Here is a 143620-nt window from a genome sequence, read left to right as displayed (position 1 = left end):
CCAATTTTCTCAAGGGAGGGAGGGGAGGAAAGAGCAGTTTTTCTGGCCTGGCCACATACCCCTCCTTCAAGATAGCAACAGAATGAACTCCAGAGCTGGGGAGAGGCTTTAGCTCCCCATTTTTAGGGTTGCAAATCTTCAAGTGGATCCTGGAGATCTCAGGAATTACAACTGATCTCCAGATGACAGAGGGTGCATCGCATGCATATTGCACGGCCAGATTCCCAAAGAAAATCCAAAAATCAATTGCCCATTTCACACCATAAACCACTGCTGGAACTGGGAATGCCTGCTAACACAGGCACGAGGGTAGTGTTGCCAGCCAGTTTGCCTCATGTTCTGTTCACCAGTTTTGAACAGGGAGCCAGTTTTTCAGAATTTGTTCATAAGTAATTTGAGCCAGTTAGTTACGATATTTTTTTGCATGGTCATACAGTGCAGTACAGTGCAATTGGCTGTCTCACGCATGCATGTTTTCACACAGCCTAATGAGAGCTCTAGTTTCCCCCCATCCTCCCGGTGGTGACTGGAGATCTCCCAGAATTACAACTGATCTCCAGGCAACAGAGATCCATTCCCCTCAAGAAAATGGCTATTTTGGAGGGTAAACTCTATGGCATTATACCCCACTGAGGCCCCTCCCCTCCCCAAACCCCATCCACTCTAGGTTGCACCCACAATATCTCCAGGAATTCCCTGGCAACTCTACAATGGGGGAGTGCTTTATTTTAAATCAACCGAGCCAGTAAATTTGTGCATGAAGCTGCCATACTCAGTCAGACTGGGCTTTCTAGGTCTGACGTTGTCTTCTCTGACTGACAGCTATTATCACATGTTAAACCCCACCCTTTCCAGTTCTTTCCTCCTCCATTTTACCCACACAACAACCCTGCAGAGCAAGCTGAGAAAATGGGACAGGCTGAAGGTCATCGAGCAGTTTCGTGGCAGAGCAAGTTTTCAGACCTGGCTGTTCCTTGTCTTAGCCCACCACTCTTACCCAGGGGTCCCCAACCTTTTTGACCCTGCGAGCCCCTTTGGAATTCTGACCCAGCATGGGGGGTGCAACCACAAAGAGGCCACCACCAGAAGCAGCAATGGAAAGCTCTACCATCAAACTTCAGCCGTCACATAAAGATCAAGCCTATAAGATACTATCAGAAGGTCAACTAAAGGATTTTGAGGATAAAAACCCGGAATTCCAGTGCACCAAGAACGAAGAAAAGGAGAAGCCTGAGGGGGGGGAGGAGAAGAGCACCGCAGCTGCGGTTGCACAGAGAGAATTGCGTCCGGGACCCAGAAGGGGGAGGAAAGTTTAATTAGAATTTGAAATGTGTATTCTGTATGATTAACCACCCCATCATTATCTTATTGAGCTATTTTTTTATTATGGCAGTATGAAGGGAAAACATTGAAGTGTAGTGTTGATTGTAGGTTATCCTTCCCTTGTTGTCCCTTTTTCCCCGCCCCTTCCCTTTTTCTTCATCTTTTCCCTTCCCTTGTGGTAGTCTTGTGTAGTGTTATTGTAGTGTTGTGTAGTACACTGAAAAATAAAATTTTTTAAAAAAAAAACTTCAGCCATCACGACATTTGTATGCCATTCAACTAAAAATACTAAGTAATTAAAATTATATACACACACATACACAGCTACAAAACTACTACACATTTCTATACAGAGCTAGAAAGTCTGGACTAGATACGTCACCCGTTTTGATCTAAAATTAAACTTCAAGGAACTATTCTCAAGTACATAATGTGAAATGTATTGGGGGGAAATCCAAAAAGAAAGAAAAACTCCTTTTCTTAGGACCAGCTAAAATGCCACCAAGCAGCGAGTGCATTTTCGAGTTCACCAGCTTCTACTACCTTCACAAACATTCGTTTTTATGTTCATAGCCCAGATTTTGTTGTTTCGAATGTGCATTTTCAGTTAAAGATGCCTTCAGATTTCGGGATTTGGGATTAGGAACTCGGGGAGAGAAGATGAGAACACCAGAGAAACAGAAGATGAATTTTTTCATTGGGGACCTATGCAAGTCAGGGTCTTCTTGAGAACTTTGGTGTGTCCCTGAAGCAATTGCTAGGAGGACTGCGCCACCTAATGGCCTTCATAAACAAAATCCATCGGCATTTTCCCATTTACAAGGTCTGAAGAAATTAAGAAAATTTATTTATTTACTTACTTTAGATTTTTAGTCCGTCCTCCCCGCAAAGCAGGCTCAGGGCGGATTTACATTAAGTAAACACATTCTATATAATTTACATCCTAAAAGTAATTTAAAATAACAGTATCGAAACAGTGCAGTATAAGTGTAAAACAAGTGTAATACAAGATAGCAGCAATCACATTCACTAGTTGGAGGCAATCAGTCCGCCAATCGAGAAAGCTAGATGGTGGGTGACTAGGGGGGACTCACATCTTCACTTCTCCTCTACCAGGCCGGCAGAGGCCCAGCCGACCTCAACCATATACCTGGTGGAACATCTCCGTCTTACAGGCCTGGAGGAAAGATAGTAAATCTTGCCAGGACCTGGTCTCACTAGATAGATAGTTTCACCAGGTCGGAGCCAGGACCGAGAAGGCCCTGGCTCTGCCCGAGGCCAGGCGGGCCTCCCTGGGATTGGGGATCACCAATAATTTTTATCTCCTGATCGGAGCGTCCTCCTGAGCACATATGGGGAGAGGCGGTCCCGTTGATACGGGAGGTCATTACAAGAGGTAGTGGCTGTAAAGGTTAGAGTTAGGCTTCCCAGGCCTTCCATTAGGGCAAGAAGACTCCCACTGGAAAGCCGTGGCGGGAGAAATTTAAAACACATTCCTATGTCACTTCTGGGGATAACCTGGAAGTGACAAAGGGTAACTGTAGAAATTGCCATAAACCTGTCAAGGAGACCAGGGAAATGGGTGTGAATGTACCCATATTCCTGGCTTAGTAGCCTGTCAGTTTGCCCCATTGCTGATCACTTGCAATTGGTGGGAGGTGGCAAACCCTCACCCCTTGGTGATCCACCACTACTAGCAGGCAACCCGCACAAGCATGCAGCAGGCATGCTCCCAGTGGTGCACAATAATGTCACTTCCTCAAGTGACATCATTGCGCCACCAGCGGGCATACTCTTTTGCTTCACAGGCGGCAATTTTGGCCCCCAACGGGCTGACTGGCCCCATGTAAAGCACTTCTGGGAAGTGACATGATGATGTCACTTCCCAGAAGCGATGTCATCACATCACTATCAGGAGCACGCCCACCCTGCCCAGGCTTCACCCTCAACATCTCCAGGAATTGCCCAACCAGGAGCTGGCAACCCTATTATGTTGGGCAACTCCTGATAATTTTTTCTGTTGCCCATCACTGCTCCGAACAGCGGTGGGAGAAAAACAAATAAAAATACAGCTCTGGCCTAGTTGCTAAAAGGCCACTTCCAGGGTACAATTCAGAAGTTACAATGGTAGCTCTAGGAATTCGCAGAAAATCTGTGGTAAATCGATAGAGTTCTACTATGGAGTTCTTCAATTGCTAGAGCTACGAATTGTCACATCTGAGCTGTACCTCACAAGGGATATGCCAATGATTAGGTCACAGGCTTATTTTTATTTATTTTTATCCCCCACCCCCCACAGCAGGGTTGCCAGCTCCAAGCTGGAAAATCCCTGGAGGTTTGGGGGGGGGTGAAGCCTGGAAAAGGCAGGGTTTGGGGAGGGAAAGAACCATAGCGAGGTATAATGCTGTAGAGTCCACCCTCCAAAGCAGCCATTTTCTCCAGGCGAACTGATCTCTGTGGCCTGCAGATCAGTTGTAGTTCCGGGAGATCTCCAGTCACCACCTGGAGGCTGGCAACCCCACCCCCATACACAAATACTGGTTGCCAGGCTTGACCCTAAGCTCAGGCCCTTCCCCTCCCTAAGCCCTGTCCTTCGGGCTGCCAAGTCTCACAGTGAGGGGGATCCCCTGTTCCCATCCTCTGCCCTAGTGTTCCCAGGTGCCCACTGGTGGCAAGCAAACTCCCGGGGGTTTGCCTCCTTGCCCTCCGACCAGCCAGCGATCAGTGGGAGGTGGCAATCTCCCAGAGGTTGCACGCCACCAGCAAGCACCCCAGAAACTCGCACTGCATGCACACTCTCAACAGGCGCATCACTCCCAGTAGAGCCAGTTTGGTGTAGTGGTTAAGAGCGGCAGGACTCTAATCTGGAGAACCAGGTTTGATTCCCTACTCCTCCACGTGAAGCCAGTTTGGGTGACCTTGGGTCAGTCACAGCTCTCTCAGAGCTCTCTCAGCCCCACCCACCTCGCAGGGTGATTGTTGTGGGGATAATAACAACATGCTTAGTAAACTGTTCTGAGTGGGCGTTAAGTTGTCCTGAAGGGCGGTATATAAATTGAACATTATTATTATTATTAAGTAACCTCATTGCACCAGCCACAGGAGCACTCCCACGCTTCATTTGGGGCCGATTTCGGCCAGAAACAGGCAGAATTGGCCCGGCACAAAGTGCGGGACCACTCATGCAGCTGGCACAACAACATCACTTCTGGGAGAAGCGTGAAGGAGAACCACGCTGCTGACACAAGGTAAGGGGCAGGTCCCTCCACCTCCCAGAGGGAGGATATAGGGACCTAGCACCCCTACTCTGCCTCCTCCACCACCATTCACCTGCTGGAGGGGAAACAGGCCTCCCAGGCATGCCCCCGGCATGGCGCAATGCAACGACATCACTTCCAGGAGTGGCATCATCGCACAAGCCCCAGGAGCGCTCACATGCTTCACACCTGGCTGATTTGGGCCCCAAATGGCCTGATTATTTAAGAATCCGCCCAGTGTGAAGCCCAGGTGTGTTCCCAGGGCCTGTGCAATGGCGTCACTCCTGGAAATATCATCATGCCACGCTGGGAGCACGCGTGCATGTAGGGAGAATAAGAAGGTGAGTGCCAGGTCTCCCCGCTTGCTGGAAGGGGTACAGGGATCTGGCAACCCTACCTGCCCCCCACAAACTCCAGCCCTTAAAGCAGAAAATAAACATTGCCTTTGATCTTGCACAAATCTGACTCCCAACAGATCTGTCCAGTTTGCAAGATCAGAACATCCGCACTTTTTCTGAAGCCGAAAAGGCAGCCGGCGTCAATCTTCTGCCGGGTCAAAGAAACCTTCGAAACGCAAGAAACCCTTGGCTCACAATTTCAGTTGCAAATGGTGTCGAAGCATTCCGGTGCTGTTCTGGCTGTATAAAGTTGACACTTCAGGGCCGGAAACGGCTGATGGGAAATTGATACCAGTCCTGACATTCGAAGCAAAGAAATCTCATCCCGGAGAACTGTAAAAAACAAATTGCTGTATATTTTGCAGGTGGCCTAGCTGGGAGAATTTGGACGGGGCTGCAGCAGTGGATTGGATCGAGCTGCATTTAGTGTAGTGGTTAAGAGCGGCAGGATTCTAATCTGGAGAGCCGGGTTTGGTTCCCCACTCCTCCGCTTGAAGCCAGCTGGGTGGCCTTGGGTCAGTCACAGCTCTCTCAGAGCTCTCTCAGTCCCACCCACCTCACAGGGTGATTGTTGTGGGGGTAATCATGACATACTTTGTGAACCGCTCTGAGTGGGTGTTAAGTTGTCCTGAAGGGCAGTATATAAATCGAATGTTGTTATTAATATTATTATTATTGGGTGACTTTGGGTCAGTCCCAGCTCTTTTAGAGCTCTCTCAGCCCCACCCTCCTCACGGGGTGATTGTTGTGGGGATAATAATAACATATTTTGTAAACCACTCTGAGTGGGCGTTAATTTGTCCTGAAGGGTGGTACATAAATCAAATGTTGTTGTTATTAATAATAATTTGGGATACCGTTCCAAACCCCTCCCCTTTTACAACCAAAAATTCTACTCAGCCTCAAAAGTAACCATCTTGCATTGATGGCCAACTTTCTTGGTCATGGGTGCAAATGGCTATAAAAGGAGGTAAGATAGATTTATAGAGAGAAACCAAAAACCTGGGAGACAGCATCGAGGGAAGGTCTTGGCCTCGGTGCCCCATTGCTGGCCCTCCAGAATAATCGATTGGCCACTGTGTGAGACAGGATGGTGGCTATAATAAGGAATAGCAGTATAGGGTTTGTTGTTATTAATATTACACAAGACTTTTATAGAAGCAGGAAAAAATAATGAACGTGAAAATAAGCAGAACGGGGCTTCATAAATCAAAAGATTCAGTAGCTCCAGCAATGGCAATTAATCTCTCTCCACTCCAGTCCAAACGGAGAAATCAGCGCCGAGGTCCATAATTTCACCAAAAAGGAAATAAACGGAAACCGCTGTGTTGCTGATAAACTCGCCACAGCCAATTCTTCCCTCGTTGGAAAAATACATTTTCCCCGCTATTTGTTTTTTTATCCTGCTGGCCAGTCAAAAGCTGGCAAATCGAAGTCACTTACAGCAACCAAAATTGAGTACAAAACACCATTTAAAGTGAAATATCAATTCCTGTTTGGGGCAGGATGGAAAGATGCGCCCAGGAATGCAGAAGTACGAACAGAGACGTGGCCATTTTATCTACAAGTCATACGAATCTGCTTTACATGGTCTGACTCCATGTAAAGTAGATTCATATGGCTTGTAGATAAAATGGCCTCATCTAGGCCGTTTCCAGACGGCTTACCTGCAGCCGCTCCATGCCGCAATGTCGCGGATAGTGCCGGGGAAAACGCGAAATATCACGTTTTCTCGCGCGAGTTTTGCGCGATGTCGCGCAAAACTCGCGCGAGAAAACGCGATATTTCGCGTTTTCCCCGGCACGATCCGCGACGTTGCGGCATGGAGCGGCTGCAGGTAAGCCGTCTGGAAACGGCCCTAGTCTATTTGCCTCATCTAGTTTAGCACTGCCCCGTGGCGCAGAGTGGTAAGCTGCAGTACTGCGGCCCAAGGTCTGCTCACGACCTGAGTTCGATCCTGGCGGAAGCCGGGTCCAGATAGCCGGCTCAAGGTTGACTCAGCCTTCCATCCTTCCGAGGTCGGTAAAGTGAGTACCCAGTTTCCTGGGCGTAAAGTGTAGATGACTGGGGAAGGGAATGGCAAACCACCCTGTAAATAGTCTGCCAAGAAAACGTTGTGATGCGACATCCCTCCATGGGTCAATAATGACTTGGTGCTTGCACAGGGGACTATGTTTACCTTTAATCTGACTATGGTTGCCAGTCTCCAGGTTGTGGATGGAAATCTCCCAGAATTACAACTGATCTCCAGGCAGCAGAGATCAGTTCTCCTAGAGAAAATGGCTGCTTTGGAGGATGGACTCTACGGCTTTATACAATTCTGAGGCCCCTCCCCTCCCCAAACTCCACCCTCTCCAGGCTCCACCCCCAAAATCTCCAGGAATTTCCCAATCTGGACCTGGCAACCCTAAATTGTCTGTCAGCAGCCAGGGTCTTTAGTTAGAGGTCTTTCCCATCACTTGTTCTCCAAGATCTTTTAAATGGAGGTGCTGGAAACTGAACCCAAACATTTCTGCATGCAAAGTACTGGCACTGCCATTAAGCCACAGCCCCTGTGACAAGGTTGACAGCTCCCTAGAATTATCAATTTTTGCTGTACAGGTTTGTTGTCCCCCATAACCTCCCCCCATTACGTCCTTTGCACCCCCAAAATCCTCTGGCTTACCAAACCCATCTGCCTACTCAAGACACTTCCTATGTATGTAGGGGGGGAGGGGGGGAATCCTATTATATAAAAGGCAAGCCGTATTGACAACTTGCCTCTTATCCTGGTGCACCTCCAGAGGGTGCCACCATGGTGAGAAGCCCAGGCCTGGATCAGGAGGCAATGCCCACCTCCCTTCACTTGGCTGGGATCAGGTGTGGAGCGGGAGGCGATGCCTGCCCCCCTTCACCCAGCTGACATCAGGCATGGAGCAGGTGGCAATGCCCACCCTTTCACTCACCCAGGACCCAGTCGGCGAATTGAGGGCATGTCAGAGCAGCAGCAGCAGACCCCTCGGCTGGAGCGTTACCGACACAGCGGCTGTCTCCAGAGCAGCTCCTCGGGGATGGACAGGCAGCCCGCCAGACACAGGGCGCCCTGGGAGAGAGCAGCAGCTGCCCACCCCAAACAGTCTTGGGGGGCCCTCACATCCAGCGGGTTTGTGCCTGGAAGAAGTATGCTGCTGCTGGCTTCCTCTGGCTCTTCAGCAAGCGAGGGGAGCCTGAAGCTGGCAGGCAGCTCTCATAGAGAGCAGAAGGTCTCCTACACTTCCCAGGTAAACTTGTGCCAACCCGATGCGTGAAACTCGTCTCTTGTGGTTCGGCTCTGAGAGCCAGTTAAAGGAATGTGTTTGTGTGTGTGTGTGCACGTGTTAAATCAACCCGCTCAAATTGCTCAGAGTATCACAAATTCCATGGGTTCCCAGTTTACGTACATACGTACAACATACCATGTCAATCTGCTGACGCAGAAAATATAAAGCATATGTATGTCCCGAACAGGAAACGTTCAGAACAAGAGAACAGATAACACCGTAAGAATAAAGAATACCAGGCTCCAGAAACACAAGGGAGATGTGAAATTGAAGCAGGGATTTGGGGTCCAGGAATCGGGGATGAGAAAGTCCAAATCATTCCTAATCCCACATTGGCCGACAGGGTCTCGGTCTGGCTTTATACCCGGCAAGATTTCATCTGGCCTCAAGAGGGTTCAGTTTTCTTCTTTCCCCAATCAAATAGCTGTCCAGAGGCGAGACGTTCCCTGGGTTTATTATTTCATCGCTTAGATCAAGTTTAACAACTGGGCTGGACAAAAATTGGAACGGGGGCAATGCAAGCCAGTTCTCATCCAGCAGTTATGTCAGCGTCATTAATAAACTGTCCGTTCTTCACGAAATCTTTCAGCCTACCCGGTGATAGCTTCCCCCCACCCCATTTAAAGAAGTCGCCCCTTAAATCCTTCATGGCCATAACTCTTGCACAAGGAGATACCTCCGGGCTCCGCTAAGAAGGAAACCACAGTCTTATTCCCACGGCCTTCAGCGCTATTTCTCCCTCCGGACCATCCAAGATAATTTAAAGGAAGTTCTGAAATGCAAACAGTTTGACAAACTCCTTGAATTAGGAACTGCAGCTGACACGCCGGGCAGCGGGACATTTACAACAGGTCGCCCCTCCCCTCCCCTCGCCCTGACAGGTTTGTGTAAAACGTATTTACTATTCAGCCGACTGAATTTCATTCTTTATTAAAGCATCCTTCTGTTGGTAGCTTCAAAAGGTCTGGACATCACATTCGTTCATTTTTCTTGGTGTTATACTTGGCCAAGCTACACCCCAAGAATCTGCCTTGGTCCATAAAGGTCAGTATTGTTTACTCAAGAGTCGTCTCCAGGGTCTCAGGTGGAGGTCTTTCGCATCTCCCACCTGCTTCTTTTAGTGGAAGATGCCGGCGACTGAACCTGGTACCTTCTACAGGCAAAGCAGATTGTCTTCCTCTAAGCTACAGCCCTCTTCCCTTCATTGTATGGAAATACAACCACACAGCCCTTGCTAGACTTCCCTTTACCAGAACTTCCACGTCAAGAAAGAAAAATTGGCTGAGCCAGCACATATGGTAGAATAGGTAGCAAACTTCAGAGGAGATATCATAAAGCACAGACTGTGTGTAGAGCACCACATTTGGGAAGGTTTCCTTACATTGAGAACTCCCTGCAAGTAGAAATCTAGCCCAGCAGGGAGAGGAGTGTGCTACAAACTCTCCGTGATGGAGTAGATCTTATTTATTTATGGTTGTTGTGGGTTTTCCGGGCTGTATTGCCGTGGTCTTGACCACGGCTGTATTGCCGTGGTCAAGACCACGGCAATACAGCCCGGAAAACCCACAACAACCATCGTTCTCCGGCCGTGAAAGCCTTCGACAATACATCTTATTTATTTATTTATATTCTGCCTTTCTCCCTGTTGGGGACCTCGAAGTAGCTTACAATACTATGGTTTTTTTGAAAAAGGATTATTTTGTGCATTCCAAAATGCGATCCATCCATTTGAACTTTACTACCCTCAGAATGCTACTCCTCATTCTATTATATGTATAGAACTGGCCTGAGTGAGAGAGAGAGAGAGAGAGAGAAGGGAAAAAATATCACAGGTGAACGCTGAGTCCAGTAGCACCTTTAAGACTAACCAACTTTAGTGTAGCATACGCTTTCGAGAACCACAGCTCTCTTCATCAGATGCATTGTCAGCTTTTGAGAATCTGATAAAGAGAGCTGTGGTTCTCGAAAGCTGACAATGCATCTGACGAAGAGAGCTGTGGTTCTCGAAAGCTTATGCTACAGTAAAGTTGGTTAGTCTTAAAGGTGCTACTGGACTCTTAACTATTTTGCAACTACAGACTAACACGGCTAACTCCTCTGGACCTCTCACAGAAGTCCAGACAGCTCAAAAGTAGAATAGTTTTTCTGTACACAGTGAACTGGGTTTCTTTTTCGGTCCAGGTCAGAAGAGTTAAGGAGACCAAACAGGTTGCATTTAAGCAAAACATTTGGAAACCGCATTCCAGAGCACAGATGAATCATAGACTGTTTGAGTAGCCAAGTCACTCGTCTTCAAGCTTTAGCCAAGACAAAATACAAGTTGAATAACAGGCAGCAACAACCAAAGATGGAGAGAATTTATGAATGGCGATAAATTATTTAAACAAACCTTGCGCTAGCCGGGCTGAGAGTGACTGTAGAACCATGAAATGGATACTCCGGGGGTGCTTTTACAACCCCCCGTTTCTCAAGCACGCTTTTGGCCCAACAAAGAATCCTGTAACGCTCAAGTGCTCCTGGATTACAACCGTTAATTATCTGCAAGTTGTGCCTAAGCAGGAGTTCATGGACTAGTCAGTTCCATTTCTGTTGGCTCGGATCCTGTCTTGTCTTGGAGACGGGGCTAGAAAAGCCAACCTGCTGGAGAATCTTGGAGAATCTTGGCCAAGGGCCATCTGGGAAGAGACAAAGCAATTCTATCTAACACTCTAGGGCACGCCAGGTGGTGTCTTGATCGAGTAGCTCATTGCAGAGGTAAAACAAGTTTAAGTGGGGTGATGAAGAGGTATCTAGAATGCCAAGAAATGCCTCCAGGATCCCCCTCTCATTTGAGAAGAAAGGGTCACGCCAGAAGTAGGATGACTCCAGCATTATCCGATCAGATTGCAGTGCTCCAAGCCAAAGTTCTCTTTCAGTAGACAGACACATTTACTTGTGACGTTTACAAGTTAAAACCATATTTACAGCTCTAGGATTTTAACATTTCTGAAATTACATTCATCTCTGGAAATTTACATCCAGACTCAAAGGTTACATTTCATTTCATCTGGATGATTCTGTAAGGACCACATTTGCTCTAATTTTCCTAACGGCTAAAGCAAAAAGTGCCATCTTGTTGGAAGCAAGGGGATCCACGTCTGACAGCATAAATTCTAGTTTGCCAGAATCGGAAAAGGAATTTAGGCTCTCTAATGTCTTAGCCTTTCTGATCAGTTCCAGAGAGCTACTGAAGTCACGGGGCAAGAGCTAGAATTAAGCAGAGGTGGTGGAAAGGGCCATCAAGTCACAGGTTACTTATGGCAACCCAGTAGGGTTTTCAAGGAAATAGACCGCAGGGCTGGTTTTCCTTGGCCTGCCTCTGTGTAGCAACCGTGGACTTCCTCGGTGGTCTCCCATCCGGGTATTAAACAGGGCTGACGCTGGTTTGCTTCTGAGATCTGGTAAGGTCAGGCTATCCTGATCTTGTACAAAGTACAAAAGTACAAAAATTTATCACCAGATTTTATGGTCTATCACTGGGAGGTTGGAGGGTAAGGATCCCATTTCCTCCTCTTTCCCCCCAACTCTTTGGGCTGAATCCCAAGGTCATATTTGTCTCAGTGGAAGGTGGACTTTTGCCAGTTTCCCACACACACACAAACACTGCAAACCCCTAATTGTCTCCTTGGGATGTTCCCAAGGGGCTCCTGTCCCCAGAAGCAACATTTCATGCAGCTCAGAGCCAAACTACAAGTGACGCCTTACACAGGTTGGACACTAGTCGGCTTCCCTCAAGTTTTGATGGGAAATGTAGGCATCCTGGTCTTGCAGCTGTAATGGAGAGCCAAGCTGTAAAACCAGGATGCCTACATTTCCCATCAAAACTTGAGGGAAGCTGACAAGCGTCCAACCGGTGTAAGGCGTCACTTGTAGCTTGGCTCTCAGTTGTCTGCAGTGGGTGGAGGCAGGCAGGAAAATTCCATTGTACTGGGGGAAGTGCTTATGGCTGGCGGAAAACAGTTGTGGATTCAGATCAGTTCTTTGGGGCAATGTATGGGACTTCTGCTCATACTGGGGAAGGAGGGAAGCCAGTCAAGAGTTAAATAACGTAAAATGCTGAGAGAATAAACACATTTTCATCTGGTACCTAAAAGATAAGTTGGGTGGCTGGTAACCTTCTGAGGGGAAAATAGTAAAGAGTCCAGTAGCACCTTTAAGACTAACCAACTTTATTGTCGCATAAGCTTTCGAGAACCACCACTCTCTCCATCAGCATCAGCATCAGCTTTTGAGAACCTGATGAAGAGAGCTGTGGTTCTCGAAAGCTGAGGATGCATCTGATGAAGAGAGCTGCAGTTCTTGAAAGCTGATGATGCAGCTTATGAAGAGAGCTGCGGTTCTCAAAAGCTTGCGATGCATCTGTCAAAGACAGCTGTGGTTCTTGAAAGATTATGCTACAATAAAGTTGTTTAGTCTTAAAGGTGCTACCGGACTCTTTACTATTTTGCAACTACAGGCTAACACAGCTAACTCCTCTGGATCTTCTGGGAACGAACCTGGTCTTCAGAGATAGATACACAAAAATAGAGACAGCGTATGGTAGCAGTTGGAGTGGCGGATGAGACTATGCCCTGAAAGTTCACGTGGCACCCTCAGGCCACTCACTCACTCTCTTTATCACCTGCCACACAGAGCAGTTGCAAGAATAAAATAGAAAAGGTAAGAACTGCCTAAGCGACCCTGAGCTCAATGGAAGAAGGGTGGGTGAAAATGCAATAGATGGGAAGCCCCTTGCTGGATCAGACTGGGGGTCCATTAAGACCAGTGCCCTATCTCACACAGTGGCCAACCAGATGCCCTGGTGGGCCAAACGAACAGGGCATAGAGGCTGTCCCCTGCTCCGGCCTCCAAGCACTGGAATTCAGAGGTATGTTGCCTCATACTGTGGAGATTCTCTTTAGTCACCGTGGCCAGTAGGGTCCATTGATGGAGCTCTTCTCCCTGAATCTGCCCAGCCCTCTTTTAAAGCCACCCATACTTGTAGCCATCTCTACAGCCAGTTGCCAACCCTGGGTTGGGCAATTCCTGGAAATTTTGGCATAGAGCCGGGGAGGGGAGGGTACAATGCCACCGAGTCCACCCTCCAAAACAGCCATTTTCCCCAGGGGAACTGATCTCTGTCATTTGGAGATCAGGTATAGTTGCAGGAGATCTCCAGGCTCCACCTGGAAGTTGGCAAGCTTATGCTCAGTGGAGCAGTAGGATGCCAGCCACAACTCTGTTTGACCTGATGTCCGGTTCCCTTTTGCTACCAGACCACAGCTTGGTGGCAATGCAAATTCTTACAAGTACACCTTCTTCTCTGGATGGACTACATGGCCCTTGAGGTTCAGTAGAGGTTCGGGGAATAAGCTTTCCTTCTGGAAGCCTTTCGATGCCTGTTCGTGCTCCATTTTTGGCCGTGGACCAAGGCAGAATTCCTCAATGCCAGGAACTGAGATCCCATTGTTCTTCCCATTGTTCATTGATCGATATCCCATTGTTCTTCCACTCCAAAGGGAATTCCTCTCCGCCCACCACCAATATGGTTTTTGTTAGAAGCTTCTCCACTTTGACTTGGAGGGTTCCAGTTGCTGGCTGCCAGACTCCCGTTGCCTGTTGTGTTGGATGGCTAACGGCAGCTGTGACTCTTGTTTTGAGCCAGTGCTTGGATGCAAACCAATTGGCTTGAAGGGGTCGTTGGAGAAGCAGGGCTCTATTTAATTTTTTTTAAAAGCATAAGAAGCTTAGAAACAAGAAGAATTAACGTCTTAACCAGCCGGTTAGGCTGACCTGGATTTGTTTCCGGCGTGACGCCTTTCAAGCCAAAGGGAGCTCCTCTGATTCAAATCGGCTCGGCAAGTCACGGCAAGGTTCGGTTAGTATTATTTATACTGCCCGAGACTGATGGGTCACTGGATTGTTTGAAATAAGGCAAAAAAAAGTATTATTTATAGTAGGAATGTGCAATTCTGTTTTTTTCATTTAAACTTTACGACGTTCATTATTTCCATTTGTTCTATTTCATGCACTCCCAGCAGGTGAAATGGGAAAACTTAAGACGTTGGTTTCATATCAGCAGCTTTCTGAACTCCACTGGACCCTCTTCTCTTATAAGCAACAACGTGGTGTAGCAGTTAGAGTGCCAGAATAGGATCTGGGAGATCCAGGTTCGAATCCCCGCTCTGCTATGTAATCTTTTTTTAAAATTTTTTTTTATTGGATTAGAAATCAATATAATGCTCATTACAATCAATTCCCTTTAAATATTCCAGTTCTAAACCCCTCCCTTTCCCCCCCCTTTTGTTGACTTCCAACAGTTTTCCAACCCCTTGTCCATTTTTTCCCTTACTCATTTCAGACTTACTTTATTCTATTAAGCATATACTTTCATTCTCTTCTAAGCTTATCTATTATAACACAGTGCTATCTCTATTCCCTTTCCCACTTAACTTATCAAACTAAGTATTACATTCCTGACATATATTCTTTAATAATGTAACATTTTATCTGATTTTTGTACTCTATACTCTGTCTTACTCATTCTAGTCTCGTCAATATGGGACAATCAATTTGTCCCCTGTTCTGCATAACTCTAAGTACTTCTATAAACATTGTATACATTCAATATAAATCAATCAATTTAACTTGTACTCTATGTATTATTTACTTCCTTCCACCTTTCTTATATTCATTCTATTTTGATTATATAGTTTACCTATTATAGTTATCCGCCAGAAACATACTTAGTTAACTTATCCCCTTATAATTCTTAAAATAACACCTCTATAGTTTAATACCGTATATAATAATCTAATAAAACAATTGCTTAGAACTTCTTCTTTAACTTCCCTCCCCCCGTTAAAGTCACCTCTCTCTTCTTTTATTGTATTTCAGTAATTTTCAAACTGCCACAGTTCTCCTCCCACCTCCCATTTTTCACCAAATATTGCTTCAGCTTCTCCCAATCCATATTAAACTGTCCTGGATCGAGATCTCTCAGTTTCCTTGTCATTTTGTCCATTTCCGCCATGTACAGCAGTTTGTAAGTCTAGTCCTCCATAGTTGGCACTTCTTGTACTTTCCACTTTTGCGCATACAAAAGTCTAGCCGCTGCTGTCATATAAAATAACAACGTCCTGTATTGTGCTGGAATATCCTCCATTCCCAAGTTCAGTAGTAGGAGTTCTGGGTTCTTATTAATTTGAAATTGTAAAATCTCGCTTATTGCTTCTGTTATTTCCCCCCAGTACTGCCTAGCTACCTCACAAGTCTACCACATGTGATACAACGATTCTTCATGCTTTTTACATTTCCAGCATTTATTAGACATATTAGAATTCCCTAGCGCAATTTTCTTTGGTGTCAAATACCAACGGTAAATCATTTTATAAAGATTTTCCTTAATATTGGTGCATGTCGTGATCTTCGCTCTGCTATGTAATCTTGTTGGGTTCCTCTCACTCTCTCAGCCCAACCTACCTCGCAGGCTTGTTGGGAGGATAAAATGGAGGAGAGGAAAATGACAAATGGCTTTGGGAGAAAGCCAGGGACTAAACAGAATAAAATCATATCTTTTTGACTGATGATTTCAAACACAGATGTCAGTTGCATATCGGAACTCATCTCTTGTTTATTCCTTTCAGGATCTCTTGGCCTGACTACGTATTACATTTCAGGTTTTTAGCTATCATGAAAGTAAAATAACACGATGACACTCTATAGCTCTGTTCAGAAATAAAGCACAGCCACGGTTTATTGGAACTATGGTTTGTCTGCCAGCCCAATCCTAGCTTGCCTCAAGCTGGTGTCACTGCCTATACGCCGACTAGCAATCTTTGTGGCTGGAGGATACCACAATAAGGGTATTTCCTTCATATACAGAGAGCTAAAATTTGGTACACACATGGTCCATTTGCCCAATTTGCTCTACCACATTCTTCTGGTACTGCTACCATTGGTCTTTATTCCTTTGGTGTGGTGGTAGAGTGTGCCCTCAAGTCACAGCTGACTTATGGCGACCCCTGGTGGGGTTTTCATGGTGTCAGGTCCAGTGTGTATATGAGCTGTACTGACTCCATTTTCTAATGCTTCTAGTGTTTAAGTGCTTTCCCCACAGGTGCACCGGTTCCCAAGCAGACTTCTCACCGAAAGAGATTGTTTTGTCTAACACCGTTCCACCATGGATTGGCCTTGAGAGAGTCCAGCTTCCCAAGACTGAAAGATGTTGTTTTGAGAACTGTGGGGGGAGGCTGGTTCAGCTGGGAACTGTTACTTTGTACCTCATGCTTTGCCCTTCATTGGTAACAATGCTCTTGTACCATCCTGAGTCTCCTATTCAGGACAGTGGACTATAATGAATCATTTCTGCAGTAAAGTTTCCTTATTCAAACAATGGACTCTTGTTTGCTTGTAGAGGAGAACCTGTAGGAAGGACATTATCTAGCCACAGTCTGACACATGGCAGGAGACTTTCAGAGGTGGTTTGCCATTGCCTGCCTCTGCAACCCTGGTCTTCCTTGGAGGTCTCCCATCCAATTACTAATCAAGGCTGACCCTGCTTAGCTTCTGAGACAGAAATCAGGGCTTTCCAGGTCAGGGTTATTCCTTTGGTATTTTCATGTATTTCACAGCTAGCCTCCACTGAAGACCAGTCTTGGTAACAACACAGCTGTGGTCCAAGGCATCAAAATAACGGGCACAGTGTATGAAAGTTGCCAGTTAAGGCCAGGATTCTAGTAAGAATGGCTGAACTTTGGTTCAGTGTTGTGTTGTCAGGCTCTGGACTAGCTTAAAATGTGCTGGTTAACACCTGCAAGTAATCTCTCGAGTTCCCCAGTGACTCAACCTTGGGAAAACTGTCTCACAGCGCCTCTTTGTGTCCTCTTTGGATGTTCTCAGAGCTGTAACACTAATTAACAGTTTGGCCCTGATTGGCTCTCGAGTGCCGGGTGATGCACTGAGTTTGAGAAAAGACAGCTTCTTAGCTCACCCCAAAAACTCCTTCTGTATTCTTTCCATCTCGGCATGTACCCAGGTGAGACCATCTAGGCATGGAGAGGGCACGCATTCCACCAGATGGGCAAGATGAACAATAACTGCATGCCAACCGCAGATGCTTAAAGTAGCAAGCTCTTAAGTTTTAGATTTTTAGATACCGAGAGTAAGATTTGTTTTATGTCTGTTGCCTGTGTGTGAGTGCTTTATGCTTTACGACACTTCTTAAAGCTAATAAATATAATTTTAGTTGTTGTGGGTTTTCCGGGCTGTATTGCCGTGGTCTTGGCATTGTAGTTCCTGACGTTTCGCCAGCAGCTGTGGCTGGCATCTTCAGAGGTGTAGCACCAAAAGACAGAGATCTCTCAGTGTCACAGTGTGGAAAAGATGTTGGCAAGTCATTTATATCCACTCAGGAGGGGTGGGGTTGGGCTGAGTGTTGTGTTAGCCTTAAGAATGAACAGAGCATGGTTTCCAGTCCTGAAAAACACCAGGCTAACAAAACACTCTATACTCGACAATAGCCCTGCAGAGAAGATTAGCACATCAAGCACCAATCCATATGCAAAAGAACCTCCTCAGGATACAGTGAAGCCTCCCGCCATTAGCATTGCACGCCGTGGGAAACTCTTACAGGATGACTCCGCTCAACCCCACCCCTCCTGAGTAGATACAAATGACCTGCCAACATCTTTTCCACACTGTGACACTGAGAGATCTCTGTCTTTTGGTGCTACACCTCTGAAGATGCCAGCCACAGCTGCTGGCGAAATGTCAGGAACTACAATGCCAAGACCACGGCAATACAGCCCGGAAAACCCGCAACAACCATCGTTCTCCGGCCGTGAAAGCCTTCGACAATACAATATAATTTTACTTAAGCTGAGCCTGGAATTTATGACTTGGGCAGGGGTACGCTCCAGAACGAACCTGGAGATTGGAAAGCCGAGGCCTTGGGGAGGTAAAGCGCTCAATCTCACAAAGGAAAAGGGGAAATGCGCCCTGCCTGCCTGACTGCTGGAGTGACTGTTATCAGCACCCAGAGTAGCAGGTACAGGGCAGCTATCCCTATACATAGTCCGATGATACAAAGAGCATTCCCACCATTGTAGGAGTTCAGCTGCTTGCTGGAGTTAAGAATGAACACAGCCATCGGGATAGGTTGATGAGAACACCGCTTGCGTGCAAAGAACAGCATCTGGCAAATCCGTTAAAGAGAACTCTCCTCGGCTTGGGAACGGCAGGAAACTGGCACACGGAGAACATTAGAAAGCAATCCTCAAATTTATTTTCTGCTCTTGCAAGAAAAAACTAGACCTGCCCTGCAATATCGGCTCTTTGGGGCGCTTTTAGCTCGGCGACACAAGCTTGGGCGTTTGGCTCGTTTCTCGAGAGATGAAGGATCCGGGAAGCTGCACCAGTCCTGTCCCTGCAAATTCATGACGATCGTGTTGTGCCTCCCGCACCCACCCCCAGCAACAACAGCTACCTGGACCAAATACTTTCAGAAAGATTGTGGCTCAGCTCTGGACACAGGGAAGAATCACAAATTGAGCCGCAGAAGAAATGCTTTGTGTGTAGGCCATCCCAGGTTGCGCAGTTCGAAGGGGTCTCGGGTAAGCCGAGATGAACAAACCTTCACCTATTGCCAGTAAACAGTATTGGACTAAGAATACAAGAGAAGCATACAAGATTAGACCAATAACTCATCTTGTCCAGCATCCTGTTTCACGCAATGGTCAACCAGATGCTCATCACCAAAGACCTAAACATAGAACATGGAGGCCAACTCCTCCCTCCTATAGTCACCCTTGGCTCTCAACACATTGCTGCCTCTGAATATGGAGGCTCCATTTAATCTTCAGGGCTAATAGCCATTAGACCAATTCCTGTGAATCGGATCTCCTTTTAAAGCCAGCTGAAATAGCAGCCATCACAGCGCCCTGTGGAAGTGAGTGGCACAAGCGGATCGCTCTTTGAAGTTAGCCCTTCCTTATGACTGCTCATCAACTTCATCCGAGAGCTGAGCGCTGGCTCGTCCCTTCTGCCCTCCCTCTCACGATCTGCCTAAGTTTACAATCAGCATTGCTGACAGGTGGCTATCACCGGACACAAGGAGAAGGCGTCGTATCATGTAGTTAGGCCCTCAAAGAACTCCGAAAGAGTAGCAAGGAAGGACTTCCCTCATTACAGAAGCCATGCTTATCCTTCCTCAGTACAGCTTGTTCTTCTGTGAAGCTTAAGAATCCTCCGTAATACATTTCCACCAACTTACTTGGAACAGAAGTTAGGCTAACTGGATCGTTCCTGGATTTCCTCTTCCAATTTCTTGGAAGGCGGATTTAAGCCACGTTGCATTTTTTTTTTTTTGCTAAGAGTTCAAAATAGTTGGATTAATGACCAGTCCATGTAAGGTACTTTCATATTAGCAAAGCTGCCAAGACTAGTTACAAGCCATAGTGGAAAAGGTACATCCCTGAACATCTTTCCGAGGAACTTGGTTGCCTTTACTTTTCCCCTCTCAATAACCTTGTGGTTTCTTATAATAGACAGACTATATGCACACCCCAAAGATCTCTCTCTCTTCCCCCACCGAAAAGAACCTTGCTCTTTGCACATGCCCAAAACAAACTGCAAGGCACCAATGAAGGAAACGCAGAATTCTCAACTAATTCTCAATCGCAGGCCAAACCTACCGCAGTTGTTACATAAACACAGAGAAAGATAGCCAGCTACCCACAAATATGCATTTAAAAACGCATTTAAAAATTCCATTCCTTTTTATGACAATGTTTTGATGAAGGAGGCGGCGATGCAACTCACGAGGCTGCCTTGCGCCAGACCAGGTTGTGCTCAGATTTTCAGCTGAACGTTTTGCCATACTGTTTTAAAGTGCTTCCAAAGGACTCATTGTCAGATTGTTGACACTTGAAACCTTTTAGCCATCTCCGACACCTCTCTGGACGGCGCGCCTGCCCTAGGAAAGCACCAACAGCAATATCAATCTACTGGGCACGCTTCGCCAGAATCATTTCCCTTGAGGCAGGGGTGAGCAAGAGAGAATGGAAGATGCATTAAAGGTCTGGAAGTTATCTTTTATTAATGCCTGCTTTTAGGACGACACTTATGGCTGATTTTTAAATTAGCCATAAGCCGCTCGGAATGGAGCCAGCAGGGAGTTTAGATTTTCAATACACTTGATTTGTGTAACCGACATTAACATGGATAAAATTCTCAGCAGCTCCATGTGGAAATTAAAAGCTGAACCGGACACGACAGCCACATTTGTGCCACCGACATAAAGAGGGGAGGGAAGTCTTAATTTTTACATCAAAAGGGGCTGCGGCTCCGTGGTAGAATGCCTGCTTTGCAAAACGTCTCTGGTTCTCCAGTCAGAAACCCAGGAGCCATTATCTAGCCCATTTTTGTCCTGCCCTTCCCCAACAAGAAATCCAGAGCAGTGTGTGAGACACCTTTTCTCCTGGCAAGGTGAGGCTGAGTAACCGGGATCAAGGTCAACTGATGGGCTCTGTGGCTGCGCAAGGATTCAAACCCACATCTCCTGGGTCTGGCACTCCAACTAGAATGCCCCACTAATTTAAACCATCTGATTTACCGTTTTTTAAAGGGTTGTGTCAGAATACTGTCTTAATTAAGCAGGACTGTCATGGACCAACCTGGCCCAGCAGAGCAGAGAGACTCAGTGTGGAACTACAAGTGACAAAAGGCACAGGTTGGACCCTTGTCAGCTTCCCTCAAGTTTTGATGGGAAATGTAGGCGTCCTGGTCTTGCAGCTTGGCTCTCCGACTGCTGTCCAACGGACTTTTCAACTGTCACTTGTCCAACATTCCGCCAAGCTGCCTACATTTCCCGCCAAAACTCGAGGGAAGCTGACAAGTGTCCAACCTGTGCCTTTTGTCACTTGTAGTTCCACTCTCAGAGAGGACTCTTCTAGGGAAGAGGCAGCTGGCGAACCTGACCCAGATCCTCAGCCAGTGGCAGAGGCACTGCAGGAGGCAGCCTCTGGAGGCTCAGACATAGACCCACAGCCAGGTCCCAGCACATTGGTCCCTCAGCTTCCCAGCCCTGGGCTGGCAACAGAGAGCCAGGCACGGGCCAGCTCTCCTCTTTCACCACCAGAGCCTCGGGAGCGCCGTCAAGAGGGCTAGGAGAGCCTTCCAAGCCAGAAGGCACAGTGCCAGGCTAGCAGCACAGCACTGGCCCAGCATCAATACTGATGATGAGTGCTTGCAGGAGCAGGACTGAGACAGCTGGCAGGTGCAGGATGCAGCACAAGTGGCTGAGCAGCGTGAGGCTTAAAAGCAGCAGAGAAGGGAGTGGCTGCGTGGAAGCAATGTGCCTGCTTACTACTGCGTTTGGAATGGATCCTCTTGTCTCTGACCTCGGCCTGTTCATGTGGACTTGTTTCTGGAACACCCCTTTGGACTTGAAGCTGTGAGTGTTGCCCGGTTGGTGCCTGAGCTCTGGAACTGTGCTCAGACAACTTGGGAGTTGGCCCTTGCCTGCTGCCGGTGTGAGTCTGCAGTCGGGACAAGGACCCTGTTTTAAATCTCCCGGTGGCTTTTTAAAAAGGGGGAGATGTGTAGTGGTTAAGAGCGGCAGGGCTCTAATCTGGAGAGCCAGGTTTGATTCCCCACTCCTCTGCTTGAAGCCAGCTGGGTGACCTTGGGCTAGTCACAGCTCTTCTTGAGCTCTCTCAGCCCCACCAACCTCACAGGGTTGTTGTGGGGATAATAACAACACTCAGTGGATGTTGTCCCGAAGGGCAGTGTATAAACCGAATGTTATTTTGAAGGGAACAAAGTTGGTGGTCCAGTAAAATTAGCTTTACGTTTTGATTTTTTAAAAAATTGCAGTACTTTAAACTTTTCTGTTTCATTCCCACTTAATCTAAAACATGAGAAAAGGGCTCTTCTACCATCTGCATGAACCGTAAAAGGCTCTAACAGAACCTTCTGGTGTATTTCAAAGACTCTTTGCCCAAACCAAGATGCAAGCAAATGCGAGTTAGCACCTAATATGGAGAAAGAGAAATGTGTCCAGAACCCCATTTAGGAGGAAGCGTTTGAGACACCTTCACCTGCCCCTCATATTGCACAGGGATTTAAAGAGAACACAAAGGAGAAGGGGAGAAGAGATCCTTGAAACTAGGATTACATGGGGGGGATGAGAAGCCGCAGGGAAAGACTGAGATCCAAGACACCAGTAATCTGTATTTTAGAACAAAGTGGCTTTAAAATTCATTGGCCTCCTTCACACAGTGCCCAACAAAATGCCCCCAACAAGAAAAACAACCATGGAGGCTTCCCCTCCATTGTTGCCCCCCTCCCAGCAACTGGCATTCAGAGCTACACTGCCTCTGAACATGGAAGTTCCATTTAGCCATCAGTTCTGAACTATTAATAGATCTAACCTCCATACAAGTGTCTTTGCTAAGTCATCTACGCTAGTGATTTTTTCTGTTGTGGCAAAGAATTCCCCTAAGTTTATAAGGCAGGAGAGAGGAGAGGCATAGAAAACTGGTTCCTTTTGGAACAAAACATTACTCTAAAGGAGCCGAGAAAGTTTTCATAGACACTCATAGGTGTGATGAATGCGGGTCACATTCACGAGGCCTGGCCGCAATCCTCTTCCGTTCACTGCAGCAGCATGGGAAGAAATGGTTTTGGTTAACCTGGGAGTCATTTGTCTCCGAGGAGCAGAAAGACGCTGCTTTACCATTTCCTTTTGAATCGGGGCACTGCCGGTTCAGCCCACCCGCTAAAAAGAGAGCAAGAAGCAGAGAGGTTAACCTCTACAGCGTCAACTGCAAGATGTTCACCCCGGCAAAGAGCTCATGCAAGTACGTTCGCAACCAATCAAACTCTTCAGGCACAAGGACTGGGGATTTTTTAGACCAGCAGTCTTGCAACTGCCTTCCCAGGAACCCAGAGGAGGTAGCCGTGTTAGTCTGTAGTCGCAAAATAGTGAAGAGTCCAGTAGCACCTTTAAGACTAACCAACTTTATTGTAGCACAAGCTTTCGAGAGCCACAGCTCTCTTCGTCAGATGCGACTGATGAAGAGAGCTGTGGTTCTCAAAAGCTCATCTCAGGAACGCTGCATTTCTCAGAGGCTTACCAGGTGATAATTCCCTAAAAGGCAGTTGATCTGCCGCTCCTGACTTCCCTCCTGCTAGTTGCAGGCATATGCTCAGGACGTGTGCGCCATTACCTAGCTTGTGCCTCGAACCAGTAGCCCTTCTCTCTTTCCAAACCTGGGAGCTGTAAGGATGTGATAGGATGCCATGGGACAAGAAGAGAGATGCAGCTTTATGCCCTCCCAATGCTACAACTGTAGGCTGCAAACTGAGTCAAGGACAGGGAAACACAAGCTGAACACCAGGCGGTGTATGGGAGAGAAGCAGCCGAAGGGTGAGAGTGATGCAGGAATACCTCTTCACTAGGGGTGGACACGGACTGGAAAAAAGACCTAAATTTTACACCGTCCGGCCCAGTTCGGCAGTTCAGCTTACAAGCGGTGCCGGGAGCGCTTTAACCTCCCCTTGCTCCAGGCCCCGGAGGTAGCACCACGGACCAACGGACCATGAACCCACGAACCTGTCTGCGGGTCGTGAAAAGTTTGTGGTCCTTGGTCCATGAAATTCCATGGTCGTGTTTTCCTGGTCTATGCCCACCTCTACTCTTCACTGCCATAGTCTCGCCTGCTACCGTTCACTGCATGGAAAGAGAGGGAGGCAGGGGGCGCTGCACCCTCGCGCTCTGCCCCTGTGCGCAAGCAGCATGTTCTTCCAAAAGGCAGGGGGAAAGCCACAGGGGCTCACAGCTCAGAGTTTTAACCTACAGGTCAAAGACCACAGACCATTCCCCCAGATCCTTTGTCATGCTGAAGGGCCTTGTATCAAGGGGGAGGTCTCAGCAGAAGAATAGAGATGAAGAGTTGGAAAACCACCGACTGAGATGCAGGATAGAATGTCTGCGCCTCTTACTGTAGGCGATACAAATGACGGAGAAACAAAGACATCGTTCTGCTTTCACAGCCAATTAATAATGCTAAAATAGAAAATTCACAGTTTATTCTGGATGGAAATAAAACTATACAAAAATCGGTGTTTTTTTCCCCCTTGCCAAAAAATATCAGGAGAAACATTTCATAGGATTTCTAACATAAAATGAAACCAACACCACGGCCCCCTCTTCTTTGCTGTTCTGTCAGTTCTAGGTTTATAATTCACACCTGGGAAGGGCAAGGGGTGATGTTTGTATCTCCATTTAAGTCTCGCTGAATTCAGAACAAGATTTGGATGCTCATAGCATCTTGATTACTATTATTATTTTTTTGCAAGACAGCTTAATTTCTGGAAAAAGTTTTCCTCCCGTTCATAAAAACATTAAAAGAGGCCAAGAGGCAGGTAATGCAGTGGAATGTGTACAAGAGTAAACGGGTCAAATCAAGTTGCTATTTACCTAAATATGCTTCGTGACTCCTGAAACATTCCTTTGGGAGAGCCAAGCAGGCATCACCAGTGGAGGGGTGGGGGTGGGGGGACGCTTGCAAAATTGCATGGGGGGAGTCCCAGAGATTTCAGTCGAATTCCAGACATGTGATGGATGCCAGCACTCTCCTGTACATGGATCTAGACCATTCCAATCGTTCATTTAAATTCAAGCCGTCTACAGTATTTCTCTAGGGGTGAAAGGAGGCAGAGGCAATGAAGAGATCCCAAAAAGTAACTAACATATTTTGCTTAGTTTAAAAAAAATGGAATCCCCTTTGGATATTTGTACACAATTTGTACAGCTGAGGAATATGTAATAATTCTGGTTTCCTAACGTGGCAACTTAAAGCTGTGATATATGGCCAGGGTAAAAGTTGACTTCTAACTTTTTTTTTTTAACTTTACAAAACAGATCAACAAGCAACAGAATCCAAGCAGGGCCAGCCATTCACAATCCATTCAAACACATACCTAAAATTGGAAACATATTTACAATGGTTAAGTAAATAAATCCTTTCTCCATTTTAGGCCCTGTGTTTTTTTTTCAGAAGGGTGAAAAGAAACAAGAAAAGGATTCCCCCTCCCCTTCTGTTAAGTCTCTTCTTTTATTTCTGAACTGTTGGAGGAGAGAAATTCCTCCTGGAACTCTGCTTTGTCAGGATAGAGTTTGATGTATGTATCTACCATCAAATCCAAGTCATGCTTGATGTCAAAGTTTATGTTAAGCAAAGCCAAGTTACCAGACCTCTGTTCGGTCAAAGTGTTTTTCAGGTAGGCCTTCAAGCGCCTCCGGCCGACTTCAAATTTCTCGTTTTCCACCTTCATCAATGGAAGGATGCACAGTACCTTGAGCAAGGCGTACACGTTGGGGAAAAACTTGATGTCGGGCAGATGAAGCGCTTCGTAGATCGAGGTAGGAAGTTCGATATCCTTCCCTCTGTGTTTCCATTTGATTCTCCAGCAATGAAGTTCCGCCGACAACGTGTCTGGGTTTGGGAGGTCGTTCTTGTACATGTCTGCGTGATGTTCCTCGGAAGTGTTGAATTTGAGCTGCCCCATGACCGAGGGCACTAAAGACAGGCATTTCAGGGCTCTCAGGTGCTGCTCTGAAAAGATGTCTTTCAGTTCCTGAATGATGTGCTCCACGGTTGGGATACTGAGGGCCTCTTTGTAATAGTTTTCCGGCGTGACCTCAGAGTCCAAGTTCCCTTGCTGCGCTCGGCAAAATTTCCCAGGGACCTTAACGGGCAGGTCCAGCTTTGTGGCCAAGCTTGTCGCTTCCTCGAACCAGAATTCGTGGTAAACCTCAATGTTCTCCATCACCTCGTTCAGCGAATGCAGCACGGCGGTTAAGCTGCTGGCTGCAAAAAAAACGTCCGACGTCTGGCCCTGGAGATTCTTGCCAAAGGCCCTTGTGAACGAAAGGATGTTCTTGACGATCACGACAGTAACCACAAAGTCAAAGTCTGCTAGCGCGCTAGAGAGGATGTATGCTCGGCCAGCGATCATGGTGTTCCAGCGGGCGGAAGACTCATTTATGCCGTCCAGGCACAGCACCAGGGCTTGCATTAGGTCTACTATAATCTCAAAGGTATCGTGCCGACACGTCCAATGTGAACGGATAACTTCTTTCAGCTCCTTCCCCCTATCCTCACTGTTCTGAAAAAGAAGGGAGATAACATTGTCCAAATCCGATAGGACTTGCGACTGGTGAAAGAACGTGCAAACTGCTTCTATCGTCCCAAGGGCAATAGAAATGCCCAAGACTGGAACAGACTTGGCTAGCCATATATTCAAGGCACAAGAAGAGGACAGTGTGTACACAGCTTGGGGGTATTTTTCCAAGATTCTCGTGGCGACAGTCTTCATCTTTGAAGCAAGCCCACTGGAGACAATGTAGGCTTGGCCTCGGCAATACTCCATGTTTAAACCCCATTTTTCAATGATAGTGGTATGGAACTTGACGGCTAGAATGTCCGGATCTGCCTCGTAAGGCAAAAACCCTACGAATTCTTCCCGCAGGTTGTGGGAATCGTCAACAAATCTCACCAGCACCGGCAAATGGTTCTCCCCAGCTAGATCCACGACCTCTTCTGTGACAATGGAGAAGAAATGAGAGTCTCGGACCTCCCGGAGCGTCTCCTCTCGTATACAACTTTCGCAGATCTCCAACATTTGCTTCTGCTGGGCTTGCGAGCAATACGACAGATTCACCGCCGTGGTCTCAAACCGCTTTCGCAGGACCTCGTCGCCGGAGTTTATTCTGAATTCCAGGAGAGCTTGGAAGTTGTCAGGGGTAAAAATGCCTTCGGGCAGCTCATCAGCGCCGTGGCCATCTAGTGGAATGTTCTGCCTCCCCATTAAGATCAGAATTTCAAATAAAGATTTTAGATAATCTTTGTTTTCCCGCTCTTCTTGAGTCAAAGGAACGTCGTCTTTCATGTGCTCGTCTCCTCCCTCCTCAGAAGCTGGATTCTGAAGCTCGTCAGTGGACTCTGGATTAGTCTTTTCTTGTTCATAGGCTTCATCAACTAGAGGAGAAGAGAGGAGAGATACTGGTAAGAATTCCAGGCAACACTTTCCCCTTCATCTTTAAGCCTCCAAAAAAAATCTTACTGATGACATATTTCATGAGTGAAATGATACGAAGAACTGCACGCAGACTTCCACAACCTAGGGTACGCAGGACCCCCGAGACCTGTTCCAAAAATGGTGACATTTTCCTCTGGTGCAAGACGCCTTCACTGATGTAGGAGCCTCCTCTTGTACCAATGAAAGGTTCCTTGTGTAGGAGGAATGTGCTACCATTTGTGGAATGGACTCATGGAATGCAACCCTTTGTATCTTACGAGCGGGGATGTGCGTTTCATTTCCCCCTCCCCTTTCCCTGAAAGGCCCTCCTGGCCTCTCCTTTTCCTTCTCTCCTTCCCGCGCTCACCAGACAACCTACCTTTGTCTGCATTCCTGACTTCAGCTTTCCTTTTTCCCCTCCCCCGCTTCTTGGGTGTTGCACCAAAATTCTGTAATTCCCTCCCACCGGCAGCCTCTCCCTAGGAAAATGTTGCATGGCTCTGGCTGCTGGGCCACACCCAGATGCACACTGGGGAACCCTCAAGGACTTGTGGGGCGCCTCTTTTCCTCCTCCTGATAACTCCCATATCTTCACTTCTCCTTGCTTTCTTCTCTCCTTCCTACCTACTAACCTTTCAGCTGTCCACCATTTTCAAGTATATTTATTAACTTCAATGTATTAACTCCGTATGTATCTACCTTTCTCCACAATGGGGACGCACAGCAGCTTGCATGATTCTCCACGCCTCCATTTTGACCTCCCAGCAAACCTGTGACCAAGGTTCAGCTGAGAGTGTGTGACTAGACCAAGGTCTCCCAGTGAGCTTCTATGGCAGAGTGGGGATTCAAATCTGGGTCTCCCAGATCCTAATCTGAAACTCTAACCAATACATCATGCAGGCTTCGAGGGGCGGTCACTGTTGAACAGTAGCATTCAGCCAGGCCTGGGTGAATAATGCAAGTTGGGTGGTATCCAGTCACCCAGTGGTCCCAGTGAGTCCTCCATCAAAGTCCAAAACAGTTCTGGAAATGCCCCTCCTCCTTGCCTTTTACTGACAGAAATCAAGGCTTGAAGGCTGGCAATACTGTCGTGGTTGCCTAGCAACAAGGACAACAGTCACTGAAATGGCATTCCTTTCTTAAAGGTACAGGCACTACTTGTATTATTTGGGGGGGATTTTTTAAGATTTCAGCTTGGTTTTTTTTTAAGATTTCAGATTTTTTGGAAAACATGGGGCTTTTTTCAGGTTTGTAGAAGATCTTCTCTATTCAAGGCCCCTGTCTACGGATTTAAGTATCCACAAATGGGATCATGTGAAAAATTAGCTATATTGGTGTTGTGCAGGTGTCAGTTGGGTACAGAAAGGTTTCTCCAACATGGACCACTTGCTGCTTCACTCAGTCAATCTTTATCATGGCCCGCAAGCCATGTATACAATAAAACTGCTTGCCACTGAACTGAAGCAACATTGTTCCGTGTGTTTCAATTCTGCATTCCAGAAGCTTACAATAAAGCATATTAAATCCATTTTAAAGAGCCAGTCTCATATATTAAAACTGGGCAAGGGGACACCCCGAAAAGTCATCCATCAGAGAATGATGATGGAAGATGTTGTTAAAGCTAGCTGTGCAAATGGTGTCTGAATACAGCAGTGTTTTGCTTTGCCTTAGGAGTGGACTGCTTGAAAGATTCCTTGGCTTTCAATAAAGCATATTAAATGCTTATGCCAAAACAAACGTGAGCATCAGCACAGAGCCACAAAACATAAATGTGATGTCACGTTAGAAGAAATGTTCTTATTCGTACATTTGACTGAATGAAAAGATATATGACATTATAATTATAGATAGGTAAGATACATCAAAAATATTAAGAATGAGTGTCTTCTCTAGCTATTTACCCTGCAAAAATCTATCAATTGCCCTGGGCAAATATTACAAAGAGATCCAACCAATCAGGGTTCCCAGATGAGCACGCTTTTATAACCCACATTTTCTTTCTTTTTTTTAAATTTTGATTGGATTAGATATCATTTAGTTTCAAATTACAATCAATTTCCCTATTTCCCAAATCTAACCCCCTCCCTTTCCCCCTCTTTTGTTGACTTCCAACAGTTTTCCAACCCTTTGTCCCTTTTCCCTTACTCATTTTAAATTCCTTCCATCTAACAAACATATACTTTCACTTTCTTCTAAGCTTATCTATATAACTATATAACTATATAGCACAATATTCTTTCTATCTTCTTACTTACTTTAACAACTAAATCACAATATTACAATAATAATAATACATAACTAAGTGCTATCTTCCTTTTAGTAATAATCCTTTAACTATTTTTAGTACTCTGTACTCTATCTTGTAATCCCTTCTTCAATATGGGACAAACAATTTATCCCTTTTTGCATATTTTCAAATACTTCCATAAACAATACATTCATATAAGTCAACCAGTTTAACTTATACTCTACATATTACTTTTTCTTCGAATCTTATCTTCATTCTGCTTTAATTGTATTATTATATTACTTCAATTATGCAACTATATAATTATCATCAAAAATCGTCAACCAATTTGACCAACTGGATAACCCACATTTTCAAGGATGCTATCAAAAGCACATTTGTGACCCGCGCCTGAAAACGAAACGACCAAAGTGACCAGTACAACACTGCAGACATGATACAGCCGAAGACAAATATGTTAAAGTCCCGCTGGTTCCAAGAAACAGTGTATGATAAACTCTCCCACTGAAATCAAGCACATTTAAGTCCCATCTACTTGGCCGGATCCTGCTTAGTACATGTAACTAAAAATCCGGAAGTAATATGACCCTCGCCAGAATTCCAAGGCCATCTGATTTTAGACATCCCTGGATAAGGGCATGGCTTTTGGAGAGAAGCCCAAGACACAACAAATTACCAGGCAGCCGCCTCTAAGTCACAGCTTATCATCCACAGATCATTCACCTACCCTTCTGCTGCTTTAATGTTCTTATTTCTTCTTCGCTCTGGAGGGAGAAAAATAAATTCCTGGTCACCCATTTGGTAAGACTCTCTTCAAAACTACAATCAATCATCCCCTTTGAATCCAAGCACTAAACATTATTAGACATCCAAAGTACTTGGACTGCCCTTGGCTTCATGTCTTACGGGAGATGACACGAATGCTACAGAACGATATACATCATGGTGAAATGCCACCTTCCGCAAATTGGACAATGCTTAAAGTTCCATAGACTGTAGCCGACAAGCTACTTTCTTGCAGAGGTAACGCAACCATTCTGGGAAGCAACGCACATTCATGTTACGAGTTATTTTGAAGACTGTTTGGAATAGCTTGGTACAGTGACTGGAGTGGGTTGTAGGGACCGTATCGCTCCAGTCTTGCTCCATCTGCACTGGCACCCAGTTTGCTTCCAGGATCAATTTAGTGTGCTGGTATTGACGTTTAAAACTATTTATGGCTCGGGAACAGGATACGTTAAGGACCATCTTCTACCCATCTACTCCGGTCATCTTTGGAGGCCCTGCTTTGGGTGATACCACCGGCTCAGGGTAGCAAGCAACCCAAGACATTTTGGAACATTATCCCCATGGAGATTTATCTGTCTCCCCTATCATTGCCTTCCACCAGCAGGTGAAGACTTTTTAAATTTTGTCTTGCATACCCCCAATAGCATTTATTGGCCATTCTATGTGGTTTCGGTGTTATGTGGATATATGTTTGTATTGCATTATTTTATATATAAGTTATTTTAAATGTTATTTTCATGTTGAAATCTTTTGTTGTTCCCCAGCTTGGGGACCTTTATTGGGTGGATGGACGGCACAGAAATATTTCAAATAAATGAACTTGCTCCAGAAGAAAAGGGGTCCGTTGGCCTGGCCGGCAGTCACAGCTCCTCTTGCTCAAATCGGGAGGCTCCTCTGGGAGAAAATGCTACAATGCAAAAAAAAACCCCACCCCAGTCTCCCACCATTAATAATTTAAATACAATAGTAATAAACAACATCTTTATAAACAGTAGCAATAAATAACATCCTTACAATACAGCAGTAATGACTTCAGTACAATCCGTAATATAATTTTTACCAAAGCTTCATCTCATCTATTTCTAAACATAATATTGGTTCAATTTCATACAAATGATAACAGTCTCTAGTTTTCTTATCTTCCTCAGTGGCGTTCCATGGATTGAGTCTAGAAAACATAAGAAAACTAGAAACTGTCATCATTTGTATGAACATTGAACTAATATTATGTTTATGATGTTTATTCTGTGGAAGCCACTGGAAATAGATGAGATGCTTTGGTAAAAACTGTATTACGGATTGTACTGAAGTCATTACTGCTGTGCAGTAATTGCTACTGTTTATAAAGATGTTATTTATTACTATTGAATTTAAATTATTCCTAGTGGTTATTTATTCTATTTATTGTATGTGTTTCCTGTAAGCATTTTGCACTCTTGCACAATAATAGATTTGGGAATAATAGATTAATGATCGGTGGGAGACGTGGGGGGGGGGGGTTTGCACTGCAGCTCCTCTTGCACCTTATCGCTCGAGCGATAAACATCTATGAAAGATCCCTGGCCCTAGGGAGGCCCGCCTGGCATCGACCAGGGCCAGGGCTTTTTCGGTCGTGGCCCCAGCCTGGTGGAACGCTCTGCCTTATGAGACTAGGGCCCAGCAAGATTTGTTAGCATTTCACTGGGCCTGTAAGACGGAGCTGTTCTGCCAGGCATACGGTTGATGCTAGGCGGTGCCCGCCCCCTAGTCAGGGGGAATAAAGTATATGCCCTCCTGTCCAATTACATCTTCCATCTCCCACATATTTTTCTGGCAAAAACGCTTTGGAGATGGTGAAAAGGTGATCGTCCAGATTATGTGCTGCTATGTTTCTTGTTTCTATATTTATATAGATGCGATATTTTAAACTGTGGCATGTAGTATTTTATGCTTTTCATGGTATTAATGGTTTGAACTGTGTAATGTGTTTTAAGCCTTGTTGTGATCCGCCCTGAGCCTGCTGCTGTGGGGAGGGCGGAGTATAAACTGAATAAAATTAAATAAATTAAATTATCTGACAACTATTCCTTCTTCTTGTGCCAGGTTGAGATTATTTATTTACTTATACCCCACTTTTCTCCCCAACAGGGACTGAAATTGGCTTACAACATTCTCTACTCCTCCATTTTATCCTCACAACAGCCCTGTGAGGTAGATTAGACGGAGAGCACGTGACAGATCCAAGGTCTCCCAGCAAAATTCTATAGTGGAAGACGGATTCTAACCTGGGTTTCCCAGTTCACAGCTCGATATTCTAACAACTACACTGTGCTGGCACTTTAATTTTGGAAATTTTGAAGCTGTAACAAAAAAAAAAAAGAAATCTCACCCTGGGGCCTTTTTTTGTTTTTCCCCTAGAAAAGTTGAAAGTTGTGCAGTATTTTCTTTTTTTGAAAAACCTAAACTTATTTCACTGATTAAAATGGGATAAAAAGCATTAATTATCACTCAGCGATCCTACGCAGGTGTACCCGTAATCCAGAAATCAGGAAACTGTTCGTCTATAAAACTGTACGATCTGGTATATTTACAGAATTTAGGAGTATAAATGCTTTTACAGAGAACATAACCAACATTAGTAAATTGCAATGCTGCTACCTTGGGAAATGGTAAGCGGGGGCGGGGGGGGGGGGAACTAAAATAAAGCAGCAATTTTTTTCCCAGCAAACAAAAAGAAATATATTTTGATATAAACAGCCTCATACAGTTCCCACTGCTTGCATCTAGATATCAACGTCAGTTTCGTAACACTGACAATACTAAACTCTTGAATAATGTTATCATCATGTCTTGTACAAAATTAATCACATTGAACAATGAACGCAGCTTTGAAAATACGTTGTATATATCCACAGTACACAAAAAAGTTATTCTGTATTGCTGTAGGTTGTCTTATATAAAAATCTTACACATTTTGAGCAAGTAGCACCTTATCTTAAAAAGCATTTCATTTATTCCAAAAGATAAAGTACTTCAGAGGGCTTTTTCTAGGGCTCCTTGAAATTTCAACCTTTCCACTGAAAATGCTGCAAATAAAGTCCTCAAATCCACCCCTTCCCATTTTCTTGTTTTTTTCCTCTTGGGCCTTCACTGTTCTGGATTCCCAGCACACAGATCCTGTTCTTCTGAATTCTCACGAAGAATTGCCAAGAAAACACAGTCAAGGGAAGGAATTTCACACTGTGCCAGACCTCAGAACAAACCCCCCCCCCTCTTTAAAGTTCTCCAGCAAGCATGCAGAGAACCAGGGAGTAACAGATGAAACTGGGCTCTGGAGCCCAGAAGGGAAACTTCAGCCCATTAGAACCTCTCCAGGTCCAAGCCCAGCTCCAGCCCATGTGCTGGGCTCTGGAGATGGCATGAGTGGCAAGAAAATTCACTCTTCCCCAAGGAGTGTTAAAAAATAAAAAGCTGCTCCCTCGTTCCCTCCCTCCCCAAGTTCTCTGCATGCATGCCTGATGCTTCAGAAAAGAAATAGGATCAGTAACAACCACAATCAATGGCCATCTAGGCCAAGATTTGCGGACCCGTGCTGAGCATTCCTTATGACCAACAGGTGCACATCTGAAAGTGGGTTTGAAAGCTTTCTTTTTTTATGTCCTCACTGTAATTCCAGGAAGTATTTTTAGAGAAGCATCAACAATCTGTTTCACGTCAAAAATAGACAGATTAAAAGGGACATACAAATTCATCCTCAGTAAACTGGCAGATGTAATGCATGCACATTGTAGCTTTGGTAGGGGAAAGTTGAAGAAAGAGAATCTAGGGGATGGTTTGCACTGCTTCTCCACTGAATTACACTCCTTTTGGGAGAGTGATTTTACTTTTCTGTACAACATCTCTCATTTTAATTCTAATTCTCGTGACATCTCTAGCTTTGTACTTCAGTTTTACTGCACTGTTGGCGGTAGGCATCCCATTGCTCTTAATGTATTGTACTGAATTGCACCTCAGTGCGCGTTCGTCAAGTGCAGGGAGATGCAATGTTAGCCAGGAAGTGTAGTTTAAAAAGAGCCGGCGGAGATCGCTCCTCAGAGGGTTTGTTAATTTCATCTTTGCCTCCCGCTTTGTCAATTTCACCTCTCCAATCTAAGAACCATGTGGGATCGCAATCAGAAGGCAGCGAGGAATGGAAATGGGCCGGACCTGGGCTTGGACCTGGAGAGGTTCTAATGGGCTGAAGTTTCCCTTCTGGGATTTCACAACCCCTTCAACCAGCTCCAGTGTATAGCAAAGCCTTTGCCCTGTCACTGGCTGTCTTTTAAAACCGCCCTTCCCGGCTAACACTGCATCTCCCGACACATGTTCTTCACGTGTCTGATGTCTCAGAGACTCTTAGTTTATAAATGAAGTCAATAAACGTATTTTGTGTTACATTTACTGAAATATTTCTACTCTGCCCCTCCTGCCCTCTGTGCCAGTGGCTCATGGCAGTTATCCTTCTTCAGTTCTTTTTGACTGTGGCTGGTGTTGTTAACCAAATGCAACACCACTATATCATTGGCACCCATAGAGACTTACCAGCTCTTTGATTCTTTTTCTGTGCCTGCTGTGTGGGTTGTTCAGATGGCTCGTCAGATCAAATATGGTCGGCACAGCATTGTCCCGTAAAACTGTCCTATAGGGACTCTGAAAAAGAAAAGACAGCCTTTCATTTACAGGTCCTTCCTTAAAAGGAAACAATAACCTCTCAAGTAGGAGATTCTCTCGTGTCTGCTTATTTGCCCTGTAGCTAACAGCAGGGTGAAAAGATCAGCAAATAGCAAAAGACACCCCCCTCCAAGAACGCTTCTGTTTAAATCTGCTTCTGTTTCTTAAGTTTTGTAAAAACTGGATGGGCTTACCCTTCACATAAAGAACTTCCATGCATAGAGTCAGAGCACTGGGCCATTTAGCCCAGGACTGACGCTTCTGACGGACCGTGGGTCCTCCAGACCTCAGCGAGAGAATTTCCCAACACGAGTGACCTAGCAGATCGTTTAGCTGGAAGACGCCAAGTGGGGAATGTACGCAATCCGTCTGTTCTGCCGTACAGCCAAACAGCCCCTTCCCCAATACTTTAAAGCATATCCCAGGTAGAAAAATTATGATTGCGCTACACCGCGGAGAAGCTTCAGAATCAAAGAATCATAGAGTTGGAAGGGGCCATACAGACCATCTAGTCCAATCCCCTGCCCAGTGCAGGATCAGCCTAAAGCACCTCAGCGTCAGTTTGTGTCAACGGCAAAACTTTCACCACTGATTAGGAAAAAGACATTACTGAATGGAAACCGTTTACAGACTATTGACAATGTAATGGATAATAAGGACTTGAGGACAGCTGGATTTATGGATTAAGAATCACAAACAACAGAAAAAAGAGGGCTCTTATGTTTAACTCAGAATAAGTGAGACGCCGAAATTGATCTCTATCCATCAATTGGAACTCAATCTGTAGTTTAGTTTTAGGGTTTTTTTTTCTTTTTTCACTTTTTTATGCATTGTTAGCGTGTTTTCTTTTAGAATGTTGCTTTTTTAACCTTCTGCATTTGTTGTCTATAGCTTTTATGCTATTGTTTAGCGTCTAAATAAAGAAAAATTCCATGCAAAAAAAAAAAAAAGAAGTGTTCGCCCATGGAGGAATACAGCCAAATGTCCGGAGAACGGGAGAGAGTTCAAGGAGGAAATGGCTGGACACTGCAAAGCAAGCAAGAAAACTTGTGAAGAACGTGCCGGTGGAGGCAGATGGGATTTTACGAAACTGAGACTTTTCAACAAAGTAAACGCTGAGTCGTTGGGTGTTCTTATAATGCACCCAAGAGTTCTCTTCTGGCTACTTCATACATTACATTTTTTAGGCGGACCTCTCAAAAACCCAGTATCAATGCAACAAGCGCATGCCTGGAGCACATGAGTAGCACAGAGGTATCACTGTTTAGACGTTTGGCTGCAGCTTCCTGTCCGGTGTATGCAACCAACAAATTGCGGCTTGCTGACACGCGTGGAAAAGTCTGCTTATTGCTCTTACCTGGAGACCGCGAGAACTGCCACTACCAATGCTGAGAGTCTGCACTTCAGCACTGACTGGGCCTGTAAGAGCAGCCCAAGTCGATCGCTCGAAAGATCCATCTATTCTAGAATGGCAGCCTTACAAGCCAGGCACGGAGGGAGCAAACCTCTCGTGCCCTCTGTGCCCAATTATTGATATTCAGATGCATCTTCTTTGCTTCAACAAAACGATTACAACCCGCTTTCACATTACAAAATTCCTGTAGGGAAGGCAACTTTGTGTAGGAATTAACAGAAATTAAAAAAGAAATCTGGATGTAAATGGTGTCGGACAATGCGTAATTTATGTTAATTTATGTCAGGTTCTGATTGTGTTTAAGCCAAAGAGACTCCATTTTAACTTTGTCAGTGTGTTAAGTGTGCTTCTTGCAGGTGTGGAGACTGCTGCTGGGAGCCTGGAGGAGGGAGAGAGACGGTTATCGTCTACGTGCTTTCGTTTTCCTGCCGCCCTTGAGAAACTTTTCTTTTCTCACCCTCTGGTCGTTTGTTTTGAGAACTAAGGGGGAGGCTGAGGCCTGAGGGAAACTGTATATTCCGTACCTATTCTCTTGCTTAGCATTCGTAACAATTCCACAGATCAGCTAAGGTCAATGCATCTTGGAATGTGTACTCCATTTGTTGACAATCTTCAGTAAAGCCTTTTGAAATCAATGGACTTTTGTCTTATTGCAAGAGGTGGGCTAAGTTGCAACTTTTGGCAAGCCACAGTCTGACAATTTACAGTCTGCATTTCTCACGGAGACTCAAGCTGAATTACACAGTGGAAGAACGCAATCAACGGGAAGAAGGGCTGCTAACCTCCCGGGGGTGTCGAAGAAAAAGAGGCGTTCTCAGGGAATGAAATCAGTAGCACCACCAACCCAGTTCCCGGGAGTAGTATCCACTAACTCATGAAACAAAATTCTGTAATGTGGAAATAACGAGGCTCTCAAAATCGTATTGTAGAAACTGTAATTTTGAGAGCCTCATTATTTCCACATTACAGAATTTTGTTTCATGAGTTAGTGGATACTACTCCCGGGAACTGGGTTGGTGGAATCTCCAGGTGGTGGCTGGAGATCTTCCAGAACAACAGCTGATCTCCAGGCAACAAAGATCAGAAAATGGCTACCTTGGAATGTGGACGGGATGGCATTATACCCAGCTGAGATCCCAATCCTGACCAATCCTGCCCTTCCCAGGATCCACACCGCCAAATATCCAGGAATTTTCCAGCCCGGATCTGGCAGCTCTAACAGGAAGGAACATTTAATAAGCAATGCACTAAGGTTGGTGGTGGTGGAGAGTGCCCTCAAAGGTTAGGAAAATCGAAAAGAGTCCAGTAGCACCTTTAAGACTAACCACCTTTACTGAAGCATAAGCTTTTGAGAATCACCGTTCTCTTCGTCAGATGACACATCCGACGAAGAGACCTGTGGTCCTCGGAAGCTTATGCTACAGTAAATTTGGTTAGTCTTAAAGGTGCTACTGGACTCTTTTCGATTTTGCTACTACAGACTAACACGGCTAACTCCTCTGGCTCAAGGTTAGGATTGCAGAAATCTGAAACCAAGCGCAAGTATTAACATGACACATTAAACGATGCAGAAATTTAAAGGATTTGTGCATTCCACCTTCTCTTCTTCCTCGCCTACCACTCCAACACGTTTTGTTGGCTTAGTTACATCTTTTCTCCAAATAACTGTCAAGGAAGGATATTGCAATTGTACACGAAAGCATTTTGCTCTGCCTGTGCAATTGTGCCTTGGGAAGTCAACATGCCATTTGCGTTACAGAAGTTTTTTAAAAAGTCTGGGTCTAGCTGCAAACTCTGGCTGGCAGCAGCAACACTAACCGTGGTTAAAGCGGGCATCAGCCATAGTTAAAACTAGCTAGGAAAGGGTAGGGAGAATTCATCCAAAAGAGAGCAGCTGGAGGAAGGAGGAGGGCTGGGAAAAAGAAATGCACAATCCGTTCCTCACAGTGGATACAAACTGCACAACTGCAAGGCATGGAAGGGAAACATGGGTGGAGACGATTCGATTACCCGCCCCTCCAGGCATAAAGTCCACATCATGGGGCACAAGTATGGGGCCTGTGTCATGGTTCTGGCAATTTCCCAAAACTATACCAGCAAAGCTGGAAACATCCATGGCTTGTGGTCATCTGAGCTCTTAGAAGAGTGGCGTTATTGCCCTGAAAACTGCTGCAATATTTTTTTTATATGGTCAAATTCCCCTCCCACCCCCAAGTGATGAACAGAGAAATTAGGATCTTACCTGCTGGGAGGGAAAAAAAACCCTGCTTATAGAAAGTTCTATTAATACATCTATAATTCTTCTCCAAGCAATTTCTCAAAGGGCCGCGCAGCACAGCCCCACGTTTTAAAATATTCCTGGGTTCTTGACAGATAAAGAGAACGCAAAGCCAGCTGCCTCTACAGTCATTAATTTACTCGGCCTTTTCACAGACGCTGTTATTTTAAAAACATTTTGGGGTCAGAGATGCTATTCTCTTGCAGAGAGAGAATTTTCCCCTAGAAGAGTTTTAGATGAGATTTTTTATTGAAACGCAGTATTCTCAATGGGAAGCCTTCGCAATTCCACCGCTTCACCACGTGCTGTGGGAATCCTCAGAGCGCCAATCTGCCCCGCATGGTTTCACATTTAAGTAACCCGGTGAGACTTCCAAGCGTTGCAATGCACAGGTTCGGCATGCACAGGCGAAGGTGGAACACGAGCCACGCATTTTAGCCTGCTGGGGAATCCAAGATCTTAAATTTCATGCTATCGGGGAGAGTCAATTAGCTACAGGCAATAAATCAAATCATGGAAACGCAGCATACCGTTTGATGAGATGCTAATGTTAAAGACATTCCCCTCTACTGTTAGTGCCAGTAAAGCACACAAAGGAAAAGCGAGTTAACGTTTTAGATGTAAAAAAGCACAAAACACTCTTCTTTCCACTTACACTTCTGCATATCATTGAAGCTTCAAAGTGTTTCGCGCACAGCCTGTAATGCTTGTTCAGTTGGTCTGGCGTCTTATCTTCCAGATCAGCCCTTCGGCAGTTCTCGACCCACCGCTGACATCTGCAAGAGATACAGATTTTTAACTATCGTAAAGGGTTGAGGGTAGCTATTCCCAACCGTGTGCCACGAATGACTGAAAAATGGAAGGCTTCCCTGAGTCGCAACTATCTGTCTACAGAGGAGGTTCCCTGCTTGGTCTCTGAATGATTCACTGTTCTGTTTGCCCCCCCCCTTCCAATCAGCTTTCTCAAGATGAATCTCTGCACCCAGCAGGATTGGATCACTGCTCCCCAAAACCATCTCTTCTCACGCAAACACAGGAGGTAGACAGCTAGCACTGAAAAGTAAACCTTTTGTAATGTGAGAGGTCACTTTCAATTTTAACTCAGAAAAAAAATCTCACCTGAGCTCTCAGATACCTGAGAAACACTGCTTGAAAATTCAAACATCAGCATTAAAGATTCTGGATATCACTTGCTTCTCTGACCATGTTCAAAGCCTGAAATTTGCTTAAATTACTGGCCCCGGAGAGAAGAATGAAGAACAAACAGGCCTCGCTAGGGAACCCTATGCTAGAGGTTTATAATTGGCTTGGCTTGATTATTTATTGCCTCAAATAACATTTCAAATCTTATGTAGGGAGAAAAAAGGGGACTACAAAGGATATCCGTCTCGCAAGAAATAACTCCCTTCTGTCTTGTAGCCACTGAAAAAGGAGGGCTGTCATTTAACCTGAAAAAGAACAGGGACGCATTCCGGCAAACTATAAAGCCAGCTCAAAAAAGCATAACGCTTAAAGGACTTCCTTGCTGCCAAAGAGCCATCTAAAGAAAACTGCTAATTTTTGAAAAGCAGATCAGTTAAACAATCTCTGAACCATGCCTAAATAGATTCATCGACTTCTCTTGCCTTTAAATGTCTCTCTCCCATCTGTTTGGCTCACAGAATTACTTCCCCTTACATCTCTCGCACATATATACCTTTCTGCACACCACACCTCTTCACCTGTCACCTGAATTTTTGGGAATGTTTGCCTCTGTGCATGCACACATTATACACAGTGCCTCTTTCAATCCTGTCCCAATGATTTTCTCACAGGTGTAAAGGGGGAAAAAAGACACCGAACATGCCAGATGCTTATTTAGGAGAACAAATGCAATTTGTGACAGTGGGTCATAGTGGTTAGAGAACTGGTCTGGGACACCTGAGTTCAAAGCCTCAGTGAGCCACAAAGCTCACTGGGTGATAAGGGGTCAATCACCCTCTCTCAGCATAACCTATCTCACAGGGCTGCTGCATGGATAAAATGAGGGAGAACCACTTCTGCCAAATACCCCTGGAGGACAAAAGGTAAGAGGAAAAATGTACTAGACAGGTGCTTATGCAAGGTATAGGCATGCATGCGCATGAAGGAAGAAGAGATACAAGCAGACAAAACCTCACAAATATAGGTATAAAACATCTGCCTCTCTTCTTGCTGTTAGACACAGAGAGCTCTTCCCAGCTCACAAGCTTGCCTCTCCAAACTTCACCTCCTCCATGTCCACCCTCCACTCTTCCACAGGGTCTTCCCACGCACACACACATATCCACAAGGCCTGTCACTTACATAACATCCCACGCCTCTCTCACACAAACACAGCAACCACCATCCCATCACTTTTTCTCTATGCACGGCTGTCATACTAACCGTCTTCCATTTATTTATATGCTGCCTTTCTCCCTGCTGGGGACCCAAAGCAGCTCACTCGCCTTTCCTTGACTTTATCCTCACAACAACCCTGCGAGGTTGAGAGAGTGTGACTGACCCCGGGTCACTGTGACAGACAACCTCTAGTTCCGTCCTCCAGGCTGTCAGGCTATGGATGACAGGATATGGTAGACAGGTCTCTGTCCCATTGCAACAAGAAGTCCAAACTCTTGGTTAAATAGTTTTATTCAGAAATCCAATCTTTCCCATATATATGTCCATAGAATTACTCAGAGGCAAGAAAGCATCCAAGCAGTACACACTCCCTTGCTAGGAATAGGAACTTGAGAAAAGTACAGCTCTAAATACTCAATCATTTCCCCCCTCCCAAGCCACAAGTTTGCGCGGGAAGGAGTCTGGGAACTTCTGCTGGAGTTTATACATGGGCTAGACGGAACAAAGAGGCATAAGAGAAACGGCAACATTTCAGACAGTGCAAGGTCACTTCGGTGAGCCTCAAAGAAAGAGATAACACAGCTGTGTTCTCATGGTGAGAGAAACGAAAGTAATGATCATAGCATGTACAAAATGAAATCAAGGCACAGTATTAGCAATGGTTCAACACCTAGAACAATGACATGGATGTAGGGGTACAGACATGACACCTCACAGCAAATACTCAGTGGTATCAGCTAATGAGAGGCTGTGGAATCTCTGGGAGAGAGTGAGGAGGAGGGCAACCAGGTTTTGCCTCCGACAGGGCTTGGGGAAGAGAGGGAGAAACAGGGAAAACTACCAGATTAGTTAGGCTTTACCCAGGGAAGGACAAGAACTCAGACATCTATGGTTAGGTACCCAGGGCTCAAGGGCCAGATGAAGAGGCAGGAACAGAGCAGGTATGCTGTGCTACCTTAGGAAATTCTGGGTTAGTGACTTGTGAGCTGATTGAGGGAAATGCCCCAGGAGACAAAGGGAGTCTGTTCAATAGGCTGAGATTCTCGGGTCTGGAGAGAAGTCCCAGGTGGAATCACTGGTTGCTTTCACACACACTGAATAATGCACTTTCAATCGACTTTCAATGTACTCCAGCGATAGTTTGCATGCTCCTCATTTCCCAATAACACTGTATATAAGCTCCTTCACTTCATGCTGACACAAAGTTTTGGGGACAACGGCGACGCTCATCTAAATTTAGCATGAGCATCAAATGAAGGAAAACATAAATATATGGTTGGGCTGGTTCACAGGCAAGGGAGGAAGAGCATTCGGTATAATCAGGGCTCATTTCGAGGAGGAACGCGCAGGAACGCCGTTCCCCAAAGAAGTCACATGACAGGTGGACCTGCCCACCTCACAGACATTTTGGGCCCATTTTGGCCTGGACTGGGGCTGAAATGGCCCGGATCAGGCCTCTGACGGGTGGTGGATCACTCTCCCGCTCAGCAGTAGCCCAATCCTGACCATTTGGGGCCCCTTTTCAGCCATTTTTAGCCACTTATTGGGCCCAATTTCGGCCCTGAATGGCCAGGATTGGGTCCAAAACAGCCAGGATAGGTGATGTCAGGGGGTGTGGCATATGCAAATCAGTTACACGAATGACACACTTCCAGTGATGGCAAGGGGCGTGGCATATGCTAATGAGTTATGCTAATGCATTATGCTAATGAGTTCCTCCAGCTTCTTTTCAACGAAATGACCCCTGGGTATAATGACATCCAATGCATCTGGAAGGAAAAGACAGTGACTTCTAGAAGCTGCGGTATGATGCTACCCGAGAGTGGAAGTAAATCTATACGGCTGTATTGGACAGACATTGCCCCCATTACCCAGGAAACGACTACGACCCAGGCGATTACTGTGGGATCCCATAGCATAATCCCCACCCCAAAGTATGGGAGGAGGTAAGAGGAGGCAGCTGCCTCAAGGAAGAGAGAAGGGGGAAGACTCCAGCACTGCAGGATTTGAACATTGAACAGGTTCGCATATTAACTGGAAGGGGGAGAGATTCCATGTTCAGCATCAGTGGATGGACCAAGACTGGCCCAGTCTCTATGGGAAACACTCGTAACTGCATTCTCAGATGGGGTAATTCTGTGTGTGCTTACTCTGGAGTTCAGTGGCAATTTTGTTCGACAAGTTATGAGAATACACAGAAAAAAATCAGGCTGCCCGCTATTTTCAGCACGTTGAAGAAAAAGCACAAATGCCGCAAACAAGCATTCTCAAACACAGAAACTGCACACACAATGGGTGGTCCACACTTGCATACTCCATCGCTTGATAGCCGCTATGTACCATCACAGGGAAACAGCTCTCAAGGAAGAATTCTCCTAATATCTCACATTGTCTCAACTGGAGTGTATCTGAAGAAGTGAGCTGCGGCTCGCGAAAGCTCCTACCCTACCACACATTTTGTTAGTCTTACAGCTGCTACTGGATTCTTGCTCTTTCCCACTGTCTCAACGGCAACGCTTTAAAACAGTCGGCACATTCAGCGGCTAGTCAGGATCCATGCGGTGTTATGGCTGAACAACTTCAGAGCATGGAAAACAGTGGAAAGCATCACATTTTTTTTAGTGCGCCTTTGTCTAAAGAAAGCTCCTGCAGAGCTGGACGACTAGCACAGCAAGAAATGACCCAGACTAAAGCCTATATCCTGAAGCTTAAAATATATACTTGAAGAGGATTTACTCACATAAAAGGAACGTTACAAACGTGGTTTCTACCTACACTCACTGCCTGAAGGGGTACAGCTTGCTCTGCCGCCACTGTATGTGTAACCCAAGATGTTAAGTGGAGAAGCCACGGCAGTAGGGCGTAGCAGCTGAAGGTATTACACTGAAGCAATCTTGATGAAAGTATGAGTTAGCGTCTAGTTGAACGGTGAAATCAGTTTTGATAAAAAATAAAATTCTCCTGTTGCATATCAAACACATATAACAATTTAATCCTATGCTAAACAATGGGCCATCCTTTAAAACTTACAGTGTTAAACATAAAAGAGAAGCCAAAGAGAAAAACATGGTACTATTTTACTGTTTCGGTGCTGAGTTTACCAACTGTTCATTTTTTTTAAACTGAAAGCTACCTTGAGAATTTTTCAGTTGAGAACATGGGATGAAAAAAATAATAGATTAAATAATATCTATTAACTAGCCATTGAGCACATGCTAATTCAAAGACAGGGAAACATGAGTGATGGATTCATACATGTGTGAATTGCCCTACTAAGAAAGCAGACAAGCCACCCAAGAGACTTCAGATACAATCCTAAAAAGTTTCCGGAGAGTAAGCCCCAGTGAATAAAACAGCTGTTACAGAGATGCAGACATGCTAAGGACGGCTGCAATACACACGTTGGTGCGATTGTACCTTTAAGCGTCTGTTAATTGAAAGAGAAATCTGATCTATGGACGCAGGCGTGTGTGAACCTACCTCAAAAGGTACCGAAGTCAAAAATAGAGGGAGGCTAAGGTATACGTTCACACATGTGCAGAGGAAGATATAGTGACACAGCCTGTGAACCTGCCCTACAGGGGACAAAACAAACTCAAGAGACAGACACGCATATGAGAACCGAGAGACACAGACATGCATGTGTGAGCCTGTCTTTCAGACCTCCTAATCAAGAGGGAAATCTGAGCAATGAGTTCATGCACCTGAGAACATAGCTGGCAAATAGGGTTACCACCCTCCAGGTAGTGGCTGGAGATCTCCCAGAATGACAATTGATCTCCAGACAACAGTGATCAGTTACCCTGGAGAAAAAAGCTGCTTTGGAGGATGGACTCTATGGCATGATACTCCATCGAGGTCCCTCCCCTCCACAAACCTTGTTCTGCCCAGGTTCCACTCCCCCAAATCTCCAGGAATTTCGCAAGCTAGTATTGGCAACCTTACTAGCAAGCTCTACGCAGGGCTGCCCTTGAGCCTGACCCGGAGATTACAGCGGGTACAAAATGCAGTTGCACACGTTAAAAGTTCCAAATGGGGCACATATAACACCGATATTATGCAAGCTGCATTGGTTGCCAGTGGGGTACTGGATCAGATTCAAGGTTTTGGTACTGACCTATAAGGCCCTATGTGGACAGGAACCAGTGTATCTGTGGGACCGTCTCTCCCCATATATTCCCATGAGGACACGCCGATCAGGGGATAAACAGCTGTTGGTAGTCCCTGGCCCCAAGGAGGCCCGCTTAGCCTCGACCAGAGCCAGGGCTTTCTTGGTCCTGGCTCCCACCTGGTGGAACGCTCAGTCTGCTGAGACCAGGGCCTGGCAAGACCTACTATCTTTTCGCCGGGCCTGTAAGACAGAGATGTTCCACCAGGCACATGGCTGAGGTCTGGGCCTCCGCCGGCCTGAAACAACAAGGGGTGTATAAAATCTAACCCTCCCTGCAAAGTCTGTCCACCATTCTGTTATTATTTGTAAGGCAAACTGCTGTAACTGTATAAATAGAAATATGTCATTATTTTAATGATGTTTTTAAATGTTTTACGGAGATGGAATTTTACTGTATTTTAATAGGTTGTGATCTGCCCTGAGGCCGCCCGCGGGGAGGGCAGAAAAGAAATGTGAAAAATAAATAAATAAATAGGGTGCACCAAGAAAAGTCTAAGACACACAGTCATATGCACGGGAACCCACCCTTCAGGGCACATACCCATGAGCCAAGCGATACAGAGACACATCTGTGAACCTGTCTTTCAGCGCCTGCAAATGAAGAGGGAAATCTCAGATTCCCAGTATCTGTGGGGGAGGGGGGTGCAATTCCCAGTTAACAAAATGGGTGTTACAGTAGATGTTACAGAATTATTATTATTATTATTATTCAGACAAAGAGAGAATGGGGACCTCATAACTGGCAAACAGAAGTTAATAAAGGTTTCCCCCAAAAGGAGACATGCCAGGGACTGCTCAAACAAGCTAGTGCAATCCTGCCTTTAAACAGCTCAAATTTAAGCATCTCAGATTTCCTTCTTGATTAGCAGAGGCTGAAAGACAAGGTTTACACGTGTGCATCTTCGTCACTGGGTTCACACGTGCGTGTCTGCTACCTCTGTGTTCACACGTGCACGTCTCCCGTCACTGGTTTCACACGCCTGAAAAGCGCCCCGAAGGACGCCGCAACCAGACTCGCAGAAAGGCCCCAAAGACCGCGCACAGGCTGACACGTGTCAACCCGCCCGGCCCGCAGAGACCCAGCGGCGTCTCCCGCGGGAGGCAGCCCAGAGCAGAACCCCGCCCGCCGCAGCCCGGGTTCCCCTTCGCGCCCAGACGCGTGTCTGCCCCCCGCGTGACGTGTGAACGCGCCTTACCGGGCGGGGTCTCGGGGGAAGCGGAAAAAGGCGAGGTCGCTCTGGGTGCTCTTGCGGGTGCAGTTCGGGGCGGCGCAGAAATTCGGCATGGTCGGGGGAGAGGCGGGGCGGGGGAGGCGGGCGGCGGCGGCGGCGACTCCTTCAAACGCCCCGCGCGGCCGCAGGAAGCTCGGGAGGGGGGGAGGGGACGCGCCGCCTCAGCCGCCTCCTTCCCACAAGGCGCCGCGCCCGCCCGCCCGCCCGCCAATCGGAAGCCGCCGTGCCGTCCGCCAATCACAACCGCCCGACTTGGCTGCGCGCGCACCCTCTCCCCCCCTCCTGCGCTAAGAGTTTCAGTACAAAATCCGCAGAGGGGCTCGACACTTCCGGACTCCATTCGAACTGCGCTTTGTTAAGCGTGAGGTTCGTTAACTGGAGTAACTCTGCGTAGGGCTGCGCTGTTAGTTTTTTTCATCTCCCCCCCCACCACAACGTCATTGCAATAGGACAAAAAATACCTAAGATATTTCTCACTCGACAGCTCTTGCTGCTTCTCACACCCTAAATCTATATCTTATCTCCGCCTCAAAAAAAAAAAAGGGTCCACTGACACTTTCTATAAACTGATTCCCGCATCTGATGATGAAAAGAGCTAAGCTGCAACAAATTTTGTTAGAGTGCCCCTTTTTTCACTGCTGTGGACTTGAACACATCTGGAATTATCATATAGGTGGGGAGATGTGCTGGGGTTGGCCGCTCTGGGCTGGGAAATTCCTGTAGATTTTGGAGAAAGGGGAGGGGGTTGGGGAAGGGACCTCGGCAAAGTATAATGCCGTAAAGTCCACCCTCCAAAACTGCCAGGGAAAGTGACCCGTAGTCTGGAGATATTACAATTCCGGGAGATTTCCAGGCCCCGCCTGGAGGTTGGCAACGTAGTGGTGCACCGCTTCCTCCATACATTCGAGCGGTAACCGGAACCTTCTTGCGCATCGCGCTCTTTCCTTCGCTAACTCTACGGGGTGCGGCCGGTGCCGTGCTGGAGACTCGACGCAACACTAGTGCGCATGTGTCATCAGCAGCGCCTGCTCTAGTATGACAAACTGGACGCGGGGGAGCTTTTTCCCTCCTCTTTCGAAAGGGTCTGAAGCGCATGCGTATTCGGTGCTGCTTGAAAGGGCCTGAGCGGGAGAGCCAAAGAGTTGCAAACTATGATGGAACATTGATTTCAATGCGCTTAGACACGGTTGCACAGAAAAGCTCATACCCTGAAAATCTTCTTGGTCTCTAAGGTTCAAATGGGGAGTCCGGCTGGTCTGATGCAGAACAGTAGGATTTGGGTCCGGTGTAGGGTGGCCAGCTCCAAGTTGGGAAATTCCTGGAGATCTTGAGGGTGAAACCGGGAGAAAGTGGGGTTTGGGGAGGGAAAGGACCTTGGCATGGCATAATTCTATACAGTCCACCCCCAAAGTAGCTATTTTCTCCAGGTGAACTGATCTCTGTGGCCTGGAGACCAGTTGTAATTCCAGGAGATCTCCAGCCACTACCTGGAGGCTGGCAACAGTAGTCTGGTGGCACTTTAGAGACTAACAGGGTTTCCAGGGTGTAAGCTTGCAAGAGTCAGAGATCCCTTCTTTAAATACTAGGGATGGGAGTCAATGGGAGCTCTGACTCTCGAAGTCCTAGATAGGTAGCCTGTTAGTCTGTCTGTATCAGTAGAAAGAGCAAGAGTCCAGTAGCACCTGTAAGACTAACACAATTTGTGGCAGGGTATTTTGTTAGTCTTATAGGTGCCTCTGGACTCTTGCTCTTTTTGTAAATTTTTCTTCATTTAAACTATAAACTATACACCATAACATAATAAACAATAAACATAGAGAATAAGAAAAAACACACAATTCTAAACATGACACACTAACAATACATATATCTATATAATCAAAAGGAAAAACAAAACAAAAAAACCCCCAGATTACACTACAGGTTGAGTTCTGATTTTTTCTGCAACAAGTATATATCATTTCTAGAGTCCCACTTATTCTAAGTTAGTCACAAAACCCCTCTTTTTCCTATTGTTCATGTTTCTTAATCCATAAATCCAGATGTCATCAAATCCTTGTTATCCATTTCATGCAAAAAGTCTATTAGCGGTTTTCATTCGGACAAGAAGTTAACTAATGTCATTTTCTCTAACTAATGAAGTAAGTTTTGCCATTAACGCAAACTCCAAAACTTTTGTTAACCATTCCTCCACAGTAGGCAATGTTGTTGTTTTCCACTTTTGTGCATAAAATACTCCTGACGCTGTAATAAAGTACAAAAACAGTGGTCTAAAGCTTTTTTTCCAACTGGCAGTCCGTTATTCCCAACATGGCTCTTTTCTAGTGCAATCCTAAAAAGAGTTACTCCAGTCTAAGCCCATTGCTTTCAATGCACTTAGAAAGGAGTAACTCTCCTCTAGAGTTGTGCAGAAAAGCTCATACCCTGAAGATCTTCCTGGTCTCTGAGATGCTACCTGCTGTTCTTTATTTTGTGCAGACCAAATAAGATATTTATTTATAGTCTGCCTTTCTCTCTGAGATCCAAGGCGGATTACATGATGCTAGTGAAAACACGATGTAATCAAACAGTTGGGATGTTCACTGGACAAAGTACAGTCATGAACAGCAGTTAGGACGTTCAGTGGAGAGATAATAGGGGAGGGAAGCAGAAAATTAGAAAGACAAACATTGCACGGAGCGTGGAGATGAAATCTTTCTGGAACAAAACAACTAATTTCCATGCCGCGTGTAGCAGCGTGGAAATTCCCTCATAGGCACGTGTCTACATCAGCATACAATAACCAGTAGCATAGCATACAGTCCCTACCCCTAACAACACCTCTCTCTGAGCTAGTTGTTATGATCCAGGTAGAAAACTCTCCTGCATAATGAACAGTGCTGTGGGTGAAGAAGAGCAACAGCAGATGGGAAATGGCCAGACTGAAAGCACAATCCTAAACAGAGTTACTCCAGTATGAACCCATTAGAATCAGTGGTCTTAGACCGGCGTAACTCAGTTTAGGATTGCACTGTGAAGCATGCAGAAAGGGCTGCTGGCGTTCCTCGCTTGCAACTATCTTTACAACTGTACAACACATTGGGGGAAGGGATAGGGACTGTTTACCGTACTACTGAATATTGTCTGTTGCTGTCAGGATAATGCTACTGGGTAGTTTTTGTGTTACTGTGTCTGGTTTAGAATCATTTATGCACTGTTCCAGCTCTGAATCAGATTTCTGCTTCTTTCCACATCTCTGCAAATGTGCACACCCAGTTGCATTGTTTGTTGAACGTCCTAGCTGCTCTTCATGTTGACTCGTGCTGTGTAATCCTCCTGAAGTCTCGGTGAGAAAAGCGGTCTGTAAATAACATCAATACATGTATTTTCATGCTATCCTAAACTCCTTGGAGAAAGAGTGAGAGAAACATACACTGCAATAGTGTCTGGCCAACTGCCGTGCTAAATGCTGCCAAGCGTTCGAAAGCAAACTTGCTTGAAATACCGCTTGATTTTGAACTGGAAAATAAATCATCAATGTGAGCAGTGGGGGAACTTGATTCCAGAGAAAACGGGCATTATGAGCGCAGTAGGTTTAACATGCTATTTGCAAAAACTGAAGCACCTCTTACTGTAAGCCCCCAATCATAAGCTGGTAGGGTTGCCAGCTCCAAGTTGGGAAATTCCTGGAGATCTGGGGGGTGAAACCTGGAGAAAGCGGGGTTTGGGGAGGGAAAGGTCCTTGGCATGGCATAATTCCATAGAGTCCACCAGCAAAAGTAGCCATTTTCTCCAGGTGAACTGATCTCTGTGGCCTGGAGACCAGTTGTAATTCCAGGAGATCTCCAGCCACTACCTGGAGGCTGGCAACTCTGTAAGCTGGGTCATTGCTAACCCCACCCTCCCCAACAGCACCCTACGCTTCTGTTTGAACTTGAGAGTTCTGCAGGTTCCACTAGCCTGCTGCTGTTTATTTTCTAATACCTTTAATACAATTTTCAAACACCATATGTGCTGTGTCACCCGTAGGCTGCATGTGTTGATAGTAGCCTGGTTTGCCATTGGCAAGCAAAGTCTTTCTGTTCGCTGGAAATTTGCTTCCCTTTTGAAAGGGATGATGTACCAGTTAAATATTGTGAAAGCTTTATTGAAAGGAACAGAAATTATCCGGGAGCAAAAAGAGGCGCAAAGTATGGGGATGTGTGCAAACTGCTGGGCCTAGGTTGGCAGGGGTGGACGATGATGTTACCTGAAGTGGTCTCCTTGCATAAATATGATTTATGGGGGGAATTAGCTGGCAAGGAAGACGGCTATACAAGAGGCGGTAACTGGAATCGAATCAGCTGTGTCTACGGGGTCCCAATCCCAATTAGCCAAGTGAGTCTGGTGCTTCAAATCGGTCAATAATTTTTATTTTAAGGTACAGAACTTCATGCACATACAACGCCAATTACTGGGGGAAATAACCACGCACACACAGAGAGAGTCCTAGGAAATGATAGCCAGAAGCGTGGGAATAGAGCAAGAGGGAGTAATCGTATCTACCTATCCTGGGAAGGGGTCCAGTCCATAGGAGAGAAGCTTCGAACGTCCTGCGTCGTCAGCCCAGAGAGGTGTGGAACAGCGCTTGTGGATCCAGGAAAGCAAGCAAGCATGAACGAAGAGAGACTCAGGGAGCTGACCCTCAGGGAGAAGCCAGGAAGCTTGCACGATTTGAGTGGGGCCAGGACCCTGCCTTTATAGGTAAAATGTGCCCTAAGGAAGAGGAGAGTTCTCCTGGCAGTTAGGACAAAGAGTCTGATGGTCGGTTCCTGGGTGTAACAAAGGATTCAAGTACTTTGGTCGATGGCTGTCAGGGTGCGTACAAGCAGATGCAAAACTAGTTCCAGCACTGCACAAAAGGGACAGTTTTTCTGATGAAGTACCGGAGCCAGGTTAAGTGTTTTTGGGGAGGGGATACAATGTGCCAGGAACGACTGTACATGCTTATGAATGCCAACTGATTAATTCCTCTATCACGGATAGGAAATCTCATCCCGGGAGAAGGGATAGGAATGTGTTAAGTGGGGGTGACTCAGCGAGACCTTTATTGTTCTGGACCTTCCAGAGCATGGGTGGACAGCGAGACCAGTTGCATCACAATGCCTCTGCATTCCAATGCAGCATTCCGTACATGCATGGTTCTCCAGGGCAGGATCTGGCAACGGCAGGGGCTCTCTGGTTGGCAGTGCTGCAGCCATTTTAAACCACAGAGGCTTGTATACTTTTAATATCATGAGCAGTCATATGAAAACTGCTATTAAAATGGCGGAGGCCGGGCTGACTGCTCACAATGAAGGCCTTCAAAAATCTCTAGTGCAGACATAGGGTTGCCAGCCTCTAGGTAGTAGCTGGAGATCTGGAATTACAACTGGTCTCCAGGCCACAGAGACCAGTTCACCTGGAGAAAATGACTACTTTTGCTGGTGGACTCTACGGAATTATGCCATGCCAAGGTCCTTTCCCTCCCCAAACCCCACTTTCTCCAGGTTTCTCCAGGTTTCACCCCCCAGATCTCCAGGAATTTCCCAACTTGGAGCTGGCAATCCTATGCAGACAAAAGCATACAGTGGCTGAGAGCTTAGGAAAAGGATTCAGTCTCACCTGATAGTATTTATTTATTTATTTATAGTCCACCTATCTCATTGGGAGTACAGATGGATTACATGTACGATAAAAAAAAAACCTTTCAGTCCATCTGTAAGCAGATTATATTTTGTTATCACAACATCCGCAAACAGAAGATTGCAAAACATGATAACAACAAAGATTCCTAGTAAGCCAAAATAATGTTGCTAGGCTAGGATTGCAGAACAAAGGAAAGACCAAGGCACAAGACCAAGTCGTGCAAACATATCTGTTTAGGGCAAGAAGACAATCAGTGCAAGAGAAACTTTATCCCTAGTAAAAGTCATCACCTGAGCTCATTCATTTACATAGCTACTTTACTCCCTCTACAAGAAAGCTCTCCCGACTCGAGCTATCTTTTTTTGCCAAATGTGCAAAACAGAATTGACTTGAAACACAGAGGGCTTCAAAATAGCCTCAAGCAGATGATTCCACAGTGTAGGGACCACCACAGAGAATGTCTAAGAGCCAAACTAAAAGTGACGTCTTACACAGGTTGGACACTAGTCGGCTTCCCTCAAGTTTTGATGGGAAATGTAGGCATCCTGGTCTTGCAGCTGTAATGGAGAGCCAAGCTGTAAAACCAGGGCGGCTACATTTCCCATCAAAACTTGAGGGAAGCCGACTAGTGTCCAACCTGTGTAAGACGTCACTTGTAGTTTGGCTCTAAGACCCTAGAGAACTTCTGACAGCCTAACAGTGCAATCCCAAGCAGAGTTACCCCAGTGTAAGTCAATTGAAATCAATGGGCTTAGTAGGGGTTATTTCGTAGAAAAAGAGCAGGAGGAACTCATTAGCATAACTCATTAGCATATGCCACACCCCTTGCCATCACCAGAAGTGTGTCATTAGCATAACTGATTTGCATATGCCACACCTATCCTGGAGTTTTGGATCCAATCCTGGCCATTCAGGGACGAAATTGGGCCCAAAATGGCAAAAAGGGGCTGAAAATGGCCGAAAAGGGGCCCAAAATGGTCAGGATCGGGCCACTGCTGACCGAGAGAGTGATCCACCACCCGTCAGAGGCCTGATCCGGGACGTTTTGACCCCAATCCAGGCTGAAACAGGCCCAAAATGGCCGAGTAAGGTGGGCGGAGCCACCTGACATGTGACCTCTTTGGGGAACTGCCGGAACTGTGTTCCGGCGTGTTCCCCCTCAAAATGAGCTCTGGGGCTTAGACTGGAGTAACTCTGCTTAGGATTGTAGTAGATAGGGCTGCCAGACCCCCGGTGGGGGCGGGGGATCCCCTGCCCCCACCCTCCCACCCCCACCCCCACCCTCCCACCCCCACCCCCACCCTCCCACCCCCACTTACCTGGCCAGCGGGGGGGCACTCACCTTCCATGCGCCACCCCCGTGCGGTGCTGCGCACCCCTGTGCATAGCAGCCCCAGGATCAGGCCTGTTTTGTCCTGGATCCGGGCCCCTGTGGAGCGCAGGAGCGTTCCTGCACTCCGCAGGGGCCCACAATGGGCCCAATCTGTGCCAAAATGGGCCCAATCCGCACCCGTTTTGGCATGCATTCGGTCCGTTTTGGCGTGGATTGGGCCCGCTGTGGGCCCCTGCAGAGTGCAGGAACGCTCCCACGCTCCACAGGGGTCCAAAATGGGCCCAATCCGCATCAAAATGGACCTGATCTGTGCCAAAACGGGCCCGGATTGGGGGCCTGGCAACCCTAGTAGTAGACCATATGGATCTCAGTTCTGGTCTGAGACAGCTTTGTGTGTTTGAGTTCTGTGGCTTAGCACTTGCAGGATTCCAGATTCAATTTCTGTCGCTCCATGGAAGTGCAATTGCTGTGCGTGAATAAATGTCCCAGACTGGGAAATTCCTGGCAAACTGGGACTGGGTCTGCCAGAGCTGGCTGGGGCAATTCCTGGAGATTTGGGGGACGGAGGCTAGATAGGGCGGGGTTTGGGAAGGGGAAAGACCTCAGCAAGGTATCACGCCATAGAGTTCACCCCCAAAGTAGCTATTTTTTCCCGGGGAATCTGAGCTCCATGGCTTGGAGATCAGTTGTAATTCTGGGAGATCTCCAGCCACCAACTGGAGGCTGGCAACCCTAGGGGAGCCTGGGAAGGGACCTCAGCGAGGTAACATTCCATAGAGTCCACCTTCCAAAATAACCATTTTCTCTAGGGAACTGTAGCCTTTTTTAAAAGAAATTTTATTTAAAAGAAAATATATCAGAATAGAAAGTACGTAATAAAAGATTATACAAACACAACATTTGAAACTGAATTGAGGCTTATATAAACAGTATATTTGGAATTAGTTTAAGATTTATACAAGCAGTGCTTTAAAATTACATTGAACTAATATAAAAATACACTCAAAATTTGCCATGACTAAACATAAATGTATAATGGTGCCTTCCCCCTTCTTTGGTTATTTATACTTGTACACCCTATAATATCAACTTTTTGATTGATCATTTCCCTATGTTTTATCTTCTTAACGTTATACTAAGTTACCTTAATGAATGTTAATTTCTGCCTAAGTAGTCTTGAGATCAGTTGTAATTCTGGGAGATCTCCAGCCACCACCTGGATATTCCACGAAAAAAGAGGTACCCACTCCAAATACAGAATATGAAGGTGTAAAAGTGCAAGAGTAGTGCAAGTGAAGAAACAATAAATACCAATTATACACTGTCAGATCAAGATATATTAATCATATAAAGTGGAAGAATACTCCTCAGAATCAGAAATTATCAAACAAAATCTAAGTCACATAATCCATCAATGTCTAACAAACAGGCAACCAACAGGTAAGTACATAATCTGATAAGTGTAGCCAAACACCGATCGTGGAGACATCCAACAGGTAAGTTCCCAAGATCATATGAACTGGTAAGTACTGTTTAAGTTCTTATTTCATTAAAGTTAATCAAAGAATCCTTTTTGCTTTATTATAGGTGGAAAACGTAGTAGCGGGAAGATGGCAAACAAGCCCACATTGCCTGACATTCGGCTTGAGACCCGATGTTTCGTTGTAGCAACCTCTTCAGGGGCAAAGATTAACCCACCAAGCTAGAAAGATATATTCAAACAATTTTGTACAATAAATATAATAAATACCTAAAATACAAACTGACGAATACAAATTGATTCCATAAAAATTCCTACAAAATTTTAAAAACAGACTTACCAAAAATATAACATTTAATAGCACATAGCTCCAATGAATCAAGAAGTCAAAAACGGCGTCTTCACGCAAGGACTGCTTGTAAACGGCAGAGATTTAAAGGTTCCACATATAAAGCATAACGATTTAAAGGAGACTCACATGAATAACAAATATATAAAGTATACATACAAGAATCACAGATAAAACCTTACAAAAACATGACAGAATTCGTTGTTCAAGCCTGGATATTGGCAACCGTAGCATGGGGGGCTTCTAAAAAAAACAGTTCCTTGGGGGAGGCATGCCTATTGAGGGTTTAACTGTGTTTAGGATTGCATTTGCGCTGCAGTTGTTTGAGGGCTATGCTTTGAAATAATCTTGATGCGATTACTGAGAATCAATTCAAGTCTCTTCTTGGATTTTTTTTAACTTACTTTCTTCACATTCGGGTTTGGAGGGGGGAGTTTTGAATGTGTTCAGTTTCTGCTTCTTTTAGTGAAAAGCCAAAAACGTCCAGCTTTTAAAAAAGGCCCGTTAATGAGCAAACTTCTGGATGGAAGTATTTCGGAAACTGCTCATATATTATAGAATACCCAGAGCTGATCCATGAAAAAGATTTTTCCTGTTTGGTAATGAGCTTTTAAGTATAGATGTGCTTTCTATTAACTGAGAAAACCCTTTTAGGTTTTACAAAATCCCTCTACATATTACTCTGACTCTATTTTCTATTTTAAACGATCGGCATTCAAATATCCATTTGCTGTATGCTTTTCTAAAGACCTTTCTGGGTACACGCTTTTTTTTTTTCGCATTTGCAGTATGTTGGGAGTTCCGCTAGTGCGTTGTGTCATAGGACAAGGGACATGCTGTTTTTTCTTGGAAAAGGGGTAAAGAAGTGTTCTTTTAGAGTGATGCATTATTGAACTCAAATCAACAGCAGCCCGTACACGGGCTTTCTCTGTGGTGGCCCCTATCCTGTGGAATGGCTTGCCTAAGGAAGTCAGAAGAGCCCCCCAAACTATTCAAAAAGGCTTTTTACTCAAACGGGAGGGCTGTATTGTAGGGAAGATGCTTCGATAATGAGTTAGGGACTGTAGACTTCATCACTATATTGCCTTACATATTATCTGCTGCTTTAAATATGTACTCCTATGTACCACCTGTGCTCCATGTTGTCTAATGTCAGTCCTAGAACTGATTATGTTCTGTTTCAGTATTTTTTCTGCTCTACATTGGATTCTTGCTAATGCCATGTCTTTTAAACTTGTGTCTGTTTACCGTATGGCATTGGTTGTGGAAATGTCCTTGATACTGTATTAAAATGTACTTAATACAGATTGTACTAATCTCACACTGTGTAATCTGCCTTGAGTCTCAACGAGAAAGGTGGACTATAAATGACATAAATAAAAATAAATTTTAAAAATATGGAATTTCCATGCAGCATCCAGCAAGCTTATCAAGCTATATACATGTTATATGGCAATGAAAACACAGTGCATGCATCGGACGAAGTCGACTGTAGTTCAGGAACGCTAATGCAAGAATTAAAACTGGCCAGCTTCCAAGGTGCCACAAAGGGTCTGTTTATTTTGCCTAATAACAGAGCCATTGAGTTACTCCCTGCTCCAGTCATTGACTTAGAAAGGTGTGATGGGCTTGCCAAATCTGGCTTGGGGGATTCCTGGAGTGTTGGGCCACAAACTGTTTCATTAAGATTTTTCACTTCCATGTCTCATTAACAGTGCAATCCTATGGTGAGTTACTCCAGTCTAAGCCCATTGAAGTCAATGGTCTTAGACTGGGGCAACTCTCCGTAGAATTGCACTATAAGGCTTCTAACTGCTCAGACTAAAGATTTTATCTTAAATCCGGAGCAGCTTAAGACCTTCAAGGGAGACTTGAAAACAACTTTCACTCCTTAGAGAAAGTATTGGTCAGTACACGTGACGTCATCACGCAGGCTGGTGCATGTGTGCACGTGGGGCCGGCTAGCCGGCTGGGTGTGGGCGCCAAGAACCCTGGCGCCGCTGCTGATGACATAGATAAACTATGATTTGAAATATGAATGAATAATTAAATCTCAAACCAATCATGCGACATTCTACCTAGCCAAAAAATGACACTATGTGTAGCTACAAGGTAAGAGGTATAAATCAGTAAAGATGACAGGAAAAGTTAAGGGAGAAGATCATTGTTGACCCATTCTAATAATCAGAGAACATTTATCTGATTTATTTATTTATTTTAAACCCGCCCTCCCCGCAAGTGGGCTCAGGGCAAGGTACAACATTGATTAAAATACAACTTAAAATCAATCATGAAACCAGCAACAGATAAAATACTGTAACCCCTTTCGGGGCAGCCAGTATGAGTGGACTCTCCATATAGGGTTGCCAGCTCCACGTTGGGAAATACCTGGAGATCTGGGGGGTGAAATCTAGAGAAACCTGGAGAAAGTGGGGTTTCGGGAGGGAAATGACCTTGGCATGGAATAATTCCATAGAATCCACCCCCCAAAGTAGCCATTTTCTCCTGGTGAACTGATTTCTGTGGCCTGGAGACCAGTTGTAATTCCAGGAGATCTCCAGCCACTACCTGGAGGCTGGCAACCCTATTTCCATACCCCTTGTAGAGGGAGACTGGTGGAAGGCTTGGCAATGATGGGCTAAAATTAGCCTCCACCATATGCCTGGCGGAACATCTCTGTCTTACAGGCCCACCTAAATTATTCAAGATCCTGGCGGGCCCAAGTGTCCTCAGACAGAGTTCCACCAGGTTGGGGCCAGGACCGAAAAGGCCCTGGCCCTGGTAGAGGCCAGCCGAGCCTCCCTAGGGCCAGGGACCACCAGTAGATGTTTTCCGGTTGAACGAAGTGCTCTCTGGGGAACATACAGGGAGAGACGGTCCCTTAGGTATGCTGGTCCCAGTTGTTCACTGTTGTCAAAAATGAAGGAGCACATGCGTAGCTATACAATATGCTAGAAAAAAACTACAGTAAAGTTCATGCAGAGTTCACTAGAATACATGTGTATCACTAAGTAAAATATGTTCTAAACCATATTTCTGTGCCACCCTCCCTTGTAGGGTTGCCAGGTCCAGGTTGGGAAATTCCTTGGGATTTGGGGGGGGGGGTGGAGCCTGGAAAGAGTGGAGTTTCGGGAGGGGAAGGGCCTCAATGGGGTATAATGCCATACAGTTAGGGTTGCCAGCCTCCAGGTGGTAGCAGGAGATCTCCTGGAATTACAACAGATCTCCAGGCCACAGAGATCAGTTCCCCAGGAGAAAATGGCTGCCTTGAAGAGTGGGCTTTATGGTATTATACCCCGCTGAGGCCCATCCCTTCCTCAAACTCCATCCTCCTCTGACTCCACCTCCCAAATCTCCAGGAATTTCCCAACCTGGACCTGGCAACCCTACATACAGTCCACCCTCCAAAGCAGCCATTTTCTCCAGGGGAACTGATCTCTGTGGCCTGCAGATCAGTTGTAATTCCAGATCTCCAGCCACCACCTGGAGGCTGGCAACCCTACCTAAATGCCAACAGAAAAAATCTGGAAAATCTTGTGGATCTCTAAGGTGCTTCTGGACTCAGATCTTGCCCTTGCGGACCAATACCTAATATATACACACCTTTTTTATTCTTGAAGACTGACACTTAAAAACGCCCACCAAAAAAAAAAAACCCTTTAAAGTTCTGGAAACTCTTGCTGGTCTTACTCGAGCCTTTCTCTCCAGGACTTCTGCCCATTTGGAACTCATTAAAAAAATCTGTCCTGACCCACTTTGCTTTCCGTACCCCACTTCCTTTCCTCCTTTGGTTGATCAAAGGGGCTGCAGTCCTAATAGTCCTCTATCAACACTTCTGGTTCCAGATTACAGGCTTGCTGGTTGCAGGGCTGGAGTGGTTGGAAACCTCTAGGAATGAACGTGAACATTCAAACTGAGCAGGCTGGGTTAGAGGGTCCCTTTTATTATTTCCGCAGGCAAAGCCCAACAGTGCAGCTTCAAACGTATTCTAGTAAATTCTTAGCGGCTCCTTTCCAGTGCAATCCTATACAGAGTTACTCCAGTCTAAGCCCACTGAAGTCAATTGCCTTAGACGGGAGTAACTCTCCATAGGACTGCACTGTTCCAGGCTCTTGTGTAATCTCTTTTCTTTATTTCTATCAGGATGTCAATAGCATGTCAGTAGCTGAGTGCTTTTTCAGAGGTGCCTTGAAAAAAAGGTCTATTTCGTGTTGCCAACCTCCAGGTAGATCCTGGAGTTCTTCCATTTCCAAACTAGAGAGATCATTGGCCCTGGTGAAAATGGCAGCTATGTCAACACGTCCCTGTTAAGCTCCCTTCCTTCCCCAAATACTGTCCCCAAATCTCCAGGAATTTCCCAAGGTGAAGCTTGGAAGCACTATATGTGATCTCCCCCCAATTTTATTTTACTTTATTTTCACCCTCCCCAGTGGGGGCCCAAAGCAACTTATATTGTTCTCCGTTTTATCCATTTCTTTTTCTCTCTGTATTTTGGTAAAACGATCAAATAAATAAAGAATAGTAATTTATCATTACGCCCCCTTCCTTTCCTTCTCTCAGCATTGGTATGTTTTAAAGATGATTATTAATACTAACTTTCCAAATTTGCATTTATATATCCTATTTATTATATACCCTATTTATTGAAACATCTTTGAAATTGACTATACTGACTCCCACCGTGTAATCCATCTTGACCCTTAGTGAGGAAAGTGTATTATAAATAAAGTAATTTTAAAATTGTATGTAGATACATATAATATTAAGTAAAATATTTTATATTATTATTATTAATAATAACAACAGTAATAACAAAATGTCGTGTATGAGCTTTCAACCAGAATTTTGCTCTTCTACATAATAAAATGGCTAAACACCTGAAGCAAATGAACAAAATGAAAATGAAATAATAATAATAGTAGTTTTAATAGTGATAGTAATAATCATTAGAATGAAAATGATGAGAAAAATAATAGAAATAGTGATTGTGATCATAATAGTAATAATAAAATAATGCTGATAATGATAATAATAGTAATAATCTTGATAGTAATAATTAGAATGAGAAAAATAATAGAAATAATAGTGATTGTGATCATAATAGGAACAAAATACTGCTGATAATTCTGATCGAATAATAATAGTAATAATAGTGATAGTGGTAATGATAATAGTGATGATGATGATGCCTTCTGAGCATGGAGCAGGGACAGCGGGGGGGGGGAGGGGGATAGTTGTGAATTTCCTGCATTGCGCAGGGGGTTGGACTAGATGACCCTGGAGATCCCTTCCAACCTTACGATTCTATGATTTGCTATGATAATGATGCTAGCAGACATTCTGGCTGAACAGAACCTTCCTATCCAGGAGCAGTCTACCTTCAGATCCCAGCCACTGCCCTAAAACAAGCTACAGAGAAGATTCCCAGACTTGCTTACGCCCGCTGTCCTGACGTCATGACGCAACTCCCCTCCCCCGCAAGCGCTGCGTCGCGGTTCCGCTCGCCTTCCCGCCGGAGACTACATCCCCCAGCGTGCCCCGGGCGGCGTGGCGCATGCGCGCCGCGCAGTCTCGGGGCTGCCATCTTGGCTGCCTTCAGCTGGCGCCACCGCCGCCAAACAAACCCCGAAGGTGCCCGGCCGCGCTGTGGGGGGGTCGATGGTGGCTCCGGGGGCGGACCGGCAGGTGGGTCGGGGCGGGGGGGTGCCGAGGGGGTGCCTGCTGGTGGGGGAGGGGAAGGGCCTCCTTCCCTGTGAGGGGCCCCTCCCCCCGCCTGGCTTGAGGGGGGAGGGGGATGGGCTCCTCTGCCCCCCCTTATGAAATGGCTGCTGCTGCTTCGCATCCCTTTCTTGGGGGGGGGGGAGAATAACTGCCTCCCTCCCCTTAACAATGGCTACCTTCTTCTTGACACCCCCCTTTTGACCTTTAAGGGAATCCTTCTTGCCTTTTATTCCCCCCCCCCATGAATTATTGCTGCTGCAACTTCATAGCCCCCTCTTTCATATTCCTTTGAGGGGGGAGAATAGAAGAATAACGGTCTTTCAGGGTTGTTGTTTTTTAAGGGGGTGGGATTGCCTTGCCTCTCCCCCCCCCCTTTTGATTGACTGCTCTTGCTCCCCCCCCCCTCTTTAATTTCTTTCTGGAGGGGAGAGGGGAAGAAACTGCTCCGCTTCCCTCCACCCCTTGAGGGATGGAGTGATGGATTGAGTGCTGCTGCTTTCTTTAGTTCTGTTTTTATTTCTTTTATCTATTTACCTTATTTCCAGTCTGCTTTTCTCACTGATTTGGGGGGGGGGTTGGAGAGAGGGAGAAATAGCTGTGTCCTTCCTTCTCCCCCACTGGCTGCTGTCTTATGTACCCTTCTGCCTCCTCCTTTTTAATGGGGGGGGGAGAGAGAAAAATCTGCTTTTTTCTTTTAGTAGCTCCCCCCCTCCATGATTCCTTGTTGCTTCTGCTCCTTTCCATTTCTCCCTTCCTCTCCTCCTATCCTTTTATTGGGTGTGTGTGTGTGGGGGGGGGGTAATTTGTATTGTCCCCCGTTCTCTACATCCCATTGATTGGCAGCTGCCGCTTTACATGCCTCCCCCCCCCCCCAAATATATTTACACTTCCAGGTGGAGCCTTTACACCCCCTTTCCTTCCCACCAGAGATTCCCACACTCCCCTTTTCTCTGTTCCTTTTCTTCTCCCCCCCCCTTTTGTTGGCTGTGCAATCACGGAATCTACCGTTCCTCTCCAGGTTTATATTCGCTGTCGCTGCTGCAAATCCGTTTGAAGATGCTCCTCAACTTCCCCTGCCCCCTTCTTCGATATTTATTTTTTCTATCTAATAGGGCAGGCCATTTTGAATCTCCCTCTCTCCAGTGGCGAGGGCTGCAGCTCTTGACTAAGGGAGTCTGTCCCATGGAATTGGGGACAACTGAGTAAATGTGAAATGTGATCTCCTGCTTGCAGATGGGGGCTGCCAACACAGAGGGGGGTCGGTGTGGCTGGACTAAGAGGACGGAGGTAGCTTGGCTCAGTTTGGGTTTGCATCTCCGTTCATCCGGATGGAATTTTGCTCCGGATGTGATTTTGTAGCCTGATGATGCCTAAAGCCCGGTATACTTGGCTTCTGCTGGCTGCTCTTCTTCCTTCTCTTTGTGTGTGTACGTGGGGGTGGGGGTTGAAAGTCCCTTGTGGTTCTCGGATCTGTTCAGAGGAGAATATCGGGGAATTTGGTTTTCCAGGGAACAGGCCAAGAGGCCTTCTGATGGTAGAGCTAACGAACTAAAGCTTTTGTTGATTTTGGGAGTCTGCGTGTGTGTCTTGGGATGCACATTTTAATTAGCGAGGCTCCGAATTAAAGGCGTGCTTGTTTAATTTTGGCCGCTGTTTGGGTTGTGGTTTGTTACTGTTGTCGGAAATGGAAAAAAATGCTACATACGGTGGTTCCTGCCTCTCCGGCACCAGCGGCTTTTATTTATTACTTTTTCTCTCACTTCTTTTTAATATCTCTAAAAGGAAGTGCTTGGTAACATGCAACTGGATTTAGATTTTATTGCTTAATGAGTGGAAATGCAGCGGATCAACGATGGAGATCTTTTGCTGTTTAAGGAGTCTTTAGCTTCCTGGCCTTTGGTGTTCTGCAGTCCGCGCTCTGCAATTACTGTTTCACGGTGCCAAATCTGGGATGTTTATCCGTGCCCTCTGGGCCTCACGCCTGCGTTTCCAGATTGCAATGCTCAGCACTGAGCGATTACGCCCTGACACAAGTCAGTCGCTTTTTGGCCTGTGGTGTGGGGTGTGTTCCTTTCTCCTGGCAACCAGGTGCATAAAATGAAAATATGTTAGGAAGGCTACTGTGATCAAACTTGGCTACTTGGTGCTTTCCAGTACTGTCAAAGGTAATTTCATTATCTTATTGGCAGGTTACAAAAAAAGACGTGTTCCTGTGTGGGTGTGATTTTTTTTGTTTTATATAGTCCCAGGATGGCTACTGCATGCAGGGCTGAATTATCCACTATGCTGGTTACTTAATGGAATAGTCCCCTGCCATATTTGTTGTGAGTTCCCGAGGATTGTGCATGCACATCAAGGTGAACTGCCTGAAGCATGCAGGTTGAGCAAACGTGCACAATTCTTTGCAAGTATTTCTTCTTATGTGCTTAATCTTGAAACATGACCGGAGCACTGAAGCTCTAGCCTCTGGAAATTTGGCTGCATCCCTTTCCCCGCTGGCTGCTGGGTTTTTTTGTAAGTGTTCTTTAACCCTATTACTTCTTGGTAAGTTCATAACAAATCAGTAGTAATCTATGAGCTATGTTGTGTAAATATTAGGTAGAATCAATAAATAATAACGAATTAGCAACAAATTAACCATAATCCTATAGTTGAGTTTTAATCTGGCTTTGGCCCTTCTTTTCAGGTCTCTTTGCAACCAGAGGGGATAGCAACCTTTTTTTAAAGACCCAGAAACAAAGCTAAGATTAAGGTGCTGAATTTTGCATACATGACCACTCTTTGCAGCTAAACAAAGAGCCAGTTTGGTGTAGTGGTTAAGAGCGCGGGACTCTAATCTGGAGAGCCAGGTTTGATTCCCCCCTCTGCTTGAAGCCAGCTGGGTGACCTCGGGTCAGTCACGGCTCTCTGGAGCTGTCTCAGCCCCACCCACCTCACAGGGTGTTTTGTTGTAGGGATAATAATAACACACTTTGTAAATCACTCTGAGTGGGTGTTAAGTTGTCCTGAAGGGCTGTATATACATTGAATGTTGTTGTTGTTGTTGTTGTTGTTGTTGTTGTTGTTATTAAAATTGCAGCATATGCACAGCCCTTGAGTTTGAAGATAATAAGAACATAAGAGAAGCCATGTTGGATCAGGCAAATGGCCCATCCAGTCCAACACTCTGTGTCACACAGTGGCCAAAAAACCAGGTGTCCTCAGGAGGTCTGCCAGTGGGGAAGGGATACTAGAAGCCCCCCCCACTGATTGCCCCCCCCCAAACACCAAGAATACAAAGCATCACTGCCCTAGACAGAGAGTTCCATCTATACCTTGTGGCTAATAGCCACTGATGGACCTCTGCTTCATATGTTTATCTAGTCCCTTCTTGAAGCTGTCTGTGCTTGAAGCTGCCACCACCTCCTGTGTTAATCACCCTTTGGGTGAAGAAGTACTTCCTTTTATCCGTTCTAACCCGACTGTTCAGCAATTTCATTGAGTGCCCACGAGTTCTTGTATTGTGAGAAAGGGAGAAAAATACTTCTTTCTCTGCCTTCTCTATCCCATGCATAATCTTGTAAACCTCTTATCATGTCACCCCTCAGTCGTCGTTTCTCCCCCAAGAGCCCCAAGCGCTTTAACCTTTCTTCATAGGGGAAGTGTTCCATCCCTTTAATCATTCTAGTTGCCCTTTTCTGCACTTTTTCCAGTGCTATAATATCTTTTTTGAGGTGTGGTGACCAGAATTGTACACAGTATTCCAAATGAGGCCATGCCATTGATTTGTACAGGGGCATTATGATACTAGCTGATTTGTTTTCATTTCCCTTCCTAATAATCCCCAGTATAGCGTTGGCCTTTTTTTATTGCCGTTGCACACTGTATCGACATTTTCATATTCCATTAAGCTCTCTACAGTGTGTATGTTTCTGTATGTGTGTGTTTGCTTTCAACTTTTAGGGACCCTACGAATTATCATTCATAGACGCCTTGTTCAGGTACTGCAAACTGAAGGCTGTGGCTTCCTTCATTGAGTCAATCTATCTCATGTTGAGGCTTCCTCTTTTCCTACCGCCTTCACTTTTTTCAAGCATTGTTGTCTTTTCCACTTAGTCTTGTCTTCTTGTGACGGGACCAAAGAAAGATGGTCTTAGCACAACAAGCATATTTCTGCCTGTCTCCCTACTATAAATACATTGGCAACGCTGCCGCTTGCCCCCCCCTTGACGGCAAGGAAATGAACTGATAGTTTGACTGGCAAGAGGAGAGAAAGGGCTCTTGCACCACATAGCGTTTCAGGATCGGGTAAGGAGGGGAACAGGAAACCATGTGTGCATGCGTTAACCTGTGCCCATTTCTGTATGGGAAATCCTGGCTGTCTCTCAGAGCAGAACCACAAGTGACAAAAGGCACAGATTGGACACTTGTCAGCTTCCCTCAAGTTTTGATGGGAAATGTAGGCAGCTTGGCGGAATGTTGGACAAATGACAGTTGAAAAGTCCATTGGACAGCAGTCAGAGAGCCAGGCTGCAAGACCAGGACGCCGACATTTCCCATCAAAACTTGAGGGAAGCAGACAAGTGTCCAATCTGTGCCTTTTGTCACTTGTGGTTCTGCTCTCAGTCTAGCAGCGCAACTACTGGTGGGTCCTCTAGCCGTATTTAACCATGTCACCAAAAAGCGATCCGAGTCAAAAGATGAGGCAAATAGCGCCAGGTTTATTTTTCTCATCTGATTGTTTTGATTGAGTTTGTCCCGCTGTCATTTTGGAGATCAGCTTTACTGTCTGGTGCTGTCAAGTTTCTATAGCATGGGGAGTGTTTGTGTGTGAGAGAGAGATTGCTTGCACCTGGACTCGCCCACCCAGGAAAGAGGTATTCCTCTTTAGGCAGACATGATGTGGGTTCTGTCTCCAGCACAGTGTATAGATGTCAAACATTCCACTTCTAGGAACAATGTCCACATGGATGTTTCTTGCTGGCGGAACCCTTCAGAGTCTATCCTGGAGTTCCAACTTTAGGGTTCTGTTCTTGGGTACAGAATCCATTTGGGCAGGGACAGCATCATCATCATCATCACCAGTGACCTTGGATCAGTCACAGCTCTCTCAGAGCTCTCTCAGCCCCACCCACCTCACAGGGTGATTGTTGTGGGGATAATAATAACATACTTTGTAAACAGCTCTGAGTGGGTGTTAAGTTGTCCTGCAGTGTGGTATATAAATCAGATGTTGTTGTTGTTGTTGTTTATAGCCTGCCCTCCCCAGGAGCGGGCTCAGGGTGGGTTTCAGCAGTAGATAAAAATTACAATAAATAAATACATAAACAGTAAAATCACAGACTCATTTATTGCAAACATAATTTCCAGTATCCTTGATGGGGCCCCCTTCAACTTCCCCTGCACATTATACACATAAGAAAGGGTGGAGGTGTGAGTTAATCAACTCTAACTCCTCACATGTAGGGGAGCAGATCAAGTTTGTCCAGACTGAGTTTATCCAGACCTGTGAAGCCTGACTTTTTCTTTTTGTAGCTTAGATTCCATTGCATCTCGATCCCCATCTTCCAAGGAGCTCGGGGTGGTGTCTGCGGGTTCACTCCTCTTCCTGTAAGGTCAGGTAGGCTGAAAGGAAGTGACTGGCTTAGTGTGCTTCATGGCATAACGGAGATTTGAACACCGGGTGCCTCGATTCGAGCCTGACGTCCCAACATTACACTGCTCTGATGGTGGAAAATTCTGTGTCTGGCAGCTGCACGCCACAGGATAAAACCGGCTCTTTTGCAAAGACTTGCCCGCCAATACAGGTCTCCTGTTTGAAGATAGTTTTGGGGAGTAGCCATGCTCATCTGTAGTAGCGGAACAAAATCCGAGTCTTGTAGCACCTTAGAGACCAACAAAATTTTGGTATGTATGGTACCCTCCATAGAATTCTTACCTCATTACAGATGCTAGTTTTCTGCATTTCCCACCTCCATGAATATATCCTTGCTATAAACGAGCTGATCGCATTTTGCATCTGCATCCTTCCTGATTCCAGCTGATCCCATTTGGCAACACTATTCTATTTTCTGCCCTGGATATCAGACTGGATGAATTGTCATTCTTATCTGTGTCCAGCAATGTGAGCTTTGACTCATTAATGGTTATATCCTGGCAAATTGTGTTCTCTTTATTGACTAATGCCGTGACCTGAATGGCCCGAGCTTGCTTAATCTCATCCGATCTCAGAAGCTAAGTGGTCTCAGCCCTGCTTAATACTTTGATGGGAGACCACCAGGGAAGACCAGGGCTGCTTACACAGAAGTAGACAATGACAAACCACCTCTGTTAGTCTCTTGCCTTGGCTTGTTCCCTGGAGTTGCCATAAGATGGCTATGACTTAACAGCATGTTCCACACACACACTGACATATCCCAATAAGCTTCTAAAGAACCTCAAGCGCTCCCAAAACACAGTTTAAAAAACCATTTATTTAAAGCAATCTCTCGACCAGACCTAGAAAGAAGCTAAGCTAGGAGAACCAACAATCTTTCCTAATGGCATCCCAGCGTGAAATCAGTGCCAGAAGTGGGGGCTTCCTGCCCCCTCTCCCCCAGTCTGATCACATCTCCATATCTTTATTTTGTCCACACGTTGCTTAAATCTACATCCGTGGTGACTTCCAAGTACTTTTTTTCAACTTCCTGTTTTAGGGGATGTAATTTCCACTTTAGCTTGTCTGCTGAGGAACCCGTGTTACTTGTCGGAGGGCAGCATCTGTCTTTCTCAGTGCACACCAAGATTGTCGTCTTGAGGATCTGCCGGGAACTCCTCCTTGTGGCATGCCATTCAGTGCGCTGATTTGGGTGTGATCCTGCCGGACTCTTGTTGACCTCATGGCACACCCCCTGTCCTGGTTTATATACTGGCAGATTGTTTTGTGGCACCATTCGCAGTTTCGAGATCGAAGCGCCCATAGCACTTGCCCCCATCCCCGTATAACTTACGCTCGCTCGCTCTTCTCCACTGTCACCCCGTGTTTCTTCCCACAGGGGTGCCTTTGCAGTGTGTCCCTGGACAGGCGTCTGTTGCAAGGTCATCCCCACCTACAGAGCATCTGTGAGTCAGTTTAGGGTAGCTCTAGAATCCCCTCTATGAGGTGGGCTGGGAGAAGCCTTCACTGGCTCCGAGCCCCAGTGGCCTGTACCTCTTCCCTACCATCCACCCAAGGCTCTGCCATCTCCAGTCATGAGTCCACAAAGCTGCCTTGCATCAGGTCAGTCTTGTCTGCTTCGCCTGTCAAGAGATCTCCAAGGAGATACGATTTTCACATCACCCCGTCCTTGTAATTGGAGATACTGGGAATTGAACCTGGGACTTTCTGCAGGTAAGGCAGGTGCTTTTCCACTCAGCTCCAGCCCCTCTTGTGCTTGGTGGTGAAGGACTTTCTTTATCTTCTCCCAGTCCTGGCATCAGGACAGCATTAGACAGGCGACACCGTGCTGACATTTTTGATCTGTGGTCCTTTGCTGCTTTTCTTCCTGTGGCTCCCCGTTAAAGTTGCTTGTTCCGCAGAGTTCGAGTAATTTTCCTCTTTCGGTGTCAAGTGATCTTGAAGTAGACCTGACGGCTTCTTTCCTCCAGTTTTAGCACAGAGAGCGTCTTTCCTCCTCTGGACGGCTTTCCTGTAACTGGCATTTCCTTCCTGGAGTCTAGTGAGGTTAAATCCCCATGCTTTTCTTGGTTTTGGGGTCCATTCTGTGCCAGTGGTTGACCTCAGAAGGGCTTCTGACTTCCTTGCAGGAATCTGGTCCTACTTTTTCTTTATTTAGGAGCAAGCATCCCCTCTCCTGTACTGTAGCACCATTTAAACCCTGTCTTATCTCTCAAGAGTTTTATATCTTTTATTTCCTCCTTAAGAAAAATTCTGTAGCGGCACTGTCTAGATAAAAGCTGAGAGGACCTCCCTGATGCTGTTTGCATCCATTATTTTCTTAACATTGTTAGCTATAAATGATCAATTGCTTGGAATTGAATTTCTTCATTTTAGAACCGAATTTCTTGGTTTCATAGCAACGTACGCTTCCTGCGGTTTCAGTTCTAATAAATTAAGGCATTCAGTAACTAACCAGTGCTTCGCCTGATGAAGTGACCAGCTCTATTAATGTTCTAGTATTAAATGGACTTGCATGGACAACTCCTCAAGCCACGGATCTTTGATCTTCTAAAAGAAGCAAAAGTTTAAACCGTTTGGCTTGATCGTGCCCTTTTCTCCAGTGGAGCAAGTTAAAATGTGGCGTCTTTGCCATCTTCCCCTTCAAAACGAAACCTTCTGTAAATAAATTTATTTTAAAGCATTTACGGATTGCCTTTACTTTCCCAGTTGGCCCGGGGTGGTTCCAAAGTGTATGGGAAAATAAATATTACATTAAAACCGTGTAAATCATTGTTATCAGTAAATCAACACTGTTAGATCACAGTTTTAAAACAAACAAACCACCTTCATCCAGTTCTACAATCTGCACAAACGGCAGTACAACCAATAGAAAGCTCTTTGGGGTAAGACAAAGATGGATCATACAGATTCATTCCCCTCGCAGTGGGCACTAACTGCAGGTGCAGAAAATGTGTTCCTTAAAGAAGAGATTTGCAGGATTAAAGCCATTGAATGACAGGCTCTCCTAAAAATCGGTAAGTAGGCAGCAGTCCTAACCTTTACTGGCAGCTGAAGAAGCTCTCCCAAAGCTCCGGAGACCCTCAGACATGCCCGAGAACAGGAATCTTTGAAAGTACGGGGGCAAGAAGATGACACTGGCAAAATTCAGTAGCATCTTGGAGACCAACTTGATTTCCAGGATATAAGCTTTTGAGAGTCAAAGCTCCCTTCGTCAGATACAAGGAGTGGGAAAAGGTAGGAGTCTTTATAGTCCAGGCAGAGGGTGGGAGGGGCATTGCAAATGAGTGTCGCAGGAAGCTGGCAAAACTGCATTCCTAGCTTTTGCTCCATTTGTTGAGCTCAGTCTGCTTTATACAAGAGACAAAAATTTCTGCTGATGCCTCCTTCTTGTTGCAACTTTCCGTATAGTTCCTGAAGATCCTCCAACTCTTGGGAGAACGGCGAGGGGGGCGGTGCAGAACTATGCAGTGAAAAGCTGTCAGCCGTTCCAGGAAGGGTTGGACTGACCGATGAGTTATCTGTGTTTAATGAAGCTCAGAGGAAACTGAACCATTCCTTTTTCTCTACTCTCACATAAATAGCTACAACAGAAGAGGATGCGACTCTCACAAACCTACTTCTGTGATGCTCATATAAATACATTTCTTGGGCTAGCTTGCCGTCTGTTTCTTTTTGCTGTGGTTTGTAAGCGGAACGCATGTGAACACCTGGGTTTTTCTGTTTCTCTTACGATTTTCGTTCGATGTGAAAGCTTTCCTGTTACTGTGAAATCCATCCTTGAACCTTCTGTAGCTTTTATGTTGTCAGTAGCTTTTTTCAAGAATCTACCAACAGCAAGATCTGCTCCCAACGCCAAAACCGAAAAAGCATCTTTAAAGTCCAGAAAGGGGGGGGGGTAAATTAATCCCTCGGAGTAGGGAAAAAAACCTAAAACTTTGTTTTTAATCATCTGCAACTTAACATGTTCCTCAACTTTATTGAAGTCAATTGTCCTTTGATGGCAAAATTTTTCGTTTTTGTAAATTGCAGTGTATACGCTGACTGTGTTTGGGTCATTTTTTTTTACCCCCCACTTGCGTGGGAAAGTGAAATGATACACAGTAATTTTGTTAATTTAATTCTCTGTACTGATCTTAATTTCCGTGTCTTTCTTTCCTGGTATCTTTGCTGTTGATTGATTTCTTCTTTGTACTGCCAAAGGGCAAAACTTAATGAAGGGCTTTCTTTTCTTTGCAGCTCATGTCCTGAGGTTCATTGGACACCACACATCCTAGATTAGTAAAGTACCATTTTTGTCAGACTGAGTGTTTTAAAACTTGTTAACCTTGAATAGATATTGCCCTGGAAGGGGGGGAATGGAGACTGGCTCAGTGGTCAACCATGCGGAGAGTCAGAAGATTGTATTCATTTAAAACTTTTCTATCTCGTCTTTCCCTAGGATGAGCTTCATCCCAGGGGTCCACACCTGAATGTTCTGAAGTACTCTGGCAGCAGCCTCCCTATGTGCCTGAGGCCTTGCCTTCTGCTGCCAATCATAGTAGACAATACTGAATTCCATCAGCCAGTCACCTAATTTGGTACTCACGAGTAGAGATGGGCACAAACCGGGAAAACGGCAATTCGTTGCAGTTCATGGTTCGTAGCGTTTCACGAGCCATGAACTGGCATGAAAATGTCCGGTTTGCGAACTGGTTTGTTTGGTTCGTGAATACATCACTTCTGGGTAAGCAGAAGGTCTGCAGAAAGCCCATCCCCTCTGTTGCCTAGGAAACTGATCGTCACCAGTCTGTCTGCGATAGCGAACTGAAAAACGAACCAAACAAACCAGCCTAAAAATCAGGGGTCGTTGCGGTTTGTCAGAAATGCCCTCCGATGAAACACCGGTTCACAAACCAAAAACCGGCTCCGTTCTTGACGAACTTTGGTTCGTATTTCAGTTTGTGGCCACCTCTATTCACGAGCTCTGCCTTCATAGCCAGTCATCAGCCTTAATAATGGATGCCGAATTTTCATTGATGCCAAACGGATAAGAGATGGGCATATAAGGCAGCCAAGAAGTCATCCAGTATAATGACTAACACCGCAATCCTAAAAAGAGTTACCCCCTTCAAACCTCATTGACTTCTGTGGCCTTAGAAGGGTGTGGGTCTGCTTAGGGTCGAACTTTGAGAAGAGCAGGATTCGTTTCTGGTAGCACATTAAAGACCCAACAAGATTTCCCGAGGGAGCTTTGACTCTCAAAAGCTTATATCCTGGAAATCTTATCGGTTATTAAGATGCTCCTGGGCTCAAATCTTGTTCTACTGCAGACCAACATGACCATCCACCTGGAACCACTTTCAGAAACAGCCATAAAACTGTTGGTTGAAATCCTCTGTCTGCCTCATTGTCCTTAAACGACCTTAAGCAAGCCATACTTTCTCAGCCTCAGCTCCCCACCCCCACCCACAGTCTTATCTTACAGGGTTGTTGTGCACTATTTGAGAATGATGGATGGAAAACTCTTGAAATTCTACTGTGAAGTCTTAAGTATTGTGCAGTAAAATACTGACGGTCTCGAAAAGCCACACATAGCTCTTTATTTCCATGCCTTCTCAACAGTAGATTTGCCCCTCCCCACCTCCTGACACCCACAATCTAGTTCTTGGGTCGCCTGACTCTCCAGCCCCATTTTCCAGGTGACTCCCATTTTCTCTAAACCTGCGGCATCAGTTTTATTCCACTCTTTCCCTTTGGTCTTTGTCCCCTGAAACAAGCAAGGATGAGTGGTAAACTGACTCCTCCACCCCATGTGTGCTAAGGGCTTTGTGAACTGCTGTTTAAAATTTTTGTGAGTGCCCTTGGTCCATTGGTTTGGCTGGCCCAGGTTCGAGAGCTGTAGCCGAATGGTACAGCCTCAGTGGTTCAGTATTCACCACAATGAAAGGCTTTCCTCTTGATCTTTTGTGTACTTGTGTGTGTTGGCAGGGAGGCTGAGCTCCGAGGGAGCGAACCGCCGGAGGAACAATGCCTGTCGTGTGGCCGACCCTTTTGGATCTCAGCAGAGATGAATGCAAAAGGGTCCTTCGCAAACTGGGTATGCTAAATGCCTTTGCTAAGCCTGTCTTTTCCCCTTGGACCTGACTGCCCCAGCAACTCGATGTGAGTTCGAGGTCTTCACGATTAGTTCACACATTAAGGAGTCCATCGATAGAATGCCAAAGGGAAACATCTCAGAATGAATACATGGGGGTGTAGTGAATGCTCATTTGAGATTTCTTACGGACCACTAGGGCGGCTTTCCTTCTCCAGTCATGCTGCATTAGAGAAAGTCGTGTACATGCCGTACTCGAGATAGCGTTTTAACGCAGCTCTGAGTTCAGATCTCTGCTCAACTGTGAATGTGTGTTTTGGAGCAACTTACTGTATCTTGGCCTTCTAAAGAGAAATAATAGCGATCTCTTATATGGGGGGACGGGGGACGGGGACAGTTCTTTTCAAATTCTTCTGCTCATTGGGACAATTAGATCGTCCAACAGCATCCGCTGAAGTGATGTGTCAGAATTATCTACTTCCTCCTTGGGCTGATTGGGAGGAGGAAAGGCGGAGAAACCGTAGGCATTTTTCACTCTAGGTAAGCCTGCTGGGCCTTTCTTCAATAAGTATATATTCCACAGTAGCAGTACTCTGTCTGAAAAAAGACTTCTCAAGCATGAGTCCCATTTTACCTAATGAGACACCTCTGAGTATATCATAGATGTAATGTTCTCAAACCGCCAGTCACAGCTGGTCTTGCCTGCCATGTTGTGCCACTTGCGAAGGCAAGTTCACCGTCGAGTGGCGATCTGAACCCCAGAGCCTGGTCAAAACGCTGCCTCGTGTACAGCGCACTTTTTTTGTTGCTGAAATTTCCCAGATCAGACTGCAAAATGTTTGTGCGTCTGGGGGCATTACATAAGCTTTTTAGTCTCAGTGCTCGTTCCCACGCTCGGCACCAAAAACCTCTCTCCGAAGCTCCAAGCCACCACCTTAGTGGGAAAGTCAGTAAGCATGGACGTCAGCACTTCCTTCTAAGGAATTACACATCCCATAGGTTTTGTATTGCTGCGGTGCAGCGGAAATTTTTATCTTGGGCCGCTGACTTAAACAGTCACCGTACGCCCCTTGAGTAAACGTACCTAGGGTTGAGGTGCATAAGCAAGAGAGTATCTAGGTTTGCTGCCCACCTGCTGATCTCTTGCTTCCCTACTCATTCCCTAGCCAGAAGGTGTGCACGGGCAGTAGCCCATCCGCCTCTCCCAGCTCTTGAGAGGTTGGGAGACAGGATCCCTGCAGTGCCGGTGTCTTGGTTTTCTGGTGCTGCATTCAGTTGTCATGGAGGCTCATTTCTAATGATTGCAAGTACACCTAGTCCTCGCGCTCACACGTTGCCCGCACTTGCAAAACATGGCAGAGGATTTCCAGGTTTGGGAAGCCACGGATACTGTTCCAGTTTGCTTTAACCTCTAACTGCCGGCTCCTGGGCAGAAAAAGGGTTTATTTCTTTCCCGGGGATTCTGAAAAGGGTTTTGACCAAGGATTAAAATCCCAGTTTGCAGAAAGACAAAAGAACTCTCCACTTTTGCCGCAGCCTCCATTCATGTTATCGCAAATAGAAGAGGAAAAAATCCACAGGGAATACAATACTAATTTAGAAAGTTACAAAACTGTATTCAGAGTGCAAAGGCTACAAAATTTCATCATTGTATTCAATTAAATAAATAACAATCTCTTGATGCAATTTTCAGGCACACACATCAACAATACAATAATCTTTTACATAATCATACAGGGCAAGTTGCAGTAGACACACACAATTCCCACAGTCTTTTAGGAATAGTTATAACAATTCTGTCCAGGGCTCCCCTTGGCAGGTGAATGGTGAAGCCCAGCCGTGAAGCAAAGCTCCAACCCACGCTCAATCTGGGGCCGGCTATCTGTGGCAGATATCGGAATCCTTCATCAGGAGCGTGTGGAATGCTTTACAGCAGAAAGGGAATTTTCCAATGTGTTTAAATCCTACATGCCCAAAGCATAGACTTGAAAATCTCTTATTCAGAGCCTTCCTCTGAAGGAATAGGCCTCCACCAGCAGAACAGATCGGATACAACTCATGGTTTCCCAAATGCTATGAGTGAAAGAGGTGCTTAGGAACAAATTTGTACCAGTCCGAGACAAACCTCTGCGGGTCATGCTGCCTAATTACAGCCAAGTTCATTTCAGGAAATGCAATCTTTTCCTCCCCTGACTTCTAGAATTGGAGGCGTATGCTGGAGTCATCAGTGCCTTGCGTGCCCAGGGGGATCTCACGAAGGACAAGAAAGACCTCCTCGGGGAACTCTCCAAAGTGCTCAGGTATGCTTGTTTATCCCCTGCAAATTCAGCAAGAGAGCAGCAGCTTGCCAAACAGCGAGGTCATGCAGGAATAAACAAAATCCTAGTAGTCATTAAAACAAAACCGTTTACTGAAGGCTGACACTTCCAGGGCTGGTGAAAAACATTGTCACCAACTTCCTCAACTTTGCAGTAGAACTATTTATTATTTTACCTCATTTAGACCCTGTCTCCCTCCCCGATGGGGAACCAAAGTAGTGTCCGTTGTTCTCGTCTCCTCTATTTTAACCACAAGACAGTCTCAGGAGGTAGGTTAGGCTGAGTGTGTGACTGGTCCAAGGTCACCCAGCAGGCATCCATGGTAGAGTGGGGATCCAAATCTGGGCCTCCCAGATCCTGATCTAACACCCAGTTTGGTGTAGTGGTTAAGATCAGCAGGACTCTAATCTGGAAAACCAGGTTGGATTCCCCACTCCACCGCTTGAAGCCAGCTGGGTGACCTTGGGTCCGTCACAGCTCTCTCAGAGCTCTCTCAGCCCCTCCCACCTCACAGGGTGATTGTTGTAGGGATAATATAACACACTTTGTAAACCGCTCTGAGTGGACGTTAAGTTGTCCTGAACGGGTAGTATATAAATTAAATATTATTATTGTTGTTGTTATTAACTACTACACAACACTGGCTCTCAAGCTTGGTGGGTCTCCTGCAGTAGACAGTGATAAAAGCCCTGTCGGAACATAACAAATGTCCATATAAGCTCAGTATGCTGTAGCACAGTGGATAATTGGGTGGGCTGCGAATCAGCACTCCGCTGGTTCGACTCCCACTCCTGCCGTGAGCTCTGCAGGTGTCTTGGGTAAGCCACTCCTCTCTGTCCCAGATCCCCAGCTGTATTGTGGGGATAATAATAACACTGACTTTGTTCACTGCCATGAATGGGCACGAATATGTTCAGAAGGGTAGTTTATAAGCACAGTGTTGCCGCTGCTGCTGCTGTTTCCAGCCAGATGCCCCCAGGAGTGAGGCACAAAGGTGCCAGTCTGGCCTTGTTTATGTACCGTGTCTCCTCATCAGAGGTCTGCTGTCTCAGAATGGGGAGGCTCCACTTAGCTGAACCGCCCCATCTTCTGACGGATATCAGTTCAGCCTCGGTCGTTGAAGGAATCTGTAACTGAATCTTTGGGTCTGGGTCACGAGTGCGGGGGAGTGAGGTTAGTAAAGTGGATAGTGCCGCTTCAGACTGGCAGTAATGATCACGGAGGATCATGTTTCCGAGAGCTCCCTTAGGTTGAAAAACTTCCTGTGAGTAGAAGATCAGCGCAACAAGCCAAGAGAGGCAGTTGAGTTTTTCTCCCTGCGAGGCTAGCTTTCTCAGAACATTCAAAGCTGGAATCTACCCCTCCAAAGCGGTGCAGTCCGTTCAGGGAAGCCCCTATTCCTTGAGATACCCCAGCCTGTTATGTCTTTAAATACCAAAGCCAGCACCTCTCATTGAGCCCAGAAATGAATGAGCAATAAGCAGAGCTCTTTCAATACAGGTGCTCTGTACTGTCCGAAGCCTTCCAGTCTGTAACTCAGTGGTTACTTTAGCAGTCTCATAATGCCCTGCCGGCCAGAAGTCCAATTCATATAGAGGGCGTAGATCAAGATGGTTAGCTGTGTTAATCTGTTTGTAGCAGTATACTAGCTACCGATACCTGGTATCTGAAGAAGTGAGCTGTGGCTCACGAAAGCTCATCCCCTACCACAAGTTTTGTTAGTCTTATAGCTGCTGCTGGACTCTTGCTCTTTTATACTGCCATAGAAGGCATGGTAGTAATCAAACTTGGCTGTTGCCCGAGATGTGTGCGATGCCGTTGTGACACTGCTCCTTCTTATTCAGAGTTAGTGATCACTTGCCCTTAGCTATCTGCTGTTAAACAAGACAGTACAGATGTGATTTGGTAAAGACAAGGGATACCTTTCATGTTTTAAATCAATGAAAGCACAGAGCACTTCACATTGTGTTTAACGTTTGAGGCTTGTCTTGTCTGTTGCTGTAGCTGTGGAATGAAAAAGCAAATGCTAAGAGTGACCTTTCAACACAGAGCGGTCGCTTTTGTTAAATTATAAGCCACCTCACAGCCCTTTTGGTTTCTCAAGACAACTGTCATAATACGCAGGTCTCTCTACATGGAATCAATTAATTGCTTCGCCGGCAAAGATTTTTTAATTGGTTGTCAGCCCTGAAAAACACTAGACAGCATCTCCTGCAGAGACCCAGGCTTGGATCTTAACTGCTGTGTTCTGCATGCGCTTCCCCCCGCCACAGGGCAGCTCACTTCCTCTGCCGCTACCACGATCAGTGGCTTTCAGTGGACCATTGCACAGTGGTAGTGGTAGAGGAAGCCAGGCAGGCTGCAGCGGGAGCAGAGTATGCAGAATGCAGTCATAGGATCCAAGGCCCTGTATTCTGAGAAGGCCAGGACTAGCTTTGGTTTTGAACAGCTGCTGCACTGTAGGTCAGCTACTCTTCTGTTATGCAGGTTGGAGACCGAGCTCAGCTTCCCACAAGATGCTGTCTTGACCAATAGGAGAGTTTGACAGCTTCCTTGACCTCCAAGGGTGATTCAGTAGAAATGCCAGCAGGGGACTACTTAAACAATACCTTGTCCCAAGTATTTACTGTCGGGTAACCTTTTCGGCATCTAATGTTCTGATTCTTTCAACAGCATTTCAACCGAAAGACATCGAGCCGAAGTTCGGAGGGCAGTGAACGATGAGCGCTTGACGACGATTGCACATAAGTAAGATGGACGCCCTTGTTAAAATCTTTTAATCTGGGTTTCACACAAACATCGATCCGTCCTTTTTCATTGCTTCATGCTTCGGAGTTTGGCTAACTTGTCAGCTCTTAAAAACAGCCAAGTTTAACAACAGAACTTCAGTACAAGAGCGCGCACAGACTGTCAAGCTGTTTCTAGTGGAGTAACATCATTGGACCAAATATGAGAGGTGTAAAAGGCATATTCACTCCCACAAGATCTGAAAATCAAAACCGCTGGCAATGTTACGAACGGGTCATTTCGTAGAAAAAGAGCTGGAGGAACTCAGTAGCATATGCCACGCCCTTGCCATCACCAGAAGTGTTTCATTAGCATAACTGATTTGCATATGCCACGTCCCCTGAATCACCTATCCTGGCTGTTTTGGGCCCAATCCTGGCCATTCAGGGCCGAAATTGGGCCCAAAATGGCAAAAGGGGCTGAAGATGGCTGAAAAGGGGCCCAAAATGGTCAGGATCGGGCTGCTGCTGAGCGGGCGAGTGATCCACCACCTGTCAAGGCCCAATCTGGGCCGTTTCGGCCTCAATCCAGGCGAAAACGGGCCCAAAATGGCCAAGAGTCAGGTAGGCAGGGGCACCTGACATGTGACCTCTTTGGGGAACTACCGGAACTGCGTTCCTGTGCAGTCCCTCTCAAAATGAGCCCTGGTTACGAATATCCACGATTGTTTGGAAGTAAAACTTGCCATGGTATCTGGAGCAAGAGATGGGTAGTTGGCAAACATTGCAGAGAACTTCTCCCAAAGTATGGGAGGTGGCCATGGATCAGTGACTGAACATCATCTTGGCATGGAGAAGGTCCCAGGTTCCATATGGTGGGGACCACCACAGGGAAGCCCATTTGGCACCTGCAAAAGGCCCTGTTCAGATGAGTGACACTGCTGTGACGGAACATAAGGAGAGAGGCAGTCCTGTAGACATGAGGGACTAAGGCCATGATGGGCTTTGTATGAATTGAGCCCGGTAATTGACAGGAAGCCAATGAAGTGGCTGCAGAATGGGAGTAATATGCACGCTCTGCCTAGCTCCTGCTAATAACTCAGCTGCTGCGTTCTGCATCAACAGGAGTCTTGATGTTACAATGGATAGATTGGCCATGTCAAGTTAGGGATCTATCTTCCGGTCTAGACTGAGTTTGAAGAATGTGGTTTTTTTGCAACTGTATTAACTTGTTTCTGTAGCAGCCGTGCTGGATCCAGTATAATTCCTAGGCTCTTACCCGAGTCTGCATGGTTCAACTGAACCCCATCAAAGGTGAGCGGCATACTACCTCCACCTTCCCAGCCAGCACGAGTTCCGTCTTGTCTGGGTTTCATTTGAATTTGTTTGCTTTCAGCCATTTGACCAGAGTTGTCCAGCAGTGACATCACCAGGGAGATTGGATAGAGGGCTACAGAGCTGGGTGCCGTCTACATATTGATGATGTCCAGTTCCAAATCTACAAATGATTTTTTCTAAAGACTTTACGTAGAGATTAAATAGCATGGAGGATCAGATTCCACTTTGTGGAACTCTGTTAAGATAACTCCCACACTGAAGATATTTCTCCCTCCATGCCGAGCAGATGCTCTAAATTTGTATCTAAATGTTGTTGTGAGCCACCCTGAACTTGCATGCAGGGAGGGCAGACTATAAATATAATAAACTAAACTAACTAATTTGGAGGATCTCGATAATCCAAACTCTGGTATTCCCCATTGCTATGTATAGATGTGAAAGTTGGACAGTGAAGAAAGCTGGCAGGAAGAAAACGGATTCATTTGAAATGTGTTGCTGGAGGAGAGTTTTGCAGATATCATGTATAGCCAAAAAGACAAATAAGTGAGTTCTAGGTCAAATCAAGCCTGAATTCTTCCTAGAAGCTCAAATCACAAAACTGAGGCTATTGTACTTTGGTCACATCATGAGAAGACAAGATTCTCTGAAAAAGTCAGTAATGCTAGGAAAAGTGGACCTAAAACAAGATGGCTTGACTCAATAAAAGAAGCCACGTCCTCCAGTTTGCAGGATCTGAGCAAATCTCTTAACGATAGGATGTTTTGGAGGTCTTTCAGAGGGTCGCCATAGGTTGGAGGTGACTTGACGGTACATAACACACCCACACAAACTAACAAAACTGAGCCATGGCTCCGTCCCTTATGTGTTCAGATACATAGTATGAAAACCATTGATGTAATAAATGACCATCGCTATTGGAATGCTTAGCCTGCATAAGCTGATGTATTCAACAGGTATGAAGCGTTGAATGCGGAAATGCCTGGTTGAGGTTGTGACTGAATGGAGCGCTGAATCCAGACCTTTGTGTTTCTCCCTAGCATGTCTGGGCCGAACAGCTCTTCCGAATGGTCCATCGAAGGGCGGCGGCTGGTTCCTCTGATGCCGCGGCTGGTTCCCCAAACGGCTTTCACTGTAACAGCGAACGCTGTTGCCAACGCTGCTCTCCAGCACAACGCATCTCTTCCATCTCCCGCAGAAACGGGGAGCAAAGAAAGCGAGGGTAGGTGGCTGTTGGGTATCGGGATCAGGGAGAGAAGAGATTTTGACCTTCGGAAGGGATGCCCGGTTCAAGCTTTGGCTGTCAAAATTTTTCCCCACTTCTGCAAAATGAATCAAAATAATGGCCACTGGTGAAACTGACCCCCTGTGATCCACGCAGCACCCCCTCTGCTCCCCTGAATTCAGTACTTCCGCCCACGCCAGTTTCTTCACCAAGCCCCATTCCCATCTTTCTTTGCTGCAGTCCCTGTCCATATGGCCCACCCTTCCTACCCTTTGTTCAGTGCAAAATTTTGTTTCACTTCAGAGGAAAACCAAGCTGAAGTGAAAACGGACCGTGAAAGGACGCAAATTCGTTTCCAAAGTTCTTTTATTGGTTCATCTCAGGCAACGTGTTGTATATCCAGTTTAGTAATAATCATACAGGGAGCAAACCCCCACAAACAGTTGGGGGTTTCTCCCGGCGGGAGAGTGGCAACGGGTGTGCCTGGCTAAGTATCCCGTTTCGCTATATACACGCTTCTTCAAAAGCCTCCATACATTTGCCAATGAAACCTATTTTTTATTCTTTATATGAAGCAGGAGTCGAATATGTGAATTTCCTTATTTTAATCCTGGGCAAAACCTCTATCCTTTCTCGATCTCCTCTCCTGGTTTCATTGGCAAATGTATGGAGGCTTTTGAAGAAGCGTGTATATAGCGAAACGGGATACTTAGCCAGGCACACCCGTTGCCACTCTCCCGCCGGGAGAAACCCCCAACTGTTTGTGGGGGTTTGCTCCCTGTATGATTATTACTAAACTGGATATACAACACGTTGCCTGAGATGAACCAATAAAAGAACTTTGGAAACGAATTTGCGTCCTTTCACGGTCCGTTTTCACTTCAGCTTGGTTTTCAATAGTGACCGTTCCCACCCTTGGTTTGTTGTCACTTCAGAGGAAGGCAAGAGCCTTGGCAGCCTGTGTTCAGCACGGAGTAAGTGGCAGCTAGGAACGACGGTTTGGATCCTGGGGAACTTTTCTGCGGATAGCGGTGTTTTCCAAAAGACTCCTTGTGCTGGAGGGTAATGCCAGTGTTAGCGGAAAAGTTCACTCTGATCAAACCCTGTTTGTCAGATCTATAGTGGAGCCTTCTGCCCTTGTCTGGGTACATTAGGCAGTCTGACGTTTGTGCCCCAGGCATTTCTGTGCCACTTTGATTTAACAGCTGGAAAGACCCATTTGTTTCAGTGGCTGTAACGTATTTCGAGTGGCATGTTGAACATGAGGGTAAACCTGTTGACTATAAACCTGTCTGAGGAACGTGCTTGTCAGTCCCTGGCAGTTAGGTCCCTCAGGTTTTCCACAGTTAACACACAGGTGTTCCAGTTGAAGTAACTTCATTAGAGATCCATACAGTTCAAGGTGTTCACACAAAAGTAGCAATTGGTAGAAGTGACTATTTAAAAAAGGGCACTACTAATTATAGGGAAACTTCCCGCCCTTTGGGTCCGTTGCCATTCTGGCGCGAAAACCCCAAAGAGTTACACGGGAACTGATTAGTTTAGGCTAGACAGAGCACAGAATGAAATCATCCCAGCCTCTAAGAAAAGATACATTGCTCGCCGCCGCTGCTTGCATCCAAGGACGCTTACTGTGAAGTGAAAGTAAATACTTTCAACAGATAACACCCAACCCCCACTGGCCCAGTACATTACATGTTAGCAGTTTACACACTCTCAGATGATTAATACAGTGTATGGAATACAGCTTTAGCGAACAGTTATGATCAGCTCAAAATGCAAAACACATTAATGGTAGGTATGCAGGCTGGCGTACATGACAATGCTATTTCTTAATTTACATACAATTGAATTGTTTTTATAATATAAAGGGTTCAAATGGGTATGCTTTACCTGGCAGTAAGCATCTACTGGCCATATGTGCCAGAACTGGGTACCATCTCAACAAAACTTGAATAGGGACTGTCAGACATCATGTGGATTATATGATCAGTAACTTTCTCCATGAAATAATGGTCCCACATTATACTATATAAGAATAGTAGGAGATTTGGGGTCTTTCCAAACTGTTGCAATCGTGGCTTTTGCTGCTGCTAAAAGTATTCCAATTAATCTTTGTGACCTTTTTGGGACTTCAATATCTGTCCATAAATTAATATCAATTCTGGATTTTCCTGAACGGAATATCTGGTGATTTGTTCTATGCGGATTAAGATTTCTTTCCAAAATTTGTTGTGTGGGCAGAGCCATCAGCAATGGAAATAGGTACCCAATTCCCCACATTGTTTCCAACAATAAGAAAAGATTGAGGAGTTGATACGTTGTAATCTCTTGAGGAGTAAGGTACTGTCTGGTGAGAATCTTCATAGATTGAATTCCTATATTTAACGAGCGAGGGGTATAGATACGTGATTTCCAAATTTGTGTCCACTGATCTTCTGTCCACATAGCAAGAGGACACTGGGATTCTGCTTGTCCGTTAACGTGGCAGGGGTTTTCTCTTCCTCTCCAGTGGTGGTTTGCTATTCCTACACAAGTACGACTTCCACCCCGACGTCCACCCCAGTACCGAGCGGCAGCGTAGCAACGGTCAAGTCCCCCAGACCCGCCAGCCCGGCTTCCAACGTGGTCGTCTTGCCGAGCGGAAGTGCAGTTTACGTCAAAAGTGAGTGAAAGGGGCATTGTTTGTTTTTAAGCCAAAACGGAAGGCATCAGACTAGAGTCCGAAGAGCTCTTTTAGATGTGCTCTTGCTTCTGTTTTATTTATTAAGGCAGTTTTGCTTTTTCAACAAACGCTTTCAAAGTGAGCTGTAAAAGGTAAAACGATAAAATCTGAATCTGGAATCATTGACCTGCAAATGGCGAATGCATACATCTGTTTTATTTATTTATTTACTTCATTTATGCCCTACCTTTCTGCTGGAAGGGGACCCAAAGTGGATTACATTGGTCTTATCTCCTCCATTTTTATCCTCACAATCACTCTGTGCGGTAGGTTAGAGTGAGAGTGTGTGACTTGCCCAAGATCACCCAGTAACCTTCCATGAAGTGGGGATTCGAATCTTGGTCTCCGAGATCCTAGCCTGACGCTCTAACTCCTACATGACACTGGTTCTCTTGAAGAGTAGTGATTTTCTATCCTTGCCCCTTTCTAATGAGCTCAGGGTGGCGTACTTGCTGCTGTAGCAGAGCGGTTCAGTGGTTAAGCATCCTGCTGGTTCGAATCCCACTCCTGCCATGAATTTTGCAGGTGGCCTTGGGTAAGCCCCTTCTCTCAGCTCCAGCTGAGAGACACATCACTGACTTTGTTCACTGCTCTGAGCGGGGCAATAATCAGTCTAGAAGAGTGGTATCTAAGCAGAGTTATTATTATAGGAGCTGCTGTAGCATAGTGGTTAAGTGGTTGGGCTGCGAATCAGCACTCTGCTGGTTTGACTCTCATGAGCTCAGCAGGTGGCCTTGGGTGAGCCACTCCTCTTAGCCCCAGCTCCCCAGCTGTACTGTGGGGATCACATTGCTGTGAATAGGGCACTAGTCTGCCTAGAAGAGTTGTATATAAGCAGAGTTGTTGTTGTTGTTGTTGTTGTTACTTCTCCTTCCCTCCTTGTGAACCTCATAACAACACTGTCACATAGGTTAGGCCGAGAGTGTGTGTCTGGTCCAGGGTCACCCAGTGAACTTCACGGCCGTGTGCAAACTTGAACCTGGATCTCCCAGGTCTGAGTCTGGCGATCTTCCTGCTGCTCCACTGTGGCTCCCATGTAACTTCCAACCCAGAATTGATGCAGGCGTGTGTTGTGTGTTGTGTGTGTGTGTGTGCCTTGCAGGTGTGAGCTGCTCGGACGATGATGAGAAGCCCCGCAAGAGGCGCCGCACCAACTCCTCCAGCTCTTCCCCCGTCCTGCTGAAGGAGGTCCCGAAGGCTGTCACTCCGGTCACGAAAACCATCACGGTGCCCGGAAGCCCCAAGATGAGCAGCATCATGCAGAGCATTGCCAATTCCTTGCCGCCCCACATGTCCCCCGTGAAAATAACCTTCACCAAGCCCTCGACGCAGACGACTAACACGACAACCCAGAAGGTAGGGTGTGCTGCTGTGCAGGGGGGGTGGCGCTTAACCTGTCCTTCCTCCGAGCCCAGAGGGTGTATGTGGTGGTCTTTCACGGTGGTAACCCCGTGGACTCAGTCAGGCTATCGACTGTCTCGAGGCTGCCCACCTGAACTTCGTGGCTGAGAGCGGATTTGGGTCTAGGTGTCCTTGATCACATGTTATGCTGTGCCGCACTAGCCATGTGTGCGCGCGGGAGGCCCTCTTAGCTCAGCGTGCAACTGAGCCGGCCAAAACTTGGGTAATTTACAGGGCAAGCCTAAACGGAGTTACGCCTTTCTAAGTTCGTGGGAGTCGATGAACTTAAAAGGACGCTACCCTGATCAGGATTGCACTTCCAGTCAGAGAGACTGCATCTTTCTGTAACGTTCCTCCCTCATGGGGAGGGGCTGTGGCTTAGGGGCAGGGCATCTGCTTGGCACGCGGAAGGTCCTAGGTTGGACCCCTTGGCATCTCCAGTTAAGAACCAGGCAGTAGGTGATGTGAAAGACCTCCACCTGAGACCCTGGTGTTTTTTTTTTAACTTTTATTAAATATAGAAAGAAAACAATAACAATAAACATTAAATAGCAAATACATGGAGTAATATAATGGTTATACAAGATTGCAGGTTACAAAGAAAAACATTTAAAACAGTTGTTTACTGTAGCTTATAGTTTGCATAACAAAGAAAAATTCACAGTATGCTGGTATAGATAATTTGGTTTGTAATACTAGACTTTCAATATATCTTCATAAAGATGATTGGGAGGAAGTGTTTCAGTATTGTCGATAAAATCTAAGAAAGACCACCATTTTTCATAATAATTAGATGTAGAGGAATTAACAGATAAATTGTCTGTTATTTTATCTGTAATGAGCTGGTCCCACACTCTGGTATACCAGTGGTTCAAGGATGGTGGAGATTGGTTTTTCCAAAAATAAGCTATTGATTTTGCTGTAGCAAGTGAGTTATTAATTAAATCTTGTTGCGGTGTTGGCACATTTTTATCTTGCCATAGATTTAAGAATATTAGTTGAGGCTCTAAAGGTATGTCGTAGTTTGTTATTAATTTTATTTGCTTTAATATCTCCTCCCAAAATGCTTTAATTTTAGGACACTGCCACCAAAGGTGGGCAAACGTGCCTATGTTTCCACATTTTTTCCAACACATGGGTGAATATTTTGATGTGCGCTTGAGACCCTGTTGAGCTGCTGCCACTCTTGAGTAGACAGCACTGACCTTAATGGACCAAGGGTCGGATTCAGAAGTTCTCTCTGCCTTCTTCCAAAGACTGCCGTAGTTCTCTCTTGCCCGTTTTTAGCCTCTTAACGGCAGAGGTTTTGCTGAGATTGGCCCAGTGAGCTTCAGGGCAGTGTGTGGATTTCAGCCTCGGTCTCGCAGATCCTGGTCCAGCATTCTAATACTGTGCTATCTAGTAAACCTTCCATGCAGCCCAAGACAAGTAACTTTTTTTGTTTACAGTCTTTATTAGTTAATCGACATCAACATGCAAAAGTAAATGCAAAATACAAACTTCTACTGTACGATTTTAATTACAATGGTTTTGCTTGGAGAGTGAAATGGGTGTGATTTGTAGCTGTTAAATTGAACTGATCTCTTCTGTAATGAGTCCCCTAAAATGACATAATTATCCTGCAAGCCATCTTCAAAAAATTGCCAAACATTTAAGGTTGATTTTTTTAAAATGTGAATACATTCTCAAAGCGAGAAATAAGGCAGTAGCACTAATGGTTTGATATTGAATCCCGTGCATGTAAGTAACTAATAAGTGAAAGACTTTTAACTCTATGATAAATTGGGAAATCGACATACAAGCAGTGTATTATGCTTGTCATGTTCTCAGTAGTATTTGTATGTACGCAATCTTTCTACAGTGCTTCCAGAAGGGAGGGGTTTTGATTGGCAGGGTCAAAGGTACTGGCTTGCCTTGTAGGAGGTCCCAGATCCAGTCCTTTCCATCTCCAGTAAAAGGAGCTTGGGCGGCAGGAATTGCCAAAGATCAGACAGTCATGACCTGGGGAGGGGGCAGTGAAATGCTTGCATAGCAGACAGCTTTACGCGTTCATATAGGCGTCCTTGAAAACCGTGCTTAACGTTCAGTCCAGTTTTTTGGTGTGAAAATACTCCTTCCAGGAGGACCGGCGCGCTAGCCCCCCTTCCAAAAATTGCTTGCCGTTCTTTTCCAGGTCATCATCGTCACCACTTCCCCCAGCTCCACCTTTGTCCCCAACATCCTCTCGAAGTCTCACAACTACGCGGCAGTCACCAAGCTCGTCCCCACCTCCGTCATTGCCTCGACCACTCAGAAGCAGCCGGTGGTCATCACGGCCCCCCAGTCCTCTCTGGTCAGCAGCAGCTCCAACAGCGGCGCCGGCTGTTCCACCCCCTCCTGCACTCCCAGCACCGTGGCCGTGACCACCGTGGTGTCCTCGACGCCGTCCGTCGTTATGTCGACCGTTTCACAGGGTGAGGCACTGGCCGTCATTGGACTTTTTGCCACCTGTAAGAGGGTAGCGCACAGCCTGGAACGCTTTATGCTGAGATGGATACTCTCTGCTGTAGAGAGATTTATTGTTTATAAGCCGCCTTTCTTGCCTTCAATCACGCAGTGTAAGAAAATGCAAACGGGGAATTCGAGACATCTAGTAAACAATGCAATAGGACTAGATTACAAAATTTAGAAAACAGTGCAAAAAAAAATTTCAGACACATGCAGAAAGAATGGTGTAACAAAAGTAGAAGGTAGACTTGGGCTGAGTCATAAGAACACCAAACCCAGCATACTTTGTGGGAATCCCAGTGGTTTTTAGGTGGGCCCACAGGTGAGTGCAGTGTTGGCCAGAAACTATAAGGAAGCCTCATACTGCAAGCCCTCCCTGTTGGACTCTGGGGTGACTTTCATTTGAAGTAATGGCAGCTTTGTCTCGCCACTTTGGGATCAGGAAGCATTTTTCTCCAGGCCAGTTTGGCCAGGGATCCTGGACGGTTTTTTGCCATTTTCTTGGCATGGAGCAGGGGTCCCTGGGGGTGTGGAGAAGGAAATGAATTTCCTGCATTGTGCAGAGGAATAGACTGATGACCCTGGAGATCCCTTCCAACTCTGATTCTATGATTCCTAGCAGACCTTCAGGATAAAAGCTTTTCCAATCACAAATTCTTCCTTGGGTCCCGGCAATCTTTGTTGATTTACTTCAGTTATACGCTGCCTTTCTCTCCTGTGGGGTCCCAAAGTGGCTTACACAGCAAGGGAGATTAGGGGGCAGTGTGTGGGCAGCTGGCCCAGGGCTTTGCGTGGCAGAGAGGGGATTTGAACCCGAGTCTCCCAGATCCTAATCTGATGCTCTGACCCCTGTGTGAACGTATCCTGCCTCCCCAAGCAGGGGGTCGAAGCCCAGTTCAGCGAAAGCCATTCAGTCTTTGTGACCTCAGCTGTAGAGAACGAGGGGGTGATGAAGCCTGAGCTTGCCTCCTCTCTTCCAGGCGTATCCACGTCGGCCATTAAGGTGGCCTCAGCCCGGCTGCCTTCCCCCAAAAGCTTGGTGGGGACCCCGACCCAGATCCTTGCGCAGTTTCCCAAGCAGCAGCAGCCCCAGCAGGCGCAGCCGCAGCAGCTGACCCAGGTGTCACCAGTCGCCCAGACTCCGGCGCCGCCACAGCCGCCGCCACCCCCGCAGCCATCTCCTCTGCCCCCCGGCATCAAGCCCACCATCCAGATCAAACAGGAATCAGGTAACGGGGACGACATTGCGCCGGTGGTGGTTGCCCGACTGAATTGTCGGAAGCAGAATCAGGGAAGGGAGCGTCGATTCCCCCCTTAGCTGAATTTTCTTTTCTTTTTTAGTATATTTTATTAGGTTTAACAAGGAAGGATGGAAAGGGGAAAATAGGCAAGGAAATCTACAAAAAATGGAAAAAAAATTACATAGTCTGCTGGCAATCTTACTCCACAAATCATTTGATCTCACATTGGTATACTCTGCGATGAATTAAAAAGATAACATCAAAACCTTTATATCCTTAACATGTTCATATCTTTATGCTTGCTTCTTAACCCAATCGTAAAATAAAACTTAAGCTGAATTTTCCATTGCAAGATGTGGCATCGGAGGAGGGCTTTTCCGAGTGTGGGATTAGACCCAGTTCCTGGAGGAAAAGTCATTCAGTGGGTGTTAGCTACCGAGGCCGAGTGGAACCTCCCTGTTTAAAGGCAGTGTGACTCTAAATATCAGATGCTGGGGAGAAGGGCAGGGAGCGGACTGGCTATCAAGACCACTGCGGAAAGTCTGATAAGGGGTGGGGGGGCTGATGTCCTGGGGAGGGGGCTGCCACCCTGGCCCTACAGAAGGAGGTGAGCCTCGGAAAGGAGCCGGGAAAGAAGTCGCGTGGCCTTGCTGAAGCAAAGGAGGCCCCTGGCACAGCCGCACGAAGCTGGCAGGGCGGGGATCTTCCTCCCTCCCTCCTTTTGGCTGCTTTTTCCTCCCAGTCCACTCCTGGCAGCGACACCCAAAGGGGAGACATTTTAGAAGATCCGCAGGCGTGTCTCTGCTGTACGGGGCGTCCGTGTCGGCGCCCCGCTTGCCTTTCTGAAGCTGCCCTTTCCTCGTTGCCTCTTCCAGGTGTGAAAATCATCACCCAGCAGGTGCAGCCCAGCAAAATCCTCCCCAAGCCCGTCACGGCCACCTTGCCCAGCAGCAGCAGTTCCCCGATCATGGTGGTGAGCAGCAACGGGACGATCATGACGACAAAGTTGGTCACCGCCCCCACCGGTGAGTGGGTGTCAGGGCGGGAGGAAGGGAGGGATTTCTCGCCACAAAGCAGGGAAGGAAACCTTATTATGTTTGTGGCAAATCCCGTAAGGCAGAGTGCTCGGATCACAACGTACTTCAGTTGCTCTATTTTTTTTGTATTCTCAAGTTTGCTTAACGTATCCGGAAGAACGTGCTATTTCCCCGCTGTCTTTTCACACCGATAGAAGGCCTTGTACTCGCCTGCACCTGCTGAAGGGGATAGATCAAGATGGGTAGCCGTGTTTGTCGGAAGCAGGGGAAAAGAGCAAGAGTCCAGTAGCACCTATAGGACTAACAAAATTAGCGGTAGGGGAGGAGCTTTTGTGAGCCACCGCTCAAAGTGAGCGCTGGCTCACAAAAGCTCCTACCCTACCACTAATTTTGTTAGTCTTATAGGTGCTGCTGGACTCCTGCTCTTCTCTGCCGCTGACGGGGGGACAACCCATTCGGGTGTGTGCACCCCTTAGGGGCTTTATTCACACCTACAGTAGAGCACAGTGGTAGAATGGACTGCACCATTTTGGATTGTGGGAGGGGATTGTGGACATTCAACTTTTGGAGCGCTCCCCCTCCCCATGTTAAAAGCTTCCTGCATAATAAGGAAAGAAAGGGAGGTTTCTCACTGCTGTGTTGGTTTACTGATTGCCCAGAGTTGTGCTCGTGTATTGAAAAGCAGACTCCCCCCTGCCTGTATTTGGAAGTGGTGCAGGCTGTTCCCTTCTTTCTAGTGCCCACCGGTATGGGTGTGATAAAGGCCTTGCAGTGTTCTCTTTCAAACACCTGCTTCTTCCAGCATCTCTCTCTCTTTTTAAAACTCTTGCCAGACTTGTGCAAATTCTGCCACCCAATCTGCATGACGTGGGCCTCGCTGCATTTTGGGCTGAGAACGTGGATTCCTTTTTCTTGCTCTGAGTTTCTGAGAATTGGCTGGCTACCCTGTTTTGCTTTTGGTTTTAAACATGGGCTGGATCCTGCAGATCGACTCCACTATCAAGGATGCTTTCCTCTGGCACCTGTCCTCTGATTGGACAGCAGCCTCTTACATCAAGGCAAAGCTTGTTGTGCCAGAGCAAAGGTCCCCCATAGCACAGTGGATCCACCGGATCTCGCACATTGTGAATGAACGTGATCTGGCTGTGGAAACAAAGACCCAGTTTTCAATAAACTGCTCTGAACTGCTTCAGACTGAAAGTGTGGGGTTTGCATGTGATTGGAATTCTCTTGTTTATAAAATTTCTCTGCAGAGGGAAAGCTAGATGCTAGAAGGTTCCCCCCTAGTGTGCTAGCTTTCTACATGCAAGGCCTTTTTTGTGGATGGAGGGAAGATTCTGTTGCATGAGCAGCTCCCACCTTCCTTCGCATTGAGCATCTGGTCATGGATTTCAATGTTCCAGTCCTCCATCAACGGCCTCTCCCCTGTTCTAGGGACTCAAGCGACTTACACCCGTCCAACAGTAAGCCCGTCCCTTGGCACACGCTTGACTGGCACGCCTGGCGCTGCAACGTACGTCAAAACCACCAGCGGCAGCATCATCACGGTGGTCCCCAAATCGCTGGCCACCCTGGGAGGGAAGCTGATCAGCAGTAATATCGTTTCTGGTAGGTGTCGGCATGTATTGCTGCAGTCTTCAGAGCGCAGCTGCTCAAAGGGATAGTTAAGTTCCTCTCTGGGGACTCTTGATTTGCTGTGCCCATTCAACGAGGTCTCCTCTTAGCACCAATGAGTAGATGGGGAGTGGATTTAAGGATTGGATCCTTCCATTAATGACGGCACCGGCCATCAAGGACAGATGCCTTCTCTAGTTACAAGACGCAATTCTGCGTAGAGCATTTTTCCTCTGGGGAAGGCTCCTCCTGTCGAAGGAAGTAGCTGCCATCAGCAGAAGGGACCCGCAGGATCAAACCCCCAAGGCTGGTGGGGGAGGAGGGGCAAAGGCAGAGCAGGAAGGTGTGGTGCAGAAGACACTGCAAGAGGCCCATGCCGGTGTCGCGTAACAGTTAAGAGAAGGAGCTCTGAACCTGACAGTTCCTGGTTCAGGCCTTGCATCTGCTGTGACCCAGGCAGCCTCGGGCAAGCCACTTGGCACCGTGGGGGTAAGAATAGTGGCCTACCTTAAAAGAGGGTTGTAAGGTTCATCGTAGTAATGTACACGAAGCGCTAAGGAAGGCTGGAGCAATCCTAAGCGCATGGCACCGTGTGTGTCCATGCTCCGAATCGGAGAATTTTCTCGGAGGCCATCGCAGGTGCATGTCTGGGGGGCAGGTGAGGTGAAAGGTAAGAGTTCTGACGAAGTCTTCATTTGGATGTCTAGCCTCCCTCATCGCTAGATTTTGGATTCAAAACAAAGCAGGCCGATACGACATCAAATGAAATAAATACTTAGATCGAAGATCCATAAAAAAGCAAAATTCTGGTCATCAAAAGCCAGCACAGATGGGCCTTGCAGTGCTTTTGGAAAGCATTTCTGCCTAGCAACAGTTGACAGGGTCCAGTTTGCCACCACGGAATGCAGGCCGTGTTTTCCTTCACCTCGCCTCACCTCTTCTGTCTATGGGACGCTGCGTGATCGGTGTCCGCTACTGGTGTTCCAACCAGTGGCACTTGTAGCAGTTGTAGCCAGAGATATGCCAGGTGACCCTCTGACTGCGGGTTCATGGAGATGGTTGCAATTGTAACGCATAGACTCATAGGGTTGGTACCTCCAGGGTCATCTAGTCCAACCCCCTGCACAATGCTGGAAATTCACAACCCCCTCCTCTTCTCCCCCACCCCACACCCCCAGTGACCCTTGCTCCATGCCCAGAAGATGGCAAAACACTGTCAGGATCCCTAGCCGAACTGGCCAGGGGAAAATCGCTTCCTGACCCCCAAAGTAGCAATCAGCATTACCCTAGACATGTAAGAAGGGGCCACGAGAACTAAGCACTGATGCAACCCTTCCTGCCCTCCCTCTCATGATCTGCCTAGGCTCACAGAATCAGCATTGCTGTCAGATGGCCATCTAGCCTCTGCTTAAAAACCTCTAAAGAAGGAGAGCCCACCACCTCCCGAGGAAGCCTCTTCCACTGAGGAACCGCTCTGACTGTCAGGAAGTTCTTCCTAATGAACCACTATTAAATCCACCACATGAAGGTGGATTTAATAGTATAAATCAGCCCTTAGGTGACTCTCCCAGGGAAGGTGTTCCACCACCGTAGGGAACAGGTTCAGGTTGTGTTCTGGATCTTGGGCCTGCTTAGAAGTTTGAAAGTGAATAAAGTTTCCCTCTGCTGTATTGTGCAGTTGCTACAGAACGCAGAGTTCGTTCTGGTTCGCATTCTTGGTGCATTCTGCAGTTCTGGCCGGTTACCTTCGTAAACTGAGCACGTGCTCTAGAACCAGTCCTAAAATCTGTCTGTCTGATATACGTCCGTCCTGCCCTTCTGCCACGGAGCTCACGGCAACATGCGTGGTTCTCTGTTCCCCACTGCCTCCTTAAAAGGCGGGTTAAGCTGAGTGTATATGATTAGCCCAAGTTCAGCCCATGAGCAGACGAGAGATTTGAACTCCGGTCTGCCAGATCTTAGCCTGGCATTCTAACCACTGCACCACGCTGGCGCTTAGGCATCCTTGGAGCGTCCCAAAAGCAGAACCCATCTGGAAAGTCATTTTCTCCCAGAGATAATTGAATGTGGCATCTCCTGCATGCAGAGCCAGCGATCTAGAGCTGTGGCCCCTTCTTGCAAAACCTTGGTTTGAAAACTTATTGTTATGCCTCTCGCAGAACGTTTCAAAGCATGGCAAGGAAATGAAATCATCCAGCCCCCCCCCCCCAACCCACCCCTGTTTGGATGCTAACAGACCTGGAGAAAAATATTCTGTTCCTTTAATAAAGGCTGATGTGTAGAAATGGGCAGGCAAAGCTTTTGTGGGGGGGCAATAAAATCTCCTGGTAAATAAGATCCTATTAAAGGGACAGGAAATATTTTTCTCTAGGCAGCTAGCAACCCTTCCCCAGGTGGTAAAGGGAAAATGAGGGAAAGCTTCCCCCTGCCCCAACCAGCCACTCCAGAAATGTTCAAGTTGATAACTCCATGGATGAAAATGTTGGGATTTGATTATTCCCATGTGCTGGTTCACACAAATTGGTGGCACCGACCTTCTCTACACAGTTGTGCAGTTCGATGGACAGTTGCGTAGAAAAAAACAAGCACTGCTTCTTGTTCGAACCAACTTTCATTCTCGTTCTCTCTCTGACTAGAGAGTAAAGCCGAAATCCAAAGGGCCGTATGGAAGCTTGTAGACACTCATTCACCTTCTCGTGTGCTCTTGAAGGCCGGGGAACTTTTAGAGCAGCATCCAGCGCATAGAGCCACTGCTGAGTTGGTCGCTCCAGCTGACGCTTGTGCTGGGAAAGAGTCACAAAGAGGGAACCAGCGTGGCGCAGTAGTTAGAGTGTCTGATTAGGATATGGAGACTGGCTCGTATCACTGTTCCAGCACCATGTCTCGTTTGATGACCTTGGGCCAATCACACTCTCTCTGTTTAACACACATCACAGGATGGTTGTGAGGATCAGATATGGAAGGGGGAATGGTATTTGCTGCCCTGAGCTCCTTGGAAGATGCACAGGATAAAAAATGTGATAGATGAGCAGCACAGACCCCGCTTTCCACATATCCCCAGGATTCTAGCCCATCTGTTAACAGAAATGTGTTCCCAACTTTTCCCAGCATTTATAAAACATGTTCTAAACATATAGCTAAGGTAGCAGTTCTTTTTAAGACCTGTGGTGCATTTACTGGTGGAAACTGCTTGGTGGCCAGTAGTAGCTTTGCTTCATAACCCTGGACTAATTTGTGGAGCAACAGCAGGGGAAGAGTTATAGCTAGAGGTGGGCACAAACCAGAATGCAAACCAAGGTTCATCATGAACCGGGGCCATTGTTTTGGTTTGCAAACCGGCGTTTCGTCGGAGGGCATTTCTGATGAACCGTGACGATTTTGGGGCCGGTTCGTCACTGCAGGCAGCCTGGCGCCAATCAATCAGTTTCCTAAGCAACGGCGGGGATGGGCTTTCTGCAGACCTCCTTCTGCCCCGTAAGTGACGTATTCACAAATCAAACAAACCAGTTTGTGAACCAGACAATTTCATACTGGTTTGTGAAACGCTACGGACCGCCATTTTCCCGGTTCGTGCCCGTCTCTAGTCATAGCTGCTCTTTGTAAAATGGCATGATGGAGATGCCCTGGGAATGCACGTACAGCAAGGCCCACCTTGGGTGATCATTATGGGCTTGCCAGTACGGGGTTTGTGTGTTGGGGGATAGCAGGTTGAGGGGTGATCCGTGCAAGAGGGATACTCTTAAAGTTTTCAGTAGATTATTCCCATAGGCACCAAAGGAACATGAAGTCACTGCTGAAAAGCATCTTGGTAGCAGGGGCACGTTTTGTTACCATCTGTGTTTTTAATTAAACATCTCTACCCTCCCCCCCAACCACCCCTGCAGATTGGCAGAATCCAAGTGAATACCACTGTTTGTAGACCAAGCTATTTTATTTTCACTTTTTTTTAAAGGTAACTCCTTGATGAAGACCTATTTTCAACAAAAAGGTATCCAAAACTCGCACTGCGCAAGAAACGTTGTCTGAATTGTACACGGTTGTCACAGATCCTCACCCCCTCTCCATGATTTTGTGGGTATTTCTCTAGCAGTTAGAATTGGTCAGTAAGTCCCAGACCTCCTAAGACAAATTAATCTCTGCTTTAACCTGGCAGGAAAAATGTGGTTACATTCTAAAAGTTGCTGCATCAATCACTTTTTTTCCAGTTGCGCTTGAATTCAACATAATGGTGGAATTTGAGAGCATACCCCATGGCCAAATGACATCCCTGATCATAAGGCCTTATGCATTCGGATGCGTGCCTAGAGCTCCTTTGCAGTCAGGTTGCTGGATATTGAGGTTGCAACCAGGTTGTGTGGAGGAGTGCCTGTACAGTCCAACTTCTCCTCCCCCCCCCGTCCCCCATTGCAGTGAGTGGGGAACTGATTCTGGGCTGGAGAATTCCATTGCATATCCTGGGCTCCCCTACCTGGAACAGGTAGAACAAGTTGCTGCATCAATCACTTTTTTTCCAGTTGCGCTTGAATTCAACATAATGGTGGAATTTGAGAGCATACCCCATGGCCAAATGACATCCCTGATCATAAGGCCTTATGCATTCGGATGCATGCCTAGAGCTCCTTTGCAGTCAGGTTGCTGGATATTGAGGTTGCAACCAGGTTGTGTGGAGGAGTGCCTGTACAGTCCAACTTCTCCTCCCCCCCCCGTCCCCCATTGCAGTGAGTGGGGAACTGATTCTGGGCTGGAGAATTCCATTGCATATCCTGGGCTCCCCTACCTGGAACAGGTAGAATACTTTATCCAGTACCCATGTTCTCACGCACGATTCCCTTTTCCCAAAACTTGGCAGGGCAAAAAACACTTAGCACTGAATGGCCTGGGGGAATGGTTGGAGTCACGGCAGGGTTGCCAGCTCTGACGTTAGACCTCCTTTTGTCTTTCTTTTTGCTTTTAAGGGACAACGACCAAAATCACTACCATCCCTGTGACATCCAAGCCGAATGTGATAGTCGTGCAAAAGACGACGGGCAAGGGCACCACCATTCAAGGACTTCCGGGTAAAAACGTCGTCACGACGTTGCTAAACGCTGGGGTAAGCGAGAAGTTGCAACATCAAGACTGGAAAATTGGCCCCAAAAGATGACACATTATCAAGGGTCAAGTTGTTAGGTTCCCGAAGTGGACATTGTGGCTGTTGTATCAAGTCTCTCTATCTGGTTTGCTTTTATCCCATTCTTCTCTAGAGAGTGCAGGGAAATCCACATAGTTCTCCCCCTTTTCACGTCTACCATATGAGGTCGGTCAGACAGAGAATGAGAGGGACTGGACCAAGGTCACTCAGGTTGTTCTGTGGCAGAGTGGGGAGTCGAACCTGGGTGTCCCAGTTCCTAATGGGATACTGACCACTACCCCATATTGGATCTCTATTAAAGGTGGGCATGAACTGGGAAAATGGTGGTTTGTTGTGGTTCGTGGTTCGTCGCATTTCACAAACTGCAAACCACCATGAACTTGCCCAGTTTGCAAACTGGTTCATTTAGTTTGTCGGTTCGTCACTTCTGGGCCTGCAGAAGGTCTGCAGAAAGCCTAGCCCCTCCACCCTTGCCTAGGTAACAGATTGATCGGTGCCAGGCTGTCTACAGTGACGAACCGAAAAACGAACCATATGAACCACTCTAAAAATCATACTGGTTTGTCACGGTTCGTCAAAAATGAGCGCTGACGAACCGCTGCTTCTCAAAGAGCTTTGGTTCGTATTTCGGTTCGTGCCCATCTCTAATCTATACATCTCTATAAAGGGGATCTGCATTTGTATCTGTCAAGAGGATTATCCGATGTTGGTGTTTAGACTCTTTTTGTGGGACGTGGGTAGAAGAGGATCGTGTCCATGCAGAGCTACCCATTACAGGTGGTCTCCATGTGGGTTCCATTGCCTGTACCAGCTGTGAGCCTCTTTCCACTCTCAGAGAAGGGTGGCATGTGCAGCTGTGCTTTCTCCTCTTCTGGGGCTGATGGAGATCAGGTTTGGAAGCAAAGGGCCCCATAGGCCAGCCTTGCCAGTAAAGAAATGGTAATTTATACTAGTCCCATCTTCCGACTCAAATGTACAGTCCATCTAAAAAGTTAAAATTTCAAAGGTGAAACGTCAGCATTTTTTTAAAGCGTGCAGGAATCAAAATTTGCTATTTAGCCGTTCTTGGAAAGAAGGGAGGGGGATTTGACATGCTTTTGAGTGTTCCTACCTCATGCGGAGAGTAGATGACACAGCAAAAACGTCCCTGCTGATAACTCCAGCAAGTGAGCCCGACTACTAGAATGTTTTAAGTGATGGTGAATTTTAGACAGGAAGACTCCATCTTTAAACAGCCTCCAAATGTCATCTGTACGTCTTGTCCTCAGGGAGAAAAAACGATTCAAGCGGTGCCGGCCGGAGCAAAGCCAGCGATCATCACTGCCACCCGGCCCATTACCAAAATGATTGTCACGCAGCCAAAAGGGATCGGCTCTGCTGTTCAGCCAGCCACCAAAATCATCCCGACCAAAATTGTGTACGGCCAGCAAGGAAAGACACAGGTAAGCTGAACAGGATGGGGAGGGGAAGGGACAGTTCCCCCAGCCTAAGACGATGACTTGCAGAAAACCGAAACGTAATTTGTGAAACTCTGCTCCATGCCTCTTTTTTTTGGATCTTGCAAAAATAGAGGTGGGATGGAAACAAATCTCTGAACTGATGGATTCAATAGTTGGAAAGAAAGCACTTTGAAGTGACCGATTTAGCTTAAGTTTTTGACCAAGTTCAAATTTCAGCAGTGAATAATTTTATCAATTTTCAGCATTGAGTAAATTAATCAATTTTCTGGGTAAAGTTCCAAGTGCTTGCTTCTGTCTTTCTAATGCATTTTTATTCCTCCAAGAAGCTCCAAGTGGTATATGTGTTTCTCCATTATATCCTTATTAACAACCCTGTGTGGTAGGTTACGTTGAGTGACTGACTGGCACAGGGTCATCCAGTGAGTTTCATGGCAAGATAGGAGCAAGAGTCCAGGAGCATCTATAAGGCTAACAAAATTTGTGGGAGGGCATGAGCTTTCGTGACTCGCAGCTCACTTCTTCAGATACAGCTAGAATGTGAGTCCATCTGTCCTTATACCTTGGTGAGCGGAGTGACAAGATGGAGATTTGAACCCAGGCCTCTCAGTTACTAATCCAACACTGTAACTCTACTGACCCTCCAGTGTGGTAATTTTAAAGCCCTGAAGGGTTTTGATGGCCGGTTATTGAAAAGAATACTGCTTCCCTTGGGTTCACCTCTCTTGCATGTACCCCTGCCTTCTTTGCTGTGGAGGTAATTCATCCACTCAGGGCTTCATTCTGGGGCGACAGAATTTCAGTTCTTATCTGTGCTCACAGGTTTCTTTAAATGCCATGTTTTGGGCCACGAAGCAAGATAAAAATGCAAATAATTCAAATTATATGCCCTTATGTGATAGTTGCAAACAATAAATGCTTGGGTTGAGAGCTGGGCCCCCCCTTGGACTAATCTGTAGGTGTCAACTCGAAGCTTCACCTCTAAGCTAAGAGTCTCTCGTCTCTTAGGTGCTGATCAAGCCAAAGCCGGTGACCTTTCAGGCCACAGTCGTGAGTGAGCAAACGAGGCAGCTGGTCACCGAAACCCTGCAGCAGGCGTCACGCGTGGTGGAGGCAGGGACTGCCACGCTGCCGGAGGTGAAAGAAGAGCCCCAGGTGTTCACCGACAGCAGCTCCTCTTCCACAGAATCCTCGCAGGGGTCCCAAGGTGAAATCCTTAAAGAGTGCTGCGTAGGGCCTTTGAGAGAGGCAGCCCTGCTGGATGTCTAGCAGGAGGTGGGAGGGAGTCAGTCCCCACTTGGACTAAACAGCTCTTACAAAACTGAACTTTGGTTTGGTATCCTAACTCTGATTTTCATCAGTTCCCCTCTACCAGAGCAGACCCCCCATGCAGTCGTACCAACTGTTTGGGCCACAGTTGTGCAGCGAGGAGGGGCTCAATTTGCTTTTGTGGTCATTGCTTGTTTTAGATAGCGTCCAAGCTTTTGAGTCTCTGAACGTTGAGTTCGGGGTTACTGAGACTCGCCTCGGTGAAAGCTCCCAGCCGCACTCCTGAACTGCTTTGGATTCTTCACTCTTTTGCATGCTGTGAAACACGTGTTTTATTTTTTTGCCATTTAGCACATTCCTAGAGTTCAGCCTTGCATTCCCTTTGCACTGGTTTTCCCCTCGTGTTGCCAGCAAGTGCATTTGGCAACGCATCTAAGCAGAAGTGTCAGGTTAGGGTGTCTTCCTATTTGAATGTTTGCATTCCTTCCCCTGTGCAATTCCTGTTGCACTTTCACCCCACCTTTCATGGCGTAACTGGGATCTCCCCTTGGTTTTTGCCCTCCCCACAACCCTATGAGGTAGCCCAGACGGAGAAGGCGGCCCAATGGGAATTTGACCCAGTTTTAGTCCAGTGTTCCAGCCACTATACCACAGTGGCTGTCAGTCTATATGACATTCTCCTTCAGGGGTTTCCTCTTCCCCATCTATGTAATCTTTGTTTCCTGTTAGGCCATAATTTTTCGGGGAGCATTCTCACGTCTACCGCCAGAAAGCAGGCATGGTGTGAGTATAATCAAGTGGCTCCAAATGTGAGGAGCTGTGCAGATGGTTATTACTGCTTAATGTATACCCCCCTAATACACATGGCTTCTGTCAAAATAAAAGACAATGTCAAATGGATCGGACTGATTTGGCCCGGGAGCCATAGCCTGCCTTCCAAGGGCAGGTGAGCGCCGTGTGGAAGCGAATAGTGGACTAGATGGGCCATTTGTCTGATCTGGCATAGCTGCTGCTATTTGTGTTCTTTTTAACGCTGCACCCATTGATTGTTCCCATCGGGGACCGTGTACCTCTTCTCTATAATATTGACCAAATGCAGCGATGACAGTGCCGTACACAATTTGCGCACATGTTATGTGGCAGTCCTGGCTGTTATTGCCTAGTTGTTGCTCGCTGTGTGTCAAATGGGAGCGTCCGTGATCATCTGGAGTAATGAGAGTGCCCCGGGGGAGGAAGGTTTTGGCACGATCCCCCTATTCCTGCTATTAAGGCACGTGGATTTAACTCAAGCAGTTGACAAGCCAGAAGACAGGGCCTGCAGTTTGGCCGGAGGTTGAGAGGCCGGTGTTAAAGGTCTTCCTTCTCCCGTGTCTCAGATTCCCAACCTGTGGTTCACGTCATCGCGTCCCGAAGCCAGGACTGGTCTGAACACGAGATTGCCGTGGACTCCAGCCCCACCATAATCTACCAGGACGTCTCCAGTGAATCGCAGTCGGCAACTTCGACAATAAAAGCCCTCTTGGAGCTCCAGCAGACAACAGGTGGGTTGTTCTCAGTTTGGGACCTCCAGAGAGATGGCTTTTGTCTGCCTTGTGTAAACTAACTTGTATTTCTTGTGCGTTAGGAGCAAAAAATTTAGTTTCTTCGCTTACACCCTTGCCTTTCCCCTCAGTGTTGACCCACAGCTGCTTACATCATTCTCCTGTCCTTCCATTTTATCTTCACAACAACCCTGGGAGGTAGATGAGGCTGAGAGGGGAGTGACTGACCCAAGGTCACCCTGTCAACTTCCCTGACCGAGCGGGGATTCAGACCAGGGGCCTGTCACTCTAACCACTATGCCACACTGGCTGCTGTTCTGCTCTTGTACCCCCCCCCTTCCTATTCTGACATCTGCTTCAAATTAGATTTTCTTCGGGGCTTTGAATATTCAGGGTAAATGGCTGTTCATAAAACTTAAATCTTCTTTCGCTATTGATATTTTGTCCAGAAAGGAGGACAATATTCCGCTATCACATTTCGTAACTGCAGATCCTCTTACCCAAGTCTTAAACATTTGTGTCAGGGCCACTTCAGAACGGCCAGGGGCTTTTAAGTGTTGCTTTCTTGGGTAAACGAAGGCTGACGGTTCTCCCCCACTCCCCAGATTACGCAGACCAACCCCCTGTCTACCACAAACCACAATAGGTGCAGCCCAGCCATAGCCAAGTCCTTCCAATTCCTACGGGCTCTGGTGAGAGAAATCTTAAACTCGTGCAGGACATTTATGCGGAAATCAGTGGCCCTAGACATCCAAGTTCCAATTCCCTATACAGCCAGGAAACAAACTTGGGTGACCTCAGGCCCGTCACCCTCTCTCAGCCGCACCTACCTCACAGAGTTGTTGTGAGGATGAAACAGGAGAATTGTGTTATGCATCATCGAGCTCCTTGGAGAACGAGAGGCGTAACAATGCAACAACGTATGGCACACACTCACATTTATTTGGAGGTTTTCTTCTTCTTCAAGATCCAGGGGAGTTAGCCGTGTTAGTCTGTAGCAGCAAAATAGTAAAGAGTCCAGTAGCTCCTTTAAGACGAACCCACTTCATTGTAGCATAAGCGTCCGAGAACCACAGCTCTCTTCATCAGATCTGACGAGGAGAGCTGTGGTTCTCGGAAGCTTATGCTTCAATAAAGTGGGTTAGTCTTTTTTTAAAAGGAATTTTATTTAAAGAAAAGAAAATAGAGTAAAGTATGTGCATAGTATGAACTGAATTTATTTTTGAATTTATTTCGGTCCACAACCAGCTTTAGACTAATAAAATAAGACATTCCTTTATTGGTAAATATTATACAAGTTAAAACTTCAGTTAAAATAACACAAATATAAATATTATAAAATCTAATTAGCATACATCATATAATATCTTATAACAGTTGTCATAAATATAGCCGTGTATAAACACTTTAAATTGGAAAGCAGAGATCTTAAACAGCCACCATATAGTAACCTCCTAAAGTGGTCTGAATTAAAGCCCAGATACGCCTGGCTGGTGTTTGTTGCGTAATTTGATCACGGTCGCACAAAATTTAGCTGTTGCTTAAGTAATGACTAAAGATTCGTCTTTTAATAGATTATCTAAACATGCACTGTCCGTCACTGTATCAGCTCTATTTATAATCGGAAGAATTGTCTGGACTCAAATTTCTTTATAGAAGGGACAGCGCAAAAAAACATGTCCCATGGTTTCCACCTCAGCGAGAGGACAGGGACAGATCCTCTCAAGACAGGGAATCTTTTTATATCTCCCCTCCAGGATCATTGAAGGCATGACGCTACATCTGGCCAGTATAAAAGTTACACAGATTCTAAATGAAACATTAAATTGAACGTTATCCAGTCTTATACAACCAATAAGTATATAAACAGTACCGTTATAAAAGTTTTGGGAATAAAACAAGCATTGCATTTTAAGTTTCTTTAACCTAATAATCAGTACATATTTGGATTCTCTGAGCCTAGATACATAACATTACTCCTTCCCTCCTTCCCTCTAGGCTTCTATATCAATTAGTTTAGCCTAAGCAATCGAAGAAATCAATTTTCCCCCGAAGTCGGTTAGCGGTCTATTTTGTAAGTAGGCGGTCAGTTTGGCCACTGAAGCATATTTGTGAACCTTCTCTCTCCTCTCTGGGAGACCAGGACGAGCATCGCTTTTCCATTTTCCCGCAAATAGCACTCTCGCTGCCATCACCATATAACGGAAGAGATCTCCTTGCTCTTTTCTCACATTAGTTGGTAGACTATTCAAGAGCATACTTTTCGGATTTAATTCAAATCTAAGTTTAATAAAGTGGGTTAGTCTTAAAGGTGCTACTGGACTCTTTACTGTCTTCTTTTTCAAACGTCTGTTCACTTTCCCTTGCAGTGAAGGAGAAGCTGGAGTCCAAACCGAGGCAGCCCACCATCGACCTGAGCCAAATGGCCGTCCCCATTCAAATGGCCCAAGAGAAGCGCCATTCTCCAGAAAGCCCCTCTATTGCAGTGGTGGAGTCTGAACTAGTGGCTGAATATATCACCACCGGTAAGTGTCCCGTGGCACAGGTGCAGCTTCTTAAAAGCAGGCCCTTTGGGGGATTTCTTAAAAACTTTATTTTACATCATTTATTATTCTCCGCCTTTCTTACCACTGGGCACACATAATTTTCCTCTCCCTTGTATCCTCACAACGGTTCTGTGAGGAAGGTTAGGCTCAGAGGGTGTGACTATACCAAGGTCAGCCAGCGAGCTTGCACGGCAGAGTGGGGATTCGAACCTGCATCTTCCAGATGCTAGTCCGTCACTCTGACCACTACATGATACTGGCTCATAATGGTGTGGCGGAGGGGGACGGACAGACCCAAATCTTTACTCTACTTTGACCTCTAGTCCATTCTGTTTCCCCATGGGCTAAGCAGGCCTCTCTAGAGAGTTAAGACTAGAACTTCGGGCTGGTCAACAAAGCAGCTGAAATAGTAGAATCAGGAGCGACTAAAGATGCTCAGCACATCACTGGCTGATGGAATTTACCACCACAACTTCTGGTAGTTAGACTCATTCTGGGAGGAAAGCTTCACAGAGCTTCCCCCCCCCCCTCGAGAGGCAGGTGAATGCATGATGCAAGCGACCAACAAGAACAGTAATTTTCTTCTTTTCTCATAATACCCCACAAAACTGATTCGCAGGGCATTTAAGATGGACGAAAGAGAATAGTTCCTTTTAGACGCTGCTTGGTAGGTTTCCTGGAAACAGAATGCTGGAATGGATGGACCAGCAGGTTGTTCTTAACGTCCTTGGAAGTGAGGACAGCTCACCACTCTGGCAGGAGCATTATCCTAGCAGTAGAGGTGGACTGGCTCTGGGGCTGAACGGGAAAGTTTCTGATGGACTACTGACAACGAGGGCCCATGATGGGCAGAAGCAAGCTGAACCCAGGAGGCCTTTCGGGTGCCGGCAGTGCCTCAGGTGTGGGAAAATGGCGACTGGTGTAGCCCACAGCTGCGTTCACCGTGGCTCACATCTGAGTCAAGCAGCCCTCGTGATGCTTCCACTGCTGCCAGAGCTGCCAGGCGCTGCTGGTTCCTGGGTTGCTTTAACATCTTAAAGCAGCCAGACCCATATTCTCAGAAGGGATGCAGTTGTTTCCCGCCCCCCCCCCCCCATCGTTCAGTTTTGGCTCCTTTCCCCCAATAAACAAGCTTGCACAAACCGGCTTGCCGCAAGCTCAAAGAGAGCTCTAGGCAGCGGATGTTTTAGCAACCCTTTGGGTTCCGCACCCGTGACTTCAACTGTCCTGCTTTCTCCCCTCTCCAAGGCCCGTCTCCCATTAAACGTGAGCTGGAAAGGGGCTTAATGCTGCCATTGGCGGCAGGATGCGAGAGGCCGAATGGGGCCTGTGTTCAAATCCAGCCAGGGTACTTGCATTTTTCAAGGCTATTAAAATAAAGGCCGGTAACTGACCCTTGAACATTTGGGGATTTTTATTTTTCTTTTTTTTTTTTAGAATTTATGAAAGCGTGCCTCATGCCAAGTCAGGCTACCGGTGTGCTTAACTTGGTAGCATCTGCAAAGCCCTCTCTTCTCTTCTTCCCCAATTAACCCTCAAGGCAGAAATGCTTGGACATGTTCTTAAAACATGAGAAGACTCCTTTAATTTTTGTATGTGTGTTACTTTTTGTCAGATGTGAAATTACATGGATGGGGGTGAGTTTCTCCTCTCTGTTCCGCTACTCTTCATACGTGTATCAGTTTTTGCTTTTCTCCTCTCTCTGCCTTCAGTGGTGAAGGTTAATTCCTCTGGCCCTATTGTTGTGATAGAGATGGGAGTTATTCTGTTCCCAGTTGCCTATATTTCTTCCATGTGGCTCAGCTGCGTTCTGAGATCCTGGATTTCCATCTCCTGTGATACTCCAAAACCTACATGGTGGCAGGAAGTAGTGCACGTCTTCCTTTAGGAATGCTGAGCAAATGTGCTTAGAATATATTTGTAGTTCTTTTTTATGTTTGCAATTATCTAACAGTATGAAAGCAATATCTTTTTCTTCTTTCCTAATACCCCCCCAAAAAAACTGATTAGCAGGATGTTTAAGATGGATGAAAGAGAATAGTTGATTTCAGTCGCTTACAGAATTCAGTAGCGTAGGCTGTGTCTACACTTGAATAGAGCTGTGCACTTCGGGACCCGCTTCGGGTAAAAAAACCCAAAGCGGACCTGATCCGGAAAACTTCGGTATTCCTGAAGCGGGGCCAGCATGCCCCAGGGAGGGTGGGTGGTGGTGGTGGGGAGTTCCCCCCTCGCTTCAGTATGCTCCGAATCTTCACGGAGCATACCAAAGCAATTTCTGGAACCCGAAGGATTTGGGGGTATTCCGGATCGGTTTCCTGCTTCGGGTAAACCCGAAGCAGGAATACCGAATCTCCCTGCCCGTGCACAGCCCTACACTTGAATCAGAATGAGATGGATACCTAGAGGAGATGGTAGAATGGACTTGTACCACTTCAGTTTGCAGGCAGGGAACTGTATTTTTAAGTTTGCCCATATTTGTTTTGTAAACCACCTTGCAAGTAGAGGAATAGCAAGTAAGGAGGGTGGGATAAAAACCTCCCTCCATGGCATGCTAGCTTTTTTACTTGCAAGAAGTCAATAATTTACACTGCCCACCTGCGGTCTGAAATGGTATGGTGTGTCTCAGTCCCTCATTTCTCACTTCATTTTGCTCCATGTGCAGGCCAGGTTCCTCGGTGGCTTTTAAAACGGGTCTCAAGTGTATGGAGGGATAGATCTGTGGTTAACTTTATCGTGGTTCTATAATGCTTTTCTTACCCCCAAACACTCCCCTGCTTTACTCAAGCTGATTGCATTACGAAATGTACCTTTGCATCCTGACTCCCTTCTTGGAAATGGACCCCACCCTTCAGAGTGGGATATAAGGGCTCAGGGATCACCATTCCTACTTCTGATGTAGGGAGCCTGACTCTCAAAAGCTTATTCCCTGGAAGTCTTACTGCTCTTTAAAGTGCTACTGGACTCAAATCTTGATCTTTTACGGTCAAATTCTTTTTGAAACCTCTGGCAATTTCGTAAGTAAGTAAACATCCAGGGCTTTGCTGAGTTAGCTAGGAATGGAGCCTCCATGCTCTGAGGCAGGCTACCTCTGAGAGTGATATGCTGGGAACAAGGAGGAGCAGCATATCGTGAGTTCTCCAGGGGCTTCTGGCTGGCTGCTGTTCGAGAGAGCGTGCCCGGTGGGCCAGCCTTACTTTTAGGTTTGTTTCTGGTTTGAAGTCCAGGGTGCATCATCCCACCTCTCAGCATTTGGGTACATGCAGCACAAGTCTCCGAGAGCCCAGAAGGTTCGCTGTAAGCCAAAGAGTCCATCAAGCTTTAGAGCTAAACCCCTGGCAGAGATGAGCCGAAAATTTCTGACTCTTCTCTTAGCTCTAACACTTCTGTTTATCTGCAGACTCAGGAAGACAACAATGTATCCGTTCACAATCGGAAGAGTACCTCCAAAACCACATAGGTTAGACATTTTATTTCTAAAAGGCCTTGTTAAAAAAAAAAATTATCAAGAACCTCTTCGAGGCGCCCGGGTTGATCCAACAAACCATTTTCCTGTGGTACTGGTGCAGTCATATATAGTGTCAGTGAATTTCCATTTCTGTACTAGAATGGTTCACTCAGCCGTAGTAGTTGAGCCTTTTTTGGATTAGAAGCCTCCAGGTGACTTCTGCAGCTGTAATATTTACCTGTGAAAATCTTCCCTCTGGTTCTTCTGCAGTGCCTGGCTTCTTACAGTAGTAGAGAGGGACGAGGGGCATTTTGTTATGAGTTCTTGTTCCTTGTTGCTGCAAACAGAAGGCAGACACTGTCAGAAGATGAGCAGATGAAAACACAAGCTCCTATACTGAGGCAGGTCTTCACAGAGCCTCTCTGCAGAAGGCTGTAGCAGCTGTTATGGAACTGGTGGCTGTCACAGGCACCGGGAGGCTTCTGTTCACACGGCAGCTGGATCATGGCCTCTTGTATAAACTGGCACCCTACCCCTTGATGCTTTCATTGGAACTTCAGTGTGAGAAACTGAATTTATGATTCCTTCCCATTCGGTTTTAATGGGAACCTGTCCGGTTTCTCATAGTTGGCTTGAAGACTTTAGATTGCCCTGCAGTATGTTTATCTATCTTCTCCCCTTCATTTGGATGTGCACCAGAAAATTATACCACGGGCCTTCTCGCAGTTGGCCGTCTTTCACTTGTTGTGTAGTTATGCGGGAGAGAGTTAAAGCAGGACATGTCAATTTGGAATATTGTTGTGGCGAAGGTGAAACCACAACTAGCTCCATTGTCTTGGGTGGAGAGGGATGCCTTCACACAGAGGGTCACATATGCAAGTTCCAGGACCTAATCTTTACCCTGCTTTTAAAATCTACCACACTTTTATCTCACCCAAGGCGTTTTGTGTGGTATATATAATTCTCTGTTCTCTTCTGCACTTGTATCATTCCTGCGAACTCTGTTCGACTAGGAGTGCACAACTGGCCGCGGTTCCTCCAGTGAATTTCCATGGCCAGCTGGAGATTTGAACCAGCGTCTTTTCGGTCCTCTCTGAGCACTTTGACCCCTAGGCTGTAACCACTGTACCACATTCTTGGTAGCTCCCCCGACTAGGTCTACACTTGGTGGCAGCCAGCATGGTGTCTTCTGTACACTTCTTAAATATTTGTGGGAGGAGGTCTCATCTACACACTCAGCCTTATGGGAATTCAGCCAAGCAGGGGGCTTCACAGTGAGTTTTGAGAAGCTACAGTTGACCTTTTTTCCCCCCTAACCCCCTCCCCACCCCAATTTTCAGTTAGCCATCGGTCCCAGCCCCACCAGCCGGCATCCCAGCCCCAGCGGACCCTGCTGCAGCACGTGGCTCAGTCACAGACAGCTACACAGACGTCCGTCGTGGTGAAGTCCATCCCGGCATCCTCCACGGGTGCCATCACGCACATCATGCAACAGGTTGGTCTGTCACCTTTGCCAAATGGGTGTCGTGCTCTGGGAGGCTGGGGTGGCATTCCCAATAAATATGGGGCAGGCCTCTTCTGGGAAATAACAGTAGAACTCGGGGAAGAGCTTCAATGGATGAAGCAGACGGGGCGGTAGATTCAGGACTACCAAGGGAAGGGGTTATCTTTCAAGCTATGCCTGAGTGCCTTATGGAGTTTGTGGTCCCATGATCTGGATGTTTTAGAGCACATGGGAAAATGTTTAGATTCACGGAGAGGATGTCTGTTGACTGCTAGCCATGAGGCGCATACAAGACTGCCTTATAATGAGTCAGATCTTTGGTCTATCTAGCTCAGTATTTATTTGGTGGATTTTTCTTCTGCTGAGGGCTCAGTACATGGGCTTGGATCCTACCTGTGATATCCTCAGCAAAATGATTTCCGTTCTGACTTCGCTCCGGAATGTTGCTCTTGGATGACGGGATCTCAAGGAATAGCTGAAAAGGGAAATGGGAGGTCTGCAGCAGAAGGGGGTAATTAGTGAAATCAAACTCCCCCCCCCCCTCCATGCATGGGTGGAAATTTTAGGCCATATACCACCCACGGTTCTCCTCATCCTCCATTTTACCTTTGCAATGAACCTGTGAAGTAGGCCACACTGAGGGAGAATATCTGGCACAAGTTCCCCTGGTAAGTATTGCTGCCCATTAAGGGGCTGCCCTTGGAGACTGTCCCAAGACTGTCGTTGGTACAGAATGTGGCCGGAATGCTGACTGGAGTCTCAGGAGCCAAATCGCTCCAGTCTTGTTCCAGCTACACTGATGCCCGATTTGTTTCTGGGTCTAGTTGCTGGCATGGGTTTTAAAACCCTATATGGCTTAGGACCAGCATACATTAAGGACTGCCTGCTCCCATATGTGTCGGCTTTGGAGGTCCTGCTTTGTGTGCTCCTGCCATCTGAGTTTTAACTTAAATTTTGTTAAGATTTTTTTAGAACCAAAAGGTAATAAAAACTAACAAGGAAATTGAAAAACAAAAAATACAAAGCAGGAAAGAAAAAAAAATAAACTAGTATAAAGAAGTGACTTCCGATTTTCTCTACGACAAACACAAGTAAAAATCACAAGCTTAACATTTTACAATTAAACATTTTGTTTTAAACTTTTTAACATTCGCCACCTTGAGAGGACCAGATTTGGGTAGAAAGTCGGTGTAGGCCACGCTCTTCCTCCTGCTTCAAGAGTCTACCGCTTTTTAATTTTTTAAAAAATGTATGTCATGTATAGTCCATCGTTCTTACTGAGACGCAAGGCAGATTATACAGTGTGAGACCAGCACAGTCAATTTCAAGGATATTTCCATAAACCATGCCATGGGGTAAATAAACACAAGTTTACCAAGACATAGCATTAGTAAGAATCCGATACAGAGTTGAAGAAATGCTGAAACGGAGCATAAGCACTTCTAGGGCTGACATTGGACCACGTGAAGCACAGGTAGGCCATTTTCACACGTGTGCGCAACCTCACAGCATGAAGCGTCTTCCCAGCGCAATTTCCCAGCACGATGACGTCAGAAAACACGCCATTAAATAGGATCGTGCTGGGAAATCCGCTAGGAAGACGCTTCATGCCGTGAGTTTTGCGCCATTTTCCGGAGGGTTAGGGCATGTGAAAATGGCCGTCGCTCATAGGAGCACATATTTAAGACGACAGGTTGTGCATATGTTTACCCGTTTCTCGTTTTCCGTGCGCTTGCAGGCCCTGAGCAGTCACACAGCATTCACCAAGCACAGCGAGCCGCTCGGCACCGAGGAGGGCGAAGTGGAGGAGATGGACACTCTGGATCCTCAGACGGGGCTCTTCTACCGGTCCGCCCTGGCCCAGGCGCAAAAGCCGCAGCAGCTGAGCCAGCCCCCGATGGAGCAGGCGCAGCTCCAGGTCAAGACGCTGCAGTGCTTCCAGGCCAAGCAGAAGCAGACCATTCACCTGCAGGCCGACCAGCTACCCCACAAGCTGCCGCAGATGCCCCAGCTCTCCATCCGGCACCAGAAACTGGCCCCGCTGCAGCAGGACCAAGCCCAGGCCAAGCTGGACGTCCAGCCGGCGGCTCAGCACCACTCGATCATCCGCGAGAGGCAGCTGCCGACCCTGGTGGCCCAGCCCCAACAAACTGTAGTCCAGGTGCTGGCGGTCAAAACCACGCAGCAGCTGCCCAAGCTGCAGCAGGCGCCCACGGCCCAAAAAATCTACGTCCAGCCCCAGCCGCCCCAGAGCCAAATGCAGCTCCCTGCCGCTTCCGAGAAACAATCGGCAAGCCAGGTAACAGACTCGTGGTAACGTGGCCGGGGGGCGGGGGGCGGGGATCAAACACAGTTCTGGCTACAGTTCTGCAGAATAGATCATCTGCCGTTTTACTGGGGCTGGCCACGGCTTCTACGGGCAAGTTACGCTGCTGTAAGATTGCCCTTTAGGAAGCTGATGCTGGGCGAGGGTGGGGCTAAGGTGACTGAGGAGGTGGAGAGTGCCCTCAAGTCAGAGTTGACTTACGGGGACCCCGGGTGGGGTTGTCAGGGCAAGAGACTAACAGAGGTGGTTCGCCATTGCCTGCCTCTGCAACCCTGGTCTTCCTTGGAGGTCTCCCATCCAATTATTAACCACGGCTGACCCTGCTTAGCTTCTGAGACCTGATGAGATCAGGCCCACCTGGGCTATCCACGTCAGGGCAAGGCGGCTGAGAGAGATCAGCAAATATTATTACCCTGGGGACGTTGCACCTGCTCTCCAACATAGTTCCTGTTCCCAAATCCTTGCCCCCCTATGTGTGGATCTGAGCTCTTGAGGGGCTCTTCAGCCTCCAGCTTCCTCAGCGTGAGTGACACCAGAGGCTCTGTTTTTTCAGCCTGTCAGAGCTGTTTGCTATTCTGTGCAACCTGGGAGGGAACAGCGAAGGACATAAGGCCAGGGCCTGAACCAATTTTTTTCTTGGCTCAGAGGTGGAAGGGCTTAAAGAATCCCTTTAGCGGTGCTTCCAGAGTCAGTCAGCAGGTGGTGCTAGCGTTCCCAGTCTTTTAGTCCTTGCTCAGCTTGGATGTACTTTAAGCAGTAGAAAATGGGACCAAAATAACCAAAGTTCCGCGCAAAGAAAACCTGGATCCAGCAGTTTGCACAGGATATAGGGATAAGGCACATCTGCTAGTTTTCCATAGTGTTACTCCTTTATGAGGTGGGGTTGGAAGGTGGGCTGTTGTGGAAGTTACGCAGAAGGCTAAAGTTCGGCCGCTGAAAGTCCTGGGCATGTTTTGCCCCGGTGCACGGTATCTGGGCTGTTCTATTGCAAGCTGGGTTTACTTGACAGAACGTTCCCCCAATATTTAATAAAATCCCTGCACTTAGAAAACGAGCAGTTCAGGGGAAGGAGTCAAACCAGCCCCCTTTTCCCTGGCAGACTGTTCCTCTCTGCAGTAGAAAAGAACAAGAGTTCAGTAGCACCTATACGACTTAAAAAAAACTGTGGTCGGGTCTGAGCTTTTGTGAGTCACAGCTCACTTCTTCTGTTCCTCTCTGAGCCGAGAATTGTGCTGCAGAAGTGTTCAAGCTTCTGAACTCCCCATCTGCAACGTGAAGAGGTTCACCCAGGTGCAGGTTTCCTGCTACAGCGAGCCCCTAGCCCTAGTTTTACCCAGGCTTGGCTTTGGCTTTTTCAGCAGGTGCCTTGCCCACACAGTTTAGCCTCCAGAGCCAGAGTGGTGAGATGACCTTTTCTGAGAAAAGGAATTGTGAAATTCCACATGCCAAATGCCATCTTGCATGATGGGGGGTGGGGGGGCATGAAAACAAGCCTCGTGGGGCATTATAAATGGCCATCAAGCAGTTGTCTTACATAATGCTGGCAGCTGCGGTTTCAAGCTCCAGAAAAACAGTTCTTGCCTCTCCCCTTCTTCCCAGCCACCCAAAGCTGTAGAAATAGAACATGCTGATCCAGGTTTTATCTTGCCCTTTCTCCCAGGGGCTCAGGGGCAGAGTAGGTAGTCTGCCCCCACCTGGTTTGATACCAACATGGGGTAGTGGATGGACTGGAGTCTGGTTTGTATCTCCACTCTGCTGCAGACGCGTGCTGGGTGACCCTGCCCCAATCACACCCTTTCAGCCTAGCCTACCTTCCAGGATTGTCATGAGAATAAAATGGACGCAAGGGGAAAGGCAAGGTGTAAGCTGAAAGGCAGAATATCAGTGAAGTAAATACATAAACTGTGTGAGGTAGACTATGTTGAAAGAGACTGATCTTCATGTCTGAATGGGGATTTGAATCCAAGTCTCCTGGTCCTACTCCAACCACTGCACCACACTGCTTTCCCCCCTTTTTAAAGACCTTTCTTTTTTGGGTTCTTGCAACTTCCCACCTCCAAGTCCAAGGATGTTTTTATTTTTTTAAGATATTTGCAGTCTTTGTGGTTGCTGTCCTTACATGCAGGCGGCTTTGCCTTTTTTGACATCACATTTATGAACTCTGTGTAGTTTCCTCCCTGTCTGGACACCCACTTAAAGAGGCTTCTAACTCCCGCCTGATTGAAAAGGATGCCCTGAAAGACTTCAGCATGAATCTGATTTACTGACTTCCTTGATGCCCTGCCTTTCTCCTCAAAGGGACCCAAAGCAGCTTGCTTGGTCCCCGTCGCCTCTATTTTATCGTCAAGACAACCGCATGAGGGAGGTTAAGGGGAAAGTGTTGCAAGCTGCTTTGGGTCCCCGTTAGAGGGAAAAGTGGGGTATAAATGAAGTAAATACAAAAAAACAATAATAGTGTTCAGATAGCTTCAGGTAGGTAGCCACGTTGCTCTGCAGTAGAAGGGCAAGATTTTCGTTCAGTGCACCTTAAGGAACCAACAAGATGTCCAGCATATGAGCTTTCAAGAGTTAGAGCTCCCTTCATCAAATACCAGTGAAGGCTCTCTGACAAAGGCAGCTTGTTGGTCTTTAAGATGCTTCTGAACTCGAATCTTAGTATTCACATAGCAGAAGGGGAGCATTGCATCCTTTTAAGCTCATTGACTTAAAACCTCACCTCGTTGACTTAAAACCTCATTGACTTAAAACCTCATTGACTTAAAACCTCATCGACTTAAATAGGATAGCAGTGCATTTAGAGGGCTTCAAAGACCTTGTAATCTTTAAAACAGCCTTTTAAGTTAGGTTAGCTGTTGCTCTTACGCTGTTGCAGATGGGGAGGGGGTGCTGCGATGAGCAAGCATGCTGGCCCTGCCCCACACATTTCCACATACTATCTGTACGCCTGTGGAATCCGTTTCCATATTGCGATGAATACACAGGGATGGAGGGAAGCTATGCTAGCATGCTCCCTCTTACTCCCACGAAGCTGCCCTCTACAGAATCAGGCCCTTGCTCCGTCAGAGTCAGCGTTCTCGGCTCTGATTGGCCAGCGGCTCTCCTGAGTTTCAGGCAGATGTCCTTTGCAACGCTCTGTACCGGATCCTTCGAATTGGAGGGGCCGGGGAACGAACCTGGGACCTTCCCGCACGACAAGCAGATGCTCTACTGCTGAGCCACTTGCTCCCTCTTGCTCCCTTGTGTGCCTTTCCCCTGTATGTAGCCGTGTTCTGTGTGGAGGCCTTTTGTGTCTCAGCAAAGACGGCCTTGTTAGCCGGGACTGAAACATTATTTCCTGACTATGGGTGCTTCGCACATGCTGAATAATTCACTTTCAAGCCTCTTTAGCCATCCTTTGCAAGTGGGTTTTTCTGTTTCACACCGCAAAATCCTGTTGCAAAGCTCGTTGAAAGTGCATTATTCAGCCTATGTGAAAGTGATCTTTGCTGCCTACACCAATCCCAGTTAATTTAATTTAATTTATTAGATTTATATTCCGCCCTCCCCACGCCAGCAGGCTCAGGGCGGATTACAATTTGCATACAAATTTAAAATACATCTAACAATTCATACAATTTAAAATTCCAAATTGTAAACATCCAAAGATTTAAAATACATATATATATATGTGTGGACTGGATCCTTGTGTGTGTATGTGGACCGGATCCCCCCCACACACACACAGACACACACACTCACTCACTCACTCAGAGCGAAACTACAAGTGATGCCTGACACAGGTTGGACACTTGTCAGCTTCCCTCAAGTTTTGATGGGAAATGTAGGCGTCCTGGTCTTGCAGCTCGGCTCTCCGACTGCTGTCCAATGGACCTTTCAACTGTCACTTGTCCAACATTCCGCCAAGCTGCCTACATTTCCCATCAAAACTTGAGGGAAGCTGACAAGGGTCCAACCTGCGTCATTTGTCACTTGTAGTCCTGCTCTCACTCACTCACTCACTCAGCGGCACAATCAAATGCACTGTACACATACACAAAGGCACCACCCTTTCGCCTCCACCAGAGCATTTTCAGGGAACATTCAACAGGTGGAGGATGTCGCTACCAGTTGTACTTATTGATAAATATCGATCAGTATCCCTAAATGGAGGCACATCTGGTATAGCGGGAGGGAGGGGGAAGCGTCCTCAAACTCTCAAGTCTGTTCTTCTAATCGCACCTCATTGCCCAGTCGATCCCTAATTTCTTTTTTTCTTTTTTGTTTCTTTTTCTTTTCTTTTTTGTAGGTATAAAGTAATTGATTTTCGTCCCCGTAATACCTTTTTTTAAAAATTTCTATGGAAATAAAGACGAACCCCGCGGCGGCAGTCTAAGGATCTCCATTGTACGTCTTCCTTTGTAGTTTACATCACCCTCAGCTTAGTAGCTTTCTCCTAGAAGAGCGATCTCATTTTCCTGGGGAGGGCCAAACCCACAAGAAAAAGGGAAGAAAAATTAAGTAACCAAGTGTGGATTGATCCCCAAATAAATGCGTTTTTTTTTTAGCCAAAAGGAAAAACGCTTTTGTCCCTAAATACGATGAGCTTTTTGAAGGGTGGGGTGAAGAGACGATGCTTGGGGGGTGTAAATCCCAAAGGAAAACGGGGCTGCTGTGATTTTTACTGCAGAAAATGGACAACTTGCCATCTGGCAATCTCTCTCTTGACCTTGGCCTCTTACTCGCCCCTGTCCCTTTTGGCCGCAGATCATTCCATGTTTAAAAATCCAGAGTTTCCAAACTCTCTTCCCCATAGAAAGTTTCACTGGTAGTTTTGTTTGGTTCTTTTTTAAAATTTTAGTTTTTAACTGATGATTTAAAAAAAAAAAGGAACGAGCAACAACCTGCCTGTAACATGCACAAACCGAATTTGATTTTCAGGTGCACCAGCCCATAATATCCCAAGGATCCTCCGTTACAAAGATAACTTTTGAAGGGCATCAGCCGCCTACCGTGTCCAAGGTGGCCGGTGTCAGTTCGGCGCCTAAGCTGGCCCCGCCACTCCCGAGCCTCTTTCCCGCCCAGGTGCCCACGAAGACCGCAGTAGCGGACATTTTGAAAATGTCTATGATGGAAGCTCAGATTGACCCGAGTGTAGATCGTGTGGTAGCGGACCCCCCCAGCAACAGGGCTGCCCCCGCTGGCAACCTTACTGGCGAAGCGGAATCGTCGCCTGCTTCTGTGCTGAGGGTGGCCTCAGTCGGGGCGGCAACAGCTGTTGCAGCATCTGTCCTACAGCCACCAAAACGCTTGGACTCTGCGTCGAGCCCTCCTTCCGTTGTGCCGTCTATACTAGAGAGGAAACCGGTGGTGTCCACTCCACCTACAGCCAGCCAGTTCATCCGTATCCAGAATATAGCCCCGAAGAAAGCAGAGGAGATTCCCACAGAGATCTTAATTCAGGTAAGCAATCAAAAGATCTTTTGAAGGTGGGCGATCAAAATCAAACGTGTCCAGAATTTCTGTCTCACTTGCTAGCCATGTAATGTACAAAGAGAGAATCACAGGAAAAGACAATGCAATAGAAAAAAATGCAACCGTGAAAGCTAAATATGCGTACAATGACAATAAACAATAAAATCAGATTTCATTACAAGAATCACTTATAAATCAAAACTCTATGAATAATACAACGGTACTGTATAGCCCTTAATGCATCCAATTGGATTCTCTTTATAACAACAAGATAACAGTAATCCAAACAATAAGTGTCTGTAGTCTCTAGGTGTAAAGAAGCTGCTAAGCACTTAAAGAAATACAGCCAAAGAAATGTCTACTGCAAAACTTCACATTGTTATAACTCCAGCTCTAATTGAAATTTAGACAGCGTGTCCGTATGTCCGATTAATCCTTGGCTGTGAAGCAGGAAGTGCAGTATATTCTTGATAAAGACGTGACGTGTCATACAGCAGCTGCTTTGTAGCCAAGCAGACAGAAAACTGGTTTGAACGCCCTGTTTCAGAAGTTCTTTTTTCAAGTTTGTGACCACTTAAGCAAAATCCTCATTACCACTGTAAATATAAATATGATGAACACCAGTATGTTATACAACTAGAGCTAACTCAAAACACCCCCATGTTAAACATAATACTTGGAAACATCACAACATGAAGATGTGCACTTCCAAATACAGATCTGCCAACCAGCTAGAGTTTGTGCTCACCGTTAATCTTGTACCTTTGAGAGGATGGGCAAGAACTCGCCTGAATTTTGGAAACATAATAGGAAACAAAATCTCTCCTAAGTCTGGAAGAACCTTATACCTCAGGCAGGCGCCGGAGAGCCCAAGGGAGTTCTTTTGAGGGCTCTCTGGATTTTTAAAAAAATGCAAGCCGTGAGAGCATTTTTTAATCTTCCTTGAAGATCGTTTAACTCAGGTTTGAAAGTAGTTCCGGGTTATCAATGGTGAGTGAACAATTGTACCCAGGTTGGGTAGCTTTTAAAAATGGGAGAAAGTGGCTCACGTTCCTTTTTTCATTTCAGGCCGCTGATGTGCCACAGGAGGCACATCTGGGCAAGCAGAGTAGCGAGTCTCCATATGGGCCAGTTACTTGGCAGCTTTTCTCGATCTTTTTAACTTACGCAAAAAATTGAACTGGTCATGAGTTCAAAACCTGCCAGGCTTTGATCTCACCTCATACCCTAACTTCATAACTCAAATCTGATTTGCTTCCAAAGGCTTCCAAAATCTTCCTTTTGGAATTTAAACTTTTCACAGCGCCTTAAGTTTTACGGGCAAGTCCAAATGCATGAACGTGCAATATATCACAATGCCCAGTTCGTTTTTTGGATGTGTGTGTGTTTTTTTTTAATGGCACTGGGAATTGTAAATATTGAGAAGAAGGAAACATTCAGATTAGAAAGCAGGTCCTTGGGCAGGGGTCTTCCCCATCGCCTGATCCTTTTAAATGGAAATGCCAGGAATTGAACCTGGGACTTTCCGCATATCAAGCGAATGCACAGCCCCCCTTAGAGCAGTGGCGAGGGCCAGCAGCCTTGGCCAGTGCCACACAAGAACTGTGCAGGGCCAGCATGTATACCGTCTGCTGTGACTTACAGTGGCTTTCCAGGATATCAGGTGGACAAATGTTTTTTCCCCACTACCTCCTCCCCAAGATCCTTTTTTTGCAGGGTGCCTGGAACCGAACACAAGACATTCTATGTTACGGCCTTTCCCATGATAATTTAATTTAAGTTAATTTATTATATTTATATCCCGCCCTCCCCGCTTTCGCAGGCTCAGGGCGGATAACAAATGCAAACATCACCCAACCATTAAAAACATTTAAAAGCATCAAATAATGCATTAAAACATTTAAAAGCATTAAATATTACAGTTCATACTGCATAGTAGTTCATGCATGCCTCTGTGTTTGCATCGGGGCGATGGTTTAACCCCCCCCCTCCGCGGGGGGCACCACCCGGCGTCAACCATATGCCTGGCAGAATAGCTGTGTCTTACAGGCCCGGCGAAATTCTATTCCCCATTTTGCAGGTAGAGAGGGGGGTGGCTTGCCTGATCATGAGGGAGGTGGGAGATTTGAACTCGGGTCTTCCCAATTCATAGCTGAATCTTCGCACCGCTGTGCAGCGATCGTACATAACTGCAAAAAAAAGATTTATTAGTAGTGGGAATTCCCTTTCCACTCTCAGACTGGTGATTATTAGGCGGATCATGAGAGGGAGGGCAGGAAGGGTTACGTCAGTACTTAGTTCTTGTGGCCTCTTCTTACATGCCCAGGGTAATGCTGATCACCACCTTGGGGTCAGGAAGCAATTTTCCCCAGGCCAGTTTGGACAGGGATCCTGACACTATTTTGCCATCTTCTGAGCATGGAGCCAGGGGTCTCTGGGATGTGGGGTGGAGGTAGTTGTGAATTCCTGCGTTGTGCAGGGGGTTGGACTAGATGACCCTGGAGGGTCCTTCCAACCCTATGATTCTCTTCTATGATTAAAATCCTCCCTGAGCTGGTGGCCGTGGCCCATTCATGGCAAAGTCCACCAAAGCTTCCGCTCAAAGAAAAACCCAGCAGCCTTTAAGGTGCCCCGAAGGCCCTGTCTTTATTTTTGCCCGAGCCAATTTGCACCATTATCTCTCTTCCCACGCATGACATTCCCTTTCGTTTTCCAGACTATCCCTCAGTATTCGGTGGCCTGCCACTCCACCTCCAACGTGGTCGTGGAACCCAGCGGGCTCCTGGAACTCAACAACTTCACCAGTCAGCGCCTCGATGATGAGGAGACCGTCATGGAGCAAGACGTCGACAGCAGCAACGAGGAAGGAACTGAACTCAGCCCCACTCAAAGCTCAGAGCAATCCTAGCACCCTGGGGCGCCGGCGCGCACTTTATACACGTGGGAGGAATACAGTCTTGGCTTGCGGCGTCTGAAGGGTCCTTGTGTTTTTGCAAAGCACTTTGCCTGCCCGAGGTGTTGGACGGATCCTTTGCACATGGGATTGTAAATTCAACAGTATTGGCGAGGCTGGATCACGAAATGGTTTTGGGGAGAAGCAAGGAATCGCCGTACCAGGGTCATCCTTTACAGCGGCCGAATGTCTTTCTTTAAGCAGAGGAGAGAGAACAACGTGCAGGTTTCATTTTCTTTTTTGGTTGGGGTTTTTGGGGTTTTTTTTGGCTACAGTATCTAAGATCAGTTACTGCAACCTCTTCAGAGTGAAAACAGAAGAACTGCAGAGACTCCGTGAAAGCAGCGGAACAGTGCTCCGTCTCAAAGAGACTTTTTTTGTTGTTGTTTTTTAATAGCAGGTGAGGTCTCTGAAAGCAGTCCTTTGATGGGGTTGGGAAATCACCTAAAGAAATTCCGACTGTGTGGCTTTTTGGTTTTAAATAAGCTGGAGAAAGAGTTGGCCATGTGTTCTTCTGTTTTAAAAAAAAATATCATTGGCCAGTATGCAGAAATGGGAGGGATGGATACTGGGCCAAGTGGATGGTATTCCATCCAATAAGTGTTTTCCCCCCCCTCTCTATCACACACAGTTGAAAATTTCAAGCAGTCCCACTTTGCAAAAGTGTTTTATTTATTGATCTCGTGATCCTGTTAAGCAGGCCAGTAAACTTTAACGTGGTTATCCAGACAAAGCGGTTTCACCTTCGAGCTGCAGGATGGAGAATGTGTTTTCTTGTCTTAGATGGTTCAAAGCCTAGGGCGTTGATCGTTTGTGTCTCGAACTCAGATGTGGGTTGAGCTGTGAAATTTTTTTTCATTCTTACTTTTTTTTCTTTTTTAGGAAAAAAAAAGTTAATTATGACTGTTTAGGGACTTTAAAAGTTTAAATTGATGATCTTTTGATAGGTTTGGATTTTTAAAACATTTCTTTTTCAAGCGTTCCTTATTTGCACAAGCAATAGATAAGGGGTTTCGTGCTGGTTGAAGCAAATGGATTTAAAAAGGAAAAACAAAGAAAAACAATCTCTTGTACATTTTGGTAACAAACCGTGCTTTTTTTTAAAAAAAGAGAGAAACTGTATATAGGAACAAGGTTTTTAACTGTTTTTGTATAAATTTCATTATAAATAAGCATTTTAAGATTTTGGGGGGATGTATCTTGTATATACACGTTATCAGCTGAACTGCCCATTTTTTGGTGCTCAAATGCTACTTTTAAGTAGAAGGTTATCTGAAAGCTCTAATACAAGTTTTTGTCAATATTTTCTAAACTGTCATTTTACTTGTAATAGCATTCAGTCTATATACCCCCCTTCAGGACAACTTAAAGCCCACTCAGCGCGATTTACGAAGTGTGTTATTATTATCCTCACGACAATCACCCTGCGAGGTGGGTGGGGCTGAGAGAGCTCTGAAAGAGCTGTGACTGACCCAAGGTCACCCAGCTGGCTTCAAGTGGAGGAGTGGGGAATCAAACCTGGCTCTCCAGATTAGAGTCCTGCCGCTCCTAACCACTACACCAAACTGGCTGTACTTGGGGCGGGGGGGGGGGGGGCAGCTGTAGGTGCCCTTTAACAGCTGCTAGGAAAAACACTCCAATATGATACAAAAAATAAAAAAAGTAAAATCTCCATCGTTGTTCAAAGCATCACATAGTGAAACCCTCCGTGGTCCTGCAGGTGATGCTGGTGACCATCTTTCTGTTGGGCATCTTCTCCATAAAAGTCGTGTCAACTTTTTCCCTTTCTTCTTCCCCCTCTCCAAAAGATAATTGGAGTAAAGCAGAAAGAGGTTGTTTCATATTAGTTGTGCTGTATGTATTCTTGTGCATTTCTTAAAACGGAAAACTGAAACACCTGTTCCATTATGGCTGCTGATCTTACGGCCCACATAAGAAGTGGCCGCTTACCAAGTGCACCATTAGTCCATCAACTTCAGCACAATCTCTAGACTATGAGGAATAATAATAATAACAACAACAGCAACATTCAATTTATATACCACCGTTCAGGACACTTAATGCCCACTTGGAGCGGTTAACAAAGTGTGTTGTTGTTATCCTCACAACTATCACCCTGTGAGGTGGGTGGAGCTGAGAGAGCTCTGAGAGAGCTGTGACTAACCCAAGGTCACCCAGCTGGCTTCAAGTGGAGGAATCAAACCCGGCTCTCCAGATTAGAGTCCCGCTCTTTTAATGACTACACCAAACTGGCTCTCTCTAAAGTGAGTCTAAAGAGTCTGAGACTTCTCAGTTTAGAAAAAGGGTGATGGGGGGGACGTGATAGAAGTTGGTAACATGCATGGGCCAGAGTGTATAGACAGAAAAAAATTTCTCCCTCTTCCGAGATGGGCAATAGATTCAGGACGAGCGGGAAAAAAAAGCATTAAAGAGTAATGAAATTGTGAGATTCACTGCAAGTCAGCATAATGCTGTCCATGAGCATGGTGCTGGAGAGTGCCCTCAAGTCATAGCTGACTTATGACGACCCCTGGTGGGGTTTTCATGGCAAGAGACTAACAGAGGTGGTTTGCCACTGCCTGCCTCTGCATCCCTGGTCTCTCGTCTAATTATTAACCAAGACTGACCCTGCTTACCTTCTGAGATGAGATCGGGCTTACCTGGTCTAACCATAAATAAAAGGGGATTAGACAGATTCATGGAGGAGAGTTCTATCGGTGGCTACTAGTTATGGTGACCAGAGGGAACCTCCATATTTGGAAGTGGCAAACCATTGCATGCCAGTGCTGGAGGCAACATTGGAGGGGAGGTCTCGGCCTATACTGGTCTGATCCACCAGGGCTCATCTTTATACCGTTATGTGTGCAGTCGCAGTCCAGGATCTGAGGCCAAGGAGGGTCTTTCTTGCCCAACTCTCTGCTGCCTGAACCACTTTAACTGCAAAGCATCTGCTCTGTGTTCACAACTCCTTCCAAGAAATGCTTGTCATACAACACGAAGCCACCTTTGAGCTGCCAAAGTTTGTCAGGGTGGGAGAGCGGAAGAAGCAGCAGCCACCGATAATTAAGGTGGAAGAAACGGAGAGATTTGCCCAAAGGGTATGAAAATATCATTTCTTTGCCTGATGAAGTTGGTAGCCCTTTTGAAGCAGACCCGGCAAGTTAAAAAGTCACCTTTAACAGAGGGCGGAGAAGGGCCTTTGGTGAAATCCAAATGGGTGGACAAACTTGCACGGGAGGAGGTGGCCCTTTAGATGCCACTGGAGGTTAAAACCATCCCTTTGGATTGTGTTTGGAAACAAACCGGAAGCCAGCAAAGGTCTTGCAGCGTAATTGGAAAGATTGACACAACAGCACACCTCTGCTTAGCTGTCTTGCTCCTGCAGCTTAAACTCAGCCAAGCTGTTGTGGTCTTCAAAGGCACGTACAATGCATTTCCAGTAATCTGGAGACCACCGAGGAGTAGCTCACTGTTGGAAAGTCATATGAAGACGGGAGCTCAACTGGTGTTCCGAGCAAAGTTTGTAAAAAGCGTTTTAAGCTACAGGTTATGTTTGGGCTTTCACAGGAAAACCCAGATCCTCAAACCGTTTCTGAGCCTGCGGATGTTCTTAGTTGGGCTTTACTTTTTGGTGCTCCGAAGTACTCTGTGGCTGATCCTTCAGGGGGTATTCAGCACAGGCCCACCACCCTCTTGAGCTTCTCTTGATTAGTCCAAATCTCTTAGGTCTCATGTCAGGGTCTTTTTGTTACCCAACACCTGATCTTTTTAATGGGAGATGCCAAAAGTTGTGTCTGGGACCTACAGAATATAATGCTGTCTGAGTTCTGGCCTCACCCCTTTCAAAGAACACCCTGTACAGCAGGTGCTACTGCCTGGAGAAGCAGTGTCTCGAGATCTCTTGCAATACTGTCCTTTATTCAGAAATCTTAAGAAACCTGCAACGTTTTCCAAGCCCGTGGTTTCCACGGCTTGCTCTTTTTCCATAACCAAACTTTTATTTGCACCTAAAACGTCTTGGCTTTGATCTGAATCACAAAGGAGGGGACTGGGGAAAGGGATAGAAGGGTGGTAGCTCCAAAGATGCGCAGAAGTGCAGAGGAATCAATTCAGAACCAGGAAGCGCGGCCCCCTTAGCATCTCTCTACATGAGATCTCTTACACGAGGAGATTCACCTGTGGGGAGACACAATGTTAGCTGGGAAGCATAGTTTAAAAAGACAGAGCCAAAGGTTCTGTCAATTTCACCTCTCTAAACAGAGCCAGCAGAGCGCTCCTCGGAGGGTTTGTTAATTTCATCTTCTTTAGCAAAGGCTGTGTGAATTTCACCTCCCAGATGAAATTAACAAACCCTCTGGGGAGTGATCTCCGCCTGCTCTGTCTAGAGAGGTGAAATTGACTTTGGCTTTTTAAACTACGCTTCCTGGCTATCGTTGCCTCTCCCTGCACTTGAGCATCCCTGTGTAAAATGTCTCTTGTAGAGGGACTTTTAGGAGGCTGCTTTACCCAGGTAAAATGGGAAAGATAATATGAGAGAAAGGGGGAAAGCATGGGACCAATCAGAGGGAGGGAGGCAAAATTCAATCTGCCCCTGAAGCTTTGCTCAATTGAAAGCTTGGAAATGAGTAAAGGTGAGAGGGAGTCCGGAAGCTGGAAGCCTGATCTGAAGATAAGATCCGGACTGCTTCATGCGTGCAGGAAAACGAGAGGGCAGAATGCGCTACTCTAAATTCCACGTGGTATATTTTAGCTTTGCACATTCTTGGGTGTAAAAAAAAAAAGCCATAGAACAGCAGGGAGAAAAATTCTTCCTACCTCTCCTCTTTGCGTGCTGTTCTGTCTTTCTGTTTGCAGGGAGATTTTTTAAAAATATAACCTATAAGCACTCTAAAGTATCCTCTGCCTGATGCCTAAAGCGGTGTGATCTTTTCCACCAAACCAGAGTATAAAGAACAAGAGGAACTGAGTGCCAAGTAGGTAGGAAGGAGCAAGAATGTGAAGACTTTTATTTTTATTTATTTACCTTCCATTTCTCTTCCGCCCTCCCCAAAATGGCAGGCTCAGGGTGGATTACATTCTATAAAACAGCACATTAATAACAACGATTTAAAATTTTAAACAACAATATAAAAACGGTACAATAAAAGTATTTAAAAGTACAAGGAAGGCAGCGCAGGAGTAATCAGGTTATCAATTTCAGTCCGCCACCAATCTACCATATTAAGATTCCTTGCGTAGTTGGTTAAAAGAAAGGTTGGTGGTGGATGCCTCTAGCAGGGAGGGCGTTCAGCTCTATTTGGCCGGTAGGGGCCCAGCTCAGCCTCCACCATATGCCTGGCGGAACCGCTCTGTCTTACAGGCCTGGTGGAAGGATAACAAATCTTGCCGGGCCGTGGTCTCATTGGACAGAGCATTCCACCAGGTTGGAGCCAGGACTGAAAAGGCCCTGGCCTTGGTCGAGGCTGGGGCCAGGGACCACTAGCAGTTGTTTGTCACCTGATCGAAGCGTCCTCTGGGGCACATATAGGGAGAGGCGGTCCCGCAGATACGCTGGTCTCTGTCCACATAGGGTTTTATATGAATCTGATTCGGTACTCCACTGGCAGCCAATACCAGTGTTATATGTGCACTACTAGGCACCCCGGTGATGATACGCGCCACTGCATTTTGAACCAGCTGCAACCGCTGGATCAGACTCAAGGGAAGCCCCACGTAGAGCACGTTACAGTAGTCTAGCCTAGAGGTGACCGTTGCCTGGATCACTGTCGTTAAGTCACGGGCAGAAAGATAAGAGGGCAAGCTGCCTGGTCTGTCGAAGATAGAAAAAAGCAGACCTGGTAACCGCTGCGACCTGAGCCTCCATTTTCAAGGAGGCATCTAGGATCACCCCCAGGCTCCTGACCTTTGGCTCTGGCTCCCGGCCACACTGAGGGCCGGGAGCCAGAGCCCTGAATCCACACACCCACAGCTCAAGTACAGGATCTCCATCTTCATAGGATTTAGTTTCAGCCGACTTTGTTTCAACCATCCAGTGGAGTGTGCGGCTTTCGTGCAGAATAAGAAACCCATCTGTAGCATAGCATAAGGCCCTCTTCTGCCGGAAGAAAGCTCGCCTGGGATGGAAAACGGCTCATGCTTAGGTGACCGGGGTGATAGGATCATTGCTCATTATTTTTAATGTTTAAAACAGTGCCTTCCTCTCCAGCAGTTAAGCATATTGCCTTTGGGGTTTCTAAAGCAGGATGCCACCAGAAAGCCTGAAGCCAAGTAGCTGTTTGGCTCCATTAGAACATATTTTAAGCAGGAGCTGTAAACAAATGCTTTGGGGTGCAAACTTTCAAGTTACGCAGAACCCTGCTTCTGGCTGCATGTTCAAAGAAAATTCAAAAGGGGGTAGGAGAAGATACTGCCGGAGAGCTTAGTGTGCGAGTGGTCTGAAGGAAAAACATTTTTAAGGAGGAAGTTTGGAGCTGAAATACTTTCCTAAACCATGTCATCTGTTTACCTTTCTCATTTTAGATATCCAAGTAGCAAATATCGCCTCTTGCCTATCAGTCGGAAACGTTGTATGTATTTAAAGTGCACTCTAACATCTTTCCCCGGAAAACAGTGTTTCTTGCGCTGAGAAATATGAGATGGTCTTAGGAATTTTGCTTCACCAGTTTGGCTTTTTGGAATATTAGGGAGGTGGGGGTTGTAAGCAGCTGGACTGGCCCACACAAAATCCAGACCAAGAAAGAAAAACCATTTAGTACCTTTTGATTAGGACTGTTCAAAATGACACAAAATATAGCTTAATTGCCAGGTTCCAGCACGTGCATTCTGGGAAGAAGTAAACTCTGGAGGCCACATTGCATTGTGGCCTGGAGATCTCCTGGAATTACGACTGGTCTCCATACTACAGCAATCAATTTCCTTGGAGGAAATGGGCAAGAGTCCAGTAACCCCTGTAAGACTAACAAAAAATTGTGGTAGGGTATGAGTTTTCGTGAGTCACAGCTCACTTCTTCAGATCTGAAGATCTGAAGAAGTGAGCTGTGGCTCACGAAAACTCATACCCTACCACAATTTTTTGTTAGTCTTACAGGGGTTACTGGACTCTTGCTCTTTTCTACTGCTATAGACAGATTAACACGGCTACCCATCTTCATCTATCTCCCTGGAAGAAATGGCAACTTCGGGTGGTGGACTGTAGGATATACCCGCTGAAGCCCTTCCTCTCCCCAGGTTCTGCCCCTAAACTCCAAGAATTTCTCAAACCAAAGTTGGCAACTCTGCTTGAGGGAACAATTTGAGTCAATGGTTGTTGTGGATTTTCCGGGCTGTATAGCCGTGGTCTTGGCATTGTAGTTCCTGACGTTTCGCCAGCAGCTGTGGCTGGTATCTTCAGAGGTGTAGCACCAAAAGACAGAGATCTCTCAGTGTCACAGTATGGAAAAGATGTTGGCAGGTCAGGGCAACTCAGGAAGGTGGGGTTGGGCTGAGTCATCCTGTAAGAGTTTCCCAGGGTGTGGAATGCTAATGGCGGGAGGCTTCACTGTATCTTGAGGAGGTTCTTTTGCATGTGGATTGGTGCTTGATATGCTAATCTTCTCTGCAGGGCTATTGTCGGGTAACAAAACACTCTATACCCGACAATAGCCCTGCAGAGAAGATTAGCATATCAAGCACCAATCCACATGCAAAAGAACCTCCTCAGGATACAGTGAAGCCTCCCTCCATTAGCATTCCACACCCTGGGAAACTCTTACAGGATGACTCAGCCCAACCCCAACCCTCCTGAGTAGATATAAATGACCTGCCAACATCTTTTCCATACTGTGACACTGAGAGATCTCTGTTTTTTGGTGCTATACCTCTGAAGATGGCAGTCACAGCTCTGGCGAAACGTCGGGAACTACAATGCCAAGACCACAGCTATACAGCCTGGAAAATCCACAACAACCATCGTTCTCCGGCCATGAAAGCCTTCGACAATAATTTGAGTCAAGATGGAGAGGATTTCCCAGCTGTTCTCTCTCCCCTTGTGGTTTCTCAGGGTGCCCCTGCTGTAATGAATGTTAATAAGTTTTATCACTGCTTATGCTTTCTTGGAGACAACGTCACTTCATCAGATGCATGAAACGGCAAAGAGCTGTGCGCATGTGTTTCTTGCGCTGAGAAATATGAGATGTTTTTTTAAAAAAAATTTATTGGTGAGTATACCATTCAAATTTAATACATACAATCCCTTAATATCTAATTAACCCTATCCCCCACCCTTTTCCTCCCCCCTCCCTATCGACTTCCAACAGCTTTCCAACCCTTAACCCCTCTTATTACTTAATGAAATCCCTTACTCTAAGCACATTCTAATTTTTTTTCCGAGAAATATGAGATGTGATGGGTTTGCAACCTTTTGACCACACAGTATACCTACCCCCCAATACCTACATGCAGGAAAGCTTCTGCCGCAATTAAACAGCACGATCAATTAAACTGTTTTAATTGATGGCTGCCTCTCTTGTTGATTGTGAAATTCAGTCACTATTGAGGGGGGCGGGCAGGTCGTAAAATAATCCTTCCCAGAGTCCTTGCTGAATTTTCATTAAAGCAAATGGTGAATTCCTTTCGTGGCCCATGGCTTTCATGAGTGGGCAGACAATTGTTTTGGTTTTTGTCTGTTGCAACATTTCCCAGAAAAGAGAGATTGTGGCAGCCAATTCCCACACACACACACACACACACACACACACACAAGTCCCTGCAAGGGCCAAGCCAGGGATAGAGATACCGTGCTGGAGGAATGGAGGATCGTCCTTATTAAGGCGGCTGTGTTCTGTGTCGGCTGTAGAACAGAATGTTATATCATGTCTCTTTACAGCTGGTAAGCCTTTTATCACTTAACACTTCATAGATATATGCCAGGAGGGGGGGGGAATCCTTTGTGTCCTACTGATTAGGAAATTCTCTGGCACAGCTCTGTGCTATCGGTTGTTTTTGTCCAGACCAAAGTCTTGGGGTTGGCTTGTCCAACAGGGTAAAGAAGAGAAAACCATACTGGAAACTTCAGACTGTTCTAGGTAGGAGGTGAACAAGGTCCCCAGGTCCATTCATCGTACTGTTTTCAGAACTTTGCTCTGCAGCCTACATTCCATTCCTCCTCAATTTCCGTTTAATAAGGAGAATTTCTCAAATGAGCTCCAAAATTGCAGCTAGGGTGATTGACCACAATTCCTTTTGCTCATTTCCTTCCCCCCCCTACATTATGTCCCACATGTGGATTAATAAAATGTTTATTGGAAAGGAACTTGGATCATACATATGAGTGCCTGATGATGGTTTCTGGGCCATGCACACATGCGCTCTTGAGCGTAGTTGAAACACAAAAAAGAGGCAACTAAATATGTAATTATCTCTGACTGCACAGTTTGTACATTTGTGATAGAAAATAATAATAATAACATAATATTTGATTTATATACCACAAAGTATAAAGGCAAGCAGAAGGAAGGACATGCACACAGAGGTCTCGGCAAATTTTGGAAATGAAGCAATGGAGGGGGGTTCCTAAAGCATTTGTTACATCTAGGAAGCAAAAGCATATAATGAATGGATTGGTCTATGGCTCAATGGCAGAGCGCATGTTTTGTATGCACAAGGCCCCATGTTCCATCCCCAGCATCTACAGAAAGGATCTTAAGTTGCAGGTGTTGAGACTTTTCTGTGTGTGAAAACCTGAAGATGGACATGGTTGCGTAGAGAAGGTCTGAAGTTCCATATCTGGCATCTCGTTCAATCTTAGTTAGCAGGTGCAGAAAAAGACCTTTCATGTCACACCTATTGGACTGATTCTTCAAATGCTCTCCCTGGGAAAAAAGTGTGTTCATGTGTTGGTATCCGTCCAAGATCTTTTGGAGCGATCACCAAACCAAAGAATCCAGTCTGCTTCTCTGTGATCTCCCTATCCCCTTTTAGCAATCTTCACAGCTTCTAGCAAAACCAAAACAGACATTCCACAAAGATGTCTCCAAAGAGAATGGGTAACAATGGGCAGTGCCCATTTCAGAAAATTATCCTAGGATGGGATCTGAACTGGTGGTTACTGGGAAAGAGATCTTGCGGTTCTGGAGGCGGAAATGTCAACTCAAAGTGCAGCAGCAGTGATAAGCTTTATGCTTTAAGCAGGAAAGATGTTAAGAAAAAAATTGCCAATATTTTAATGCCTTTGTAGAGTTCTGTGGTATAGCTGCATTTTGAAGGGACTGTCGTTCTGGTCACCATATTTCAAAAAGGATATTGTAGAACCGGCAAAGGTGCAGAAAAGGGCAAATAGAATGGTCAAGGGGTTGGAGCAGCTTCCTTGTGACATGCAGATGAAGTTTGGGACTTTTTTGAGAAAAGAGTAGGGGGTGAAACATGATAGAATTTAATATTAACAACAGCAACAACAACATTTGATTTATATACTGCCTTTCAGATTGGTTTACAAAGTGTTATTATTATCCTCACAACAATCGCCCTGCAAAGTGGGTGGTGCTGAGAGAGTCCTGAGAGAGCTGTGACTGACCCAAGGTCACCCGGCTGCCTTCAAGCGGAGGAGTGGGAAATCAAACCCAGTTCTCCCGATTAGAGTCCTACCGCTCTTAATCATTACACCAAACTGCCCTGGGATGGTGAAAATAGGCAGAAAGGACATTCTCTCCTTTCACTTTAATCCTAACACTCAGGATTTACAAATGAAATTGATCTCCAGTCGAATACTTCTTTGTACATTGCAAAATTGATGGGAATTTTCTGCCTGCCATATGATGTGGTAAAGTCCACTCTTTTGCACGATTTTCAAAGGACAGATTTACTCGACAAATCAGGCGCATTTGTGGAAGATAGGTTCAGAGGTGATGGCTAAAGGAAACCCCCATATCCAGGAACAAGGTACCTCTGAATCCCAGTGGCTGGAGGGGATTATGAGAGGGGCACCCTCCCTGTGAGTTTTCTCAGGTTGGCCACCTTTGCAAACTGAATGCTGGCCTGAAGGGTACACCAGTTTGAACATGTTAGCCAAACTAGATTTCAGCAACAGGCTAGAGGGGGCAGCCTTTTCATTAGCCCTCGTACTCCTCATAATAAATTCAAAAATATCATACAATCACCTAAATCATACTATCATCTACTACATTTATTTACATAAAACATAAATATCATCTAAATCATACACAAAAGAAAAAAAACCTATAAAACATAGGCAGATAAACATAAACTTAAATCATTCAAATAATATGGTTCACATATCTATATAGAACTTGCCTTATATATTCTTGATTTTTCACTTCTATTTAAATATTTCTATTCCAGCTTTACCATCTTTCTTCATATCTAATAGTGGCAAATCCCGCTTTTATCCAGGTACTGGTCCCTGGTTTTGTCAATCCAATGTGAGTCTCTCTACACGAGATGCCTCAGCATGTGTTCGTCAAAAGTAGAGAGAGAGAACGTTAGCCAGGAAGCATAGTTCAAAAAGACAGAGCTGGCAGAGATCGCTACTCAGAGAATTTGTTAATTTCTTCTTTGCCTCCCAGAAGGCTCTGTCAATTTCACCTCTCCAGTCTAAAACTGCGTGGAATTGCAACCAGAGGGCTATAAGGAATGGAAATGGGCTGGAGCTGCCTTCCAGAGCAGGGCTTTGACCTGGAGAGGTTCTAACGGGCTGAAGTTTCCCTTCTGCCATTTCACAGCCCCTTCACACAGCTCCAGCGTATAGCAAAGCCTTTGCTCTGCCACCGGCTCTTTCTTTTTCAAGCTACCCTTCCCAGCTAACATTGCATCTCCTGACACATGTTCTTCACATGTCAGATGTCTCGTGTAGAGAGACTGTGTGTGTTGGTTCTTTCTTACAAACAGGCATATGCGAGTACACGCAGGATATATGTACATTCACTGTCACGTGAACAGGGCTAGCGTAAGGCAGCTTCATATTTTTGGGTTAATGTCTCTCGCCTAGGCTGCTGCCAACAGCACCAGGGCATACCACAAAAGTGGCAACCGGTCGACAGGGAAGGTTTCTGCTGAGCAAAGCTTTCACATCCCCTTGGGGAAATCCAGCATAATTCCCCCCCCAGGTATTCATACCGTGTAGTGCTAATTTAAGAAGCTTGATCCCCTCCACAGTGTCTAATTATAGCCGTCAATGTGATTTCCTCCGAGCGTATTCTGACGTCTCTCTTCTTTTCAGTGGCAAGTTCTTCTTCCTGGCTCCTCGCGGAGGCGGGTCCCACTTCCTCCTGGCCTTCTCTGTACACCTCAAGCTCAAAAAGGTGCGTTGTCACCTCACCAAAGTCTCGGTTTCGCTTTGCCGCTTACGGTCTGGATGATCTTTCAGGTCTGCCCGCTTTGGGCTGCTGGTGACATACCACATCCAGGAGCAATTCTCGGTTCGGGTGTTTTCCACTGCAATATTAGAATGTAAAAACGTTCTAACAACACAGAGCGAAGGTGATAGTTTCCCACACAGTTACACCAGTGTAACTATTTATGCTGAATTTGGTGTACAGGGACAGATGCAGACATGTATGGGCCCTCAGGAACCCCCCCCCTTTCAATTCACAGTAAATTGGCAAATTCCTTTGTGGGATTTACTAGGAAACGAACCAAAAATAAAATTAGCAGCAGCATCGGAATGCCATATATAAATCTGTAGTGTGCGCCCACTTTTCAAATACTCTGTGCCTTTCTGGTTTCCACAACTCAAAATAGATATCATAGAACTATTAATTGTACAGAAAGGGAGAAGGGGTAACTTTCTTGGCGAGAAAGGCTAATGCGTTAGGGACCTTTTCATTAGGAAAAGAAGATGGTATATAAGAACTTTATAAGATTGTTCATGGGGTGGAGAAGAAGACCTCTTTCTCACACAGTTCACCTGGGAAAAACGAGCCAATAGATTCAGGAAAGGCAAAACACCTAATTGATCTGTGGAACCCACTGCCACAAGATATTTATTATTTATTTGTAGAATTCAAATCCCGCCTTTCTGCCCAATCAGAGCCATCAAAACGGCTAACATTTAAAAGCAGAACTTGATAACAACAATCATAAAACCACTTTAATACATATATTAAGATACTCAGGCTCCAAAATTCAAAAAACAGAGTCGAAAGGAGGGGGTCACTAAGGAAAGACCAAATGAAACGAAAAGTCGTCTACCTGCTGGTGGAAGACAATAAGGGGACAGATAAAAATACCTGAAGGGAGTTTCATAATTTTGGTGCTCCATTTGGCCATTAAAAGTTGATTAGGCAAATTCACAGTGGTTACGTTCATCAGAGCTGAGACGGATAGATAAAACCTCCGGGTTCAGAAGCACAGTACCTTTCACTGCTGGTCGGGCAGCCGCAGGGCTTTTTTTCTGGGAAAAGAGGTGGTGGAACTCAGTGGGTTGCCCTCGGAGAAAATGGTCACATGGCCGGTGGCCCCGCCCCAATCTTCAGACAGAGGGGAGTTTAGATTGCCCTCCACGCCACATGCATGGTGCGGAGGGCAATCTTAACTCCCCTCTGTCTGGAGATCAGGGGGCGGGGCCACCAGCCATGTGACCATTTTCAAGAGGTTCCCGAACTCCGTTCCTCCGCGTTCCCCCTGAAAAAAAGCCCTGGGCAGCCATAAGGGAAGGTTGCTGCCTTCACATCCTGCTGGTGAGATCCCAGAGACACCTGGCTGTCCACTATCGGAAAGAGGATGCTGCAGCAGACGGACATTGATTTAGCAACGGCTCTTCTTACTCACTTAAAATAGGAACAATTATGCAAATCTCCCCCGTTTTCCCCGGTTCAGAATAATATTTATTTTTAGAGCAGTGTATGTACAGATCCTACGCACATTTACTTGGAAGCGAGTCCCACTTTGTTCCGTGGGTCTGAATGGCAGTCAGGAGTACAGCTTTAGTCAAAGATCCAGAGGAGTTAGCCGTGTTAGTCTGTAGTAGCAAAATCAAAAAGAGTCCAGCAGCACCACCAAGACCATACAATTCCACTGCAGCACAAGCCTTCGATAACCACAGCCCTCCCCGCCAGATGCATCTGACAAAGAAAACTGACGTGGGCTTTCGAGGACCACAGTTCTCTTTGTCAGATGCATCTGGTGGGGAGGGCTGTAGTTATCGAAGGCTTGTGCTGCAGTGGAATTGTATGGTCTTGGTGGTGGTGCTGGACTCTTTTTGATTTTGCTACTACAGACTAACGTGGCAAACTCCTTTAACCTTTACACAAGCAAACTGATCCCCACACCAAAAGGAGCTGTTTGCATCTCCATATCAAAGGAGTTGTTTACATCCCTCCCCTCATCCTCCCCTCCCCTCTCCTCCTCTATAACTGACCTGTTTCTTCTTGCCCTCCATGCATCTGACGAAGAGAACTGTGATTCTCGAAAGCTTATGCTACAATAAAATTGGTTAGTCTTAAAAGCTTTAGTCAAAATAATCTGTGTTCGGGAAAAAAACCAACAACTAGCCAGCCATTTGTTTCTTGCCCTTTGAGAGTTTTTATTTTTGAGCCGATTATAATATCCTTTTAGGTCCCTTGCCAAAGTACCACTTTACTGCTTTTTTGTTCAACAAACGCATCTGGGAGACTTTCCCGTGGGGCTGTTTTGTTTGGAAAAAGTGATGTAAAGACTGCTTTAAAAAAAAACATTAAAACCCTTCCTTAAAATAATGGCTCTGGGCTCCTGGATCCAGAGAATAAGAGCTTCTGGAGTGAATTTCGGAGGCATGTTTGAAAGAGCTACAGCACAAGCTGGAACCACTTGCAAAGACGATGGCGGTAGCAGGGTTTTAGGGCAACCTCAAGAGAAAGGGAGGGCTTTGTGCTGAAAACAAATGGTTTGCATTTACATGGGGAGTCTAAACAATCCTGCAGGCATGTTTTGTTGGTTGGAAAAGGCTCTGGGGTCCCAAAGTCTCCAGATGGGATTTGAGGAGGAAACAGTCCCATTAACCTTATTACAAGCTCCTAATTAGAGGAAGATGCAGACTCAGCAACCGACAAGCTCTGGAGCTGTGCTTTCTTTGAGAAAGCACATTCGTTGTCTCCCAGAACGAGGGCCACAGATGTCTGTGCCTGCATACTGAATGATGGATCACGTAATGGAACCGAAGAGCTAGCCAGGATTACATATTTGCATTGGATTTGCTTCAAGATGGACCAGTCACTCTACCTCAGCCTAACCTATGAGAGTCTCTCTACGCAAGATGCCTTGGTGTGTGTTCGTCAAGTGTAGGGAGACACAAGGTTAGCCGGGAAGCGTAGTTTAAAAAGGCAGAGCTGGCGGAGATCGCTCCTCAGAGGGTTTGTTAATTTCATCTTTGCCTCCCTGAAGGCGCTGTCAGTTTCACCATTCCAGTCTAAAACTGTGTGGGATGGGAACCAGAGGACAGCGAGGAATGGAAATGGGCTGGAGCTGCCTTCCAGAGCCGGGCTTGGACCTGGAGAGGTTCTAATGGGCTGAATTTTCCCTTCTGGCATTTCACAGCCCTGTCACACATCTCCTGCATATAGCAAAGCCTTTACCCTGCCACCGGCTCTTTCTTTTTTAAACTACCCTTCCCGACCAGCAGATGTCTCATGTAGAGAGACTCGTACTGCTTGTCAGGATAAAAAAGAAGAATGAGAATCCTGGATATTAGATAATGGTTATTGTTTAATTTCTGTGGGTGTATTTTAAGATTGTTTTGTAAGCTACCTCAAAAGCTGAGAATACAAAAATAAATCAGATCATGTGGTAGCAAGTTGTGACACAGGATACAAGGTCATCCGGTCCAGGTGGGGCCTGCATATCTCTCAGAATTGCAAGTGACCTCCAGGTTACATGCACTTGATCTTAGCTTAAAGGCCAAGAAGTGATCTTCGGGTTACAGATAGCAGTTTCACTGGAGAAAAGGGCTGGTTTCGAGGGTGGACTCTATGGCATTATACCCTGCTGAGGTTCCTCCCCAAATAGGGATCCCAGATGCCTGCCCGTTTGCCTGCTGGTTGCCCACAACAGATGGGAGGTTGCAAGCTGCCCAGATTGTCCACCACTGGCAGGCACCGGGACACAAGTGCAGCACGTGCGTTCCCAGCGGGCACGACAATATCATTTCCACCAGTGACAGCATCCCACTGGCTGTGCTTCGCTTGCGTCTGATTTTCACCCTAAACGGGCTGATGGTGTGCGAGCACTCCCATGGCTGGCGCAATGACATGGCTTCCAGAAGTGATGTCATAACGCAGAGGCCAGGAGCACGTGCGTGAGGGAGGAAGGTAAGGTGAGTAACAACATCTCCCCTCCAGTTGGTGAGGCCAGGAATTTCTCAACCCTAAAGCTCAATCTAACAGAGAAGACCAGTTTCATTCCTGAGCTGACATCTAAATCAGCAGCGCCGAGCCGCCTCAATCCAGAGGCCTACGAAGAGCATCTGTGAGGGTGACCAGCAACGTCTCCATCCCATGTCCCGGACGGAACCTGGACTGGAAGGGGTCTAGGGCTGAGACATCTTTCAGCAAGCCCTGCAGCTGTTCCACCACCGCCTGCTCAATCACCTTTTCCAGAAACGGGAGGTTCGAAACCGGGTGGAAATGGACCAGCTGGTGGGGTCCAGCAATGGTTTCTTTAAAAGAGGCCTCACCACAGCTTCCCACCTGGTGGAACGCTCTGTCTGCTGAAATCAGAGCCCAGCAGGACCTACTATCCTTCCACCGGGCCTGCAAGACAGAGTTGTTCTGCCAGGTATATATATGGTTGAGGCTGGGCCTCTGCCGGCCTGAAAAAAGGGGTGTATAAAATCTTAATGCTCCCTGTGAAGGCTGTCCACCATCCTGTTTTAAATGTGTATTAATACACTGTTTTTTTTAATGTCGATGAATTTTTATTGTATTTTAATATGTTATCTGCCCTGAGCCTGCTCACAGGGAGGGCGGAATAGAAATTTGAAATAAAATAAATAAATAAATAAATCATTGTGAAGTAGATGCCAGATGAATGTGTCACGGGGGAGAGAACTACACACTTGGGGAGACACCACCAAGAAGACACGCCTCTCAATCAAAGAAGACAAAGTCTTCTGGAAAACATGGTAACAACAACCAGCAGGTTTGCATGCAACCGGGGACAGAGTTTATTCAGATCTTCTGGTCCCAGGCTGTGAATTAATTAAGAGCTAACGAGAGTTTTCCTTTACAGTAGGACCATGAAATATAACTATATATAAATATAATAGTTCCTGGTTTGGGGGTTGTCTGCATTTCGTGAATATGTACGGGTGAGAGGTTCCCATTTTGGAAGTTCAAGATCTAAGGAAAGCAAACATGTCTGGAAATAGAAACAATCAGCCTGGGAAACAAGACTTCACAGCAGGGATTCAACTTCCTGGTGCAATGTTTGTTATCTGCTTTGAAGACACAGAAGGGACTTTATTTATTGATACAAGATTTATGAATCGGGTTGAGTTTCTGAAGCTATTTATACCAGGTCTTTTGACATCTTCTCCAACCCAAACAAGGAGCTTGGGTTCTGAAATATGATGTAAATTCTGGAAACAATGCTCAAGTAGGGTTGTCAACTCCAGATTGGGAAATTCCTGGAAACGTGGGAGTGGCGCCTGGAGAGGATAACGTTTGGAGAGGGGAGAGACTTCCGGAAGGAATGATGCCGTAGAGTCCACCCTCCAAAGCTGCCATTTCTTCCAGGAGAACCGATCTCTGTTTTAATTCCAGAGATCCCCAGCACCACCCACACCCCTGGAAGCTGGTAACCCAATCAGGGTTGCGAGCTCCAGGTTGTGAAATTCCTGGAGATTTGGTGGTTTGCCCTGGAGAGGGTGACATTTGGGAAGGGAAGATGCTTAGCAGCGATATGCTACCACAGAGTTCTCTAGGTAATTTACCTTTTTGCTATGGTTTGGGCTGATTCCTAAAGAGGAAGTGACTTCATCGCTGGGCACCACAGGTGTCCGTTTTTGCGGCCTCCTTACCAGGTTCCCACCAACGGTGGGCAATCCTTGGGTGGCCTGCCTTCTCCTCGGCAAAGGTTACAATGACCATCTGCGAGAATGTGGCAAACCTAGCTGGGGTTGCCAGATTTCAGCCAAGGGTTACAAGGCCTCCCACCGACCACTGCTGTTGCCTGCCAGCAATCTGAGAAGCGGTGAGAGAAAAATAAAAATGCTGCCAGCCTTTGTGCAGGTATGTCACTTCTGGTTACAACATGGAAGTGACAGTGGGCAGCTCTAGGAATCACCAGAAACTCTATGGTAGATTCTGGTGATTCCTAGAGGTTCCCATTGTCACTTCTGTACTGTCTTTGGATGCATTGATGCCAGCAATGTTATACTAAACCAACAGTGGGAACCACACCGGAGGATACAAACTGATAGGACAATGAATCAAATAATTATTTTTGTATTTTATAAAGTGCGCAGTGCTTAGTGAAAATACTTAACGTTCTACTCTATGATACAAAATTATAAATGCTCATACATTCCGTCCAATGAATGATTCACACAAAGCCGTCTTAGCAACAGAGAGGTGCTTCAGACACGTTTAAGAGATGTAAAGATTGTATCACAGGATTGGATTGTTTATGGTGGCGTTGACAGGGGACTCCTGATGAAGCAGAGGGAAACAAGTTGGACATCAGCCGGCCCCTGGTAGATTCCACCCCAGTGACGGGCTTCTGTATCTTCGCAGCCACCTGAAATATACGAAACGATCTGAAGATCAGCCTTGCGTGCATTGATAAAATAATCCAGCATTCTCTTTGGACTTATACCCCATGAATAATACTTTTGTTCATTGTAGGAGGGGACTTGATTCGTTGTAGAATACAACGGTATTGCTATAATACCATTGTAAAAATTATTTTTGTATGAATCATTCATTGGATGGAATGTATGAGTATTTATAATTCTGTATTATAGAGTAGAAAGTTAAGTATTTTCACTGAGCGCTGCGCACTTTATAAAAGACAAATGTAATTATTTGATTCATTGTCCTATCAGTTTGCATCCTCCGGTGTGGTTCCCATTGTTGGTTTGGTGCTTTACCGGAGGTAGGCTTGTTAGTTTGTAAGCAATGTTATACTGACATCACACAACCACCCGTGTCTCTGCTTCTCCCAGGCCTTCCGCGGGTTGCCAGACTTGGTCTGTACAACCTTACCACAGTCAGCAACCCCTTGGAGCATTTGGGGGCAAGGAGTAGGACATCACACAGCATCACACCAATGCTCTAGGGCTGTCTACTCCAGGTTGGGAGATTCCTGGAGATTTGTGGGTCAGAGCCTAGAGAAGGCGCTCCACAGGGATATGATGTCATGCAGTCCACCCTCTGTAGCTGCCATTTTCTCCAGGGGAACATCCCTGTGGTCTGGAGATCAGTTGTAATTCCAGGAGATCACCAGCCCCCACCTGGAGGCTGGCCACCCTAAGTACACTTATGTCACTTCCGGTAAAAACCAGAAGTGCCATCCAGGAATGCTGTAGGATAGATTTAAAAAGTATGGTACCATAGAGATTTCTGCAAATCCTAGAGTGTGCCCTGACATCATTTCCGCTTTTTACCAGAAGTGACATCAGTGTGCTGGCCTGATTCCAGTGCACACCCCCATTTCTTCCCTCTGGCCCTTCAGGTGCCGGCAGGCAGCTAACTGTGTTGCTAGACTTGGCAACCTCCTGGCAAGAATGAATGCCCTTCCCTCGGCAGTTTTGGAGGGTAGATACAAGAAACTACCATATGCCGACAGAACATGCAGATGCCAAGATGATAAAATTGAAACCATTGAACATATGATTATGGAGTGTCCCATATTTAATGAGCTGAGGGCTAGCTTAATCACTCCTCTACTTAAAAATATGGAACTACCTAACATGCGAGCCCAGGTGACATGGTTACTATCGAATACAAATGACTCCCATTACTCTTTCTGCGGTTCAAAGTGTTAACCTTGGTGTTTAAAGCCCATCACGTACTGGGACCTCCATGCCTGCGGGACCGTCTCTTCCATTACGTCCCCTCCAGGGTGTTGCGTTCTGCAGACAAGCAACTCCTGGTGGTCCCTGGCCCGAAAGACATCCGTCTGGCCTCAACCAGGGCTTTTTCTGCCCTGGCCCCAGTCTGGTGGAACGCTCTCCCACTGGAGGTCCGGGCCCTGCGGGACCTGTTACAGTTCCGCAGGGCCTGTAAAACGGAGATGTTCCGCCAGGCCTTTGGCTGAGTGCCAGCGGGTGTCCCCCTTCTTCCATCTAAGACCACCACTTCTTCTGGGGCTGCCCTCGGCCATCTGCTATGCCCATATACGGACTCCCAAATATTTATTTAAACAGCCAGCTCCTGGACTATTTTAATGACTTTTAAAGGATTATAATTGATTTTATAGTTTTATGATTGATTCACTGTGTTTTATGAATGTTGTTAGCTGCGCTGAGCCCATTTGTGGGGAGGGCGGGGTATAAATAAATAAATAAAAAATATATAGGGGCAATAATTAAACATCAGAGACATGATACCAAGTGAGGTTCTTCCCGTTTTAATTTCTGCTTAAGGCAATAGCCATAGGAGCAGTACCAGACAGACAGACAGACAGACAGACAGACAGACAGACAGACAGACAGACAGACAGACAGACAGACAGACAGACAGATAGATAGATAGATAGACTTGGCGACCTTGGAGTCCCCCCTCAAAAACAGCTGTTTCCTTTGGGGGAACCGATCTCTCTACTCTGGAGATCAGTTGTAATTCTGGGAGAAATCTAGGCTCCGCCTGTCATTTGGCAACCCCCAGCCAGATGCCCCAGAGGCCTCCAAGATGTCTCCCAGCCCGTGTCTCACATCTGAATTCATGTGAGAGCTCTAGAATCATTTCCATACGTCCAGCAGATGTTCGAGTAACCCAGATTTGTTGTGGCTGTTGTTAGCCTCAACGGCTATCTCACTTAAAGAGCTGGAAACAGGCTCTGTAGTTTATGTGCAGTGGTAGATGCCGCCGATGTGTTCTAAATAATGGGTTAACATCCGTGCAGAGCAAAAGTTGCTTTTGAACTCTACAAAATACAAAGGGCTTGTTCTGGTTAGCGCAGACCTCTTCTACTGTAGCAAACCCGGTGTTCTACAAAATGAGGCTGCAGGAACAATTTGTGGGTTTCTGTCATGCGCAGTTATTTCATGCACATTCTTTGCAGTTTATCAGTTTTCTTTAAACCCAGATGAAATGGAATAGGTTGTTCCACCCCTAGCACAGAATACATGTGGGGTTGCTAACACCAGGTTGGGAAATTCCTGGAGACTTGGGGGAAGAGCCTAGGAAGGAAAGAGTTTGGGGAGGGGAGAGACTTCCACGGAGGATGATGCTATAGAGTCCACTCTCCAAAGCTGCCATTTTTCCCACTGATCTCTGTGGCCGGGAGATCAGTTGTAATTCTGGTCCCACCTGGAGATTGGCAACACTTTTCCAGAAAATGAGTGCAAAATCATAGGAGTGTACAGAAATGCTACGTTCTTTTTTTAAATATTAATGCCAGTTATTGTGACATGCAGGGGTCATTTCCTAGAAAAAGAACTGCAGGAACTCATTAGCATAACTCATTAGCATATGCCACACCCCCTGACATCACTGGAAGTGTGTCAGAAGGCAACATCCACCCCTCAGGCCCCTTTCCACAGAAGTCGCCAGGTATTTCCTTAAAGCAGAATGAACTCAAAGCAGCTTACCCTCCTCTGGCGAGCCAGCCCTGCTTGCACACACACACTCACTCTCTCTCACAAGTCACAAATGAAAATAAAGTAGCAGAATGAACTCAAAGCAGCTTACCCTCCTCTGGCGAGCCAGCCCTGCTTGCACACACACACTCACTCTCTCTCACAAGTCACAAATGAAAATAAAGTAGCAGAATGAACTCAAAGCAGCTTACCCTCCTCTGGAGAGCCAGCCCTGCTTGCACACACACACTCACTCTCTCTCACAAGTCACAAATGAAAATAAAGTAGCAGAATAAATTCAAAGCAGCTTACCCTCCTCTGGCGAGCCAGCCCTGGTTGCACACACACACTCACTCTCTCTCACAAGTCACAAATGAAAATAAAGTAGCAGAATGAACTCAAAGCAGCTTACCCTCCTCTGGAGAGCCAGCCCTGCTTGCACCCACTCACTCACTCTCTCAAGTCACAAATGAAAATAAAGCAGCATGAATTCCAAGCAGCTTGCGTTCCTTTGGAGCTCAGCACCGCTTGGCTTGCGCACACTCATTTTCTCCCCCCCTCAGTCACAAATGAAAGTAAACGAGCAGAGCAGAAGGAATCCAAGCAGCTTACTGTTCCTTTGGAGCCCAGCACCACTCGGCTTGCACTTGGAAGAAAAGAAATCATGTGGGCGGGGCCAAAACCCACGTGACCTCTTTTTAGACCTCCTGGAACGCCGTTCCTGTGCGTTCTGGCTCCAAATGAGCCCTGGTAACATGTATGTCTCGGTAGGAAAAGCTTGCATTTTGCCTGGCTCCTTTTGATATGCACTATGACTCTCTCTATACAAGACATCTGACACGTGAAGAACACGTGTTGGGAGGTGCAATGTTAGCCGGGAAGGGTAGTTTAAAAAGACAGAGCCGGCGGCTTTGCTCTACACTGGAGCTTGTGAAGGGGCTGGGAAATGCCAGAAAGGAAACTTCAGTCCATTATAACCTCTCCAGGTCCAAGCCTGGGTCTGGAATGCAGTTCCAGCCCATTTCCATTCCTGGCTGCCCTCTGGTTGCCATCCCACACAGCTTTAGACTGGAGCAGTGAAACTGACAGAGCCTTCCAGGAGGTGAAGATGAAATTAACAAACCCTCTGAGGAGTGATTTCCGCCAGCTCTGTCTTTTTAAACTATGCTTCCCCACTAACATTGCACCTCCCTACACTTGACAAACATGTGCCGAGGCATTTCATGTAGAGAGGCTCTATGTCTCTGTCCAAACCTGTACCCAGATCCCAAATGTAATTTTATGCACTTAACCAGAACAGACCTCCTTGCCTCCCGGCACAGTCTACAGTTGCCAGCCTCCACGTGGAGCCTGGAGTTCTCCTGAAATCACAACTGATCTCCAGACTACAGAGCTCATTTCCTCTGGAGGAAACGGACGCTTCGGAGGGCAGACTCTATGGCATCACATCCTGACTGAACTCCCTGCCCTCCCCGAACAACTTCCTTTCCAGACACGGCTCACAAATATACAAGCTAGAGTTGGCAGCCCTAATCCTACCCCTACAATCTCGTGTCAGGAAAGAAAAAAGTCCCATTTAATTTTCGAAATGGCATAAACAGACCATTTCATGACTAGGGGCTTGTCTAGTGAAGTGTACCCATTTCCCACCCATTTCAGGGCCCTGCTTCGGCCACCCCCTTCCAAATTTCTGATTAATTAGTTTGCAATCAGCCCTGAGCAAGAGTGACTGTCTTGCGAACCCTGATCTGCTCAGCTCTCTTCCCCCAATCCCGCCCTACATCGGCTGCTGACTCATGCGCAATGCTCTCGAGCACTGTCTGTTTCCATGACTAGAACCAGATGTCCCCCCCCCCACCGAGCGTCTCCCCGCTCTACAGTTTTGTCTATGGAGAAAACGCCATCAGAAAGTGAAATGGTTTGTACCGCGTTAATGTTTGCTGTGACAACGGATCCCTTGTTTGTGTGGAGGGGGAGTCCACGTTTTTGCTGGGGTGGGGGGGAAGGTCTCAGACTGACATCTTTGTCCCAGTTTCCTACAGACTCGCCCATCCCCTTGAGAATACACTTTCCTTCAAAGACAGTTCTCTGTTTGGCCGGGCTTCCTAGTAATGCTTTCTCTCTTTCCTTGGGGCTGACCTTCCCAGTGCAAAGATCCTACTCCGATGGTTGCACTCTCTAAGGAGGACAATTCCCAGCCATTTTCTTGGGTTGAGGCCCCATTCATGCTCTCAGCTTCTCCTTGCTTCTTCAGACAGTAGAGACTGCCAGTGGCAGCGCCGCAGGTTTCCTTTGGATGAGGAACCCGTTGGAGACTCGCGAGAATTGTATCGTTTTCAAACAACCAAGTAGACAAGACAGCTAGGAAGTTGCTGCTTGCTAGCCCTCCAGCAAATCCTTATCACTCATTGGATGTTCCTGCTGTAGTAGGTACATGGGAAGTGCTGTGGCTCAGGGGAAGAGTATCTGCTTGGAATGCAGGAGGTCCCAGGTTCAACCCCCGATGACTCCAGTGAAAAAAACCAAGTAGTAAATGATGTGAAATACCTCCACCCAAGATCCTGGAGAGCCGCTCTGAGTAGACAATAGAAGAAAAAGCCTCGTAAACTGTTGTGTGTTCCTTGACACACAGTGTGTGTGTTGGACGTGGTGCCACTATCTCTGGCCGTGCCATCCAAAGCACAGTTATATCTGATAAATAAATCGTTATGTAGGCCCCAGAAACCTAATTAAAGGATTCCATGTTTGGGCCCTTAGCAGAATCTATCATTTGGCATAGGAAACCTGATGGTTGTGAGCTGGTTCTTCTGGCTCATGTGTGTGTGTGTGTGTGTGTTTGCGTGCACAGGAATGAAAATAATAAATCATACACTTGCTTTATATTTAGAAAAGAAATTAGAGTTCTTTATTGTAGGAACTCCATACTCTGATAGGAAAGGAGGGCACACAGATCCTAACTACCTATCTAGTCTAATGATGGACACGGATGGCAGGACAAAGCCTGCATCCATGCAGCCAAGATGGAGGGAGGAGAAGGAGAGAGGTGTTGCCTGGAACAATGCCAGGAAGAGAAGAAATGAGAGGGAGGAAGTCAGGAGGAGGAAATCCTGAGAATAGCAATCTACATATCAAAGGACAGTCAGAGCAGAAAACAGTAGAGTGTCCTGACCTCTCTATCTTTCTAAGTCTTTGGTTTGTCCCCCTCTGAAACCTGAGGAAAGGGACAGCATTAAATCCTGCTCTTCCATCAATATCCTTCTGCGTCTGTTAAAGCTAATGGTCTTAAAAGGCTCTAAATCTGTTTAGGATTTTGCTGTAGATCCTCTTGTATATTTTTTGAAGGAACGCCTCAATCTGGGGTATCATTGCAAATTCCTCA

At 46.2% G+C, this 143620-nt stretch overlaps 2 protein-coding genes across 6 annotated transcripts; one reads left to right on the top strand and one right to left on the bottom strand.

Annotated features, from left to right (window-relative positions):
• Nucleotides 1–24370: 24370 nt before the first annotated feature.
• THAP12 (THAP domain containing 12) lies at nt 24371–46626 on the bottom strand. Its single transcript, XM_054973941.1, has 5 exons — nt 46528–46626; nt 39455–39575; nt 34979–35086; nt 30357–30393; nt 24371–27341 (listed from the first exon to the last, which is right to left on the bottom strand). Exons 1-5 carry the CDS (start codon nt 46614–46616, stop codon nt 25402–25404), a joined length of 2295 nt encoding a protein of 764 aa, XP_054829916.1. The 5' UTR covers nt 46617–46626; the 3' UTR covers nt 24371–25401.
• Nucleotides 46627–60975: 14349 nt separating this feature from the next.
• EMSY (EMSY transcriptional repressor, BRCA2 interacting) lies at nt 60976–119907 on the top strand. Of its 5 annotated transcripts, none has more exons than XR_008596688.1 (23): nt 60976–61056; nt 72698–72806; nt 75004–75103; nt 77795–77869; nt 80223–80404; nt 82920–83072; nt 84235–84488; nt 86707–86986; nt 88001–88249; nt 89137–89286; nt 90733–90906; nt 94865–94900; nt 95868–96004; nt 97312–97485; nt 98509–98707; nt 99499–99552; nt 100146–100310; nt 102680–102835; nt 106254–106313; nt 107642–107796; nt 109544–110104; nt 114417–114514; nt 115049–115182. XR_008596688.1 is itself a non-coding variant. In XM_054974235.1 (23 exons), the coding sequence occupies exons 2-23, from the start codon at nt 72737–72739 to the stop codon at nt 118488–118490; spliced, it is 4098 nt and encodes a 1365-aa protein (XP_054830210.1). In that variant the 5' UTR covers nt 60976–61056; nt 72698–72736; the 3' UTR covers nt 118491–119907. The 5 variants fall into 5 exon arrangements, 4 of the variants coding, with proteins under 4 accessions (XP_054830210.1, XP_054830211.1, XP_054830212.1 ...); XM_054974235.1 differs by lacking the exon at nt 114417–114514 and adding an exon at nt 118299–119907 and having other exon boundaries at nt 115049–115570; XM_054974236.1 differs by lacking the exons at nt 99499–99552; nt 114417–114514 and adding an exon at nt 118299–119907 and having other exon boundaries at nt 115049–115570.
• Nucleotides 119908–143620: the final 23713 nt, after the last annotated feature.

Source organism: Eublepharis macularius, chromosome 3 (genome assembly GCF_028583425.1).
Source record: "Eublepharis macularius isolate TG4126 chromosome 3, MPM_Emac_v1.0, whole genome shotgun sequence".
In the NCBI taxonomy this organism is placed as follows: domain Eukaryota; kingdom Metazoa; phylum Chordata; class Lepidosauria; order Squamata; family Eublepharidae; genus Eublepharis; species Eublepharis macularius.
This window is presented reverse-complemented; position numbering and strand designations above follow the sequence as displayed.

Coding starts and splice junctions, on each gene's coding strand:
- THAP12 (XM_054973941.1), bottom strand. CDS start 46,616: ATGCCGAATTTCTGCGCCGCCCCGAACTGCACCCGCAAGAGCACCCAG. Junction 35,087..39,454: donor CTTCAATGATATGCAGAAGT/GTAAGTGGAAAG, acceptor TTTCTTTTTCAG/AGTCCCTATAGGACAGTTTT. Junction 30,394..34,978: donor GAAAAAGAATCAAAGAGCTG/GTAAGTCTCTAT, acceptor TTCTCCCTCCAG/AGCGAAGAAGAAATAAGAAC.
- EMSY (XM_054974235.1), top strand. CDS start 72,737: ATGCCTGTCGTGTGGCCGACCCTTTTGGATCTCAGCAGAGATGAATGC. Junction 100,311..102,679: donor GGAGCTCCAGCAGACAACAG/GTGGGTTGTTCT, acceptor TTTCCCTTGCAG/TGAAGGAGAAGCTGGAGTCC. Junction 106,314..107,641: donor GTACCTCCAAAACCACATAG/GTTAGACATTTT, acceptor CCCAATTTTCAG/TTAGCCATCGGTCCCAGCCC.